This window comes from Daucus carota, chromosome 8 (assembly GCF_001625215.2).
Source record: "Daucus carota subsp. sativus chromosome 8, DH1 v3.0, whole genome shotgun sequence".
In the NCBI taxonomy this organism is placed as follows: domain Eukaryota; kingdom Viridiplantae; phylum Streptophyta; class Magnoliopsida; order Apiales; family Apiaceae; genus Daucus; species Daucus carota.
The window spans coordinates 29,785,821-29,898,481 of NC_030388.2; the positions used below are offsets into that span (position 1 = coordinate 29,785,821).

Below are 112,661 nucleotides of genomic sequence, written 5' to 3' on the forward strand. Positions count from 1 at the left end.
TAATATTAACTGCTAGAAATAATCATGGCCTGTTAGCGTTAATTCAGGAGAGTTAGCATGTAGTGAGGCATCATGGAGAAATCGCAGGAGTGATTCTAGATAGAGTGTTTTGGAAGTTCTTTATTAATACTTATTTGCTTGTACTCCTTTTTCTATCATCAGAAGTAGTAAAACATCTTTTCTTCTTGTTTGTTCTTTGTCTTTCACGTCTGCATACAATATAGAGCCTGTTCTGGTTTCTTCATCATCATCATTGGCCTCCTCTAAACCATCTTCATCTACATTGATGTCACAACAGCGTAAAGATCCTTCGGGTACTTCTTCAGCCAGAAGGAGGAGAGAAGATTCAGGTGAAAGCAGGAATACCGAGCCTTCTTGCATCATTTTGAACGCGACTGACTGCCAAGATTTAGATACAGCCGAAAATCTGATAAAATCCTCACACGAGCCTACCATTTTTTGCCCTATGTTTTCCACCAACTCAGATGGTAAATTACCCCAACTCACGTTTCTTCTAGCCAAGTAGCCATGAAAGAAAATGAAAAAGAAAGGACAGAAGGAAATCAATAAGACTATAGCTTTGATGAATTGGATGATAATATTTGAGGCAACGATGATCAAGTGAAAACTGCGTACAATATATATAGACATCTATTCAAACTAGTATTTAATTAGGATTTGTTTGTTTTTCCATGCATTAATTATTCAAGATCTGCTGGATATTATATTTAACATTTAATTAGATTTTATTGAAAACGGAAAGGTAGATCATATCTAGTAACGAACAAGATTTTACTAAGATACTAGTAACTGATATGTAATATGATTTCAACTTAATTGTAAATGATATACTCCCTCCGTCCCTATTTATTTGTCCACTTTTAACATTTTCACGCATATTAAGAAAATTTAAGTTTGATAAGAAACTTCCATCAATACCCTTATTTAATGCCTTAATTGTAGGAAAATACTAGTGGGATTACTTCATTATCCAATACAAATTTGATGAATCAGTAAATAATAGTCATGATATTTATATCTAGAAGAACAAAGTCAAAGACTCTTCAGGTTATTAAATGAAAAATTTTACTTTGGTTATATAAATGGACAGATAAATAGGGACAAGTTTTTACTTCCAAAGTGGACAGATAAATAGGGACGGAGGGAGTATGTACTAGGATACGAGATATATTATCTGTACAATATAAGGAATTAAGATATATTATATTAAATTTTATATATTTATTAAATGTCAATATATATGATATATATATATATAGGGGCCTACTCTACTAGAAACTAAATTAGGCTAGAAACTAAACTAGTATCTGACCAATTTTCTATCACTATTTTTAACTGCAAATGTCACTCGTTTGTACATCACAAATCACTATTTCCTATACAAGAAATCTCAGAAATATAGATATATAAATATACATATATACAACATATATCATCATCATCTTCACTCATACCACATTGATGAACCTCTGGGCATCCTTATCAACCCATTCCACTGGTGCCGCGGTCACCTATATCCACGATTGACCTACCATCGCTTGTCACCATAATTTACCATTACTAGTGATTATTTACCACCACCACACACCTCATCTCATCATTTTTTTTTTACCATCATAGACCTTCTACAACTATAATTGATCATCAATAATCGATAACCAATAGCAAACATAAGTAAATTTTCTCAATTATCAATAATAAAAATTGCTAATTTAACCGCATAAAATAGTGATAACTAGCGTATAAACGAGTGATATTAGTAGTTATAAACAGTGATCATGGGAGTGGTTTCTAGTTTCTAGAATAACATTAGTTTTCATTTGATCACTTGCCTATATATATATATATATATATATATATATATATATATATATATATATATATATATATATATATATATATATATGCTTTTTATATGTATTAAATGTTAACCGTACACAATATAAATATTATAAGATATTTATATTGTGTTCGTATCTTTTGAAATCTTTTTAAATATTTTATGGTGATATATGATAATCGCATTAGATTTGGTTCGATCGTGTTCAAATTCAAATCATTGTGGTAATAAAATTAAATTCAAATTCAAATTTATAATAAGTTCTTGAACATGGAAACAATTTCGTAAAGATTTAGTATTATATCTTTGTATATAATATGATTTCTTCTGTGATGAACAAGAATCCCTTTTAAAATATAAGTGTATAATGGATTTTTTTTTATCATCAGGAATACTAGTATTGTAAAATCAAGACATTTTTCGGAAGTAGGAGTAGTCACATAGTCAAATCGTTGGAGTACAATCATGGAATCCTCCTATAATCAAATTATCAAATCATATAAATCAGCATGCGATTCAATGTAAACTAAAATGATATCTGATAGACTAGGACAACAATTTTCTCATCAGTCTCATACTTTTTAAAATGATCTTTCTTCATACGAGAGTGTACTAAAAGTCTTGTTTATCCATTTTCCCAATATCATACATATAATATTATAATACATCAAAAGTATTTTGCGAAAGTGCACGGCTAATTTAGTACGTGTCCGGTATGGATATTTACACTTTGTATACATGAATGTAAACCATATAAATACATTTATAGATAAAAAATATATTTTTATATAAAAATTATATATTTACATATATATAATATATATGCACATCTACAAATTTCTACATAATTATATACAAATATAAAGATTTAACATATACTTAATAAAATAATAAATTAGAATTTACTTTTAAATATATCTTAGCTAAATTTAATTATTATATTTATATTAAATGACATAAACAATATACTAACACATTTTGAAATAGATATAAATTTTAGATTAAAGACACAAACTCTAAACAAGTGACTTATATATGAATTAAACTTTCAAGTACACGAGACGAAACTATATTATGGGTGCTACAGCCGTACAGATCACATACATCTTTAAAAGTAAGGGAAATTGTGCAAATGAGTCCTATTCTAATTTATTTCTAAAGAATACAGTCTTCATTTTCTTTCAAAAATACTATCTCTCTCCTCGATTCCTCCTTCAATCGCTCTTCCCGTCTCTTTATCTTTATTTCAAATTATAATCAATTTCGATCTTATACACACTTATATATACATATATATATAGTCACACATATATGTTGAACAGGAAAATTGGGTTTCATAACATATTGGGGCTTTTGTGTTAATTGAATTTGTGAAACATGTGTTAGATTGATTGGAATTGTGCATGGGATGGATATCTTGTTGAAGTTTTGGAGTCGTGGATGAAGGAGCCATCATGGATTTGCTAATTATGGTTGTGCACGATGACAAGAAAGAGGGGGTGACTGTGAGAGAGTGGGGATGGGGCGATTGTGGACTGTCAAGCCGTTGGAGATGAGAAAAGAGAAGTATGGATAGAGCAAATCGTAAATCATATTGTTTGTTTTTAATTAATTTTCTTGGTTGCTTTTAGTTGATTTGAGGTTGCTTTTAGTTGATTCTCAGGTTGTTTTGTTTTGTGATATTGGTACTGACCGGGCCACGACACTCTTTTTTACGATGTTTGTAACCAGTTACAAAATAATTAAGTGTAATTTTGAAATTTTATCTTCAAAGTTATATTTATAGTTGCAAATATGGTTGTTAGAGTTGCAGAACTGCTTGTTAAATGCAATCTCCGTGTTTTTGTGAAAAAATTTGGAAAAATAATATTATTGTAAATTGTTTCTAAAAATTCATATTTCTGAAAATTTTAATAAAATATTTCTAGAACTTGGGTTTTTGTGAAAAAAAAAATCCTAAAAATAAATGCAATTCGGCCTTGTTTGATACGGACCATTTGCGGCCTACAAAAAATGCCTTACGGCCCAAGTCATTCATTTGAATCCATAACAAATTACCATGTCTGAAATATTTGTTCCAGCTTCCAAATTAAGAAATCAGCAGCCGTACCATACTTGACCACTTATTTGCATGGATTTTAAGGAAGAGATTCCAAGTTCTTTCTAATCTTATCCAGAAAAATACCCGTTTATATTTTGTCACTTAAAATCAGAAATAAATTATAAATTTAAATTAAAATTTAAAGTTAGTTTGTGATATTTTAATGACTTAATTTTATTAAACTTTTTCTATAAAAAAAATTAACATTAAATCCTAAATTACCCACAAATTATTTTTATTTGTGTTATTACATCATTTTTTAATTACTCATAAGTTATTAATAAATTAAAATTATTCAAACAAATACTTTAAACTCCGAGATTATCATCCTAGGTCATGATTCATAATTTTAAGCTAATGATGCATAATAATCTTAATTCTTTGATTACAAAAAAAAATAATCAACAGCATAAAATTTCCCACTATAATAAGCAATATCAGTAAAAGGGCCTCAGGATGGAACATCCACCTCACTACACACTGCTGTCTCCTAGTGTAGCAAAGCCCAAATTTTCGGATCCATAAAATCATCGCCAAGTGCATTTTCTTTCGTATGTACTTCTGATGACATGACAACTTTTTGTACAATTGTGTTAAACTCACAGTTGGAAGCAAAATTTGCTGTCTTGATAGAAGATGCAATAAATAGGTTTCAATTAAAATCTTTCCTTAGTTTTCCAGCCACCTCTGGTAACTCAACCTAGTTTTTAATCAGCTGATCATAATCTCCATCATCCCTATGGTCTTCAAAAAACTGCAGGTCATTCTTCCCATGGTGGTATCCATCTTCGACATCTACATCTATATCGCAATATCTTGAAGATCTTTCAGGAACATTTTCTGCAGCCAGGAGGATTGGAGACTCGGGTGAAAAGGAAAACATGCAAAAGAAATCTGCAGCTCAATAAATTAGATGATCAGGACTCAGGAGGGGGGAAAACAGCTGGTAATTATGCAGTAAAAGAGTTGATATATAGCGGACATCTATAGGTTGGTTGGTATTTGAAATTAAAATCTGCATATTTTAATAAATATTCAATATAATAAGATACCCCCTTATGAAGACAAAGAATAAATAAAAATATTATTATTTAGTAGAAATATAAAAAAATAAATTAGTTATAATTTAATTATATTAATGTTAATTTTCAGACTAATCATTCATCATTTTAATCAATTTTCTAAGTGATACATTTGTGGACGGTAACTTTAATTAAAATATACTAAACATTCTCTAATACTCAGTGTTTAAAGTACTAAATTAATATGAAAAACGTTTCTCAAAATAAAATTTAATTTTCCTAATCTAAAGTGACCCGAACATTTCCACCTAACGAAAACTATTTGGGCCCAGTTCATTAATAGTTTAGAAACAAGTTAAAAAGCTGTTTCTTAGTCTCCACTTTCATTATTATTACTATCGATTCCTTTTAGTACCCAACATAACATGTGATGAACATATATACATATAATTCAAAAGCAACTTTCCATTTTTAAGCCTATAGTGAGTGTCTTTCCCTGGCTTTGTTTTTTGCATTCTCCGCAAGGGAAAACGATTCTCTTGGCATCACAATAAAGTCTAAAACATATGACTCAAACCCACTTTATCTCTTTCTACCATCTTTCTGAGTATCTATCTGTTCTCAACCGTATGGTTGGCCAAAGCCAAAGTAACAATGCTTTGTCATTAAATAGTTAAGAAAGTTAGAGAAAGACAATGATACATACCACATAATTCTAAACTATCACCTTCGATCGATTGGTTTAACAAATATTATTAGTGTCTGTTGATCTTTTGGCACCGGCCATTTTTAAGGAGACTTGGGTTTTTGTTAGGATCAAACACTTATCACTACACCAGACGTAGAATCGAATCCATATCTGCTCTGATACCAATTGTTAAGATCAAGTGCTTATCGCTGCACAAAAAACGCTATTTGTTGGAAATGACACAACCATGCATAATTTTTATAAAGTAGCAGCTAGATTTCGAGTTAAGGGGATGCTGGAGTCCGGAAAATAAGCATGAGAGCCAAAATGTAGAAGAATTACCTAGCTATCTGAATTTTTTTCAAAATTTAAACAAAGACCACCCTTAAAAAGGTACGAAAAGGGTTGCACGTGGTCCCTAAAGAAGGCACCAGGGGGGTTAAAATAGAAACCCAGCAGATGAAACCAATGGTCCTCTGGTGGCCTTTTGCTTTGTTCTCAGTCATGCTAGAACTCAATTTCTGGACTTCTCACTTGGCAGTACCTTTTTTTCTTAATATTTCCTGCAAAATTTCCCTCCCCTTTATCCAACTTTTTGGAACTGCGTATCCCATAATCTCAAAATAGTGTATTAAAACACAGTCTTGAGGTGCGCATGTTTCTCTAAATAAATGAAAGCAAACAAGAGTAACTGCTAGCTGGTGACGCAGCTCTCTGCATGTGGCTGAATTATAATTTAGAAATTTGTTGTATATTTTTGTGTTTAAGTGTGTGTTGTATTTTCTGAGTGAGAGTGACGAGAGCCTGTGTTTTAACCATTCAACTGTGGCACTGAAAAACATGGTGTCTGCAAAGGCATTTATAAGAAACAGAAATGCATTGACAGCATCTCTCACTTTATCTCTTCATACTGTACAGATCTCTCTTTTAGATGAGAGCAGTACAGCTTCAAGATTTGAAATATATACACACTCACCCATCATATATTGTACAGGTCAATAATTCTTCATCAGATGACCCCATTCCCATCCCCACATATGATAATTGATAATCAAGCAATCTCATCCACTTAATTAATCCTTACAATGTTAGGTTTACAAAGTACTCTTTGGTTTTAAATCTTTAAGGTTCTCAGAGAGTTGATTTCGATTAAAAATTTTGAATTTTCAGGTTCGAAATAATTAAAAATGATTAATATTTTTATAGGAAGGGGGCATTAAAAATACTACTCACTCCTCTCAGATCTTCTGTTTTATTTAATTTTTTATGCTCAAATTGACGAAATTTTGAATATTATCTACTTTTTATAATTTACCAGATTTGAAAAATAAATATTAAAATAGATAAAACGTACTTCTAGTGGTACAAAATTTTTTAAATCTCTAATTCTAGTATATGTACAATATTTAGTCAAAATTTAGTCAATTTGACAAAAAAATCAAATAAGAAAAAATAATTGGATCGAAAGATACTATATAATTCATGACATATGTTCGTGGGTGGCGTCCGTAAACGATAAATTCCAGGTATATTAATTAAATTCTTGTTATTTATATATTTTAGGGGAAACTATTGACAATACTTACAAGTTAGTGATGACAAATCTGGAGAGGGTTGCAGGTTTTCCATTTTCGGCTTTTCTTTGACGTACATGTCACATGTGAATGAAGCTGTATGTTTCATGCACTGCATGGTAAAAGTAATCTAAACACAATATCACGTGAGCCTTACGTTGTACAGTGCAGTAATTAGTAGAGCCTTCACTTTTTAATCATTCAAGTGCAGAAAGATTTCCTAGCTCCTCACCAGCTTGCATCTTTCTCTTTGCTTGTATTTCCATATCTCAACAACTCAGAAGTGTATCGGACAGTTACATTTACATAAGTAAAGAAAAACATGTTTGTACGTTAGAATCGATACCTATTGCTGTAAAACTGTGTTTTAGAGATTGTTTTAGATATGCTCTTCTTGTTTCATATGTTATGTTCAAATAAGATCGACAAAAATACACTTGAATTCTTGATGATGATGAGGCCGTTTAGACAAGTTTAAAAAATTTGATTTCCTGTTTAAAGTAAAATAAGTGGATCAAAAATGATAAGTAAATAAGTTATTGTAGTGTTTGAAAAAGAAGTAGAAGCCCTGGGAGAAAATCTAGCATTCCCAACTTATTAAAAATATTTCTACTTATTTACACAAACAATCAAGAAAAACCAGAACCTAGAAGCCGCTTATGCTTCTCTTAAGCAAACGGGCGTGATGTAATATGTATATACGAATCTTACAAGTTTTTCAGCTCGATTAGAAAATGACCCGTTTTCTTGTAGTGCTAAGTATATGACATTAATTTTGCATTGATTATAAGAAATGAAGAAAAATGGAACACAAAAGATTTTATAGAAGGACCTCACAATATGAAAACACCCCAGCAATCAAGAACTGCATACAAGAATCCCTAATGACATACATATAAACCAAAAAGCCATAAAGATAATGACAAACATTTGTATATTTTATCATTAATAAAATAGAGAAGCTAGGTATTAGCTACTCTCCTTCTCCTTCAGTTATAGCTGAATTTGACATGTAGCTTATCCCAAGTGAAGTCTCATCAGCAACAGATGAATACATAGCACCTCCTGTTGTTTTTGTCGTGTGAAATCGTTGCTTACAAGCATGACAAGTAATTTCCAGCATTGTGGAGCTCATCTTTCTTGTTGCTTGTTCTTTCAAGTCCTGAGCTTTCTCGAACTCAGCCTGTGCTTGTTGTCGAATTCTCTTTGCATTTGCGAACTCCATTTCGGCCAATTCAATCTGTCTCTTCGCTTGCTTTCTTGCTTCTTCGGCGAATGCCTTTTCCTTCTTGGCCATCTTTAAGTGCTCCTCCGTGCTCAAACCTAACGCACTGCCATCAAGATCATTGCTCCCGATTGACAGTTTCAGTTGAGTCGCATGATTCTCATCGCGAGTCTGGTTGGACGACTGATGATTATTTGTAGCGTGTGATGACATTGGTAATAATTGTAGCTCCAAGTGTTGACGATGCAGATGATCGCGATCATGGTATGGAGGGAAATTCCTCGTGTGATCGCGATCCGATTGAGGTTGCTGCTGGTGAGGAGGAGGAGGCGTCGGCATGGGAAATGATCTAAGCAATTTCGATATGTTGCTCAAGTTGTTTTCGCTAGACGGGCTCGCACTTGAAGCTGTACGAGAAGAGCAGGCCTGCTGCTGATGCTGCAACATTACTTGTAAATGACTCGGCTGGACTCGACGAATAGTACAAGCGTCTTGGTGCTCAATGAAACTCTCAACCCTTAAAAATTCATAAAAAAAACCGTTAAAACTCGTTTATTTGGTCTCTGATTTCCGAGTACTCGTCCAAAATTTACTTAAAATATCTGTAATAAATAAATATTATGAATAAATGTAATATGATCCTCTCGCACTCGGACGGAAGGTGAAGTTGTGTTTAAAGAAAAAGAGGGAGTAGCAGTATAGTACAACTGCAAACAAATCAGTCAAGATGGTAATCAGAGCTTCCTCTTCCTAGTGTAGGGCTACCAACAAACAACCAATAATATACTCATATACTACTGCTATAGACTATGCTCTTATCATTCTCTACTACGACTATGTCACTAATCATTGCTTTCTTCAATCCAAGACTAACAATGAATTAAATAATCTAACCAAATCTAGCTACCTACCTCTATATGTCAATACAACATAAACTTAGATATAGTGTAATAATATATATAATTATATGAAATGGTGATTCTTGGCCACATAGATTTCCATACAAGTCATGAATATATGACTAATCTCTTATGAAATACCCATAAGGTATCCGGTTATAATAGTATAGCATAGATTATGAAACACCGATCAGATATTTGGTATTCGGTTTTAATAGTACAGTATAGATTACGAGATATCGTGTTCGAGTTAAGAACCTGGAGAAGACGCGACCGCAGTCGCAGGAATGGCCTCGAGTGCCGCAAGTCTTGAGATGTGCCTTGTAATCCGACTGAACAGCATAGCCTTTAGAGCATTTCTCACAAACCCATTGTTTGTTATTACTGTGTTTTCTCCGAAAGTGCTTCTTGATCCCCACGAGATCACCCAAAGCATGGCAGGGATCATGGTGCAGACAAGTCGGTTCGGGACAGACAAACACCCGTTTTCGCACCTCCGGCGACTCTCGCTTGAGTAGCTTCCAAGGTACCTTGTGTCTCCGGCGATGCATCTGGAGATTCTGATCTCTCTGAAACCCTTGGTTACAGATCTCACACACATACCTGTCTGATTCAAGTAATGTCTTGGGTGAGAGTGATACAACCTCAGCATCCGGATCTAACAAAACAAAATTAATATTCCTCAATATCACCATAAAATGATCATATATATAACGAATAACGTACCATCTCTACGGGTTTTCGATCGTCAGATTCCAACCCGATTAACTAAAATAATTATATCGAAAACCCGCTCATCTCGTTAATTGGGTTGGAATCTAGTTTACGACGTATAAACGTAAACAGTACAATTCCAATCCGATTAACTAAAATATTATTGTATCGAAATCCCGTTCTTCTCGTTAATCGGGTTGGAATCTGGTTTACGACGTATAAACGTAAACAGTATAATTGTAGATTAGGGTAGCTGAGAAGTAGCAAACCTGGAGTACCAGCTGGTCTTCTTTTTCTTTTGTTGGAGCCCCCATTCTCAGAGGAGTTGGTGAAAGCATCAGAGGAAGAAGAAGGACCAGCTGAGGCCGTCGCGTTATTATTGTCCAACATGGGATTGGAATAAAGAGAAGCTAACAAATGATGAGTTTCTTGAAAAACAAATAAGAATATATAGAATTGATTAGGAGGAGAAAACAAATCAATCGAATCAATCAAATCTCGCCCACTAAGTTGTTGTACACAGAGCTATTGAAACGAGAGTTATTTTGTTGCAGCTTTATTCATACAAGGGGGTAAGGCCAGACAATAATTTCATTGAGAGAGAGAGATAGAGAGAATAATTGAATTAAAGAGAGAGAGAGATGTACATGTTAGATAAGATGGAGAGGGGGAGAAGTTGAAGAAGAGGAGAAAGAGAGAAAAAGATGTAGGTGCTTTGTGAAAATCAGCTTTCTTTCTTTTTGAGAGCTTAACTTTAAGCTTTTATCATTTCTTTTTTTCTAAGAACTTTCTTGCTTTCTTTCATTGACCCCCACCACCTTGAGCAGGTAAGGTTGAGGCAAGTCTTCTCTTCTCTCTCTATATTCGTTTCAACTCTCACTCAAAAGCCTGTCTCTGTGAATTGTAATTGCGTGCATATTTTTTTCAGAGCTGTGAGCTTAGTATTTTTATTTTCAGTCTTTTTATAGTGTGCGCATGTGCACACAAAAGACACAAAATCAGATAAATTTTTTTTATTTTAGTTGGTTTACATTCTTCAATAATATTGGAGACCCTTCATTTACAACGGTCACACCAATAAAAAACACTCAAATTCGATTTTAGTGCTTAGTAGGTGTCCATGATCACACAAGAGACAAACCTTTTTATTTATTTTTTGGGGAACTCGAATTTAGAATTTTTATTATTTAGATCGGTCCAATTATTTTTGTGAACTTGTGTGTGTGAGTCGAGTTTTTCTTATCCAAGGATTTTGTTATCGAATGGAGTCCAATTAAATAAATACTTTAGATGAAATTATATGATCGAACTCAAACTCATTAACAAATAAGTCGAAATCGGTTTCAATTGTTTTAGTAGAAATGAAATAGACTACAATTTAATCCTCTATTTAATCTATATTATTTAAACTGAATGAAAATCTATCATGAAAATTTTAATTTAAGATCCAGGAGTATGATATATTTAAATAAAATATATATTTTTTATGATTTCTAATCTATATCTTCTATTAATAAGCAAAATTATTTTTCAGTGGAACATCATAATTGCCAAATATCATATTACCAAAATTTGGTTGTCATCATATAATTTTTTTAATTTAATTTCCTATATAAAGTAAGTCAATTTTAAGTTTTTACTCCCTCCATCCATTTAGTTATCACAATTCTATTTTTGTTGGTCAAGTTGATTAAGTTTCGACCAAATATTATAAATCACTCACTCATTATTTTAAAAAATTTAAAATTACATCTTAAAATAGATTAAAAGTTATTTCTGTTGATATATATTTTATTTGTCAATTGATAAAATATTAATAAATTCCAATCAAACTTTAGTCAATTTTAACCAGCACAAAACCAAATGTGACAACTAAAATGAGACTAGTATTCACAGACGTCACTACAAGCGTATTTAGGCTTCCAAGGATAAAATCTAATAAAAGAGTAAATGACCAACATAATATTTGATAGTCTTGACCCGTGTGAAAGAAAAAGTATTTTTTAGAAGTTACAAATACTAACTTTTCTCTCACAGTTTCCACTTCTTTACCAAACTTTACTAAACATTTTAATCACTTATAAATTTAATATTCTACTTTTAATTTTTACTTTATTTTTTATTTTAATCACGGAGCAATTATTTTCAGCTCATTCAAACCCATTATGCCTCGATGACTGGTATGCAACAGACTCAGAGCACCATAATTTGGTCCTGTACCCCGACTCTTTCCATATGCTCTAAAATATTATAGATTAAATAAAAGTGATGAGCTTCATAACTACATCAAACTTAAATAAAACATTGTGATTTTTCCTAAATTCTATTCGTACTGTGCTTCAATTCCGAAAACGTACAGCTCGCAAACACACCTCGCCACTGCAACTTTCAAAAACTACGAGCAAGATAAAATATTTTCCTCCAAAGCGTATGTATATAAAATATCCGGAAAAGTAGGAGTAACATGGATGAATGAGAGGGGTAGGGCAGCTTGGATATAGATAGGCACAGCTGCACAGGTGTGATCCAACTTCGGAGCCCACAACTAGGCAGAGTGTATATAAATAAAAACAAAAACAACAAAAGAACATCCCTCCACAAAAAACAAAGAAACAGTGGTTATTCATCAAAATATAATAAATTTGCATGAATAAATGCTATATATAATATACATGCTTACAAATTACAAAACCCGTCCATTCTAAAGCTCACGTGACCCTCTTTCTTGCTCACGTGACCCTGAATTTTAAAATCGATGAATATATAATATCGGTCCTGCTCCTCTTACAACTATTAGCCTACGAGCATTTAGAATCTTCTAGTATTATAAGTTGCAGCAGAATTGTACATGTAAAAATATCGTTTTTATGTATTATATTTTAAAATTTATTTTCAACACACATAACGATGTAAAAAATATATATTTAAATTTAGAAAAATCTATTTAAAATTTAGAGTTCTGCAGCGAAAACCTTAATGGTTCAATGATTTTATGATTTTATTTTAAGAATCGGGTTTCTCTTGAACGCGACCCTAGCCCTATATAATTATATGACAGTGTCTTTATCGATATTTTAAATTTTAGGATGATATAAAAATTTCGGAATCTCATTCTTATTCATAAAAATTCAAATTTCAGACTATTTCGTAATACCATTCCTGACGGCTAGGTATATGTCTTGTCCGGTACAATTGCTAATACAGTGAGCAATAATGAGATACATGGTACATCTGTATCGTCAAACAAAGCAAGTGCATGTAAACCGGTATCTTCTTCCGCTCCCAAGAAATAAAAAGGAAATGAAGAAAATATATAACGTCCCACATGCAGACGTACGGTGGCTATTTGATTGCACCATTTACGAATATTTATTTGTGGGGTGCAGCCTTGTTTACCAAAGATTTATGGTTGATTATTGACTAAACCACCCTTGCTAGTGATGTAAATATAAACTTCGTACGTACTTTTAACTTTCAAGTTAAAACTTCGTGCAATTGATCTATCCAATTTTCTGACCGTTTTTGCTTCTTGTTTCGCGGAATTTATAAGCTTTAAATGACTGTAGTGGTCGGTGGTTTGGCCTATCATAATTAAAGTGGAGTGAAAAGATACAAAAATTACTACTTGTAGGATGAAAACTATAGTTTATAGATGATAGAGGAAAATTTTCAATTACAAATGTCGTCCTCCGCACAAATGATGCCTTGGTGCTAAATTAATCTATCTCACAACACCTTATTTAGGACCGTTTGAGTGAGTTTAAAATAAGTGCTTATTGCTTAAAATAAATAAGTGGAGTAGAAGTTAAAACCAAGATAAGACTTATAAGTGATTAAAATGTTTGAGAAATAAGTAGAAGACCTGAAACAAAAGCTAACATTCCTAGCTTTTTATAAGTGCTTCTTGACTTTTTACACAAACGCTACGAATAAATGCTTCTAATTTATAAGCCGAGAAGTCCGGTTTAAAATGGGTTGCTAAACACCCACTTAGTTTCTCTGGCTTATTACACATTTGATGTTTTGGTAAATTAATCAGGGTACATGTTTTGTATTTTGTATTTTCTGATTGTATATATCAGGGTACGTGTTCATTTTTTGTTTAAAAATATATTTATTTGTCATTAATATGTGTAAAAGGGACAAAAGAATAACTTGGTTATTGTGAATGTCTATTATTTGTTTTGTACTTAAAATTTTTTATTATTAATTGGTTTCGAAATTGGGAGATATCCAAGATCGCAACCGATCAGTATTTCGGATCGGATTATTTGATAAAAATACAAGAATACTGATTTAATAGCTCCATAAATACATTGTGTGAGGATCTACGGAGTCTGAAGTACAGAATGTATTGCAAATGGAGTGCGAATATTGGAGAAGATACTCAACTTTTTGTTATCAAGTTCTTGGAGAGATTGAAAGCATGGGTGGGATGATGGTAGTCGGATTCTCAACACATGGCCGCATCATACAATAATATATAAAACAAACCAAGGGGAACAGACCCGACAATGGATCATCTCCTCCTAGGGTTCCCGATTCGAATCTAATCATTACTACTACTAATATAGTATTAGCTACACCATTACCCAACTCAAGTGTTTCTTTAGTTAAGGTTAATTGTCAGATTTGTTTAGTCTTTAACTCATAAAACATTTATTTGACTTTACTAAAAGTCCACCCAATCAGATTTAGGTTCAGTGCTTAAAGATCATGTTGTATTATACAAAACCAATTCAGAAGCTTTCCAGTTGTGTTAAAGCAAAAGTTTGTAATTATTCTTTGCCTCAGACTTCTCTAATGTCTTTTTATAAAATATACTACTAGAGAGCTCACTTGGAGTGGTAGTTTGGGCATGGAAGAAAAGCAAAATATAGAGGCAAATTACAGCATAGTTAATATAATTCAGCATAGTTATATTTTACTATTATATTAATAATTTATATTTAAAAAATTTAAATATCAAAAAATTATCAAATACATAGATTAGAATTTATTTTTCATTTCTAACCTATGAATAATAAGTATTTTCTCAAGTTAAAACGCACAGTCCCATTATATTGATGGTTAAACTAACTGTTGCAGTTTATATGATTTAATATTTTTCTTGTATATACGTTTCTTTTCCGATATTGAATAGAGAAAAGCTTGAGAAAAATTAAATAAAATGCTTTGTAATTATCCTTTCGTCCATTCCATTTGTCTCACTTTTAAATAAAGCACTGTTGCAAGTTTTTCTTTTTGACCTTAAGTAAAGTTTATGTCATGCCTTTATTTATTCACAGGACACCTTTTCATTTAACACCCCCCACTTGATCGACTTTAGACATTATTTGATCAAAACTTCCCCCACTTGATTAACAGCAAAATGTAATAATTATAGAGATTCGAAAACAACCATGCATGCAAGAACACAACCTACTGTGTACTATCTATTCTCAAAATAGATGGAGTAAATGATGGCTGGCTGGATACAATGTACTATAGTGCAAATATATACACAGAATGCATTTAGATATCGCTGTAGTGATCAATTCGAGCTCAATTATGTTGTCCAGTCCAGTTTTATCCAAGTTATATATATTTCGATCAAAGTGTTGAGAAAAGGGTTTAGTGATATCACATAACTTAACCTTGATGTCTAAAATATCGGAGGTCGTGGAGTCGAATTCTAGTGTCGTGAGATTGAGTTTTGATTTCATGTTAAATGACCAATTCTCTTAGTATCTCAAGATGTTGAGAGGAGTGCTTAACAAGCACATATTATATTCTAACAAATATAATCTCATATAATTATAATCTCTTAAATTTAAATAAATTAATGTTATTATTACGGATTAAATTCAAAGAAGAAAATAATATATATACTTATCCCGGAATTATAATCCAACTAAACATTTAGAGTTTTAGGGCTGTGCAAAAATGTAAACTGCAGACACTAGTTAGGATAGTAAGATATAGCTTAATAACAAAGGGAAGAGACGAAGTTTTGTGTCTGATTTATGTGTATATATTTGTGCATACAGACCAGCATTATATTATATATATATGTAGAGCATGTGAGGTTCAATAATTTGATGATGGGTGTAACAAAGTCATGGTCCCTTAAATTGCACTGTATACGGCCTGAAACATTTGTCTGGTTTAAATTCTGCTCTGGCATCAAATTCACTGAACAAACTTGGCGTCAATGAACTCACTAAATTCTCTACATATATGCATGAGCATATAATTCACTTAACAGTAGTTCTAAACAGTAGCTATCTGATTTATATGTCCAAGATTTTAATGATTGAGCTAGATTAACAGAGTTTGCACGTAATTATATATGTATCCAACCTTGAAGAATCAAATTCGTGAATTCACAAGGCATGGTTGGTTTGTATGGTTCTGTCTGGGTGTTTAGCATTATTTTCTTGCCAACAGCCCTACCATGCATATAAATATTGAAATTGACAAGACCCGCAACTTTCAAATTTTATCATAAGTATTTTTACGAATATATGTAGAGGATAAACTCTTAACGTTTGAGCGATTCAACCACTTCAAACATTACTAAAATTCATATTTCAGCTATATTAATAAAGCAAGTTTGATCCAAGCACTGGTTTACTTAATACAGATTCATATATGACATCTAGAAAGGTTTTTTGGGGCTAAAAAACCCCAAGTTCCCTCTAAAATTTTAACTCACCTTACTAAAATTTATATTTCACCAATATTAATATGTCACTTACATGAAAATTATTGATCATAAAAAATATTTTTATATTAATAAAACCATCTTCATTCTCAGTGGATTTCTGGATCCGTCACTATACACCGTACATGATATATCTATAACCTTTGAATTAATCTATATACATAGCATACGTGCGAGTCCTGATAATTAGGGTTGGCATCACAGTATACATCAGAAGCTAAAGACAAAGAATGAAACGATTCAAATCGTAAATTGTGTCACAGAAAGAAATAAGCTAGAAAAGACGAGGGAATCTTTAGTAAATTGAACCCGGCCAGGTATATACAAGTATTCTTTTCGGAGGTTTACTGTGCTGCAACAGTAAAACAAGATCTATCAAGAAATAAGGATAGGAATCGCAAAATTCAGTCGCACCCAATAATAAATTAATGGAATCAACAAGTTATGATAACAAGTTAAGAAAATTATTAAAAACACTGTAATGTACAGAGACAAACATGCTCTATTTCAGATAGACTGAAAGATACCATGCCAATTCATCGTTTGGGGTTTGTCGGAGACAAATATACCCCCTTCCCCATGATTCATTTTTTTTCTTGGCAAATAATGACCGCATACAAACAACCCCTGTCCTTATCCTTTGTTTTCACTCACTCTTTTATTGTAGTTGGGAAAAACATTTTGATGCAATGAATTAAGGGTGTAAACTTTACTTTTCTTACCCTTTCACGCTATGAAAACTAGGTTGAAACTAAAAACAGAAACGCATGTCCTTGACGAGACCCGACTGATGACTCTGTGTTTGGACGAACACTTTCCTCAATGCTTACATAAATATCTCTAACGTAGCTCAGAATCAAGTCAAAAACTTGGTTGTGAGTTTAATCTTTATAAGAGCATCTCCAACCATACAAACTCCTTAGCTAAAAGGTGAGTTGGCATTCTAAATATAAAAATTTAAGCCAACTTGTTGAAAAAATCATACTCCAACCACGTGAACCTGTTGTCTATAATTTTAGCCAACCTCCTATGGATGGCTATATTTGTCGAACCTCTACAGGTCTGTAAGAAATCTGTAGGATGATTGCACATCATTTATTGCCATATTAAACTGATATATTCTATTTTAACAAACTAAAATATTAATAACATTCTATTTTTAAATTATAGCCAACCAATATAGCCAATATCATTGAAGTACAATGTCTTACAGGTTTAGCAAATATTACATAATGTCTTACAGATTCAATTTAGTCAACAATTATAGTCAACGCCGTTGGAGATGCTCTAAGGATGTTTATACATTAGCACAGAGTTTTAGATTTAGAGAGGTGTATTTAACTGGAATTTTAATGATTTTTTCATTCCTACTTGGATTTTAAAAAAAGTATCAGAATCTCGAGGTATTCAATTAATATTTTATATTTTCCTAAAAAAATATGATGGTATTCAATTATAATTTTTAAATTATACTTAAAAAAGACCCCATACCACAATTTCCAGAAGTATAACCGAAAATATCAGAGTTCAGAGAAAAAAAGCAGAAATATCACTTATTAATACTAGATAATCCAGCGTTTTGATTTATGAAAGAAAACGCTACATCGTGTTTCATGTAAAATGCTACATGAAATAGCGTTTAGGATTTCAAAATGCGAGGCAATCTGGCATTGAAAGTGAAAGATGGATAACGACATATGATCTAATGTTTTGGATTGCAAGGTGATATATGGGTTATCTTCTCCCGTAGTCATATTTAGGCCTTAATTCTGAAAAATTAAAAGATTGGGCCCCAACACCTAAAAATATGATGCTATTCAATTATGAATATTTAAAAGTCCATTAAAATTTGATGGTAATCAAATGTTGATGAATTTTTTTGGATTTTATAAAACGATGGATTTTGCGGGATTGTTCAATGTATTTTTATACGTTTTGAAATCCCATCGAAATTTACGGGATTCCGAATCATTGTGCTTAAATTCTAAACACTCTATATCAACTATACGATATTTTTTATAACAATTTTTTATGTGCATAATAATTAATCATTATCAACTAAGCATTCATATTTTTAGCCGACATAACCAACATGATAATGATGAGTTAGATAAGAAAATCTTAATTCATTCTCGACTCTAATTGTCACTAAACAACAAATACGTTAGTGATAATATGAACGACGCATTGATTTGCAACCGTCTTTGTAACTTAATGTTGAGAGATAATATTAGTTCACAGCCATTTTTATAATAATTTCAGGATGTAATTGAAATAATTAACGATGTGTAATAATCAATGATTAGTTGCGAGATAGCACCTGCACGAAACATGTTCACATAGGGTGAGGTTCAAATTAGAAACAATATTAAAATTTGAACTTAGGACCACACATATCTATTGGATGAATATGAATTCAATGGTCATGATCTGCCTAGCTGTATAAATGTAAATTACAACTTAATGCTATTTAAGATACTTTATCATATATATGTTACTATTATTACAAATAATAATAATCATTAACTACTACCTACTCATTATGATAATTAGTTATTAGTTAATATATATCCATTTTGTTATAAATGCAAATCAAACCTCCAACATGTGATTGTCAATCAATTTTAATAATATAATATTACAAAACACGATATTCTGCTGCAGTACATGTAATATTACAAAAAACGAGATTCTGATGCAGTACATATTCCAAAATAATATTACAAAACACGAGATTATGATGCAGTACATATCTAGCTCATATAATATCACACAACACTAGATTCTGATGCAGTACATATCTAGCTCATATAATATTACACAACACGAGATTCTGATGCAGTACATATCTGACTCGTATAATATTACAAAGCACGATATTCTGCTGCAGTACATATAAACAATAATAAAATATCAAAACATGCACACTCGAGCTCTTTGTATTTTGGAGTTATGTTGCATCACACTACTAAGATATATGAATTAAATATTAAATGTCTTTTTTTATTAAAATGATCAAATACAAATTAAGAATGTGCATTAATTGAGCACATGTATATTTAAATATGTACTATATTAAAACACATTCATATATTTAATTTCACACATTCAAATTATTTTCATTTAATGACTATTAATATGGTTATATGGTTCTAAGTCTAAACGGTTCTATCTGAAACCTGACCCCACATACATAGAGATCCAAAACACATTTTGACCCATTAATCGTCGGACTGTCGTCTCAGCCACTTGCACTCCATTTCAATTACAATAACTAACGTTCCGGAATAATCAAGAACCTTGAATTTACCAATATCATTATATTATTTAATGTTGCTTCAACAATTCAGCTGAAAAATTTTCGATAGATCAATCACATTTATATTAATCTTTTCTTCAATGATATTTAGAGTATTTAGTGCTTAAGTATAATGCTTCAAATCCTAATATTTCTTGGTGATATTTCAAATATCTTAAAATATATTGAATTGTCCTACAAGATTCATCATTTTGTGAAGTCTAAAAAAATTATTAGCATATAAATATCATTAGATTTTAATAAATTTTAAATAATCTCAATTGAATACTATCAGATTGTTGAACATAATTTAAATTTCTGATTAAATACCAACAGATTTTTTTTTTTGAAAGTTGAATACCAACAGATTTTATATTATAGTTTAATATCCCAATTGAATACTCCAAAATCCTCGTATATATTTTCTAAAATTTAAACTAAATATTATTAGATTTCTTAAATAATTTTTTTAAAACTCTCAAATGAATACATACCTAAATAAACATGAGTGTATTTGGCAAAAAAAGAAAAAATTCACGTTTGGAATGACAGCGTATAGCTCTAAGATATCAAAGAGATCAATTCAAGTGGGTCAATTCAATTTAAAATTGACGGATAGTTGAAAATTGGGCCGTCTTATTCACACATCCTATTACTTGACCCATCCCATGTTTGGGCCTTTGATAGACAGTTGTTGTTTCACATTTTACGGGCTTACAGTGAATTGCTGTCCAGTGTACCGTAATCTTGTTTACTCTTTTCTTCACTCCTCATCTAATTTAGTAATACGGCAAATTTATGTTTAACATTTAATTTAATAAATTTAATATTATTTAAATAAAAGTAAATATTCAGTCAACACATCGACACATTCATAAATTTATGAAAGCTCCGTTACACAATTTATTACGGTCAAAATAATATCGTTTGATTTATCAAATATCTACTGATTTAATAATATCTTCCACCCTCCTGAATAAAGAAAGAAAAATACTATCACCCTCACTTCCTTTATAAGATGGCGAGAATTCAAATTTATCGGATACCAAATCGGTGTCTCGGCATATTTAGTTTTATAAAAAATATTTAAACTGGTACGAGAATCAAAACTATTACTAATATTCTATGAAATAAAATGGTACTCGGGGCGGGCCGTCTATCGCTCATTCGCTCTCCATCCAATCCATTTTTATTAGATTTTTATATATTTTGATAATTATTTTAAGATATATATAATACAATTTTGTAATTTATTTATGAAACTTTTATTTTGTAATAAATAATATATTTTAAATAATTTATAATTATAATTTATTCAAATGGGACCGAAGCGTAATAAAAATAGTGGTCATCTAAAGCAACCAAACTTTACAATGGAATAAAAAATAAATATTATAAGATAGGACCATATTGGGCAAGATAACGGCACTTTCAAACGTAAGTGTAGATTTGGAGAAATGATAAAGATAGAATTGACTATATGCAAATTTGTGTATGTATACAAAGGGGCCCATTAAACAAATAAATAAACTATCAAATGTTGGTGGAGAAGAGAGATAAGGACAGGGGACACGTCAAAGGGAGGTATATGATACTTGGAGTGCAGCTGAGGTATCCACCTGGCACATGTACATGCACACTTTGATTTGTAAGTATATACAAATAATAATTTATAAGATATATTCTAGAAAAATTCATTAAAACCATCATAAAATATTGAAATATTATATATTTTGACAGAAAAAAATATTTTGTCTAAATATACAATATTTTTTATTTACATTACTTGAATGATTTTCAATATTCATCGGTACACACATATCTTTTTATGATTTTCAATAAATCTATTGACTTTTATAACTTAATTATCATAATTTAATTATTTATTATAAGAAAAATTATTCAATATTAATTTATTTTAACACATATCATCCCATATCACCTAGTCAAGTTAAAAATATAAAAGCATATAGTATATTTTTTTGAGAGGGCTCTGTTTTTTATATAATATTTTATGTTGTATAAAAATATGTGTGAACATTCCATGAGAAAACTACAGTACTAGTATAAAGAGTATATGCAAATCTCTCTCTTTCACATCTCTCACTATCTCTCTCCTTTTGTTTATGTTCTCTCTCCTCTCTCCTGTGTCTCCACAAGAACAAAACCCTAAAAGAAGTGTGTACTAACCCAAGTAAGCTCTCTCTCTCCCCTCTCTCTCTCTCATAAAAATCTAAGCTTTATTCTCATATATCTACTATTTATTCGCTTGTACGGTCTTTCAAGTCATTTCTATATATATTATTCAGCTCATTCTTTTTTATCATTTCTTGTTTGTGCCTTTCTTGAAAAAACTCAATCTTTGCTTTGATTACTTTAGATCTGATATTTGCATGTTATATGCATTTTGATTTGATGGGGATTGGGGGTGTGTATTTGGGTAATTTTTGTCAAGATTGTTAATTGATTTGAATTACCATTTGAGATCTAGATTTGGATCCTAAAGTTAAGATCTTTTTGTTTAATGAAGATTTTGTAATGCTGAAATTTGGAATGACCAAATTCACTTCTCAGCCCTTGTGAGTTTAATTGGGTATTTGATTATGTAATTTGTTAGATTTGAACCTAAAGTTTTGATCTTTTCTATAAATTGACTGTATAATGCTGCAAATTGGAATTACAGCCTTCATTTGTGTTTACACTTGTGGGGTCTGTTGTGTTCTATCAGCCATTGTTAATTATTGGGTATTTGGGAATTTAAAATTTCGGTTTGGTTTTTGGAGAAAAAAGGTAGATTTGGAACATAAAGTTTTGATTTTTTTGAAAATGAACCATGTATAATGCTGCAAATTTGGATTATAGCATTTGTTTGTTTGTAATTTGTGAACTAATGGGTACTCTGAAACTCGATAATTTGTTTAATATCTTGAGAAAATTATTATTGATCAGAACTTAAAAGAGGTAGATTACAGGCTGCACCTTTCAATATTATGTTGGAATTAGGGTCTGTAATGGTTAAGTACTTGAGTTTTGATTTTACAGTTGGAAGATTATGTGTGGGGATAACCATATAATAACATAGGAGGTTGTGAAATGGAAGAATATATATGATATATCTATTGTTGATTGCCTTCTATTTGTAGATTGAAAGGATGAATGATGGAGGATTAAATTCGCGCAATTGGAATTTCTACGAACAACATTATAATAGACCTGGAAATCTTAATCTGCACCTTTTCCCATCATTTGAAAGACGCATCTCGGGACCTTTTCTTGGCCGAGAAAATGCAATTGTGATGAACCAGAATGGTGGGCAGCTTTGCCCGTTTGTGCCTGAATCTCCTCTGCATGTGGACCCTACAAAGGACGCTGTGGCTAGGGATAAATTTGTTCAGCAGATGATTTCAGCGAATTCTAGTTTCGCAGGATATCACGAGCATCCTGCAGCTCATTCAATGCATATGTTGCAGCAGCAGCTACAACAACCACCACAACAGCACGAATTTCCCAAGGATGTGAGGGTTGCCGTGGATACCAGTGTGAAGAAAGAAGACGGTGCCCCTGTGAAGAAAAGGCAAAGTCTTGCTGCACCGAAACCTCCAAAAGCAAAGAAGCCAAAGAGATGCCAAACCATTCAGAAGGAAAATGGCACTTCTTCTGGTCACCGTGCGAAAGCTGCAAGGAAGAATATGGATGTGGTCATAAACGGGATAAATATGGACTTCTCCAGTATTCCTATACCAGTTTGCTCATGTACTGGTACTCCTCAACAATGTTATCGTTGGGGCTGTGGTGGTTGGCAATCTGCTTGTTGCACCACAACAATATCCATGTATCCTTTGCCAATGAGTACAAAACGAAGGGGAGCCAGAATTGCAGGGCGGAAGATGAGTCAGGGTGCGTTTAAGAAGGTGCTGGAGAAACTGGCCTCTGAGAATTTCAATTTCGCTGATGCAATTGATTTGAGGTATCATTGGGCAAGGCATGGTACTAACAAGTTTGTTACAATCAGGTGAATTTTCTCTGTGTGGCACTGGATCGCCATTTCACATGTAATCCTGTTGCTGAAGTTAGAAGATCGTAGTTCATGAGTTGGTCGTTGCAACCATGATTTTATAATCCTTAGATATCCTAGTTCCTAAAATTTGTTTGGTTGTTTCATGTTTTATGTTAAGAAGGCAGTTTATTGCCACCAGATCGTAGAATTATTGTTGACTTCCGTACTTGGTTATTTTGAGACTAGGTTTTTGTTTTAACTGTGATCATTCCGTACATACTTGGTTCAGCGCTTACCTATTATGTTATTTTCTTGCTTCTTTCTATGTTTGGTTCTATAGTTATCCATTTCATTGTGGCCCTCAGTTATATCTGAGGACTTTGGTACTTACTCGACTGAACTAGTGTTATTCCTACAGTTTGATGCTAGTAAAGTATCCATTGTTCGATACTAATATAGCATCTGTTGTTTTTCACAGATGAGCGCTTCCATATACAAATCCCTTTTTTACTCTGTTCTGTAGGAGTCATTTTTTTCTGAATCACCATTATATCTACATTTACTTGTTTCCATAAATACAAGATATGGAGTTATCTCTTGAATTTCTTAGAGTATCTAGCTAATATGCTAAACAAGGTGCTAGGTGATTCTAATTACCAGTAATGGCTGCAAAACAAGCTACTGAGCAGTTTTCACCTTCTCATTTCCAGTAATGGCTTGAACACTGGTACTCGAGGCAAAACGAGGAGTCCGAGTAGCCGTTGCCAAAATAGTTTGATTTGCTGGTATTCTGCACAAGATGTACTCAGCTAACACTAGTTCATATTAGGAAACTATTATCCTGGTTCAATCTTTGGTTTCTCCGGTCATTGACCATATATCAGTTTTATTTGGTGGCATTGTTCTTCGCTTAGTAGTTGAGAAACTATAAATCTTGAAGTTGATAGCATATATTGCTCTGGAGACTGGAGATATTGGAATTCAAAAACATGTTACAAGGCTCATGTGGAAGGTGGAAGGAACTGTCTTGTGGATGCTTAATGAATTAATTGTTTCAGGGACTTTAAAGTACTCAGAAGGTGCTTTTCAAAAAGGAATGCAATCCAATTCTAACTTACGATTCTTGTAGTTCAGGATAATTTATTATTGTGGATATTTTAATCAATGATTCTTGTAATTTCGAAGAATTAACTAACGATTCATGTAGTTTCGGAGAATTAACTAACTGATTCTCGTGGTTTCAGATAATTTGTGATTCCTGATATTCTAACTAACAATTTTTATGATTTCTAGAAATTTATGATTTTGGATAAGAGTGATTCTAGATATTCGATTTTTATGATTTCTAGGAATTTATGATTTTGGATAGGAGAACTGGGGACATGTGATTTCATTCTAACTAACGATTTTTGTGATTCCGAAATTTTTTTTATTCTCGAAGATCCAGCTGCAACAGAACCTGGAACAGAGAACTTTTTGCAGCCCGAGAGTTTCGTAGAACAGATACGCATTTGTAAGGCTATAAGTCATATTTGCCAAAAAAAAACACAAGTCTGATTTCTAGTAACTCCCTTCAAATATGTCATCTTCCGTGTCTTCCTCTATGGCTAAGAATAACATATTTTGATTTGTTTTTTTTTTTTTGAATAAACATATTTTGATTTGTTTGAAACTTATAACCAGAACTCAAAAATTAATTCCATTCTATCTATTTTTGTAATTTTAATTTCCGTTCGATTCTATACTATAATTTCTTACCTGCTTTGATTTCGGTCAGTGATTTTATATCCTTCATCATTTTAGTACAGGTGTAAGTGTCAGAAACGGTGTCATTGACTGTACTCGCACTGAATAAAAACTTCATTAATTCGTTCCGGTTTCATTACATTCAAGTGAACACAACGTTTGAACAATAAAGTATTCAATCACCAGCTACATTATAGTAACATCAACTATATGTGATAAACTAGATAGATTTTATATGAACAGAACTAAGATATGGAAGGTAAAGCTAATATATCTTGTTCACATCTGCTGCACAGAAATATACTTGGAATTGCTTCATTGTTGGGGATCTGAACACATCTTGTGTGCTGCCAAACCTCGCAAATGTCACACGATACCATTCGCTCTCCATCATCATCTTTAGCTCCACAAGCACAATCTACACAGTTTTTGTTCTGGTAACTCCCTTCAAATATGTTATCTTGGATCATATTTCGCCCTCTATGGCTAAGAATGCTGCCTTCGAACACGAGCTCACTGCCAGCTTTCACAGTCCTGAAGACCAGATCATCGGAGCGTTTTAGAACATTCAAGGCATTCATGTTGGTAATTGTTTGGACCGCGAAGTCTCTGAGTCCCCAGTAGATGTCTTTGAAGCATTTTTCGACTTCTAGAGTGAGGTCTTGGAATGTGGCATTGTTTCCTAGTGTAATGCATTCGTATGGTGCAGCCACCTTTTTTGGCTCAACTCCGGAAAGGCTTGTTAAGGCTATTGTGCAGTAGAGTTTGGATCGGTCTCCTAGCCCTGTGTCGAACTTGTAGGGGAGTTTCTTGAAGTATTCTTTGATGAGGTACTTGGAGTCGAGGATTATTCTTGAGGCTAGTGAAATTGTTGCAGTGATCCCGGAATTAGTACTTGAGTTTTGCTCTTTGAAGATGTGCTTGTATAAGTAAAACAAGTCCTTTGAGAGTTGAATCCTGGAAATCTTGTATCGAGCCTTAACTGATATTGAATCATCTGATGAGAATTCTTGATCTTGATGTGAGAAATTGACATTAGAAATGTCCTCCAAGCAATATTCCAGTACTTTTGTCACGGGATTCAGACATCTTCTGACCAGATAATTCCCTACTATATGGTTTCCCAGTGACTTCAACACGAAATCAAGTAGACCAGTGTCACCAATATAGGCTCGGGCAGAGTCCCGGACTTCTTGCCTGGATATCCATCGAAATTCAGCTCTTTTTAGGGAATCAATGATGACCCTGATAGCCATTTCTACGCGTTTGATTGACCATCTGCAATTCGTGTCCACTAAGATCCCCGGATTACAAGTATCAATGCTGCTTTCTTTAGAAAGCCGAGATTTGAGCTCTAGAATGAACCTAAATAGATCGCTTAGCGACTTCATGGAATGACCTGCAACTGTCTGATATTTTGAAACCATGATTGAGATCTCATGATTAGAATTATTGCTTGTAGCATGATGAGCAAGCACACATAGTGGTATGGTTTGAATGGCTTCAATAGCTTTTTGGTGCATTTGTTTTGTAACACCAAAGCTTCCTCGTCCAAATTCGTATCCCCATCGAGCAAACCATGGCTCACTGTAAGCTATTCCATAGAGCAATCTCAGATCCATTGTTGTCTTCTGTGAAGTGTCTTTTATACTCACTTTCCTACAAATTGTGATCACAACAAACTTGAAGCTTTCATACATTGCCTTGTTTCTTTGTTAATAATATTGCATTTCAAGTCCCGGAGAGTAGGCCTGTAATTCGAGCTGGCTCGAACTCGTTTAATAAGACCTGACCCTCCTCGAGGTCGTAAACGAGCCAACCTCGAACAAGATTTCATATTCGTTTAATTAAACTAGCCGGCTTGACTCGACTTCTGGAATTAAACGAGCCGAGTTCGGGTTTAGACTCGATTAAGAGTAAAATTTTACGAGTCGGTCGAACCGGCCCGACTCGACTCGTAAAATTAAACAAGTCGAGTTCGGGCAGATATTTTGGCTCAATTAAGTTAAACGAGCCGGCTCGCCCGACTCGATTAACCTCGCCCGGTTCGAACTCGACTCGCTCGGCCCGAATACAGCCAGAAACTCATGAGAGATATATAAGGCCAATAAATCATTACCTTGCTTGAAGAGCCGTGCATAAGCGATCCCAGAAGTCCATAACTTGGTAGCCAGGCAAATCAGAGCCCATCTCCAACCCATTGATACACAACAAATGCCCGAAGCCATTAGAATGGAAAACACCATGTAATATATGTCCTTGTAATTCCATTATTAAGCTCAACTTACCCTTCACTCTATCAGTTCCTGCACCAAAACTATTCATGTTGTTCCCTTCGTAACTCAAACATGCAGCCAATGTGTCCTTTGATGGCACCAAGAAGTGATACTTCTTGTTGCATATTATGTGCTCGCCCCACCCTACATACATGTAATACATTAGCGTATCTAGTATACAGTTGAAAGAGTCTTTCTAGCGTGTGCCCATTAACACACAATAACAACTATTTTTTGTTTAGGCGTCAGATTTTGATCAGTGGAGATTTTTGTCCATACAGAACGGAGATTTGAGCCAATAAAAAACCGTCACCTAATTAAAAAGTAGTTGTTATTATGTATCCATGAGCACACACTGAAAAACTGTACTTGAAACTACTTCTTGTTTAGGTAGCAGATTTTAATTGATGTAAATTTTTGTGCACAGAGAAAGGCTATCATTATTGATGAAATTGGAGTCAATAAAAATCTGTCACCTAATTGAAAAGCGGTTGTTAACAAATGTCCATGGACGCGCACCAGAAAAACTGTAGTTGAAATCATGCATGTGTTTATAGTGAGTGACTAAATTGAAGTATATACCAACATAAAGGCAGTGCTTGCAGTGTGTATTGAGTGAGAGTTCAACAGGTTCTTCAATAACAAAAAGCAAGATATGCGAAGGAGGATTCCTCTGCACTTGAAGCTGAAACGACCAACTAGCCATGCCACCCCATGAAACAGTCTCACTGTTTCCAAATTCCAACAAAGCTCTCACATTTTCTCGAAAACATCCATGGTTAAACTCCGCAGGACACCCTTGCTCCCCGAACGTCTTAAACTTGTACACTCTCTCCCCCGACCTCTTCCTCTTCTTGCACCCAATCGTCGCCTCCAAACCCGACATCACTCTCCCCAAAAGACCTTGTTTGTTTCTACTCAAGCCTGCATGCATTCAAGACACAAGAGATCACACATATTTATGTATGCTAACTCAAGACCATGATAGATTTGTCACACAGAAAGTACTTAGAGAGGCAAGTAAAAATGAAAATTTAGAGAAAAGTACTAAAGTGTAAGATATGTTTCATACTTGGTTGCTCTTGCTCACAATGTGCATGAGATGATATATGATAATGAAAAGGGTGCAAAATAGTGCAAATGAATCGGAGAGTTAATTAGGTGCATGCAATTGAGAAATGGGAAAGTAATAAAGTAATAGAAGCATGCTTCTCATCATGCTACAATTCACCATTTCATTTCCTGTGTATTCCGCCAAATTCTGTGGTCAGCCGGCTCACGTTGGGCTACCCCTGAAATTTAGTACTCTAGACATACATGATTTCTTGCCTAACTACTCTAGCTCAATAATCCCAACTCATTATCTGGTCATTAATTAGTTGGCTTGTTACTTAAGATAATTGTGTGACGTGTAAATGTGTGAGATATCTAGAAGTTCCAAAATGTAACGAAAGGGTTGGTTCAGCCGGTTAAAAAGAGGACTTGTATCGTCTTGGTCACAGGTTCGACTTCCAAAAAGAGCAGAATTTGTGATTATGCCTCCTGGACGAGAGGTAAAAAAAAATTTCCAAAACGAGAGGTAAAAAAAAAAATCCAAAATGGGCTAAGTTCTGAATCTGTCACTCGATAAATCCACTGAAATGAAAAGTTAACTGTTTTTCATCAGTACTGCAACCACATTTCTGATTTCGACCGTATTTTTTAAAATAAATTTATAAATATGAATATTTTTATAAATTTCTCCAAAATTTAAGTGGTCCATGTCAAAGTTACATATAATCAAATTTAACCACTTTTGTGGTGACCGGTGAGTAGTATCCGTTGGAGAATAAATTCATGATTTTTATAATTAATCATATGTACAAATATACACGAGGTTGTCTAGAGTGTACGAACCTATAACAGAGGAGTTACAATATTTGGGGTTTATAATTTGATCTTGATCAAGGTTGCATGTACATGATGTATCAGATTTTATTAAACAATATTAATGGTTTGTGCCCGTTGGATCATGCAACTTTGCTCCACTTTTTTGCATGTTTGAAATGGCAGCAGCGTAAAAATCTTAAAATTATAACGGATCATTTTAAGTGGGATTACTCATTTGTTCTCAATCATTTATTCTATTCACGATTATATATTAAATATTATACAAAAATAAATTTGGTAAAGAAAATTAAAAAATATATCAAGATTGTTCATGAATTGTATTTGTTCACGGAGGATAGTTGAGCCGAAGTTTGTTTTAGTCGTTTTGTAAACAAATCCAGGGATCAAGTTCAAGTTCGACTCAGGATTTTTGTCATCATATCTAAGAGATTGCCAACTTTAGATATATTTACTTTCATATTGGATTTAGATAACATATTGGCCAACTAATATATATATCTCCAACATTTTTAGTAAAAAATTTGTTTTGCCCCATTGTTGTAGAGCTGCACTTTTCTAATGAAGGCACAAGTTTGAATCCGAACTTGTGGTAATAAAGTTATTTTTGCAACAGAATATATTTTTTGCCCCCGCTAGGCTAAAATCATAGCAAAATCCTAGCTCTATCCCTGTATATAGCAACTTCATGCATATGGATATACATACATCATACATTGTTGCTTTTTATTTAACTGTATTTGTAGAAAAAATACACTTAACTTTACTCTCTGCAATGGGATGTGTCCACATCCAAATCATTGTTTGAAATACATCCCCAAATTTATGACGCGGGAGAACCAAAAAATATATTTATAAGTAACCGCGGCAACTTCCAAAAATCAAATATACCACCCTCCAAGATAAAAAGGCTAGTGGCCATGCACCTGAGGGTTACAATCAATAAATATTCCCTCCTAAGTGGGACTAGACCTGTATTAACTTATAATCTAAAATTACACAAAATTCCAACAAGGACGCTACATTGAACAATCAGACCACTCACCCCGACTCACCCGACACTGGGAATAGCATCTCCCAGCCTACGCAATCAAAAATAAGGAATTTCTGAATTCCCTGTTTCTTTTTTCATATTTCGATCAAGACATACAACAATAGATGACCCTCCGTGACTCATCTCTTGCCATGACTGGTAAATGATTGCAAAACTTCACACTTGACTGCAATACTCCTGGTTTGACTACCAGCATAACTTAATGAATTGAGTAACCAAATTGTATTGATGCAACACTTGTGCAATAACTGCGGGCCTGCCTCCAAATTAAGAAGCAACTCTGACAGCTGATGCCTTTTCCAACTTTTCTTTCTCTATCTCAACTCGTCTCTGCTCCGCGTGCTGAGCAACACCATTGGCTAGTGCTTGAAAATGGAAGTCTAGCGTTTGTGTAAGGTTCTGGAACCTCAATGGATCGGATGCTTGCAAAGCTAGATACAAAAGGTTGACACAGTAAATGAGTGCCACATATTAGCCTACCAAACTTTATGTATTCTAAACTCAAACTATGTAAAGATGGGAAGAAACAGTCACAGAGGTTATACCTTTGATTGTATCCACAAAGAAAACAAAGGGGTCAACCTCATCAATGGGCGACTGAAGTATTTCATCATCACTGAAGTCATCATCCGAGTCATAGTCATCGTCTTCATCATCTGAATGGAAACCGCTTGCCTACAATGCCATATTTTCATCTATAGTAAGATATATCTACAAAAATTAAATGCCAATAACTAGGAGCATAAAAAATACATGATACAGTATACAATGATATTATAACTACAAACAAATTGAAGACGCGCGGTCGCGCGCACGCACACACACACATATATATAATTCAGCATATACTCGTACCAAATGAGCTTTTAAATTATTTAATTTTTCCTTTTACTGGGCCGAAAATAGGTTATAATATTTTGATATTAACACCTGTATCTTGAATTCAGGAAATCAATCTTAAAATCTAAGGTCATAAAAATTGGGACTTAAATGTAATTACAAATATCAGTTGTGATACATATCACACTCTTTTCCATAAAAAAGGCTAAGATACCGATACATATCAAACTCTTTTCCATAAAAAAGGCTAAGATACCTGTAGCCCCTGTAATGTTTGATTAATTGCATAGTTAACACCTTAGTATTTACTTTTGTATTCTTAGCAATCTAATGTTTATTCATTTGTATCTCTATGAGCATTGCATTGCAACTGCAGGTGTACTGTTACAACTTTTCTTAAATATGTAAAATTACTCTGACTAAACATATACAACACACGCTTGATCAGATGAGTTAGATAGGAAAGGTGTTGTGTACAAATGAGCAAGCATTTGGTAGAGATATTAAAGTACACATCAGGGTGACAGACACACGATTGGTCAAACTTTTAAGTGTTACATGTATTTTAGACCCTTGTAGAAGATATTACTTACCATCTAGCTTTGTCTCCTTAACAAAAATGAAATGGTTTACAAAGAAAGATATTGGAAAGATGTGGAATACTGGAATACTCGTGAAATCTTACACAATTTAGAACAGTATGAAATCAATTTAAAGAGCAGTTTCACTTGGTACCTATGACTAAAAGTGGGTAATTTTTAATAGCATAGTGGAGAGAACCTAGAGATACATTCAAGATGGCTGTCATAAAAAACTTCATTTGCTTGCAGTAAAGTTTGACAAATTTGTTTGTCTTGATTGATAACTGGGAATCCTTTGAACCACAGACTTAAACTACTAATCCCCAATACTTTAAACTTCACGTGTAACCCTATTTTGAAAATTTTAAATCACCACATCATAGGCATTATATACTACATCAGACACATTATATTGCTGATTAATAACTTTTTTGGATGCTAACGGAATTATTACACCCTCATTCTACATACAGTGCTGTAACCAAAACTGGTGCATGTGATGGACACATTTTTGTCCCACAACACATATACTTGGCGCTTAGCAGAAAATGATGGTATTACGATAAAATAATGATATACTAGTACAACTTAAATACATTCGGTATGACCATAAGTATAGTTTCTTGCATTTTAGAAAACTAATTAGCAGTTGCAAAAGGGCTTTCTTCTTCAAATAGGGGGTCACCATTTTTCTGATTGTACCTTTAAAAAGTATATAAAAAGTGTGACAAACCTGTGCCGCAAATTTTTTATGTCTTGCACTACTAGCTTCATCTCCGTCCTCAGCATCAACCCCCATTTCCTTGTCAGACGCATCAGCATCGTCATCCTCATCATCCGACTGGAAACTGCCCATATCATCAATGTCCTCGACCTCCTCTTCTTTTGACGCTTCTACAGAGGTAAAGTATGAAACATGATTTAATAGAAGGAAGACATACCAAGCTATCTACAAATTCATTGGCGACCTGAAATAATCTTTCACAAGCGAGAAGACATCAAACCAAAGGAGAAAGGAAGGAGAGACTACTGACCTGCTACTTGATCTTTGTACGCAACAAGCAGATCAAGAGTGGCCTTGAAAACACGTTCCAATGCTTCTCCTGGCAACTGGTCCACAGGAAGTGGAAGCAGTGACGTTAAACCCAAGCAGCAAATCTTTTTATCATGTTCCCTGAGACACCCACATGATACACTTTTAAGCAATTAACAATTCTGCTGCACACAGAGAACAAGTGCCTTAAGCCAAAGACAGTTCACCTCTTAAAATTGGCCTTGGTACCACTTTTTTTTGTTTGCTGCAGCATTTGGAACCAATGATTAAATACCTCCGTAGCGATACCAAGTTTATGCAATATATTGAGAGTCAAAGCTGAATTGTAGTAAAGGGCATCAGCAATCTGCAGAAAATTAAAAGACGTTTTACTTTTAGCATACATAAAAATGCTACAACAAGATATAAAATATCACTGTCTAAGAACTTGAGTTAGTTTTTGGCTTTTTGCAAATTAGTGTACCATTAGCCAGTATGTTCTCTGAAACATGTCGTTTGCAAATTAAACCATTAGCCAGAGTGTTTACTGAATAGTGTCTTCATGTCATACATAATACAAATTTAGCTACCACAGGTACTATGCACTTTCGAAATCACATGAACCCAAACAAAATGACATTACTCTAGATGCAAACTATCAAAGACTAAAAGTACGCGAGAATACCTAGTAAGAGAGTTAAAACAATTCACAATCAAGAAAAATAAGAAAAATTAATATTTCAGCTTTCAAGTGCAGTCCATTTTCCCAGGTCAACAAGGTGTTCTTAGGAGACTCCGAGATTCTTACCACTTGGATCAAAAGGCATTTCAAATAAGGTCTCTCAGTTACACGCAAACGTTCAACTGTGATTCTAATATATGGTTCAACCCAATGATCCACCTGTCCCCGGCAGTTCAGGAGCATCACTTCAATAAGCTTAGGTGCAGGCTCGATATCATTGTCCTCCAAATTTTTATCTCCCATAATCTATGATGAAGACAAAAAACACAAATAAGAAAACTATAAGTAAATAATACTTGATATGAAATGGACTGTATAATAGATGAATTTGGAGACAAGTCAGCTTACAGATGAAATCACATTCCAAAGACTTTGCTGGTAGTCTGGTTCCTTGCAGGAGAGGAAATGAGTTGTACTTCTAGATATAAAGTTATCCAATGGAACCAAAATATCTGGACATACAAAGATAAACTTCGTAAGAACGTACCATAAAAAAATGCATTAAAGACAACCTCAAATGTCTGACATATAATAAGTTACTATATTTTGCACTTCCTATATCAAATAGATGTCCTTGTACAGTAAACATAAATATTTAACAGACAACAGATTCCAGTTACCATTCCTCGTCAGCTATTAAGATCAATTAAACAAGTCATGTTTTAGCATAAAAATGCAAAGCTTTCTGGATTTGGACAACAAGAGAAGCCCCAACAAAATTGCTTAGATCTATTTGTCATGTGAACTATGATTTCGATGCAGAATTAGATGGCTATCCATTCTCAGAACCCCCTAATGTCCAGATGATTTTGTAGTAACACCATTGTGGTATTTATAAATATCCATTTAACTATATAAAATCTTTCTGTGGATCCTAAACTATAAAGTATCACTTACTCTGAAATCTATACAATTAGTACATGCATGTCCTATGTTATAACATCCAAAAGAAACCAACAGTGTATTTCAGAGACATTGTTTTGGAGGGGAAAAAAAAAGAAGTGAAAGGATTTATATGTAAAACTTGTTCCTGAAAGATTTTTTTAGGAGTGACGGGAAAAGAAACTAGAGGTTTGGATAGAAATACTTCATATAATTGTCTCTAAAATTTTCTTCGCATTTTTGGAAAGATCAGGAGAGAAGAAAATAATTTATTTCTATTCTTTCCTATCCTGAATTGAGAACATAGTGTGAAGAAAAACATGGGGGAAGGGAAGGGGGTGTTGTAATGGGGGCTTGTCGACAAATTATTTGCTGTTTACATTTGAATAAAAACATACTTGAAAAAAAATCAATAGCCCATTCACCCAGGGCTTCCGTCATTAATGGCCAAAGAGTCCACATATCCAAGGATATCGATGGTGAGAAAAAGGTCATATATGAGACTATCTCCAAAACTTCTTCAAGGACCTCTGCAGACAAAAAAAATAGATTAGATAAGTACATGTAAACTTCCATTGGAAAGATAAAATGGAACTCAACGATTAGAATATTAAACTTTCATCGGAAAGACAGTATAGCTAGGTGTAGTAAGATAATCTTTTTGTATTCAGAGTAAGCAATTCTAGTTATCCTGATCCAGTAGAATGAGAAAAATCCACTAGTAAAAAGATGACATGCGCAAGTTGAAAATAAGGAGGATTGTGTTTCTTGAACAACATATCTTATGTTTCACCATGCTTTGATCTCTTCTTCTAATTCATTTACGTGGTGGTTGGGAGTTGGGACAGGAATGGTTAGGACTGAGGACTGAACACAATGTTAAGCTAACAGTATATTATTATAAACTTATTACACAGCTCATCCACCTTGTATCATAAATCCTGCTACCATAAAGCACACTTCCCCAAAACTCTGTATCATAAATGTATTTGAATAAAGCAATAATTTTAATGCAGATAAACGCAAACATGCAGAAGTTTAAAAAATTACTCGTAAGCAAGAAGGTATATCCAAATCTCATAGCACTGGGAATATGTACCTTGTCCGTCAGTTGTCAGCATTCTACGCATTATCGGAAGCAGAGTTGGCTCAATATGGACAAAAAGATGAGGAAGACTGCTTACTGACTCGAGTATTGTACTTATGGCACGCAAGCAACCAACTGCTGCCAAGGCACCTGGATCATCAGCTTCATCATCAGCCTCAGCAGTGTTCATACACTTCCAAAATGCAGCAGCCTAGATAATAATTGAATTTTAAAAAACACATTAAGAAGTAGCTAAAATAGTATGTTTTGACAAATAGCATTTTGATTGATAGATCACCAGATTCTGACACAATCCAAGAGCATAGGGTGCCATCTCCTCTCCAAACTTGTCCACGATAGTTTCAAGAGTAAATACAAGATCTTCATTTTCAATTTCATTCATAAGCTTGAAAAATTCTGGAAAAAAAAACAAAATATTACACAAGGGTGTAAAGAGTAAAGACACTATGAGTGAACAATTGTGTAAATGATATACCATCAAGTAGTTGTGGAAGCATTGGTCGAATTTCATCTAAATCTGCAATTTAACGTACAACTAAAACATAAGTCAATCTTTGTCAAAAAAACATAAGTCAATCAATTTAAGGAGAAAAAAACAAAAGGTATTCTGAAACCAAGCAAAAGTCTACCCTTGCAGGCTTCAACAAATGAGCGTAATGCAAAAACAGAATCAACACGAACTGGTAGCTCTGGGTCTCGCATCCCCGCCACAACAATTTGTAATGCTTTACGAAAATTGTTCATATCCGAGAAGCTAATATGAGCATATTGTCCAGCAACCCATGCAGCCTGACATTACAACCACAGGAGATCTGGGATGAGAGAGAGAACTACAAATACTGTAACAAGATTATGCAATCCATGTTCATTATGGAACAATGCAGAGATGGAACTCGACCAGGATCATAAATATAAAATTTCAGATTATTGGTGTTCTGCTTTCAGAACCATCTACATTGGATTATAGGAATCTGTTGTTATTCATACGGAACCGAATAAGACATTGAGATATAGAGAAAAGTACCTTAGCTCTAAGATGACCAAAAGGGCTGCTAAATTCAGGAAACACATGTTGTACTAACATCCTCTCAAGCTCAGACTTGTATGGTTCAGTTTGTTTCAGTTTATCACACAGTACTCCTATTGCAAGTAGGGCGCCATCTTTCTGTCGATAAGGTTTATATTCCGCCGGTGTCTCATCGTATCTGGTTATAAACATGTATCAGACAGAATACATCGTCCTAATATATAATTATTACACTACTATGTCTACCTCTTAAAAATCTCCACAATGTATAGTACAAATTTCTGAAGGTTCTCTTTTCCACGCTTTCTAATTAACTCACTAACAAAATCCATGGCAGCAGTTCTAGGACTATATAAATCTTCAATAATATCTGCAAGCAAGGAGAAAACAAGTCAAGTTACAATACATTCTAGGTATGTAAATATAGCAGCTTAGCAGAATAAACAAAATGCTAATGACTGACACCTAAATCACTTCCATGAAGAATTATTTTACGAAAAGAACGACGAATGTGAGTCCTCATATTCCCGAAAGTGGCTGGAACACCAGATCAGGAAAAAAAAAACCAAGCCACATGTAAATCCTTATTAAACTGCTAAAAGCCTCTAATCAATAACCTTAATCCCCTCCCCATCAAAAGTTGAACAAAAAATACAGAATAAAATGGACCTAATGCTGTTAATCTTTACTGGATTAGCCATTTTCTTGTCGATAAAACAACTTCTATAGCTCTCCTGCCAAACCAAACACCAAAGTATGATAAAATCTTACCAGTATGCTCCTAAATCTCATTAATATCTAAACCCTTTGAAAATCAAGAAATATCACCACTACCTGGCAACAATATAGAACCCAAAACAGCTAATAAAATACTCAATACTACAGAACAGAGCATGAGAAGTACTTTTGCTGGCCAAGAACAATAAATGAAGCAATAAACACTAGCAACAAGTGTCCCAAACAAAGCAGCTACAAACTGTCCAGGAAAAAATTAACCTTCTTCAACATTCCCACCTTCAATGGTACACGTAACTTATATAAAGTGTTATATTGAGAACTAAAATAATGTTGCAAGAACATAGTTACAGAAAATCTCTTTGTAGACAATCGACGACTGCTCAAACTTCAATCTTCTAACATTGGCAAAAACCCGTGGGTAGGGCTGTAAATGAGCTGATAAACTCATGATTAGCTTTGTTCGAGTTCAGTTCAGTTCTTAAACGAGTCAATTTTAAAGACGAATTTAAGAATAGATTGATATACAAGCTGAACTTGATCACAATATAGTTCTAAAACATAGCTTTTATTACTAAATAATAATAAAATTTATGTCATAATAACAGACTTGGTAATATAATTATATTAACTAGTATATTTTTTATTAACTTGTGAGCACAAATTCCTGAACAAGCTTGGGAGAAATCTTCATTCGTTGCTCGTGAGCAATCTTCATTCATTGCTCGTGAGCACAAACTCATGAGAAAACTCGTGACCTGTGTTCACGAGCTGTTCTCGTGAATGATACATATCCTTTAGGAATCAGCAAGCTCGAAAATATTTTTTGGCTCGTTCTGAGCTCGAGTTCGAGTTCGATACTTTTTAATGAACGATACATGATCAATATAGAGCTCAGCCCCTCTCATTTACAACACGGGCCAACCCATTCTAAGATAGCCCATAAAACAAGTACCCCTCCAACTGCACAGCTTCGGCCTTTTCCAATATGAAAAATGCAGCTGCCCCTCATGCCCATAAAGAAAATATCTAACATCACCCATCTCCATCTATGCAACAGTCTAAAGCCATATCATTCACATTTCCTTTGGAACGTCAAATACTCAATAAGTTCTTACCACTGGCTATAAACTAGCTTCACTCAAATATGGTCACTGTTTTTCACTTAAGTGACTAGAACAGATTTTCTTCATACTACATAAGCATATAAATGGTCAATTTGGATGCCTTACCATAACCCTTCCTCACATATTCATGTGGGTCTTCTTCCCAAAGCTTTTGATCATTGTCATTAAAGCACATGAGAGGAAAAATGATTTCAAACAGTACAACATCAAGTCTTGGTTGAAGCAGAGCATATGTGTTATTCTTCGATACACTGTACAGGAGTCAAAAAAACACATAATAAGTACAATGTACAAAATCATAACAGCGATGCAGTGCCAACATCTAATCAGTGTGTGGAATGACAGTGAGCACAATATCAAGTTTAACTCGATGTTTATTTTCCATATTCATAGGCTTGAAGTCCCTTTGACAGGTTAACATGATTTGGCAAAAGCCAACACATTTTTAGATAATTACACAAGAAAGTAGAGGCATGACGACAATAATTGCACAAAGAAAGTTGACACTGAATCAGTTTATTTTAAATAAAACAAATACCTGTTGCTTAAATATTGCAAAGTAAGATTGGTAACTCTATCAGGCAGATAGCCTCCAAGTCGAATCACGTTTAACAAATTTAAATGGCATTCCATAATTTTCGCTGCAAAATTTTTCTGGAACATTTGAGCAAAAGCTTTATTTTCTGGGTTTCGAAGTTTCAAATCTCCAAAACTGTAGAGGAAAATGCACCGAAAATCAGATAATAAACTTAAAAGATATTAATAACCAAATAATTCATATCAATAAACTCACCGTGTATAAAGCCGGTTCAAAATGTGAACTGTCCACTTCTTGACCTTCCACCAACCCCAAGATTTCCTGAGATCCGGATCAGAAGGTTCTCCTTCTGAAGGAACAGGTCTCTCTAAGATATTCAAGAGTAGAACCATCCAAGCATTGAACACACTTGGATCAAACAATTGCTTCGGAATCTCCAACTGAAATTTTTTGGAAAGAGTTAAGACTGGATATTCTATAATGCATTATTTACTCTCAATCAACAGAGCAGAGACAATCATCTAAAAAATTTGCTATAGCAGCTTAGTCTCTTAAAGTAGGAGGATCTCAAGGATTTTTAATTTTTTTATACATATAGATAAGCCACACACTCACACTATTGATCAATGAACGGAACAAGATATTCAAAGTTTATTTTTTGAGAGGAATTGTTTCCAGAAAACATAAAATATGCTTGGCATCATTAGAAATTCCTCCTATATTCCTCCTATATTCTTATAAATATCATTTAAGCAGTGAGAAATGTAAGCTAGATACAAAATTTAATTTTAATGAGCACATAAAAAAACTAACTGCAAGAACATACATATATGGAAGACCAAAATATTTTGCAGATGAGCTTAATCAAGTCTGCTACTTCAATTGAAGGATTATCAACTTGCACAAGCCTGTTGAATATGCTTAGCAGATGAGGAAATGTTTCTTCAACAATGTGATACACCGGTGTCCTCTCTTCGTCTGATTTAAACCTATACGATTGTGAAAAATGAGAATGCTTCTAACTAATAAATATATACATATAATGGAGAAGATTTTCCAAGGGAATTTTATTTTCTTTTGTGGCTAAAGTGACCTACATATTAGTGCCAATAGTCCACTGCATATATATCTTTTAAAAAAATTACAAAATAGTAAGCAAAAAAATATATTATTAATTAAAATGAGGAAATAAGTTGCTGTGACAATTTATCTTTAAGAGATCTAGAAGAACCACATGGCTAATTTCGGCTACTTCTGCAACAGATTCTAAGTTATTTTTTCCTTTCTATAAACACTCGAGCATCAAAGTCACTTACTCATATTTTCTTGAAAGTAGCCTCAACACAAATAAAGCTCCATAAACTTGTTGATCTTGTAGATTATGCTTTACCCAGTGTAAAAGACTGGGCCACTGCTCAGGGTAGTCTGAATATATGATAGTCTTGAGGCACTCGCCAAGTTGTACCCTGTCAAAATGTACAGAAACGTACTAAGAGACTTGCTCAGCACAGAAATTCTGTAAGACATATAAAACTTACCTCAACAATGGAGGAACCTGGACCACAAACACGAGAATATTCTGCCTGATTAAATCTTTATCACCTGGCAGGATCTTTGATTGTTCATCTACACCACACAAGATGCAGAAATAAGAACCAAGATCAAGCAACGAGTTCAGGCTCACCCCAACAATGTATTAGAGTAAACCAGACCATACCTGGATCATGAGGTGACCAGTTTTTAGAAACGAAATTCTTGAAATGAATACTCGCAACTTGTCGTACCGCCAAGTCACAGTTTCCATCTACAATGATCTGCAACATCCGCACCAAATGCTGAGGCGTATACTGGAACTGCACAATAACAAAAACTAAGTAAGTACCACAATCAATAGTATGCAATCAAGTGATATACACATCATTAATAAAAATGTCCAGTCAATTTCAGGAATTGTATCCAAAACAATATACAATATGGTTTTCATAGCTACAAAACGAGTGAAAAATCATTGGAAAAAAGCCCGGACGCCACCTAAATTCTTGATCACAATATAAAATTCTCAATCAATACTCAACCAACAGTTCAGCAAAAATTACTTTAACCTTTGCTCTCCGAAAAACACACACTTTGTCTTTGTGTATGAATGTACCAATACATGGCTAATTACTCGCAAAACATGATTGAGAACACCTCTTATCACGCTAAAACATGTTCTCCGCGACACACAACACCATCCACTTCACCAATTTACCAAAATTCAACACACAAAAACACGAAATCCTAACTCCAATCACTTCACAACTAATTATCACCTAAATCAATCTCAAATCAGCCACAAACACATACACAATCATTAAATCACACAAATCAATTTTTAAAAAAAAAAAAAAAGAGGACCTGATTGAGGCTATCTTCCGCGGCTTTGCGCTCATGAGGATTGGGGCTGAGTGCAGCTTGGAGAATCACTGCCAAGCTGTGCACGTCCATCTCGTTGAGCCAGCAACCACGAAGAATTCGATTATGTATGTGTGTGTTTTAGTGTGTGTTTTCTAGGGTTTACAGGTGGGAGAGAGGAGAAGAGTGTGTGTATTTATGTGTGTAAGATGATTAGGGTTTTCGCTGGTTGGTTTGTTGACCCACTAATTAGCTGCTGCTGTCAATTGGACGAGGTTGGACCGTTATTTTGCGTCACTGCTGTTAACGGTTAATAAATCTCGGTTCTCTCAATTATGGTAATCTTTATAGATAAATAAAAAGAATTTGATTATAAAATATGTATTTATCGGAATAATAGTTAGAATGTGAATCAAATTTATCGGAATTTAACTAATACATTATTATATTTTTGTGACACCGTTTATTTTATATTATTCATGAGAATCTCCAAGCGATTAACTAAATTGAATATGTAAGATATTGTTTAAAATTTACAAAACCTAATAGAACCTATGAGAATTTTTTTGATAAAATTCAAAATATGGATTTGTTATGTTTTAAAATAGTACTCCCTCAGTTTCTTTTTACTTTGCTCGTTTGAGATGTCAGTACGGTTCAAAACACGAGACAAATTACTAATTTACGTGTAATCTATACGACTAAATATAGTCGTGAGTGATCTTGTTGGATTCGTATTCATGAGTATTTTAATACGGTGGAGATTTTATATTTAATACTAATACAAAATGAAAGATACTAACGATCAAAAATGTGTATTGACAAACGTGATAAAGGCAAACAAGAAAAGTATTAAAAGACGAAGGGAGTATATTATTATTATTATAAATTTTTATAAATAAAATACATTATTTAACATGATAGTAGATAATTTTAAATCATGTTACTATCTCTGAATGTTGGTCAAAATTTTAGAAAACAACAATATTTTAGTTGAGTGAAATTTAACATAACTTCTATAATTTTTATCTATAACATACATTAATTATTTTTAACTAAAATTTCGACCTCATTAGAGATATAGTAGACTCTAAGTCATTATATATTACTCCCCCGTCTCTTTTTAATTATGACATTCTATTTTTATTGGTCAAATTGACTATTTTTTGAACAAAGATAATAAGTCATCCTTTCATTATTTAAAAAACTGAAAATTACATTTTAAAATAGATTAAAAATTATTTCCGATGACATATTTTTTGTATTTTATTAATTGATAAAATATTAATAAATCTCAGTCAAATTTTGTTCAATTTTACCGGTACAAAACCGAACCAAAGATGACAACTAAAAAGGAACGGAGGGAGTATTATATTATCTTAACGTTAATTTTATAAAAAAGAAAAATTAAGACGTGGAATATAGATTGAGAAAAGAAATTTGTTGGTTGGAGGCATCATTTGGTTATATTTTGAGTTAGATTTGGATGGACTTTCACCAAACTTGTATAAGGATTTTCTTATATATAATTACATTTCACGCATCTATTTGATCTTTAACAAGTTTCAGACTCTTTACCATCGATAAACTACATCATCAAACTATTGACTATCGGTATGAAAGGAATTTCCTACTTTTTTTTTAATGGATATGAAAGGAATTTTTAATCTACTTGTTTCTTACTTGAATGATAGGGCCACAAGGGTACGCAAAGGAAAGATCATCTTAAATTGTAAAGTCGAGAATCGATCTTCAGTCTGCTAATAGACAGGTCATCGACTCATCTGTATCATCATAACATGTCAATTTAAAACAAGTACTTGAATGTGAGTGAATGATAGTGATAATAATTAACAAAAATAAATGTGTACCTGCTCTTTTATGCTTGGAAGATAATATTGCAGGTCTGACAGTATGTGAATTTTTACGATAATTTCGTAGGATTGTTAAAGCTAGTACTAAGATTTGATAACAATGTGAATATATAAGAATTTCAAGTCATTTTCAGGTTGTAGTTTCATGTTTCATCTCTATGGATTTTGGTGATAGTCTAATTGCATTTGAGTGGTATTTCGATCTTCTACATGTGTTCGGTGAATTCATACCGTCAGAGATTTGGCATGAATGCATAAAATTTTGTAAAAAGATAAGAACACAAACCAGTCAGGCTGAGTGTGTTTGGTTCATGGTTAATGAACCCGGTTAACCGTAATTGGAACATCAAAACCATGTATTGTGTTTGGATTAACAATTTTGTGACAAGGATGAAGAATCCCAATCCTCAATCATTCCTCTAAACTCTTTTTGGGATACCCATTTCACATCCCTCATTCCCATATCTTTTATTCATATTTCTTATTCTCATTCTCACCCACGATACAAATGTCCCATAATGTATAACTACTGTTCTCCCGCAATTCGCAAAGAGTCTAATATAAGTGACCGGAAGTCGAGCATTTGAACCTTGTCAAAGAGCGTGGAGGGCGTGTATGTTTAATTATCAGAAAAAACGAGCTATGCGAATAAAGGCAGGCATCTTCACTCTTTAAGTTTCCTTTTATTTTCTTCCTTCTTGAGCAACTCATCCAGCTGCAAATTTCTGACTATGTGCAGCCTCTTTCTCTACTGTCACCAAATATTCAATATTGTGATTTTGTTGTCTCCAAATGGTCATATTCAGTAATCATTCGTATCATTAAAACTTCCATCGTATGCTCCTGTAACGGGCCAGCCCGGAGCTGCTTATACTTTTGAATGGATGCAGCAAAAATTCTACTATGTTTTTTGGATATTTCTTTTCAGAAAAAAAAGCAAAAAAGTTCAAAAAAATATATATATAAACACTCATGTATTATTATAGTTGATTGATACTCTATTAGCTTTAGTACTGGTATAATATGAACGGCGATTACTTTTTAGTTAGATGACGGATTTTCATTGACTCCAGTTATAAACAAAAATTTCTGTCAATCAAAATCTTCCACATAAATAAAAAGCTAGAAGGATCCTAGTATGCATAGGCATTGATAATGTATGATCCTACAAGGCTACAACTACACAAATTTAAATCATTTCGGTCATCATTCTTATCATTAAAGTTCCATCTTATATTCCAGTATTACTCTACCTATTTCTTTATGATTCAAATCTACCATGCACCTTTCTGGTTGCCTCTCTATTTTTACTGCTATTCTGTTATAATTGGCATATGCAACTCCTGCTAGGCTGCTACTATATATTCATATGATTGTTTCATAGATGGTACCATCTTCAGAATTGCTATAGCATACGGAAACTTGTACCCAATGCACAAAACTCCGGCACGAGCATAGCAGAAGCTATAAGGACCAAGGTCTTGATGTATGCATGGATATTAATAATGTATGATCCAACCACTACATAAATACAAATCGCGCGGATCATTGAAGGGTAGATTAATACTGGAGAGGTTGGTATTTTTCAAAAAAATGAAAATAAACAGACGGCAGGATACTGTTCTTAAAGGTAAAACAGAAGGTAAAAAGGAGAGAGAGCAGAGTTTCAGAGTTTCTATCCCTCACACAATGCATGCAGACACAGGGACCCAAAGGAGAAAGGAAAAGGTTTAGTAAGAGGAGATTGAGAATATATTTGTGAATTGTGAGAATCTTTCTTATCTTTTTTCATTGTTAAAGATACCCCACAATGCTGCTATTGTCTCTGCAATTCTGTTTCAGGTAATTATTGTACATCTATCACTCTTTGCCCTCTAAGTTACAACTGGTTAATTTACTTTCTTTTCTCTAGTGGACCTTGTGGCAAAATCTTATGGCATTTCTCTATATGGGTTTTTCATGTCAGGATGATTTGGTAAGTTAAATATTTTTAGAGTACTTTAATTTGTAACATAAGTTGCTTGTTTATGTGCTTGCTTATTGCAGGAGAAGATTGAGGGCACAGATCCCTTTCGAAATTGTATGATTGTAAGGAGCGGAAATGAGACTGAAATTCGTGATTTTGAGTTTGGGCCGATTGAACATCCCATTGAGCCATTAGATGAGGATCACCCTGTCACATGCCCTATGCTTAACTCTTCTGTTATGAATGTAAGTGTTTGCATTTTTCACTTCTCTAAAGTTATCTGATCTTTAAAATTCTGAAAATGGCTAAAAGCGCAGTTTGTTGCTCACTTGCCTTCATTTCCATGTAATTAACCTAAACATTAGCTGCAACAACACTAAGCTGTCGCTATAAATAGTTGTTAAATCATAGAAGTCTGATTCAGCCTCTTACATATGCACAGAATGGAAGCATGCAAGATGAACAATTTTCTAATAACTTGAAGAAGATATCAGAACAGCAAATTTGGAAAGAGCAAAGGGTCACTGCCCCTACTACAGAGACTCCTACTCTAAAAACTTTGCGCAAGAGGCATCACACACAAACCAGTGTCGAAGGCCATACCTGCAGCCCTTTTCTCAGAATGCCACCACGGGATCTTACAATCTTCAACATGCTTCAGCACTTTGATAAAGTTTGAGTATTGACTAATCAACTTGAGTCCACTCCAATATCCACCAAGTTCAAAAAATCGGCTGAATTACATAGCAGCTCTGCATCAGTTTTAAACCATTACTGCAATCCAGCTTAAAGTACTACTTTGTAACTTTGTTGTTATCAGCTTCATGTTAGTTGTATATCATCAACGAACCATGTTCTAAGTTTTATGTTGCCATTTATAACTAATCATCTTTCACAGAAGCTCTGTGGCTTGAGTGCTTTACTTTCATAACACCTATCGAAGACTCGTAGGTTACCTAGTTCAAGGTAATAAACTTGCAAATATTAAAGCATAGCGATCTATCATAACGGTAATAGTCAAGTGTCTCCTTGCTATTCGTTATGTTGTAGGTCTAAAATCCAGAAACATGGCATGACTGCATACATGGGGATTTGCTTCCTAGACTGCTAAACAATTAAATTAGTGATGATTGAGGAATGCAAGCATTTTCCTTTACATATTAAAAAGCATCTCTCCGTTTAGGTGTGAATTAATATGTATTTTTAGAGTTGAGGTCTTAACGATAACATGCTCTAAATCCAAGGAGCAGGCTAAGATCCGCCTACATCACACCCTTTGCATAAGTCTGATTTGTTGAAAAATCCCGATTAATTCTTCAAAATATTTTACCGCTTTTACTTCGATTTGATTAAAATTCCGTAAAAATTTCCGAATCCACAGATCATTAATTAGTTTCGATTCCTGATTTCTACGACCATGCTCCACCCCATGCTTCTGAGTATATTTGATCAGTTTGCATACATGATACCCCGGTGATTATCATATCAAATTGCACTATTTCAGCAAGCTTTAGAGCATCCACAATCCAATAGCCCATTTCTCACATTCTTAAGCCCTACTTAAATAAGCATCAAATGGATTTGTAAAAAGCTGGAAAAGTTCGTGCAATGTAAAAACCCTTTCTTCATCTTCAGTGAATCCTATTAATATGACTGCATGCATACAAAATATCATAACATATTAGTAACATGAAATGGGCTGTGGGCCTGTGGCCACCATTCTACAGGACCACTTTTTCTAAGACCCATAAATGATTTATAATATAGATGACCAAGTCATTTTGAGAGTCCGAGGTAACTGATTGGGCTCCCACCGGAACTGTTCTTAGTTCTCACTAATGAGACCAAAATTTTCAAATTTTATTTCTCTCGGTTGCAGACTGTATTATACTAAAGTGATTTTTATTATTACTCGTAAAGTTGCATGTCACAAGTTCAATTTTTTGGATTTAACTTATAAGTTAAACATTTTTCTTACTATTAAAGATGCTAAAAATTGAGTACTATCATCTCCACTTCCTGATAGCACAAATATAAAGAAAAATGAAAAACAATTCTAATCATGATATAATTGCTGACACGAGCACTTCACTTTTTTCTGAGAATACACTTAATAAAACATACATATTACATCATAATTTTAAGCGAAAAAAATTTTTCATTTGTCTATTGGCGCGTATTTCCGGCTGCATAGATCCGCCCATGGTCGCGGTGACGAATATATCATGGATGGTACATCTTCATGGGCGATTTGATTTTCATTCTGTTTCGTGCATATCAACATGAACCAACATGCATGCACAAAATTACGGAATAACTCACGGATCAAAGATCGCAGAACAAAAATAATAGAAGAGAAAATGGACATGCATGATACAGGAACGTAATTGTTAAGAATTCTCCTTCGTTCTTCCATTTCATTCCTTCACACCGTGTATTAAAGATCACATTCTCAATTCGAGGTCGAATACTCCATTCTCTTTTATCCCGATTCTTTTCTCTAAATCTCATCAGACTAATTTTGTACTAACTTAACTTTTTTCAAGACTTCATTTTTCATTCTGTTCTCCCAAACCAAACAAAAATTAGTACTTTTATTTCCAATCAAGCAAGGAATCAATAACTTTCTGTCTTGATGGCAAACACCGCACAAAGTATTGCAATAATGGATCCCATAGGACCATTAAACTTATCTATTTCTAGCAAATAATGCACACCAACGAATAAAATATGGATTTAGCAAAAATCAATATGGCATATAAGTATCGATAAATAAACGACGAAATTTTTGCTATAAATTAATAAATGAAAGAGAAGCCAACATAGAAAGTAATGGATGACACAGCAAACAGGCTGTTTATGTTTAAAGGAGTATGGCACAATTTTGAACTGTTCTAGTTTCATCTCACATTCCCCATCTGTTTTATTTCTCCCCTGAAGATACAACGATCTCCCACTCACCCCGGATATCAAAAAAAATCACATCCACAATTTCTTAAATATGCTAATCTAAATCATATGCCTTACAAATTAGTATCTGTTGTAATATTTTTTGATCGAACTCGATATCCACAACAGAAAATAAACTCGGCTATCCAATTGTCCTCAAGTCATCACTTTTAGGTGATATAAAGTTATACTTCCAAAACTTATGTTAATCCGTATAGGCTAGTAATTTTATATTAATTTAGACATAATACAAATACTTCTTAATAGGATTACTTTCTCGGTTCTGATCAATGTTCTAAAAGTCGGCGATTAATCGGGATTAATCGCCGATAAATCGCTGTTCGGTTGGTCACCGTCTCGATTAAGCGTTAATCGGTGAAAAAATCGTTTTTTTCTGAAAATCGGTCGAAATCGGGATTAATCGGTCAAAAGTCGGGATTAATCGGAAAAAGTCGGTCAAAAATCGGTGAATTTAAAAATTTTAAAATAAAAAGAATTTTTTTTTAAATTTTAAATTTAATTTTAAATAAAACAAAAGGCACGGAAATGACAAAACACAGATTTTAAAGTTGTTTTTATTACCTTTCAATCTTTAAATATTAGCTTCTAAACTCTAATTACATAAATTTGCAATATCTTTCTTCGCAGAATTAATTAAATTCAAGTTTATATATGAGATGATTGGACTTGTATATGTATATAAAAGCATGTTTTATGTTATATAGAATCATTAATCTTTTAATTTTATATGACTATAAATTTATACTATATATAATTATATTAATATATATAATTTAAAAAATAATATTAAATTGATTACGATTAATGATCCGATTAATCACTCCGATTAATCTCCGATTATCCGATTAATCGTTGGACGGTGCCTTCACCGACTAAGTCCGATTCCCGCTTTTTACAACACTGGTTCTGATACACATTTTTATCCTTACCTAAACAGAACATGCCACCTTATTTCACATCATATATTTTAGCTTTTATGACGTCCATGATCAGAGTTTTGTTATATCAATCATAATTTTTTAATTTAATGATGTTTTTGATTATCTGAATATTATATTCATTTATTTATAAATAATTTAAATAATATTATTGATTATAATGCAATTATTTTGATTGGATCTTGATTTTTACTTTATCAAACATGTAATCATAACCCTCATAACCCACAACTCTATCCGCTCCTAGCTGTTAGGAACCCTGTTCGGTGTTTTTTAACGAATAATGCACGCCAATAATGGACACTGGTTGGCCTGCGGATCACTCCTTATCCATTGCACATGAATATGTCGAATATTTGAAAACTAAAAATATAAATACATATTAATAAAATAAAATATGTGAACATAATCACCTCCTTTGTTCTCTGTTTTTTTGTAATATTTATGTGAACTTATAAATAACTTTATAATTTTAACCAATAAAATTGTATGTTCAAATCCTCTTCCAGCTAAAATCAGCAGAGAAACAAGAGTTTCTTGTATGAAAAATATTTCTGCTTTTCTAATCAATTGAAAAGATAGTGATACTGACAAGTTTAATAGCATCCGATTATATATCGTTACTTAAATTTAAATCCACCACTTCAATAATAATGTATTAAAATATATTATTGTTATTAGTTTGCGTAATATTTGAAAAATGCTGATGAAGTTATACATTCCACTTCATAAGAAGGCGAAGGGAAAGAGCGAGAAATAGATAAAAAAGATAGTGAAATACTTTAAGGGGCCGTTGAAAATATTAATTTGATTTCAAATGATGGATTCTAAATGAGAGTATTTGAGTTGTTATTTCAAATTCTCAGATTGATACTAATGGGGTGTATTCGATTAGAATCTTAATAAATTGTTTTTAATTCAATGAAATTTAATGAATTATCCGTGATCTTGATTTTGTGCGGATTCTTGATAAATGTCGCAGAATTGATATAATTTTTTTAAGATTTAAGCAAAATGCTTCAAAATCTCATGAATTTTGGTTGGATTTCAAAAAACTTAAAATACACTTAGAAATCCCACAAAATCCATCATTTTATGAAATCCAAAAGAAAAAATCGATTTACATTTTAATACCATCAGATTTTATTGGATTTTAAACAATCTTAATTGAATCCCATCTGATTTTTAAGCATAATTTAAAATCCTGATTGAATACCACTAAATTTTATAGCATGATTTAGAATTTCAATTGAATACCTCAAGATTTTAATGATGTTAAACAATCCCAATTAAATACCCTTGAATCAAAAAAATCCTTTAAAATCCCCATCAAGTACACCATGTAATATTGAATGCGTAGATTTCAAATGAAATTCAAATTCAAATTCTCAAACAAATCTATATATATATATATCTGTGTGTGTGTATAAAGGAGGATACACGGGATGCTAGGTGGCGCCACTAGAAACCCTCTTTTCAAAATTTTCTAATTTTTTGAAAGAAAATATAAGATAAATATAATTATAAGTAGTTAAAAATATACAGAAAAATATATATAAAAAATAAATTGCATGACTATTATTTATTAAAATATTAAAATTCGTGTCCGTCATCATCCCCGATATCACTGTTGGGCGGAGGGAGGTATTTTTAAAGTAACGCTACCTATCCCAATTATGTCACAATTTTGTTTTCAAATTATGTGACAAATACTTGTATAATTTTAATGGAATGTTTTTTTTTATTACCAGATATTTTCCTTTTCTTAATTATCTAGCTCTCAGCCTCCCTTCCATTATTCCACCGAATATCCATCCCATCTAAAAATTCATATTCATAAACTTTTAATGCCTACAACATTTCACTTCAATTTTATCCCATCAAAAAACTAATCACCATCAGTTGCATGATCCTAATAACCACTACTTGCATTGCATGACCTCTTTGTCTATATATACACCAAACACTTGTGCCTTCTCACATATAAAGACACTGTGGGAGCATCACACGAAGCTTCCCATATCAATTCTATCTGTCCTCTCTCCCTTTGTCCTCAGTCCATCAGAAACTATCACCATGGCTCTCAATCACCATCTTCAACATGCTCTTAAGATGGTGATCTCCATTTCAGTGATGTGTTTGGTGCTCAACAATGACATGAATCTTGCTAGAGCTGAGCTTGAAACACTAGTCCATCACCCTGATTCATCAGCTTTGCTTCTCAGCTTTCTGGTGGTTGGAGACTGGGGGAGAAAAGGAACTCATAATCAGTCTCAAGTTGCTTTTCAGGTATATTAACACACTGATCATCCTCTACTCATCATCTCATCTATATACACAACTACACAGTGACGGAATCAGAATTACGAGACTAATCTGTTCAGGCTAATTAAAAGTGTACAGTAGATTAGTGGATTCGAAAGTCATGAACCAACCACTATGATGAGCAACCTAATCCACTATTAATGCTATATTTTACTACCTCCGTCCCATTTTATATGAATGGGTTTGACTTTCACGGAGATTAAGAAAAAAGTAGTAAATGTAGTTGAAAAGTGGGTAAAGTGGTGGGACCTGTCAATATTTAATAATAGATTTGGGATAGTGGAGAAAAGTAGTGGGTGTAATAGTGTTTATTTAATAATAAGAGAGTATAAAATATAGAGTTAGTGGGTGTAATAGTAAAAAGTAGTGTTCAAAAATAGTAAGTATTCTAGGTTCATTCTTTTTGGGACGTCCCAAAAAGGAAATGAGGTCACATAAAATGGGACGGAGGGAGTATTTAATTAACCACGCAACTACGCAAGACACGTACTATTATTTACTTGATGGCTCCATCCCAAATTAGATCAGCTCGTTGACTTCGGACACACACTCTAAAGTCCATTGACGGCATAATTATATTATTTATTTTTAAAATTTTATTTTTGCAAATAAAAATTTAAACATAAAATTTTCACTTATAAAAGAAAATTTCAAAAAATGAATTTCGAAACTAAACGATTAATGCACCCATTACGTATTCAAAGTCAACTAACTCATCTAAATTTGGGACGGACAGAGTAAACAGCCAAACAGGAGAGTAGTTATATAAATTGAAGTACACGTAAGTACGTAACACGTTAATATTACTTACAAATGGGACATGAAAAACGTTGCAGACATATCCAATCAAACAAACAGTAAATAGTCCCACTCATTAATTTTTGTACGTAGTTTGGTTTGGTATGCACGTTTACTATTCTTAATTCGGTTTTTCTATGATGTACCCAGTACATGCTAAGCGTGGAAAATTTTGTGCTTGGATCATTTTGATTGGCTCCTATCTCATGATAATGGTGGACCCCCTGCAAATACACCAACCACACCAATCAAAATTTTCCAAATACAAAAATCTCTCAAATACAAAAATTTCCGCACTTAGCATGTGCCCATGGGCACACACTAGCCAAACGGTTCTTAATTTAGTTTTAGGTTTACCTGGGGAAGGTGTTGGTCGTCTTGTCTTGCCGTCTAAACAATAAATTTTTTACACCATTTTAATAGCTTTTTAAGCTAATGTAATAATATATTAATTTTTTTTTTTATTCGAAAGCTACCGCAAAGTTGAACATTTTCTTTATTATAAATGCATTGCGTATACATTTTTTTATACTATATCTACTTTTCCAGTAACGAGTCTACATCTTTACGAAGAAATATCAGAGATTTATTGGAGTTTTTTCGAAAAATAATTTTTTAAACTAAATCGAAGCGTATTCAATACTGCAGTAAATCATGTTATGAAGATTAATGGGAGAAATTTGTAAATTAGTGAGTGGATTTTTCTTCTATTGGAGACATGGTAATATTTTAGTAATTTTTGTGATGATTGATAAATTGAGTATATTAAAAAGATAAAAATTAAAAAAAAACTTAATCTATAATATATATTTCACTTTTTCCCTTTCGTACTGTCGGGATAATCCAGTATGGACCAGACTTGTACTTAACATTTAATTATTAAGATCAATTCTAAAACCTTGGTCTTAAAATTTTGAAAATTGATTTTAACTAAATTCTTCTAAGCTTGAGGACTCGGAGATGGAAATTTTGCACAGATTTATACACAATTGTCACGTACGAATTTTAGTTTTAATCATCGGACCACAGTGGCCAATTATGACTAGACATATTAGTTGAACTACACTATTTATAGAACGTGTCATGCGTGGTTGTTCATATACCTTTAAGAAAAATTAAGGGATAATGCCTTCGGGATTCCAAGATTCTAAAGTTATGAGCTACGACATGAAAGCATAATCTTTTCATACACAATTCCATCCATTAGATGGCCCCATGGGGCCTCCAAGACTGAACTAGAGCACCTAAACAATTGCTGCATTCAGATGAGTTTCTTCTCAACTTCGAGTATCTCCTTTACTTATAATGAGTTTATGTAAATAAAAATAAGAGTTTGATTAGAGAAAAAAATCCACTCTAATCACTTTTTTACCTAAATTTTTGAGATGAGAGAAAATGAACATATCTCCCTCTCTTATAATGAACATAAACTCATTATAAGTAATGAACATATCTCCTTTACTTATAATGAGTTTATGTAAATAAAAATAAGAGTTTGATTAGAGAAAAAAAATCCACTCTAATCACTTTTTTACCTAAATTTTTGAGATGAGAGAAAATGAACATATCTCCTTTACTTATAATGAGTTTATGTAAATAAAAATAAGAGTTTGATTAGGTAAAAAAAGTCCATTCTAATCACTTTTTTACCTAAATTTTTGAGGTGAGAGAGAATGAACATTTCCCCCTCTTACTTTGCTGCATTTTTTATATTTCCTTTCTTTTTCATCTCCCTCACCCTCACCCCAGGAAAGTGTTATTAAAATATTTTTTTTAGATTATTATAGAAATTATCATTGTAATAAAATAACTTTTTGATTACTTATATTTTAAACAACAATTATTTTATTATATTTTTAAAAAAATCAAATAAGAAGATATGATTGTGTCGCCTTTGTACTGTTGTGAACTAAATTAGTCGCAAATGGGTCGTTTCCTATTATTTTCTGATCATCACATATTGACATGTTGAAGATGGGAAGAATCGGAGAAACACTGGACCTAGATTTTATCATCTCAACTGGTGACAACTTTTATGACAAGGGATTGACCAGTGAATATGATCCTGCTTTTGAAGACTCTTTTACCAATATCTACACTGCTTCCAGCTTACAAAAGCCCTGGTACACTGGTAAGCCAATCACACAACACTGCACTTCGGTTTATCAATAATGGTCCACAACAATCGATTATAAGCAGCTATATTCAGCGGAAAAAAATCGCTATATAATGAAAATTCCTAGAATGAGTAATCATCCCACTGAAAAATACATCAATCCTTGTATTTTCATAAATAATCTAGAGTTAATGATAATATGTTGCATCATACGTATGTCAGGGAGCCGGACCTTGGTTCAGATGATAAATTGTAATGAAACTTATGATCATAGTTTTCTGTGTACTGCAGTTTTGGGAAATCATGACTACAGAGGCGATGCCCTGGCACAGTCCAGTTCTTTTCTTAAACAAAAGGATAGTCGCTGGGTTTGCTTGAAATCTTTTATACTGAATACTGGTAACCTAATCTACGTGCATCTGACCCTCCTCGTAATGTAAAATACTTGACATATCCGATTTGATTTCTAATGATCAATGTTCTATTTTATGTGAAAGATGTTGCGGAAATATTCTTCATAGATACGACGCCTTTTCAAGATAAATATTTTACGGATCCTGAGGATCAAGTGTATGACTGGAGAGGCGTTATGCCCAGAAAGAAATATTTGGCCAATCTGTTAAAGGTACATGCTCATCAAAGCACCTGTACATATCATAGTGCCAAAAGCTTTGCATTGCATATATGTGATGCTGGCTTATATATTAAAGTTAGGTTACTTGGGCTCGGTTAGAAGTGTCCGACACGAACACGTGTCAATGTGTCGGACTCGGTAAAATTCTGAAAAATGCACATGTTTTTTTTTACCTAAAATAAGTGTCCGAGTCCGCTCCAAGTGTTCATGACCAAGTGTCGAGTATCCGACACGGGTACTCCGAGACAAAATGAAGAATATGAGTAACATAATATAAAACTATATTTAAGTGGGAATGGCATTGTACTCCACTTATTTGGGAAGTTTAAAGTAATGGAAAGTGGTTGTTAAAGGAAAGAAGCCCTTTTAGAGATGAGAGACAACAATTGATAACTAAATTTGGATCTTAACAGGATCTGGATATGGCACTAAAAGAATCAACAGCAAAATGGAAGATAGTGGTGGGTCATCATCCTATTAAAAGTGATGGGCATCATGGTAATACTCAAGAGCTTGTTGTACAGCTTCTCCCAATCCTTCAGGTACAATATTATCTGTTTTTGATTAGCTAACATCAACAAAAATGTGAAGACAACATGCTTTTCAGAACTAAACTGCTCTATCTTCTGCAAATTATCACAAATATTTCAGGCAAATAACGTCGATTTCTACATAAACGGACATGACCATTGCTTGGAACACATCAGTAGCCGAGACAGGTATATTACATGACAAGGGCTAGTAAATTTATGCATGCTTTTTGCCGAGTAAACACAATCTTGTCATACTCAAATAATTCAAATAACAATATAAGAGGTTCATCTAAGAGCAAATTATCAGTACCAGTAAAGTGAGTGCTAAGATACTGATATTAGTCACGTACCTCTCTACTTGTGCAGTCCATTGCAGTTCTTCACAAGCGGGGGTGGATCAAAGGCGTGGAGGGGTGACATGAGTTGGATGAATCTAGACGAAACAAAGTTTTACTATGACGGGCAAGGTTTCATGTCTATGCAAATTACTGAAAATGAAGTTCAAGTCATCTTCTATGATGTTTCTGGCAGTGCTCTGCACAAATGGAGTACATCGAAGTGGTTGTATTCTACAATATAGAACTGATTTCAGGTGGACTAATTCTCATATGGGGAAAACGAAGATGGTGGCTTGACGACTACTTGCTTCTTAGCAGCTGCCTTGAGTTATGCACAATATGAGTAGTCCACCAAAGTTTGTTATTAACATGTTCAAGCAAAAGATGAGATTTGGACCCGGGCTTTTACATCTATGTATCCTACAAAGCTCTTAGCTCTTAATGTCTAATATATGAAGATTAGCCCTTAATGTCAAATATATGAAGATAATTTAATAAATTACCTCAATATTAAAGCACATTAATGTAATTAATTATTTTAATAAAAGTGGTGCTGGTCAGTCCCACGAGGCAAGGCAAACCATGTGTGTGTCCGGGAAGGCAGAGAGTAATATTAAAATGGACACTCTTATATCTGTTCCTTGATTGACAGGCATAAATCTATCTATGGGTTGTATTGCATATTATGTAATCGGTGGTGTTCCTGAAAAATGTATAGAATGTGAATGTAAAAGAACATAATAAGGGAATCAAACTTTTAACAGCTCAATAAAGCTAACAATCGCTAATACAGCAGTAGTCATGACTCTGTTGATGGATTTGAAAACATAGAGTTATGCATTTTCCATTCTGGAAAGCTATTAAGGATTTCTTGGTGTAACTTACTAGTATATGCCTCCCAGGCAACATTTGCAGCAGAAAAACTCGCCCAGTCAATAGATTGTTCTAATAAGCTTCTCCCACCAGTCCTGTCTGGGAAAATGGCTTCTACACTCCGATAATTCCTAACAAACTGAAGTTTTAAATTTTGAATCCTCTCCAGTAGTGATTCTGACATTTGAACAACATCATCATTATTTGCTTTATAGTCGGATGGCTGCCACTCGGTGTGCTTCCAATAGTAAAACTGCAGGACCTGTTTTACACGTGTTGCAGAAAATTTTCAGTTTCAAGTATTTAGTAACCAGAACATTATGTGTATTACATGCATGACACCCCCCGTAGTGCAACGCATTCCATTCTCAAGGTAAGGAATTAAAATTGAATGTAATTGAGTATGTGACATAGTAATTACTTGTTGGAGCCGTGTCAAGACAACAAATATTATGGCAGGATTTTATATAATTGACACTCTTACTAAGTTGTCTAGCAATTTCTTCTTCGTCTTCTCCCATATGAGAACATCTTATAATGAACTCGGTACAGAACAGACTTGTAAATTTACAAGTAAAAGGTGCAAGTGACCTAAAGGTGATCTTATCCGGTGGTTGTTAAGGTCAGCCTTGAGATTATATTAGGTTTGTTTCTGATTTCTGAACAACACTACAAATTTAAACAAACAATATTTCACAAACAATATACCTGTAGGGCATGCAATATGTTGACAAATTCCTTTTTGAGCAATTGGTTTCTCCAAGCTAATTGTAATGGCTCATTTAGTAGTTCAACAAAACTGTCAGACAAATCATCTGCCAAGGAATAGCCCTTGTCCCGAGAACAATATATATCATATCCAGCAATATATATTCTTGCACAACGCAAGTCAAATCCTGACTGGTAATTTGAAGCTTGGTCTGGGGGAAACCAGTACATATTGTTGGATGCTGGGGAAGGTAATAAATGATTAATATTGGTGTCCGAGCTATCTAATAGTGTACTGGACAGAAATGAGATTAGTTTAGCATCTTCATCATGAGATGCATCACGAGTGAACCACAACGTAAGCGTTAGTCTCTCTCCATCAATGATCTGTAGAATACATATCAAGTGAAGATCAAGCTTTTGGGCAAAAAAGAGTAAAACTAAATTGAATGTATATGCTGGACATAAGCTAAATATGAATTTTCTAAACATGGACACGGTCTCTTTTCTAGGATTACACAAGCATAACTAACACAGTCTCTTTTCTAGGATTACACAAGCACAACTAATTAAAACCTTTGGCATAATCCCTAGCATTTCTTGAAATATATAAGATATAGCCATTATTTTTTTAAAAGACATAGAGAACAACAATTCTCCCATCATTAATAAGCAAGTATATTCATATGTCAATAAGATTCAGTCCGTCTAAACAACAAATTTGGCTCTAATCTCTTCACTGGACCAATGTCGATGTGTAAGTATAGGAATTAAGTCTGTTTCTTATCAACTAGCACAAATGGGAAACAAAGACATCCCGAATAGAAAACCGCTGACTGTACATCAATTAGGAACCACAATTGCACAAAAAATTAAGAACCGAAGTAGCTAGTTTATCAGTTCAGGTGGTATTAAAATATAGCCAATATATACCATATAGGCATATACTTATAAAAGTACAATTTCAGGAAGCCATCAACTAAGTTCATAAAAAGCTGTAAGTCTACAAACTGGTTTTGTCGAAACATCTTGCTAATTCAGTAACTTGCAAGAAATCATAGCTGGAACTGGTGAACATGATTACAATTAAAATTTAAATTGTTTCTCACTTTTTTTTTTACATTTTGGGTAGGGGTTTGAAATACCAACACATGTCATTCTGCAGTTTAATAAAAGGCAAAGATAGAGAATATTGAAGAAGTAAAATGCATGAAGGGCAAGAAAACCTACTGACCAACATGCATTTATGGATAATAATAGCGATTAGAAGCCAGTTAGAATACATGGGATGTGAAAGGCAGAATATGTAAGGTCTACCTCATCTACAGAATGAATGTTCCGACTGTCAGCAGTATATATCAGAACGTCCTACACAAAAAAGCAATGCTAATTAGTGTCAACTACAATCTGGAAATGCGCATCTAAGATAAACTGGCTCATATTTCAAGTAGCCCAGACAAAGTAATAGCAATCAGCAACACCAAACTATCTATCCATTTAGTATCAGGGAGAGGTGGATTTATTTTATTATCTTGAATAGCATATATGATATATATAGATACACACACACAAACCTAAGACTTGTTCTACTCATTCTACTACTTCCATTCCGATGCAAGAAAAAAATGCAACTTACACCTGTCATGGGCGCAACACTGGCAGGTTTCCCATGCTGAAAGTGGAAAACTCCTCCTTCAAAATCAATCCCATAACTATTCAAGTAGCACACTGCCTTCACTAACAAAGAAGAAAGTCAGGAGTACTTTACATATACTCAATGTAAGAAAAACAATTTAGGCTACACTGCCTAAATCATATCGACCGGATTTCAGTTTTCAAAGAAGATGTAGATTCTGAATTATAACAGAAAATAATGGCAAATCATGCCTACATTTATATACATTACAATAACCAATAGTCAAGATGGTACAAAGCATAGTGTAAAAAATATCAGTACATGATTACGATAAAGAAACAAGAAATGAGGATTTATACACGACTGGAGTGAATTAGGTTTTTACGCACCGCAAAGTGTCTTTGTTTGAGATAAGGTCTGTTATCATCGCTATGCCATCCAATACTTGCTCCTCTAGTCCAGCTAAATTGTCAAAAGACCACAGAAATATCACTAGTATAATCAGCTGATCAAAAAACAAACATGGACTCTGCTTTCTGCTTACCAAACTAAATAGTGGAAACTGGAAAGGCATAACTTTTAGCTCACTTCTAGAATTTCACTGTCTAATTAGTAAAGTACGCCGCACTTACACAACAAACGAATCAAATTCTTCACGACTTCAAATCAAAACAAGCAAAACAAAAAATTCAAATCACAAAGAAGTAGCCAACCTGATTAAACCAGTGAATTCAATAAAAAGCTCAAACTCGCACCCGAAAAATTCCTCAACTTTCTCCTTCAACCTCTCTACCATTCACAAATAAACAATCAAGAACACAACTTTCACACAAAAGACACAACTTTTATTAATTTTAAGCAAAACAAACATTCAAGAACATAACTTTCACATTAAAGATTCAATTTTTATTCATTTAAGCAAAACAAACATTCAAAAGCATAACTTTGTCTTTCACATGAAGATTCAATTTTTATCAATTCTTTAAGCAAACTAACTCAAAAAACATCACCATTGGAACAAAATTAAAGAAGGGTTCACCTCTAATGGAGACAAAAGGGATGATCAATTGAGAAGAATTTGTAGCAATGAGATGAGAGAGAGTAGTGGAGAACACATTTGACCTGTACCCAGTTGTGCTACAACTCTTGTGAATGAACTCTAGTTCCTGCAGAACATTAACATTAATTAAACACAATCATATGTATGTACAGATGTGAGCATATGTGATATATAATTATACAACCTTACAAAGATCTGGGGATATGAATTGGTGGAGTAGAAGACGTGGGTGTTCTGTTTCTACCATGTTTCCACTTTCTTTTAAGCTTCTTTGAGTTCTTCCCCTCGTGTCTGCAAATAAGGTTATGTAGGCCTGTAGCTCCTTAGCTCTGACCTTTTTTACAAATACCGGCGGACGGCGATAAATTAATCGTTCAATTTTGTACTCATATTTTAGTTAATTATAATATATCTTAGTTATAATAAATTATGTTATTAAAATATATTATAAAATAGAAATCTCTATAAATCGGTTAATTTTATAATATTTTAGCTTAAATTGTAATATTGTATAATGTTTTAGTCAAAATTAAAATATTCCTATTAAAATAAATTTTGACCAAAAACTTAGGATTTTGCTTTTAACAATCGGCTATCCGTGCGATTCACGTATCTTCTATGATAAATTTAATAAAAATTAAATTATAAATCGAAACTTCATCTGATGTGGGATTTTGAAACTCTATCTGTTTATATGAACTCGATATCACATGAAGACCGGACCTTAGCTCAGATTAACTCGTCAAACATGATTTTGAAGTTCTATCTGTTACATGAAGTCGATATCACTTGAAGACGGGTTTTGTGAGTACATATCAAATGTATTATATAGCATCACATCACATGATTTCTCCATTAGATGCAGATGGTCTCGGATATTGAAAACTTTATCTTGTTTCGGATACGAAAATGTTACGATTCCTAATTTAAACCTCTTGATGTGTGATTTCTCAAGAACTGATTAAGTTGCGTTCTCTTCTCCATTCGAGTTTCTAACCCTATTTCATGTAACTCTTCTCTGATTTTTAAGAGTTCGTAGAAGCGTTCTCTTAAAACTCAGTTTCAGTTTCATTCTCTTCAATCTAGATCTTCTCTCCACTTTTATAATATGACACATTTTTTATTTTTATTTTTGAACTGGGCATTGCTGATTTCTTGTTTTCTTCTCCGAAATCAAGTTATTTGAGAGTGATGAAATATACTGATAGGTATGTCAAACTTATGAGTTTTAGTGCTTGACATGTGCTCATGGTCACACACTAGAGAAACCGATATATAAATTATGTTATTCATTTGTTTTCTTGAGTATATTTAAATAATAAATTGAACTGAGTCTCATTTTTAGATACTTGATAACAAGTTTGATTTTTGCACCGATATAAAATTAATAAATTAAAAAGAAATTCCAAACAAACCGTTACAAGAGAAACGGAAAAAGAAACTTAAAAAAAACTGTTTCACAAACACAAACCGTTAAAAAGATTACAAAAAATCTGTTTTATCCCGTTTCATACACAAATCCGTAGAAATTTTTTAAAAAATCCATTTTATAATACTATTTTACACATAAATATAAAAATATTCCATGATCATAGACTTACTCATTGTACCCCTACATCAATGATACCATAAAAATGAATAACAAAAAGAACCAATGAATCCAATTAGAATAACTGATACTCAAAATTTTTTCAAAAAATCTCAATTTTATCACAAATACTAAAAAAAATGGATGTTTCAAAAAAAAAAGAGGAAGAAAATACGTTAAAGAATCTTAATATACCAAATAATTAGGTGGGCCTAATGACCAACAGAAAACCCCCAACCAATTGTTTGACCCATCAAAATTCAAAACCCCCATGAGATCCATATAAATATGATGCAACTTCGCGACCAAATTCTAAGCACCACCTCAACTATTCAAAACTATGTCGAGTCTCAACAGCGTGTTCTCTTCAACTCTTCTGACGCATCCTGTACTGGCGTTACAGCCCCCGAAATGTGCTACAAACAGTCTCGTCAATTTCCCTTTGAATAGCCACAAGCCCATTTTAGCATCTTCTTTTTATGCGCCGGCGGGTGGGTTTCGGACAGCCCAGGCTTTGTCTGCGAAAACATCGGAGGCGGTGAATGCTGTGTCGGGAGAGAAAAAGAAGACAGACCCAATTGTTGTTATTGATAATTATGACAGCTTCACTTACAATCTTTGTCAGGTCTATTGTTCTTACCTTTGATTATGTTTTGTTTTGTGCTCATATGGGTATTTGATGATTGTGTGTGTGTTTGTGTTTGTGTGATTGTTTAGCTTAATTGAGTGATTTCGAATGATTTATGATGAATTTGTAGATTTTGTTAGAATACTTGTATTGTCACATTTCTGTCTTGGATGTTTAAGGCTTCATTTTTCGGGGTCTTGTTAGTTCTTGGTATAGAACTCTTGAATTCTGATGAAATTGTATCGAATAATGCTGGTGAAACTACTGTTGTATTTTTGTATTTGTTAATTTTACCGTGATTGGGTTGCCGGAGTGAGAACAAGTGTTGTGCTGGTAAAATGCAAGAATGACGGAAGGTCGAGTTTTATTTCCTGGGCTTAAGTATTATGGTGGGAAAATGATGACAAGATGTTTGGCTCTAGTGGTAAAGTTTGTATTTTTTGGTAATCTTGTTTTATAAGGAAAAAGAGAAGATAAATCAGAGCAATTTTCGTTCCTTATTGTGTGTCGTTCATTCAGGACTCTAAGGGCTTTCTCCTTCATATGCCTCTTGGTAGTTGGTGCATAGTTTTGAGCATCATTTGTTGTCAAATGTACAACTTTGAATTTCTGTTTTGTGAAATATTCTTTTGATTTGTGTTGCCGGTAAAACGTTATACTGATTATTCCTTGTGTGATTGCGTAGTATATTGGAGAACTGGGATTTGACTTCGAGGTGTATCGTAACGATGAGCTTACACTGGATGAGCTGAAGAGGTAAAATTATTGCAAGACATTGATACCATGTTTTGTGATCTCGGTATAAAATGATTATAGGGTTCCTATTTAGGCATGCATATCATCTGTTTTTTTTGGGCAAGGACGCAATGCGCGATTCAGTAATTGTATATAAATGCAATTCATATTTCAAATATTATATAATAAATAAACACCTTATCTGAAATTTACTGCTTGTTGTCGTTTCTTAGGAAAAATCCACGAGGAATCCTTATATCTCCCGGGCCAGGTACGGTTTTGTCAGTTGGGCTGCTTGTTTAGTTTTCTGTTGTTATAGCAACATATTATCATATATTTTGTCATCAGGTGCTCCTCAAGATTCAGGAATATCATTGCAAACTGTGTTAGAACTTGGACCCACTGTCCCCCTCTTTGGTGTGTGCATGGGCTTGCAGTGCATTGGTGAGGCTTTTGGAGGTGAGCCAAAAATATATGTTCATCTATGCTTCGTTACTAATCTGACATGACATAAAATATTCCGTCCATAACATGAATATTCTTTTGGGTTGTAAATACCAAATCTTGAACTGCTAGTAGATAGGTCTTATGGCCTATGTGCTGGATTACCAAATTACACACTGGGAGTAGGCCTTTGTTGTGTTATGGCTTGCGTAATAAGGAGAAGTAGATGGAAGCTGTCGCATCCGGATTCACTTAAGGCAGCATAAATCAGGAGACCAGACATCAAAGTTATCTAACATGAGTAGATCATATTTCATGTTTCAGACTTATGCTATCACACTTATAGGGAAAATGACGACTAGCTACCTTTTCTTAGATAATAGTGTTTTAATCTGTGAAAATCAAGTAGTAGACAATTTTTCTTTTTAATAGATTGCAACAGTTTTTATTTATTGAGGTATTCTGTGAGGTTTTTTTTACCTCTGCACCATCTTTGGCAGGGAAAATTGTGCGCTCTCCTTATGGGGTTATGCATGGAAAGAGTTCTCTTGTGTACTACAACGAGGGGGATCAAGAGGGTTTATTTTCAGGTTTATCAAAGTAAGTTCCTGTCCCGACAACATCTAGTAACCTACCAAGTCCATAAGTAGACTGTCATTGGAGGCCTGTGTAGGTAGTTATTGTATTTTGGTAATTGACGTTTTGCTAGTGCACGCTGCCATCAGCTTAATGTTGCAGTGCAGAGAAGTATCCTCTAATATTCTTCTATTTCAAATTTTAATAATTTGTTTCCTATTGCTTCCCAGCCCCTTCACTGCTGGCAGATATCACAGCCTCGTGATTGAAAAGGAGAGTTTTCCTGCTGACGTTCTTGAGATGACCGCATGGACCGAAGATGGATTGATTATGGCTGCTCGTCACAAAAAGTACAAGTATCTGCAGGTAAGATTTTTATATTCCAGTTATGTTACCTTAATATAATGATACGAGATTGAACTGTCTGCTCATGATGATTTTCTATATTTGGTGATTGCAATGCATTGTCGTAAGAAGTGATTGCTACCTAACCCCAATGATTTTTACTGTCAAGATATTACTCCTATTATTGGTTATGTACTTCAAAATTACATCTAGCACGCCAGCAGGTTTGGTCTGGACTTAGATCATAGGAAGCAGATTTTCTCGAGGTTTGTGAGGGCGTGCACACCGCCACACAACCAATCCCTTTCTTACTTATAGCCTGTTGCTCTGTTCAGTTGCATATTTCATTTGCACTGTAATAATAAAGATTGTAGTTTCGTTGTTATTGATTTTCATGCTATCTGCCTATCTGGTTACTAGCCTTCAAGTTTCCTATAATCGTTTTTCCCCTGTTTGAATTTTTACTTTTTTCTTCCATTTACTAATCACCAAAGAATTGATTTATATAGTAACTATCTGCATGTAAACTCAGGGTGTCCAATTCCATCCAGAAAGCATTATAACTACTGAAGGAAAGACGATTGTGCACAATTTTATCAAAATGATAGAGAGGAAGGAAGCTGAATGCTCGGATTAGAGCTTCAACCAACAAGAGCCTACAATCACAGAGGCGACAACTTAAAGATGTCAACAAGTATACCTTCTGTTGAGAAATTTAGCTATGTATCTCTTGTTATCTTAGTCTCATAAGAAAACCGAGTAACTATGCTCGTAGATGCTAGCAACTATAGATTTTTGCTTTGCAACACCTCCTGCCAAATTATGCATGAGGGTGATTATGACAGTTTTATCAGATTTAATTGCCTTTTATCGTCTCTTTCTAATTTGTGTGTGCGCTTTTACAAGATTTGATATACCTGTCTGTGTAAGATTACTTGGAAGTCATTTTAAACTTCAAGTGATAGGTAAGCTACCATTTACGATGTTATGGCCATAAACAGGTGGCACCGTGACCTGGTGATTCCCTTTCCTCAGTTTTACTTGCTTGGGTCACATGGTGATCTCTTCTTGTGTTGTAAAGACGTCAGAATGTTTGAAGACAAATTTCCTACATGGGGTTGGATAATCAAAGCTTTGCATTTTACCTTGTGAAAGAAAAATGGTTCAAGTTTCATTATCAGAGGTCGCTGCGACGGTATCTTTAGTACTGACATCTTTCTTCTACTTTTATTATATTACTGTCAAGGACTCGAGGTCATAAAAATCGAAAATCAGTTATATTCAAGTTGTACACGCACTAGCGTCTTTCCTTCTAATCGAAAATGGGTTGTATCTACTTGCATCATTATATTTTGTCAAGGTTATAAAAATCGAAAATGGATTGTATCCGTGGAGCATTTAAAATTTTGTTAGTAATCATTTTTAGTCATCACATCTAAGTAGTACTCAACTAATAACCGAGTACTTGGTTAAATATGACTTTTTTCACTTCGATCATATCTAAGTACTAGTAGTACTCAACTAATAACGTACTTGGTTAAATATGACTTTTTTCACCTCGATCTCTAAGTACTCGGCTGAGTTAACTGATTATTTCCGACCTCTAATTTCAAATCTATTTAATGTGCAGGTAGGTGCAGCCTCCAGAGCTACAACCATCCAAGATACAACTACTTGATAATTCTAACTTCCCCATGTTCCTACATAATATGACAAATCTGATCCCTCCGTAGATATAACCTCTTTCTTGACAAGTCCCAGTCTTGCATATATCAACTCGACAAGTCTCAGATTTCGACGAAAATCGAATTGACAGGTCTCAATCTTGACAAAAACTGAGAGTTCAGCTTTCATACAAAGACATGGGTGTATAAAATAAACGAATCCTGTTATTTAGCAGACTCGAAAACATGGCCTAAATGCGAAAATACTACTACTAATTAGCATATGGCAATATGTTTATTGGAAACCATGAGGGTCTGACAAGTGACAACCTTTATAAAGCATCAATGGAGATTAACATATGCATAACAACCTTGCTTCTCTTTGTACTCTATACATCGAAAGTAGATAAATTGATAAGGGTGGATACCTTAATTGGTCATTTTTCAGATAGCGGTGAACCTATTTAGAGTTAATTTGTTATGGTGATGTCGTTTACTATGGTGGCGTCGAGTTCCACCAAATGTGACCGGATCAAATCCTTGGAGTCTTTTCGCTTCATTGAGATCAATTGTGCACTCAGAAGGAGGAGCCCTGTACCTGGTTCTATCATAGCAGTAGGAGTACTGCATGTGCTTCTTTCGGAACTGCTGCATTTTAGCCCTCTGTTCTTGTGTGATGCCAGTAGGAATGGACCTAGACTTTGGTGCATTGTCACATTTGGAGAATTGCTCAACAGGATCGACGGAACAGCCATGGAGCACAAAGTCTGAGAATCGTGCCACGTAAGGGGCATACTTGTAACTAACCCTGTATCGACCACCATTAGTGGCCCAATCGGACCCGTCCCATATTGTTGCATACAAAGTCATTGGTTTCGAAGGGAAGGCCCTACCCATTGCTTCGGTTTTCTTGATCTCTCTAATAGGAACATTGTCCACATAAAAGCTGCATCAAAATTTTAAAAAAGCAGCAAAACAAACAGAAGTGGATCAATGCATTTTCGAAAAACAGACACAAACAGAACACACAATGAGTCAGTTTTGCATATTTAATCTTTGAAAGAGAGGTAAAACAAGGAACAAGTGGGAAGGGGGTGACAAATCATTATAAATGCAGAGGAATCTCTTTTTCCTTGTTAGTTGAGCTTACAGATAAAAACAAAAATTCAAAACCAACATGCACTACTATATCCAACACAGTCAGGGAATCCAACTATAACTATATGGGTCCGGGTCCTGACCTACGACATACGTATGTTAGTAGAAGAATATGTTCAGTGGAAAAAAAACGCTGGACATGTTACCCCTTTTGATGTATACACGGGGGTGCTACAGTATCATTCAGCGGAAAATTGTCTCATACTGTTTTTTTTCCAGTTGTATGCTATTATCATTCGTATGTTCTAGACCAGCTGCCAACTATACATTTGTGTATGTTTGAGACTGTGTGATAGACAGACAGACACTTACTATTATGTATTCATATCCAAAATCAGCTAAAATCAGATTATTATATAAAGCATTGATATTGATCAAGAGTATCACACTTAAATGTTAAAAACAGTAAAGTTGACAAGGTTCCGTGTTGGATGTTACAGCTTAAAATTAATCTAAGGTGAGTGGCTGGATCAGGGAATCCGCGGAATTCACAAAACTATAAAAATTACAAGCGTCTTATAGTCTTAATATATGAGTTCATACATAATACATAATAATTATTACTTAATACTTATTAGATATGTTTCAAGTGATGAAGTAGCTTAATTAAAAAATATGATTTGTATGGGAATATGGAAAAAGTAAAGCGCTGCATCTCGGAAAGGTTTATAATTTCTTACATGATCTGATTCTCAGTCCACAGTATACTGTAATGGTGGTAATCTTCGGAAGGATCAAACCACAGATCATATCTTTCTTCTCTCCCAAAGTTGGTGCTGCCATTTCCGTAAACGTTGGTCTGGACCCTCCAATTCTTGCCTCTGATATTCCCCAGAAACTCAAAATCAATTTCATCATGAGTCTTCTCATAAATGTCTCCGTTCGACATCTATAATCAACAAAAAAATTCCAGCAGTTACTTCTAAGAAATGAAGGAATTTAAGAATTATGTAACATGTGAGTTTAGAAGACTCTGCAATAAGTGAAAAGATCTATACATGCCAAAAGTTAACTTAACCATTTGAGATAATCTTTCGATAATTGTTCATATTCGATTCAATTAAGCAGGCTTATTAAGTTACCTAAGGATCAAGCCTCAAACCAACATAAATTAGCACAAAAATGAAAGTTTTATCAAGCCATCATGGATTCAATTAATCTCAAAAGAGCATGACGGGATAGCCTAGTGATAAAGTCTTATTCTCCGTCATCCCATGTCCTGGGTCCAGAAACACAGCTATTATAATTAGTGGTAAATAAAGTACTTACATAAAATGCAACAACAACTCCAGCAGTGTAATCTGCAGGTAGCTTAATTGAAGCACTAAAGAACCCATGAAGATAAAGATCTTGTGACACAAATCCAGAGCCTGTGCATGTTACCCAAAACATATTTAAATGCAAAATCTTTTACAAGAATTAAATGAATCATAACAAAAAAGAAGCTAAATAACACTACAAAGATAATAAAAGACCTGTTCTTTGATCTAGGGAAATGTGCACTGATTTCCCATCTTCAAGAAGCATAAGATTATCATCTCCAAAGAGCTGTGAGTAGCCTTCATCAAAGGATATGACTGGGAGGTTTCTTGATGAATGCCCAGAGGCTAAAACAAGAAGAGAGCACAGGAGAAACAACTTTAGATGAAGATTCACCATTTTTATCATGTGGTGCTAGTGCTAGATAGTGATCAGTGTTGTAACTGAGTTTCTACTTGTTCTACTTGCAGAAGGCAACTAAAAAAGACAGTAGATAGTGGGAGAAAATCAAGTCCCCCTCTCTGACCAGAGGAGGATGAAACACACATATATATTGTCATGTGAAAGTACAGACTACAGAGTGGTGCATTTTATTATGAAAAAGAAAAACACATGTATACATCTTTCATTTGGATAAATCAGATATAATATTACGAATAAGCTCAAAATCTTGTTCTATCCTGCGACAACAGTGACCATTCTCTCAAAATCTCGAGCTCACTCGAGACTGGATTATAAGAATATCGGGGATAATAAAAAATTGAATTCAAGTTTTCTGCAAGTCTAAATTTTGATATCATATTAAGTGATCAATTCTTGTAAAACTTCGAGATATTCGGAATAGGAATTATCAAGATCATATCATATTTTAACATGAAAAATGAAATAATTGATCTATCTAAAATTTTAAGAATATCATAGACGTATTCTGAGATTATTAGGCTAATGTTATTTAATCTTTTTCTAAATTATATCATCAAAACAGATAATTTTGTCGATAGCAAGAACTTGAAAATTATAAAAATTCGATATCTCAAAAATTATTCAGAATTTACAAGCGGTGCACTAACAAAGTGTTTAAGGTACAAGTTTGAGTCCCTAGATCACGTAGAATGTGAAAGAAAGCATTTCCATAACACAATGACCTTCAACTGCGGGAGAGTGGGTTACTTTACCTTTACTAAAGGGTTGGTTAAAGGCTAATTTATGTTTATTTAAGCTCCAAATGTATGACTCTAGATTTCTTCAAATTGTGTAAAGTACCAAAACTTTACATCAGATGCAAAGCTTTTCCTTATTTTAAGAAGCTGTTGTATATTGAACCTGGTCACGGATGACTGAAAAAATACCACTCCTAGCAAAGTTTTCATAATTTAAGGTGAAAGAAAATGATTTCTAAGAATTCTAAACTATGATATATAATTGGATCTATACTGAATTTCAAAATTTAAATAGATATATGCATACGAATTTATGCTCATCCGAATCAAACTCAACCATCGACAAATCTACTTTTCACCTGATTGTTTTCGATAATTACTACTCCTTCCGTCCAATTTTAGTTGTCACATTTGGTTTTGTGCCGGTCAAATTGATCAAAGTTTGACTGAAATTTATTAATATTTTATCAATTGAAAAAATAGAAAAAATATGTCACCGGAAATAACTTTTAATCTATTTTAAGATGTAATTTTCAGTTTTTTAAAATAATAAAAGAGTGACTTATGATCTTTGATCAAAAGTTAGTAAATTTGACCAACAAAAATAGATATGTGACAAATAAAATAGGACCGAGGAGTATTTGGCCACCTTTGTTGGTTAAAAATCTTTACAACCCTAGAGAAACAGAAAGTTGGTCACGGCTTAATTTATGAAAAGCTTTACACCTAATTTCATGGCCATCAACATGTTCGTCTCTTGTACACATTCCCCCGAATGCTGCATAATTTCTCTCGATCACATCTATTTATATACATGAGTTAAGTTCAACGGAGACCACATTTTTTTCGGAGACTTGGAGACCACATATGTTCTGCAAGTAAAATATTTCATAAAAATATTGCAAAACGTATAGTTTTGTAATTCATGTTCTACGAAATCATTATTTCATTTAAAATCTTGAATATCATATAAGTTTTACATGTGGAACATTACAAAATGTTTTGTTCTATGAAATATATTCAGTTTGCAGAACATTTGTTAAACTTGCAGAACATATATTATCTACTTATTAAACATAGATGATATTCAACAATTTTAATGAATACATGATATTCGTAGAACATATTTTACAAAATAATTTATTTTATAGTGTTTTGATTGCAAAACATGCGTGGTCTCCGATGAAATAGCGGTCTCCATAGAACTTTCCTCTTATATACATATATCAACATTGCTTTTTTATTTAATTAAATTAAATTAAAAAGTGTATCATATTTAGAGACCATCCTCTCCTCGTCTAAAAAATAAAAGACTATATATAATTTAGACCGACTTTTTTTCTGTAAGGAAGTTAAACCGACTTTATATAAGTTAAACAGCTTAACTGCAAATATTCAAAAATAATAAGAAACCGGACATTTTTTCTCAAAATAAATCCATTATGCTTAGATATGTACATATGAGATCTTTTTAAATATTTCTGATATTCATAATTTTGTTAGAGAATGAATTTTGAGTATTTATATTATATATGATTTTTTTCAATAAAATATATTGAAAACAAGATAGTTCAAATAACTAACGTCTTCTCTTTTCAAAAAAGAAGAAAGAATTTAACTAGGTCTTCTTTTGTGGAGAGATTTATTTTTGTTCGAAGATTTAACAGTAACTATTTCATGTTTCTTTTTAAAATTTAATTAATTCCTCTGAATCAGATTTAACTCACTATAAATTGTTTAGTGTGTGTCCATACTAAGGGGGAATTGAATTTTTGCATTTAGATCATTTTGATTGGTGTGGTTGATGTATTTGAGGGAAGTTCACTGTTAGGAGTCAATCAAAATAATAAAAATACAAAAATTTCCGCCTTTAGCATTACATAGAAAAATGGATAAACTTTAACTTTAGTTTTTTCACTTTGAAAAAAAATATACAGACTTCTCAAGTGGCATGAACGGTCCGGCTCGCAACGTGACCCTACTATGAAAGAGGAGAGATTAGTGATGATTGTACCAAACAGAACATAGAGATATATAAATAAAATGATGGCCGGTGTTAAAATTTAAGTTTATACGGCGCCTTTCGGTGCATATTCTTTTTTATTTAAATTTTGTTGTCTTCGGTATCTGAAACCAGACAAGGATCACCGGCTCTGATTATTTCAATCAGGCAATTGTCTCCACTTATCAGAAATGCATATTTTTTTACATAGTATGTTATATATTTGTAAGCAACATTTCAGGAAAGTCCTTGTTATATAAAATATTAATATTCTGTCATATATCATTAATATTATTATAAATTCTATTATAAAATACATCTAAAACATGATTGTAATATAAATGATTTAACACTTCAAATTTGAACATAAAAATTGATTTTCGAAATTGGTTGCATAACAACATAATTCAATAATTATGATTCCGTTGTATAATAATACTGGTATATCGTATAATTTTTAAAGATTTTTGAAATATAAAAACTTATAATTTTATTTTCGATTTATCACTAAAATTTGTAGTTAGATTTTATAAAAGATAAAAAAAAAATATGTATATATGTATTATACTTAGCGTATTACCTAATTGGATATGATAAGAATGATACCCTGCATCTGTGTGGTACTTTATAATAAAAAGATTATTTGACTAGACTGTGTTCCCTACTGGATACGGTGGGGATGTCTGTCTTTTACGATCATCCATAAGTCGATATTATCTGGTCTGATACCAAATTTCTTTTGACGAAAGAAACACAAGTAGTTTTAGTTGTTACAATGCTATGTGATAAGATAGACAAAATTCAGTGTACTGTATTATGATTTTAATAACATTATTAAAAAATGTAGAATAATGTGCATTTGTGCTAGAAATCATGTACAATAAATTTAATTGCAGTAGTATATGGAGTGTATTTACATCAAAAGTGTGACAGATTTGAGTCTGTAAATATGATATGAATTTAATATTAACTATTATTTCATTTGACATATTTAATCCAAAATTCTAATATTTAATTGGTCTATCCAATCAAAATAATCGAAATAATTCTGTTTAGTTAATCGAAACGAATATACTCAGTTTAGTTAATTGAACTGAATAAATTCGACTTAAATTCTAACCGAATAAAACATCTATCTAATTCTTTATAATTTAATGAATTAGGTCGAAAATACTCACATATATCAAGTTATTTCGTTTTCATTTTGCTAAAACTAGTGTGCGTAGGCAGCAAATAAGAAAAGAATAATGTACTGTATCACTGTATGATATTTATTTCGGCCATGTCAACTTAAAGTGACCTTGAAGCGTTGATTACTTCGCGTGACAAAGTGAAAATTTTAATTAAAGTTCTCCCACAAGCCCAGAAAAGAAAAACCTACATCTGATGAGTGGCTCGATTAAAATATTAAATTCCATCTTATAATATCAAACAAATAATTACCTGTAATCAGTGCATGACTTTAAATATTATCTGAAGCCCACACCGCAATCCTTCTCAAATCTCAATACATGATTCTTATGATTATACAGCTCGTGTCGAAACTGACATAGTGCAGCTGTGAGCGTATTTGACCGGGTTTTTATGTTCGAGATTGAAGTGTTTTTCGATTGGAACTGAAAAAATATTTATTTTTATAATTAGTCGGAAATTGGTTTAAAATTAGAAATAATTGACTTTAACCCTGTAATTGGTAAGATATATTTTTTTAATGAGCTTATTTCATTTTTATATTTTTTTATTATAAATCAATTTCAACTTTTATATAAATAAATCATCAAATATTATTATTTTAATAATCCATAGAATATAAAATTATTCAAACATGCTGAGTCACACCAAGTCCAATATAAAACATACTCCCTCCATCCCAGTCATCTGTATACAAATGGCTGGGACACGGAGACCAAGAAATGGTGTAAGAAATGAGTAAAGTTAGATGAAAAGTAGGTATAGTGGTGGGACCCGTTTATATTTAATACTCCCTCCATTCCAAAATAATAGTCGCTTTGACTTTGTACACGTATTTTGAGGTGCAAAAAAAACATACTTCTACATGTTATTTTTGAAATTTTCTTTTTCTGAATAAAAATAGAGATGTTAAACTTTTATTCAAAAAAAGAAAATTTCAAAAATAATGTGTAGAAATATGTTTTTTTTACACCTCAAAATACGTGCACAAAGTCAAAGCGACTATTATTTTGGAATAGAGGGAGTAATAGATTTGAGATAGTGGAAGGAAGTAGTGGGTGTAATAGTGTTTATATTATTATAAAATGGAGATAGTGGAGAAAAGTAATTGGTGTAATGATATTTTATATTATAAAAGTTTACTACTTTTGGAATGTATATGATGGGAAGTCCCAAAAAGAAAACTGTATACAATTCATTGGGACGGAGGGAGTAACTCATAACTTTAAAGTTTAAACTCACCGAACAATCATATACCTTGCTTAAACTTAAACCTTGATTATTAAAACACATAATACCAGTGTATTCATTATATCTATATGATAGATATACCATTAATCATGTACATGTAATTATACATCTTCGCACGAGCACCTACCATTCAACATAAAGCACTAATTTGTCCAGGCTAATCAAGCTCCAAGCTGTTATCACGATCAACCACAATCATTATCCGGTAAATACATAATTACACTATTCTAGTGATTTAGTTGAGTGTGGTACAAAAGTAAGAAAACACAAGATATTGGAAAAAGAAACCTATGACATTACATGAAGTGAAGTAACACAAGCTTAGTACATCGCACTTGTCACATACCCGAAAGCCAAATAACAAACAATTCTAGTTATGGCCGAAACGTTTCTGTTACAATGTCAATGCTTTCATGTTTCAATGCATGATACTGCATAGCTTTGCCTTAAACCCGAAGATCTCCCAGTGCATGTAAAAAGAAGTTGAACAAGCTTTCCTCAGTGAAAACTGAGAAATAGCCATGCATGTGTGTAAATTGACGTATGATCGATTTCTTCAACATATAAAGCACGGTGCATATGTTCGGTGACCTACATTCATTCAATATTCTAAAATACTCGATTAATTTTAAGAATTTTATTGATTTACTGATACATTCCGACTTGACTAAAAATCTCCGTTAATCCAAAGAATTTCAAACAAATTCTATGTAAATCTTGAATCAATAAATTAATTGATTAATTTTGAATTCTGATTTCTACCACGATACATTGGTTACATATGCACAAGTAACGTACCAGAATAAACTAGAATAAATGTTTGAGGGTACTAGATATATTTTATTTGGTGCTGGCTGTGGAGAGTCCATTCCCAAACTAATCTAGTTTGGAGTTGGTTTTCCCAAACTAACCTACTTTGTTCAATCATTCCCAGACTAACCTACTTTACTGTTCAAACTCAGTTTTTGTATTTTCTTTTCATTTTTTAAATTTTTATTTAATTTACTAGAATTCTTTCATTTATAATAATAAATTATAAATATATAAATATATCACAAATTTCATAATTTTCAAATACAAAACATATATTAAACAATACAAATAATATAAAATAATACTACAACTAAAATTAAAAGACTTCATAATTAATAAAAGACAATTACACATGCATTTATGCGTTACTAATGCTTATTTTGAGGACATCGTGAGCTACGTCTTGTATGGCCTTCTTGTCCACATCTCCCACAGCTTATAGCTTTTCTTGAATTGTCCATCTCTGTCCGAATACGCTGACTTTGACCTCTCTATCCTCGTTTATTTTTCTTCTTCTTCAAATTCTCATCTGGAAAGAGCGTGCCATATCTTTCCCAATTATTTGCCAGTGGAAATGTCCAATAAGCTTGATTAGCGAGTGGAAAAAATTCATATTTCCACATCTCATATAATGTTGTCAAACTATGAGATGGTTCAATATATTGTTTCCAATCAAGACTGCACATCAAACAACCCGCAACTATGTGCGAACATGGGGAATGATATCGACTCCATTTTCCACAAGAGCAAAAGCCTTTACCAAGGTCAATTGTATGCTTGTTGCCACCTTTCCAATACCCCTTCTGAGTCTTGTAACGAGCAGTAGTCACTTCGAAAATTCCTCTTTGTTCATTATACGGGATGATTTTGTGTGCTGATGCCTTCTTTTCAATATTTTCGAATAGCTCTCTTGATTTCTGGCAATAAATATGACCATTTTGGAGATCATTTAAGGTCTGTGTACGTCTTTCTGCAACAAGTTTTACGGAGCGATAATATAAATACTCCACCATTGATGTGACCGGCAGAAAACGAGCAGATCTTATACATCCGTTGAAACTTTCGATCATATTTGTCGTTGCTTGCCCATAACGATGTCCTCCATCAAAAGACATTGTCCACATCTCAAGCGGGATATTACGAAGCCATTTTTCTGCATCAGGATTGAGCTCTTTAATTTGCTTCATTGCTGCATCGAACTTTCTCACTTGAGATGTATTTCCAGCTAGCCAACATAACATCTTCAAATGTGTTCCAGGATATGCTGAACTGAAATTACTACGAATGTGTAGAAGACAAAAACGGTGTATACCCATGTCACCGGTGAAACCATTTTGATCTTTTTTCATTGCTTCAATAATTCCAGCGTGACGATCTGAAATTATACATACTCCTCTCCTATCCTGGCATATATATCTTCGGAGTAAACGTAAGAACCATGACCAATTGATTGTTGTTTCTTCATCAACAAGGCCATAAGCAAGTGGATATTGATGGTTATTTGAATCGAACCCCATTGCGATCAACAATTTTCCATTGCGATCATTGTTGGTGACATCTTCAGTTGCAAACCATGGCGCACTAGGAGTATGTTCCTCCGTATAATTTGCCTCATTATTTTGACCATCAGCACCTGCATCGCTTGATGAATCTGAATCATTCGCATCGTCACTACCGTCTAATTCTTCACTATCCAAGTCCTCACTATCCACTTCCTGATATGAGTTAAAATTGTCAGTTTCGCTTAGATTATAGACTGCAGTTGATCTTCTTACTCCCTCGTTGATAATTTCTTCCATTTGAATTTCCTGGGAGTGATAAAAATTTGTGTTATTTTGGCTAGTACCAACATTTGTATCTTGAGCCTGAAAAGGATTATAATTATCATAATAATTATTATTTTGACTCATGAAATGATCTCCATAGTGATCTCCAAAATCTGGATAATTGTTTGAATTTGAATTTTCCATCTGAAATGAAAATATACAAATGACAAAATTTAGTATAATGTGTACAAGCTTATAATAAGAATACCTAGAATTGAGAGAAATTTAAATAAAAGTACCTTTGTTTGTTATGTTGTGTTTCAATGCAGGAGTCTAAGTGCATGTATATATAGCCATTTCAAGTGGTATAATAATGTTAGAGGTGTTGAATTATTATTTTTAAAAACAGTTGAAGTGACTATACACTGAAAAGTTTGAATAGCATGCAGCTGAAAAAGTAAAATTATTTTGAAAATCTTACTGTTTGACTAGACTAGACTGCTCTGTTTTAAATTTTGAATAGCAGCTAGAAAAAGCTTACATTGAGGTGACAATTCGTTTCCACAGATACATTATTTTCTTACAAGCAGACAACTTTACAGTAGATTTGACAATTCATAAAAAAATTACAAAATAAATAATTTTAAAAATATAAATTTCATTTATTTATATAAGTCAATAATTAATTACAAATTTTAATATAAATATACTTAACTTAATATTTATTTATTAATCAATAATAATTATCTACGTAAAATATAAATTTTAATATAATAATAATATAAATTATGAATTTTATATAACCCGTTTGGTATTACTATATATATATAATATAAAAGGATTTTTATAAATGAAATAAAATCTGAAAAATGAAAAGACTGAGTTTGAATAGTAAAGTAGGTTAGTTTGGGAAGAATCGAACAAAGTAGGTTAGATTGGGAAAACCAACTCCAAACTAGGTTAGTTTGGGAATGGACTCGGCTGTGGAAGCGGTACAACAGGAGGTGGTTGAATACTTGAATATGTATATCCACGGCCGTCACCAGAGTTAGATAGAGACTGTTACAATAGTTTGGCAAGTGTTCGCCACTAGCAATGTCATGACTTACGACTTACGAGTCTTGCTCAGTTCTTTGAACTGGTTCACAAATTACAGTTGTCTAACGGATGAATGGATGAAAATCCCAGGCGATGACTTAGAGCATCTCCGATGTGAGGTGCCAACGAAAATTGCTAAACATGCTTATTCATCAAAAATATCAATATTTTATTTTCTCTTTCTTTTAAGTTACTTTTGGCACCCCTCTTATCAATAGTCACTCCAATGGTTGGCAACTAAAGTTGTCAAAAATACTATAATTTTGTTTATCTAAAATTAGATAGGATATTATAGGCTTTTATGACAATAAATGAATTTGTCCCATTTTGGGTTGAAAACACTTATTAGTACATTTGTGTAAAAAGTCAAAAAGAAGATGAGAATGCTAACTTTTCATTTTTTTACTTTAAGTGAAAAGCACTTATTTTAAATTCACCCAAACGGTCCCTTAATATTATTATTCTCACATCTTTTTACCGAAAGTTAAAGATTTATAGATTCTGTTGAGTGGATTTCAACACAAATCACTGTTTATGGAAATTTGTCTTCAAATAAATAATCAAAATAATTTTATTAACTTGTTCTTTTGGTGAGATTTCAAAAAATAAATTTGTGTGAATTTGATTATAGTCTAAAACCGACAATATCATACTAATGTAGAATAATAAATGTTGAGGGATCAACCATTGATACTAGAACTGATAGTTAAGAAGTTGATACCGAGGTGGTTAAAATGTTGATATTGTGATTATGAATTATGAAATGCACTCGTGAAACGTGAGGCATAAATTGAGGAGGTTTTGGACGGGCTGTGTGTGGTAGGTCTTCTTGGAACTCTACGTCGAAGCCCAAGATCAATCTTAGACTGGGCTACCAGTTTGATGTCCGACCCTCCTTTACTTTTTCTTTCTGATTTGTCAGACCATCTCCTTCTATAAGGCCCGAAAAGAATGACTTCCAAAAGCCCATGTTTTTATTTACCGTCTCCCGCATTCTCCCATATTTTCATTCAAATTTCTACAAACGTCACTCAAACTCCAAAAATATTGAGTTAACGACATGTACCCACATCAGATTTGCCTTATTTTCCTTCATGAAATAAAGAGGCATTGAGTTAAAGTAATACTCCCTCCCTCCCTTTGAATTCTATACACTTTCTTTCTCAGGATATCCCATTCAATTCTATACATTTTAAAACTTCCTCAAAATAATAAATTTTTATAATATAAAACGGTTTTTCTAGTGTGTACCCATGGACACATGCTAAGCACTAAAACCTATAAATTTGGAGAGTTTTGATTGGCTTACCCTCCCTAATAATGGTGGACCCCCCTGCAGTTACAACAACCACACCAATCAAAATCCTCCAAATTGATGGATTTTTGTGCTTAGCATGTGCCCATGGGCACACACTAGACAAACCCAATATAAAAATCTCACTCACCCACTAATTTCATCTACTTTTTCCAATTTATCACTTAAATATTAATGGGTCCCACCACTTTATCAATTTTTCTTTCTCTTTCTTATCACTTTACATTACTTTATACACTTTTTTAGTCTCCGTGCCCAATACAAATGTATATATCTCAAAGGGACGAAGGGAGTAATATGTTTGGAAACATAATTTCATTTGAAATCTAAAATTTGATCAAATAATAATTTGAATATATAAAAAAATTAAATTTGAAATTCAAGATATTTAAAAACTAGTATAAAGTTAATAATGCAAAATTGAACATCGAATCATATCATTTAAAATGAAATACACGTTGTCCAACGCAATTTAATAGAATTTTAATCTATTCGAATTCAATCATGATTTGAGTTATACATAAAATTCCAATAAATTTAATTGTGATTTTCAAAATTTTATTAAAATTTGAAAATACTAAAAAATTGATATTTTTTTAAATTTATTAAAAATGATAGATTTTTGTTGAATTACTCATTGCATTTTTAAATTTCTTGTCATAATTCATGAGATTTCGAAAAATATGATCAAATTTATGTTTATTCAATATTAATTTATTTTGAATCTCTTAAATTTCATATAAAATCAAAGTCACGTGTGATCCATTAAATTCATAAATTATTCAATTCTATAAATCACTTTAACAAATAAAAGTCCTACAAAATTCTTTTAAATCGAAATATTATAATCATAGTTGATACTTTTGAAGCCTGTGCTAAACAACAGTGATTCCCAAATCTCAAACCAAAAAACCCAAACTCACATTCCCGGGCACCCAACTATGCAGCAGCAACAACAGTCCCCTCCGGCGCCGGCGACTACGGAGGCGCCGCCGAAGCAAGTGGCCCTAGCAATGGACCGCCTGAACCACGCCGGCCGTTTGATCGCCGACATCAGATTAGGCGCCGACCGGATTCTCGAAGCCATGTTCATGGCCGGTCAAAACCGGCAGTCAAACAAGCCCTTAAAATTAATCGTCCAAGAAGAGTCTTCTATGCGCCAGTTTCTCCAGGACCTCCGTGCCGTCGGTAATTTCTCGCCATTTTTTTTTTTTTGCTATTCAGAGTTATATGCTTTACGGATGAGTATCTGTTCTAATACTTAGAGCATGCTAAATCACTAGCACAAGCCTCCCCTTCCCTATTTTTAGAATATGCTAGCCACTTCTAAACTATTTTTATCATTAAAATATTCATTTCTCTCTCTCCTTCACATCATTTCCCTCTCTTTTTTCCCTCTCTCCTCCACTATTTAATATTATTATAGTAATAGGGAATGGATATAAGGAGTACTATTGGAGCTCATGTGCTAAATCTTGTGCTAAATCACTAAGACATATTATTTTATAATATTTTTAGGGAACCTCTTAGCATAGTGTTGGACTTGCTCTTATCGAGATAGAGCTAGAGTCAAAAATATTACGGTTTCAGTTTTATATATGTTTGTATATGTTTTGATTGAGCTGAACAATTTGTGCCGGTTGTTCAGCTCAATCAAATTGTGTGTGTATATGTATATACATGATTTGTTGAAATTAATAAAAATGTATATACATAATTACATATACATACTTGTAATTTTAGATTTTATATATGATGGTATATATTTGATTGAACTATTTGCGTAGTGCTGTTTGTTCTGCTCAATCAAATTGTGAATATTAGAATAGTAGAATGTATACGTATATACATGATTTGTTGATCATAATCAAAATGTATATACGTATACATTGTGTAGAGGGTGGGCGATGAAGTTTGTAGTATTTTGCGGGAAGATATGGGGATATGGAGGGTTCTCGGGTTTTAGTAGCTTATGTGAAATTAATTAAAGAAGTGAATAAACTTATTATGGATGTTTGGACTGGATGAATGCATAATTAATGTAACGACATCTGCACAAATAAATAGTTATGGTTTGTATATAGATGGTTCTTGATATAACATTTAACTTATGGCAATCTTTGTGGTAAGCTTTTATCAAGCCATATTATGAGAATTATTTGTATTATTTTATGCCGTGTGTGTGTGTTTGTGGAAGTCTATACTCATGTTATCACGAACAAATAATGGTGTGTTGTTTTTTGGTTATATAATTAAACACACTCAATTATAGATCTTGTCTTGGACAAGATTTGTCTCTAGTCAAACTTAAGAGAGGGATGACAGAAAAACTTAATTACTTCACAACTTTTAACGGATGCTCATTTAAATCACTTATTACTTATTAATATACAAACATCATACGGTTAACTCCAAAAAATTATATGGACCGGAAAGATGTCCAACGGCTCTATTGATTTGACATGACCATCTTTTCAAAACTGATATAAACAATGATTCAGAAGTATCGCATTCACACAACGGCTATATTATATCGGTATGCTGTACATTTTTAATTAGAACTTAAAAAACCATGTCATGCTTCTCCATCTGAACTTTCCATCTTCATAAATTTAAGTTCTCTTCACATACTCTTCGACAAGTATAATCAACTAGCCCTATTGTCTGCTATGTCTAATTCGTCTGATTCATCTGAAGTTGATTCATTTCCCGAATTGGAAGCATCAGGTTTGTTGGTGGCAAATGATTCGTCTGATTGATTGTCGATGTTTGAATTCCTATTATAAGATTCATTAAATGAAGTAGATATTGGATTAGACAGTCAATGATGAAATGTGTTGGGTGAAATCCTTGATGTCAGAAATATCTTATTCTCTTTTCGTTATGACTTTATATTATGGTATCTGATGGCTTTTGCAAACTTAAATCTTTTTTGCTTTTTTCAGGAAAGCAGCTAGAAGATTCTGGGGTTCTGAATGAATCTCTTCGCTCAAGAAGCAATTCTTGGGGTCTTCACATGCCTTTGGTATGCCCAGATGGCGCTGTTGTTGCATATGCGTGGAAACGTCAACTTGCTGGTCAGGCTGGTGCATCTGCTGTTGATCGGACCAGGTGGGTTTATCGTCTGACCTATGGGTCTTCATACATTTTAATTGAATTGCCTCCGTAATTTAAAATAATAAAGATGCTGGGATTATCGTGCTTGAAACTTTTTCACTTGCTAATGGATAACAGTCCATTCTTGGTTTCGTATTACTCCTTTGTAGTACACATGCACACTGTAAAAGGGCATGTCAGATAGACTTATGTTGAATATTAAAAAGGAGAAGAAGTGAAAGCAGATATGCCAATATAAATTATTCCAGTCATGGATTATCTTGAAAAATATAAGAGAACTGTATCTCACACCATATATATTAACTATTTATGGACTTGCTGCTAAATTCAGTCCTAAGTGATCCCTAATGTTGGCAGGTTGGCATTGAAGGCATTTACTGATCAGAAGAAGAGATTCTTTCCCCATCTTGATGATGATAACGAGACCGGATCACCATTGAAGAAACGTTGTGATAAGGAAACATCAACAGGGAGCGAGGAAGAGGAGCCGAGCGAATTAACAACAGTATCTGATATTCTGTTGTCCCTGGAAAAAGAAGTCCAGGACGTCAAAACTTTTACATACCAGCGGTTGAAATGGTTAAAACGCGCAGCCTTGCTACCCATGTCATCTAGTGAGCCCTTTATGGACCCATCAAAAGAGCACAGCTTTCATAACTCAAATAAGTTAGGACACTCAACAATGAAAGATGATGCCGCAGGGAAGATTTCTGTAATTGAGCTGTTGTTTCCTTCGATCTTCAGAGCTGTACTGTCCTTGCATCCAGCTGGCTCTGTGTATCCTGATGCTGTGGCTTTCTTTTCACCTGATGAGGTATGCTTGTTTATCTTGCACATTATATTTCTATGGAGGTGCGATTTTTTTCATGATTAACCTATTCTGTATTCTGCCTTATGTTGCTTATGTTGGTTAACTAATTATTATTATTATTTTACACTAGCATAACTCAGGTCTTCATGTAGTTATTTTGTCAAAGACTAACTTTATTGTTTGATATGTCACATCGGAATTTAATTGTAATTTGCACTGAATCCTTCCGTTCACTAGCAAATTGGTGGAACTATATGTATATGCATCTGTAACAAATTTTTCTTCTCCAATTCAAGTTCCATTGACTTCTAAGCTATTCCTAATGCATATTTACTTTCTTGTATAGGGTGGCAGCTATCTACATGCTAGGGGTTTTTCTGTTCATCATGTATTCAGACACATAACGGTAACATTATTTGTTAACTTATTGAGTCTATGGATACTTGTCAGTTGATATGTTTATATCTTGCTGTTCGTACTTTTATTAATACAGGAACATGCTGCTCTAGCACTGCAGTACTTTACCGGCATCAAAGCTGAAACAGCATTACATTCCCTGTTGGTATTGCCTCTTGCATTATAAAGTTTAAATTGCTGTAGCACATTAGTAATTGACATTTGAAGCATATTGTAGTAGATTTTAATGTTTCTAATTATTTGTTGTAGCTATGGATATGCAGCTATCGAACTCTATTCACCAAAGTCTGCAGGTGCAGTTTCTACTTTCAATTTATTTAGTTGTTTAGGCTTAATGACCTTTTAGCCCTTGAAGTTTGGGTGGAAGTTCCGATGCGGCCTCGAAGTTTAAAAACGTACCTTTCGACCCTCAAAGTATCTTTGTCGTACCTTTTAGCCCTTATGGCGTATACCGGTATATAACGGGGTAGACAAAGTTGGCATTTCACACGTGAGGGTTAAAAGGGGCATTAAACATTAAGGATTAAAAGGAACATCTAATGTATTTTAATGTATTTTTTAGGGGTTAAAAAGAACGAGATGTATACTTTAAGGGTTAGAAGGTACCCTCAAACTTTACCCCGAATATGAATTGTCAAGTTTATCCCCCGATTTATACCAGTATTTTTAAAAAGGGCTAAAAGGTACGACAAAGATACTTTGAGGGTCAGAAGGTACGTTTTAAAACTTCGAGGCCGCATCGGAACTTCCACCCATACTTCGAGGGCTAAAAGGTTATTAAGCCTTTATATTAAGTGTTAAAAATTTTCTCACATTACCTTGGTGCAGTAAATGTCGGCGCCTGCTGTCAATGGACAAACAATCTGCTCTGATGCTACCTCCTGTTCAACGCCCTTATCGGGACTTTCCTGTTAGAAAGTTTACATCAAGCGAACAAAGCTCAGCCACTAATCACTACCAGATAATTGACAGCATTGAGGCTTATCATATCGGCTGCTTTCCAGAGGAAATATAGCTGCCATAATCGTTGTAGAGACAAATGTGCCCAGATCCGTAGCTCCTTGCACAGATATCTCAAGTGAAGTGTTTTGACATGTGTAAATATTTATATGGTCCAACTGGGGTATCAAATGGTTTCTTACTTGGATTATTAACCATCGAGTTTAGTTAGTGCATCAATTATTGTTTTTGAAGTTGTCCTTGGGAATATCAATCATGCAAGTTAATGTTGTCGGATGTAGCCCTTGATGATTCCTTGTTTGTGTCATATGTACACCTTGTTCTTTATTAATCTTGAATTTTTTATCCTAGTTATATATAAGCCATGGATTAAGGGGTTTGTTGTCCATAGAAAGTAATGATATTTACATCAAGTCTTATATTTCACCATTGAGAATTGAACTTCTTCGCATGTTATGTTATGGTCTTCTGGTTGTGATTGAAGCAGAAGACGGATAGGTCAGATACAGCGTGCAAGCGCAACAGAGATATCAACTGTGATGCCAAATAGAAGGATCAGAACTCCCAGGACATTCATTAGGTGAGACTCTCTGCTGCCGCCAAGCCGCAAGTAGGTGGCCTTCTGCATCAACCCTGTCTCGGCTGCACATATCGCCATGTACAAGAGCGCCCTGCCTCCATTTACGTGCCATGGGAGTGCTCGTGCTCTTGTATTTACTGTTGAAGCTTGTGAAAACAGAAAGAAACTGAATCCAAACAGCCACTGCAGAAACCAGAGTTGATCAGATATAGTGCCCGTTTGGATGAGTTTAAAATTGTGACTTAAAAAAAGTTTTAAAAAATAAAGTCACGAAAGTAAGCCAACTAATTTCTGGTTTTAAGTCACTTTATGGTTTATTTCTAACTTCAATCCGACTTCTGACTCAATACACAAACAAACATTTTCTGTTAAAAGTCGAAAATACTTGAAGCACAACCTTTAAGCCAAGGTAAACAGCCAAACAAGCTCATAGTTTTAGGACTACAAACGGTAGATTTTTGTCAGTTTAGCGGCTTTCACTTGCCTGCAAGATGAATAAGCAGAAGGTAACCATGCCAATCCATGAATGCAAGCTAGTCATGTCCTCTAAGTGAAGCTTATCATGATACTTGAATACAGCATGAATTCCGACAATGCCCAGCACAAGCGAAACCAGATTGAAGAACAAATGCACGAACTTCTGCACTTGATGTTCTGCTGGTATGGTCTTGTATACCATCATTGCTGATCTCAAAAACACAAGCACGCACACAATCAGAATCTTATACGCTGCAAACTTATATGAAACTGAAAATCCCGAAAATCTGTACCTTCAGCAGCAAAAAGATGAACCAGGGACGAAGCTACATAGGGGCCAGAAGGGGCCATGGCCCCCCCTAGGGTTTCCATAATGTTATAATTTGAGTTATATAATTTTTAAAAAAATATATTTTATCTACATATTTATATAAATATAAAAATTTGGCCCCCCTTAAAAAAACTCCTAAAAAAAAATTTACATTGTAAAATAACGTTTTAATACTTAGATTTCTCTAATTCATGTATTAGACCAAATTTAAAAATAAAAACAAACAAAAATATGGATATACATACAATTATCCTATTTTAAAAAAATGTAGAATGTAATATGTGATAAAGTTAAACATCAATATGGTTCTTTTAAAAAAACAAGAATCTTTGGTGGAGGTCTCAGAAACTTATACCTCACTTCTCATTATCGTAAAATAGATTTAATCCTCGTGTATTATCAGTTTTTTAATTAATATATATTAATATTGATTTTACTCATCGTCAATTCAAATTTCATCATCCAAGTAACATTTTTACTTGTTTAAACTGTAACTTGTCATCTTCTAAATAATCATATGTTGTTTTTGTAAAGTTAATAGGCATAATATGTAGTTTTTGAGGTATTGTTAAAATTTTACTTGCTTCTATTCATAATCTAATTTCATTTAATGTGTATTAGTTGCTAATTAAAGATTACAGTATAACTTAGAGTTATTATGATGAGTTTCCCGATCATTTTATACTTAAATATATTTGAAGATAAATAGCTAAATATTTTAGTTGTCACAATTATATATTTGATATCTTGATTTAAAAGAACGCAAAGTTTTACTATAATTTTTTTTACTAGTATTTTTGTATTTATTTTATATTGAATATTTTACTGTGTTAACAAAAAAATTTAGTGTGTCGAAGAAATTTTTTTGGCCCCCCTTGTGGATGTTTGCTGGCTTCGTCCCTGAGATGAACCCGAAGTACATAAGAAATGGATGAACCTGCATTCCAGATACAGTATTGTTAAATACCGTATGACTGTAAGATGCAACTAGTGAGTAAAGCTAGATAAATTTTCAAGTTCAATGAGATGCTAAATTTTACATTGAAGACACGACTTGGATTCTCTGAATCCAAGTCGAGGCCTTCACGGTAATGCAGCAACCAGAAAATCAAGAGAACGAGAGCGGTCAGCCCCAGCAAGTGAGCCAGCACAGTTATTCTAGAGGCGGACCTCAGGTAAGTCCTGCGGTCCACAGTGATTACATCCATGGTTGATGTAAAGAAGAAAATTTGTGATTCTAACTGAGACGATGTCCATAAGTTGTTATAAGGGTTTTATAGACTGGGATATAAAAATAAAATGCTGCAGTAGAAGGATTGCTTGATTTGGTGGTTTTGTGAACTAAAGCAGGGAAGCCTTTGAGCTCTAGCAAGGCATCACCTGAGGGACCCTAGCCAGTTATATACAAAGAAAGTATACTCAAACAAAGAATTTACACTTGATTTCTTAACACTAGTAACTTATGTAAAGCTTAGTATCAGTGACAGTTTACTTTCTTCAACTGTCACTGATTCCGCTATTTTTCTCTGAAATTCTGATCCAACTTTCACAAAGTCAGTGTTATTGAGCTTGCGTTGGCGTCGCTTAATTTGTAACACACTCTGTGCAGTCACTTCTTTTAATTTTTCGGTTGAGTCGAGGTATTTTGTAAAAAAGTTTCGGTTCAAAAAGAAAAATTCAACAGATGGATTTTATTGGAGGGTTGCTGGATCCTCCAGGAAGTTCTGCTGGTATTTCACAAAGCATTGTTGAGAATCTGTCCATCTAAAACCTCAAGGTGTTAGAGAAAGACTCTAAATTGATCTTATGATATATTTCAACACTCCCTCTCACTCAAAATCCCATTTTTCAGGTTGAAGAGTGGATCATGGGCGCTCAAAAGCCCCAAAATTAGATCTTATGTTATATTTCAACACTCCCCCTTCCAGCGAACCTGAACCTGAACTCAGATACCATGTCGAGAACCAATTCATCTAAAAGCTCGAGGTGTTAGAGGAATACACCAAATGGATCTTATGCAATATTCCAACAAGCATGAGTTGGCAACTCCAAATACTAGGTTTCAATCAGGAAATCAAGACTAAAACGTGTATTTATAGTTCCATCGTAGTTGTAGCAGTTTGACAGTATTAAAATCGACCTGATATCTTCAACAACCTATATAGATATGAAAGTGTTTAAAAAATTGCAGGAGAGCGTTGAAATCAAGATGCATATTTTACCACTGTTTTTATATTTAAAGATCAAGGTAACAAGTATAATGTGTTCTGCTGTATACCAGATTGATCTAATTATAAGTGTTTTTTTTGCATTTATCACGTTTTACTTGCAGAGCATCAATGTTTACGAGGGAAAGAATAGCGTCATGCTACATGTTTTTGGTCATTGTAATCATCTTCATGGCCATCGTGATTGCAGAAACCGGCTTAATTAGCAAAGAGATCCCTAAACGCTAAAGCAATTAAGATGCACTTATGATCAACTTCATCCTAGTGTTATTATTGATCTATGGTATATATATTTGTCCTATGTTTCCAAGCAATGTAAGTACTGTTAGAATACAATATAATCCTATTAAGCCCCTCCTTGTAACACCCTGATGTTTTAGGAGAATTGGTCACTTAACATGATATCAGAGCTTGTGATTCACTCTCGACCCAAAAATGGGTTTTTGATGTTTTGGGAGAATTGGTCACTTAACATGACTTGTGATCCACTCTCGACCCAAAAATGGGTTTTTGAGTGAGAGAGAATGTTAGAATACAATATGATCCTGGCAAGCCCTCCTCCTAAAGGTTTTGGGAGAATTGGTTATTGTCGAAAAAACTGTGCCTGCAAACTTAAAGCAAGTCGTCGAGGTGTACACAGAGACAGCGGTTGATAGAATCTAATCTTGTAATCTAGCGGATACTCTACCCCTTTTTTTATACATAAAAGGCTGAGGTTCGGACCTCCCCTATTTTTCAGAAACAATCAAAATTGATGATTTACAATGTCTTGTCTGAGCCTGATGAGCGTGCTGCCGAAGAATGATTCGTCAAAGACTTATCGTCATTGTTAGTTGTATAGTTTTTTCTTCCTGTTTCATAGCAAAAGAAGAATAAGACATTAGGTGAACATTTAAGCCTCTGCAATTAATAATAAAACTTCCATGACAGTGACTTCAACTTGATTACAGAACCAAATACCGCGTAATTTATTCATCCTACGTTCTCTCTATCTGTTTCTTTACCCTTTACGGATGCTTGGTTACAGTGTCGGCCTAGACTACTTGTTCATGTTAAAAAAAACTCGAATCAGAACATGGCAGTCATAAATTTCATTGAAGTCTTGATAGTAACTTGTTAGAATAATATATGATCCTGGTAAGCCCGGACACCTTGAGGTTTTGGGAGAACTGGTCACTTAACATGATATCAGAGCTCTGTCTCGCGGAAGAATTGGTCACTTAACATGGTATAAAATCCCATAAATGGGCTTTCGAGTGATGGAGGTTGCGGGACAGCAGGAGAATTGGTCACTTAACATAACTACCAGTAATTTTGTCCATGTCGTGATCAGGTCGCCTAGTTCTAACAAAGTGCTCCCACAGGAAGACTAAGTTGCACATGTGAAATTGCGTCTCTTGTTTAAAGATGTTAAAATTGGGTCAATAGGCAGGCCAGATGGTCTTCTCAGATACCATTTCTGGTTCTTTCATTGCCTTATATTAATCAGCAGACTGTCTTATTGTACACCTAATTTGATGGTATCAACCACTTTGACTTATATAAACTATACTCCTTGTGCATACAGCAACATTTGCAACATAATTAACTTTGTAAACTGTTGCTTCTTTTTTTTTTTCGCCTTTTCCTTCCACACTATTCTGGTACTGCTATGGCAGCCAAAAGTAGTTCGAGTTTCCGTCTGTCTGCAACACCAGTCACTGTTTTTGCTCATTTGCTTGTCATTGCAGTGACTACACTTGTACTTGTTTGGCTGCTACACTTCCGCGAAGGCCTTGCATTTGAATCCAGGATTAAGGACAAGATTTTTAATGTATTTTTCGACATTTATATTTAATAGCTTTGTTCATGTTATAAATTTTCTTTTTGATTTCTTATCATCTCTTGTGCTCAGCTGCATCCACTTTTTATGGCTATCGGATTCGTTTTGGTAGCCGGAGAAGGTAATATGTTACTATATGTTAGTAGTTCAGTTCACTGGTGCCATTTTTCGACTAAAATTTTAAATTACTGAAATTGTGTATGTTGTGAATCAGCAATCATGTCTTACAAGACGGTCACTGCAGCAAGAGAGACGCAGAAAATAGTTCACTTGATCTTGCATACCATCGCGCTAGTATCAGGAATCATTGGAATTTACGCAGTTTTCAAGTTTCATAACGAGCTTTCGATCCCAAACATGTATACTCTACATTCCTGGATTGGCATGTCAACCTTCTGCTTATTCGGCTTGCAGGTTAGTGTACAACAAATAATTTTGTTCAAGAAAAAAACGTTGCAACCGCAATCTTTATTAACCATGTAAAAAGTAGAATAGGTTAAATACATCTGACAGCAATGTCAGAGCTGACACATTCTAATCAGATCATTTAATTCTTTCTTGAACCAGTTCCTGTTCGCCTTTTTCTCGTTCGTGTTCCCGGGTGCAGATTCAGGAGCAAGGTCAAGAATGGCGCCATATCACGTGTTCTTTGGCATAGTCATTTTCTTGATGGCGATAATATCTGCAGAAACTGGCCTGACGGAGAGATTCATCTTCTTAGGCCTACGTCGCAGCCAAGAAGCGTTGATAATGAACTTTACTGGATTGCTGATTCTATTATTTGGAATTGCAGTAGGCTTTTCTGTTATTCTTCCAAGACGTTAATAGTATTATCAAAAGAATTTTTAGGCCGGTCCTTTATACGTTCTCCTTGTATTAGCAACTTTACTATGATACCTTCGATGTTTTATTTCCGTGTGTTATTTTTTGTCCTTAATTCTTCATAATCATACCTGATGTAACAAGAGGGGATAAATAACAGCGTCTCTGGTGTTATACCGATTCATGATTCTTGTTCACTTGACCGTTGTATCAATAATCACTTAATCTTTAGATCAAAATTTTAAGCGTGCTAAGCTTTATAACCGAATTTATAGTATTATTCTACAACAGAAGGTATCAAGAAACCGGAACTTCAACTTTCTCTGGGAATCGGAGTTTAGCTGCTAAGAATTCTCAGAACAAGGAAGATCCAAAATGTTATTACATAAAACAAGGATAGGAAATTAGTACTATGTTTCTTGTCAGTTGCTATTGGCATCACCAGAAAAGAGCAACAAGAAGCGATCATACCTACTGTTCTGTTGCATTGTGTTTTCTGTTGTCTCCAATAAACCAGCTATACCACATTGCATTCTCAATTTCATTTTACAATTATTAAAGGGTGAATCCTCTTGTGATCGATTTGTTTGAAAACGAAGAGATTTTTTGAGCTTTAGCTAACTTGTTTAAATTTTCAGCTTCTTTTTTTTGTGCTAAATAACTTTCAGCTTTTTGCTACTAACAATCTCGACTCGAGCCTTGAGGGTGTCATCACACTCTCTTATAACCATATTCCATGAATGTCACATCGTGGAATGTGATTTTGTAGGCATAATACCAACGGATTTACGTAGTCTGCAGGAAAGTTAACAATCGATAATATGTTAGAATATTGATTTTTTTTAAGTCAACAGCCCCTTAATTTATTGGTAATTGGTTGTAAAATTACCAGTAGAATACATATTTCGTTGAAAAATTTTACCAACAAGGATATTAATAATAGTTTTTTTTGTTGACAATTCCGTCCCAGTTTTGAATTAGCAATGGAATGTCACTTTTTTCCGTCGACAATTCCTTCTTTTTCTTTCTATTATTCTGTTTTGTTTCGATTAATTAATTAAGTATTATATTAGTATTTTATTAAGTTGTGATTATGAGTAAGTTTGTAGTTGGTTGTTTAGGTTTCATCCCGTTCATACTATAGGGTATGTCCTAATTATTTTGTGGATGGGGAGATCCTTGGAGCCTGTTGATGTAAGCTCTGGGACCAAATTTTGGTCTTATTTATATAACATTTCTGTTTTTAAAAAAAAAAAAAACTTTCTTCTCTCTTTTCTTTATATAGAATTATCAGCTGATTTCTCGGTTATAATTGGATCAGGATTTGTTTTCGATTTTTGTTTCAGTTCAACTATTTTTTTTTAAATAATTTGATTTCACTTCTAGTTTGATTCAAAAATAGATACTCCCTCCGTTTCAAATTAGATGTCCACTTTCAAAAAATCACACAGTTTAAGAAAAGTGGTTGTTCACAAATTAATTGCATTAAATGAGCATAATATGTGGTGTGAGATTGATCTAGGAAATATAAATAAGAGATATGTGGATGAGAATTGACTTAGGAAATATGATTTTGCATTGAAAGTTGAAGTGGACAAGTAATTTGAAACAAAAATTTTTCTTGAAAATGGACATGTAAATTGAAACGGAGGGAGTATTGTTTTTTTTATTTTGATTCAGTTTTAATTTGAGTTTGATTTAGTATCTTATTATATGCGGTTTGTTGATCTAGATTTACATTCAGATTCAGTTTTAACTAGTTTATATTTACTTTTCTGTTTGTTGCTTATCAATTTATTGAAATTTAAATTAATTTCAGGTCGTTAATATAAATAAATTTTAAATTAGTTTCAGGTCATTAATATATGATATGTAAAGTTCTCATTCACTGATTGGACGTTATTTGATTTAAATTTCGATTTGAATACCCTTTAATTATAGATGTTTGTTATTGAATCGCATGATGCTCTTCGATCTCTTATTTTATGATTGTAGTTTTCGAACTTTATGTCAGAGATTTTAATATAAACATAGTAGTATTTGATATGTGATATGTCCAAATTTACGTTATTTATCATTGACCTATTTCTTTCTGCATGAAGTGATTACCATTTTCCAGAACGAATCTACGAGTGCTTCCAGGCACTCGAATTAGTCGTGGTTGTGGAGTCTGCAGAGATCAGAACATAATTTTCGTAAAGAAAAGTAAAACACAAACAAACAAACAATCGAAAAGTACACTTGTCGTTTTGTTACTTTATATTATCACCATACAATTCTAGATTTTGTTATTCTCCTTTTATCAAATAACATCACGAAAATACCGCAAATCCAGATTTGCAATCCCGAACATGACACACAAAATCCAAATAAAAATCAAAATAAACTCTCACAAAAGAGAGAACAACGAAACTCAAATAAATTGAAAATTTATTGAAGAAAACAAAGATTAACTAATAACAATAGAAGAAAAGATTGGGACTTTCCATCGGTGAAAATCGATGGAAGCCCGTCTGGTAAAAAGACAGGGGCTACTTCAAGCTTCAAGCTGAGAAAGAAATTTAGGGTTTTGAGTGAGCTCTTCTTTACTTTTTTATTTTAAAACTTTTTAGTGATCTGACATGCATACGCATTTATTGATGCTCGGACGAATTTACCATATAATCATCGTACAGATATTTCATATTTCAGATGCTACTGCTTTTGGCATCGTATAATGTATTTATTCGAAGTCTAACTTTTTAGGAAACTCTAATATTTGAATATATAATATTATAAATTAAAATAAATTTACTGTCCAATTCTGGTAGAATTGTTTTAGATACTGCAACCTATATATTTGTTCAAATTCTTTTATTTGAGTATATAATATTATAGATTAATATAAAAATAAATTTCTTATTCACAGAGATACATCTCATTTTATTTAAATTTCTAATTTATAAATTTTTTTATTGCTCGATATATATTTTAAAATTTAGTGTTGTAATTTCCTTTTAAAAAAATTTAAATTCTTTTTTCAAAAATATTTTATACAAACATATATATCTCACCGGACAAAAGGAATAGTCGATAATCATATTATTAGAAAACAAATCACATGCAAACAGTAAAGTGTAGCATGTCCACTGGTGAGTGAAGAAGAGAGAAATTATAAATAAAATGGTCCCCATGCAATCTTCTCCTTATTCCATCCTAAAGATATTCATGTTTCTAATTTCAAATCATTCAATGCCCAGAGATTCACCATATCCCAACCAACGACTTACTGTTCATTGTTCACAATTTCATTAATATAATTGATCATCATCTTCATTTCTGTTTTATCATTTATGGATGAAATGATTCAGAGACCAACTCGAAATGAAAGGGTTTTTTGCTATAATTATGGGGCCGTTTAACTGAGCTTAAAATAAGTGCTCCTTGCTTAAAATAAAAAAGTGAAGTAGAAGTTAGAAGTTAGTTAAGACTTATAAGTGATTAAAGTGTTTGGCAAAAAAGTAGAAATCATGAAACAAAAGCTAGGAATCGTAGCTTTTTTTAAGTGCTTCTCGACTTTTTACACAAACGGTACGAATAAGTGCTTCCAACTTAAAAAACCAGAAGCGGGGCTTAAAAGCCCCGCCAAACACTCACTATATAAGTTTTTTGTTTAATGGTTTGCTTGATAAAATTCTAGAATCAAAAAAATGAATGATAGGTAGACCAGTATATTTTTATACATCTACCGATTTACAAATTAAGAAGTGCTATTGGAAACTATTTTGCTATTAGAAAAATGCCGGTAAAATGTGTTGTTGATAGTTTTTTTAATATTATGTATTTTGAGATAATGAAAAGCTATATTTTTATATGGGAGCTTCATGCTGAAAACAGTACTTGAGATAAAATTACTATTCAAGAAAAAAGTCTATACTCAATTTTGACAATGAGCAAATAAATGAAAATTAATGAGAATTAGTTATTCCAATTATACTAAGCAGATATATTTATATAGACCAAGTATATGGCAAAATTTTCAAAAATGAGTTGCATAGAATGAGTTTTCAACAAAATAATCTATTGACCCAAATAAATTAGTTTACTTGTTCCAATTACATGTCTATTTTTTCAAACTTTAAACATATTGAAAAAATCTACTTTTTTTATAAATATTATATTTTTTTAATAAATAAATATTATATTCATTATATTGACCAAATATAATGTGCGAAACATAGTCAATTTTGAAAATATAAATTATATATACACATATAAAACTAATCTAAGAAAATACAAATTATGAACGACACGCTTTATAAAAAAATTGAAGTGGCAAATATATTTTAAATAATTATTTGACAAGTATAATCAATATTATAAAATCAGTTAAATTTTAATATAAGAAAAGTATCTTATTGAAGATGATTTTTTTATATTGTCCATAATCTTTTATTTATAACAATTTTTGTATACTTTTTGTTAAAAATTTTAACGAGATGGAGATGCTCGAAGATAATAATTACAAGTTATAAAAAATCAATAATCAATCTGTCCAAGTAACAGTAATTAACGAGAATAAAATCCAGGCATTGTCTCGCGGTCATTATCACAAATATACGTGATTGTGATGTATTATTAGCATTACTTTACTCTATAAAATGTAGTCCAAAACTCCAAATCACTAAATTAATGTAAGAACAAGCAAAAATACAATTCAGCTTTCTTTTCTTTTTCATAAACAACTCAGTCTCTTCCCTCTGCATCTCTCTATATTCTCACAAATGTGGTAGTTTTGGAGAGAGACAGAAGCTTCTTTTTTGCAAATATAGACACAAAATACACACACCCATGTGTGTAAATGATGGAAAGGACTGAACTTTACCATTTGCAGTGAACAAGAAGCTGAAATGAACAAGACCCTTGTGAGAATACTCTGTGTTTGAGGTAAAAATTGCATTTTTATTTGTGAATGTTTGCTGGTTAATGTGTGTTTATGTGTTGATTTTATATGTAGAGTTGTTTATGTTTGTTTAGAAGAGGGAACAGTAAACGTGCTATTCTTTGTCTGGACTTGTGGTAACTTAAGTTCACGCTTGTGGAAAGTGTACTTGATTAGAGATGTTTTTAATGATTTGTTAATTCCACTAAGATTTTATAATGTGAGACCTTGTTTCATGATAGAAGCAAAGAGTTCCTTTGGTATGTGGGCTTTGTTCATCTTTTGAGAGCAGTGTCTAGCCATGCTTGTTCCCCAATAGAATTGTGGAATTTTTTGTTTTTAAGTTGTTTGCATTATTGTGGGGGTGGGGGAGGGGGGATAGAGAAGGGGGGGGGGGGGCAAGAGAGAGAGAGAGAGGGAGGGGGGAGCGAGGGAGGGAGGGAGAGAGGGGGGGAGAGAGAGAGAGAGAGAGAGAGAGAGAGAGAGAGAGTGAGTGAGGGAGGGAGGGAGGGAGGGAGACTTACATTCTACTTTACTTTTGACACTGCTTAATAAATTATTCTTTGATGGTTTAATAAATAATAGTTTTGTGATGATAAATATTTTCACATAAAACAATGTTGCAATGATAACCAGGTACCTTTTTCTTTGTAAAATATGATAATTGGTTGTAAAAAAAAATTACTGTCATATGGAAGAAGTTATATGTATAACTAATTATTGGGTCTCCGTCTTTTAGAAAGGGACGAAGAAGAAGAATAGAGTAGACAAAACACATTTTTGGTGTGTCGATGGGCATGAAGATGCAAGGCCATCATATGGTGGCTGTGAGGTTGAATGATCCATTTGGGACCAAAAGAAAGTACACATTTGTCAACAGAGTATGGCTGCCCAAGATATTATTTCTCTGGATTATGATTATGGTTTTCGCTAGTAGAGTAATATATGATAGGATGGATGCTGAAAACAAAGAAAGAAGGAAAGAAGTTCTTGTGAGCATGTGTGATCAAAGGGCTAGAATGCTGCAAGATCAATTCAATGTCAGTGTTAATCATGTTCATGCACTGGCAGTGTTGGTATCAACTTTTCACTACTATAAATTTCCGTCCGCGATTGATCAGGTTTGTGTTTAATATCATCTTCTAAGGTTTTGATTTTTGTTGGCCATGTTTTCTCTTACTTTGTTACTTTATGTCGTAAAGGAAACTTTTGCCGAATACACGGCTAGGACAGCGTTTGAAAGGCCATTGTTGAGTGGTGTTGCATATGCACAAAGGGTTGTGAATTCAGAACGGGAGGACTTTGAGAAGCAACATGGATGGACAATAAGGACAATGGAGAGAGAGCCTTCACCATATCGGGATGAGTATGCCCCTGTGATATTCTCTCAAGAAACAGTCTCCTATATTGAATCACTTGATATGATGTCAGGAGAGGTAGTTCACTAGATTGCTTAAATATCTGTTTTTTCAAGTTAAATTGTCATATTATATGTTAACAAAGAACTTGCCGCAATTAGTTAATGTATAGGTGTTAATCTCAAGGTCTACCTGTTCTCTAATATACACAGGAGGACCGCGAAAACATATTGAGGGCTAGGTCTACTGGGAAAGCAGTTCTTACAAGTCCATTTCGGTTGTTGGGTTCTCATCATCTTGGGGTTGTGTTAACCTTCCCTGTATACAAATTCAAGCTTGCTCCAAATCCTTCAGTGGAACAACGCATCGAAGCAACAGCAGGGTATTTATTTTATTTGCTTTTACATACTTTACATCTAATATTTCTTTCTGTCTACTGATATCGCAGACAGTATGAAGTTTATCGACTTCTGTTAATTTTCTCCATTCGTATAGGGTCCTGTAGATAGAAAAATAAATATTTGCTTCTTATGTGAGCGGATTTCTGTGTGATAAGTTATATGGCTAATCGATTCTTATTCAAATAGATACCTTGGTGGAGCTTTTGATGTTGAGTCACTGGTTGAAAATTTACTAGGCCAACTTTCTGGGAATCAAGCAATTGTCGTTAATGTATATGACATTACTAATCCTTCTGACCCCCTTATTATGTATGGACGTGAACATCAAGATTTTGACATTTCCCTTGAGCGTGTAAGCATGCTTGATTTTGGAGATCCGTTCCGGAGACACCAAATGATATGCCGGTGAGCAGGTTTTACCGTTCCTGTAATAGATCCCAAGTATTACATTAATAGTTTGATTTGATTTAAAAACGACGAAACTATATGTAAAAAGTTTTACCAATGAATTCTTTGTTTTGAGGGGTCCTGAACAGATATCTTCAGAAGGCTCCAACAGCATGGACAGCAATCACTACTGCATCCCTAATCTTTGTAATTGGCTTACTTGTTGGCTATATGATATATGGTGCAGCGCTTCACATTGTGAAAGTTGAGGATGATTTTCACCAAATGCAGAAACTAAAAGTGCGTGCAGAAGCCGCTGATGTTGCCAAATCCCAGGTTGGACATTCCACCACTTATTTTTGTCAGTTCTGTAATATTAGGTTTATCGAACTAGACTTTCTGATGTAATATCCCATTGCCTTTATATGCCAGTTCCTAGCTACTGTTTCACATGAAATCAGAACTCCAATGAATGGCATCCTTGGTATGTCTGATATGATTTACTTTGTCAGTTAGCAGTAAATAAAACTTCAGAAGTTATATTACAGACTCCATTCATGTGATGGATACTATTGCAGGGATGCTTGCATTGCTCCTTGATACAGATTTGAGCTCAACACAAAGGGATTATGGTCAAACAGCTCAGGCATGTGGGAAGGCACTGATAACTTTGATAAATGAAGTCCTTGACAGGGCAAAAATTGAAGCTGGAAAGTTAGAGCTGGAAGTAGTCCCATTTGACCTTCGATCCATACTAGATGATGTGCTCTCTTTATTCTCTGAAAAATCTAGGCACAAAGGTGTTGAGGTAGGATCTATTTATCAGTGACAAATTTATTTTCTCTCCAAGTTAATACAATGTTGGCCTGTATCTTTTACATTTTTTTTATTCATTTAAGATGCAAGTTCTAAGATTGTGCTTTTCTGCTTTCTCCTATCTTAATTCTTTTCTGACTAATTCCTATTATATGGGTCTTAAATTAATGATGGCCTGCCTTGCTGAAATGTGCTATATTATCTATATTGGGCAAGTGAAGCTAGCTGTGTTTGTATCTGATAAAGTTCCCAAAGTAGTTGTGGGAGATCCAAGAAGATTCCACCAGGTGATCACAAATCTTGTGGGAAATTCTATCAAGGTCAGTTACGACCCTTGTTGATTTCGTGACCCTTGTAGTGTGAATAGCTTAAAGTTTTCCCTCAAGTATTGCGTGCCTCTTAACATCACTGTTGTGCTTGCCGATGTTCATGTTTGGATATGTCTTGACTCTTAGTAAACTACTTTATGACAGTTCACAGAAAAAGGACATATATTAGTCCAAGTTCACCTTGCTGACCATGCACAAGTTGTCTTGGGGGCAAGTTCTGACGCCACCTTCAATGGATGGTCCAAAGGTGCAGCTTTATCAAGCGTTGGTAGCCAATTTAGAACTTTGAGTGGTCATGAAGCTGCTGATAATAAGAATAGTTGGGATACACTTCAAAAATTGACTGCTGATGAATTTCTGTCTAATACTTCCAACAATGTCACTGGTCCTGACGAATCATTTCAAAATGTCACATTGATGGTATCTGTTGAGGATACAGGGATAGGGATTCCGTTACGTGCACAAGAGAGGGTGTTCATGCCATTTATGCAGGCAGACAGTTCAACTTCTCGAAATTATGGGGGAACTGGTATTGGATTGAGTATTAGCAAGTGCCTAGTTGAGTTGATGGGTGGTCAGATAAACTTTAATAGTAGTCCACAAATTGGAAGTACATTTTCATTTACTGCCGTCTTTAAAAGGTGCCACAAAATTGCAACTGGTGATTTAAAAAAGTCTCTGGCAGGTGATCTCTCTGTGGCATTTGTAGGACTGAAAGCAATTTTAGTTGATGAGAGACCAATTAGAGCTGCTATAACAAAATATCATTTAAAAAGGCTTGGTATTCTTGTGGAAAGTGTCGATAACATCCGGTTAGCAGCTACAATATCTGGGAAAAATGTTTCACAACCAGACATGATTCTGGTTGAGAAGGATTCCTGGTTATCTACTGAAGATGGTGGGTCAAATCTACGATTATCAGAATGCAAGCAAGATGGACAGAAGAACTTATCAAAGATGATCCTTCTTGCAACTAATATCACCAGCTCCGAGTCTGACAAAGCAAAGGCAGCAGGTTTTGCAGATACTGTGATAATGAAGCCCTTGAGGGCAAGCATGGTGGCAGCCTGTCTTCAGCAGGTGTTTGGAACAGGAAAAAAACCACAATTGAAAGGAATGATTAATGGATCCATCCTTCGAAGTTTGCTTTGCGGCAAGAAGATACTGGTAGTTGATGACAACAGGGTGAACCGCAGGGTTGCTGCAGGTGCACTGAAGAAGTTTGGTGCTGATATCGAGTGTGCTGAGAGTGGTAAAGATGCACTTGCATTGCTTCAGATTCCACACAGTTTTGATGCATGTTTCATGGACATTCAAATGCCTGAAATGGACGGGTTCGTTCCTAACTTTATATTTCCTTTCATTTTAAATTTCAAATAAAAAAGTTAACCTGTTCAAGCTCAATATTTCCACATTCCTTTCATCTGCAGTTTTGAGGCAACACGCCGTATAAGGATGTTGGAGAGCAAAGCAAATACGCAGATAAACAACGGTTATGTCATCAGTAAATCTGCACAAACTACCGAATGGCATTTACCCATTTTAGCCATGACGGCTGATGTTTTCCATGCCACACATGAAGAATGCCTGAAATGCGGAATGGATGGTTACGTTTCAAAACCATTTGAAGAAGAGAACATCTATCAGGCTGTCGCTAAATTCTTCAAACCTAAACCAGTATCCAGTCCATAGCTGAACAACTATCCATGTCTTTAAACAGAAGACTACCAGTAATTTTTGGAAATCATTTGCTGATGATCATATTCGCGCAGAGTGTCGAACTGCAGGCACAGCTCTGGTATTTGATAATTAACCGCTTTAGTTTAACTTGATCAGCTTCTTGAGTACATATAAACCCTTATTGTTATAACAGAATCCATTGGTCTTTACTTGTCAATTGTATGTAATGATTACTGGATGAAGTTTGCTTTTGGGGGAACAGGGTTTAAGATGGTACAGACAGTAAGCTGATATAATGTCCCTGCATGGTTTATCCACATTGCTTTGTAAGAACATCTCGTGATAATTTAAGATTTATACCCTGTGCCATTTTAATCGGATTTTTCTTCCGACCTAATAAAAAGTAATTTGGTTGTTTGATATTATATAATTATTAAATATATCCATATATAAATATAAATATAATTATATATATAATTTTGATATTTTAAATATAAAAATAGATTTTATAAGTTGAATACATCTCCTACTCTTTTTATATTCTAAATAAAATAAGGGAGGTCTGGTCAATATAATCAATATATCAATATAAAGGCGAAGCGAGGGGCGTGTAGGTGGCGCTTCTCACATCGTTTCGTTCTATTTTTCTAATTCTCAGAAATTTTCGGATGGAAAATATCAAAAATTAGAATTACCTTTTTTAGTTTCGTATATATTAGAAGCAAGTTTCAGAATCTGATTTTCTTTCAGATTATTTATGGAATATAACAGTTTGAAAATTTTAATCTGATTTTGTTTCAGATTATTTAATTATTAGAAAAGAGTAGCACCCCGGTAGATTGTAGGGTTTTGGATCATCTACACACAACCTACCCTCTCTCAATACCACAACTCTACCTCTATCTGGTGATAGTTTTTTTGCTCAATTTCTAACTCAGTGGAGGCTGTTTATATGGTATTAAAAAATATAAAAGTTGTTGCAAGCAAAGGCAGTTATAGACCGTTATGTGGGAGTCGACAAATCCAAACACGTGAAAAGAATATAGTCTTGACATGATTTTGATGGATGATATCGATAAATTAACTATTAATGATTTATGTTTGTTGGTTATTTTTTTATAATATTTGTTTTGTTTATCAGACATGTTTGTTGTTGTTAATACAGGAAAAAATTATTCATGCATTATCTGTTTGTTCCGTTCAAGAAACTTTTAAGTGAAGGCTGTTTATACAGTATTAAAAAATAAAAGTTGTTACACGTAAGAGTAATCATAGACCGCTATCTCACGGATTTAAGTTAGATGTTTTTGTGCACAATCAATCCAAAAAAATTGAAAGAAAATGCCAATGTAAAAACATGATTACATCAAGATTTTTATTATATAAAATTTATTTTATCTTACAAATATTAATTTTTAATCATTAATATACATTTTATAAACAAACAAAATTATTGCATTCTATAAATATTAATATAATTTTTATAGGCCGCTGCAACGCGCGGCTTCTCAACTAGTGTGTGTGTGTATATATATATATATATATGTATGTATATGAGAGTTTTCTCCAAAATTAGATCTTTTCAATATGAATATCTTTTTAAAAACATGATATATAAACTGAAATGGAAGAAGTTTTACAAAAGTAAGTGCTCAGAAGTATATCATAAAAAAATATATATATCTTCAAGATAAATTACATATTTATATATTATAAACAAACTCTTACATCTGAAAAATAACCCGCATCTAACTTTCCATATTCTTAATCAACAAAGCATGAAATAACCTTAATACTACTCCCTCCGTCCCTATTTATCTGTCCACTTTGGAAGTAAGAATTTGTCCCTATTTATCTGTCCATTTATACTTTCAAAACTAATTTAATGATAGTTTTTCAAATATATCTCCATAATTTCAATTTTCAAGGCTTGACTTATTTAAAACTTGGTTGAATTCATGTTTTCAAGACATAAAGTAGGGGTATTCCACCATTTTCAAGATATTAATTACAGGTATTTAATGAAAAAGTTCATACAATCAATTATTCCTTGGTATGTGTTTTTTTCTCTAAAATGGACAGATAAAAAGGGACGGAGGGAGTAACATATTTCTATTTTATTTCCAAACGGCTGTATAGTCAACACAAAACGACCAAATTATTCACCGTTTTCTGAAGAATCTGACTTGGTCTTGGTCCTCTTGGAAGTTGGACCCTTTGTTAAGTTACTCCGGTTTCAAGTTATATTAAATCATTATTAAAAAGCTTCTTAATCACAATTAACGATTACGTATCCGTGGGTTAAGAACTAAAACCTCACGATTTCAGCTGTTTGCAGCTGGACAATTAAACAGTCAACAAAACAATTACAGGGGTAGAAAAAGGTTTGCTTCTTTATACAGTTTTTATTTACAACGATATTGCCTATGTTTTTTTGAAAATAATGACGAAAGTGATGATTCTGGAATCTGGATTGGCAGGTCCAATCTACTGCGTAGAATATACTCGATATTGAATATATTTAGGTTAATCTCGTTGTAACAACAAAATTTATATTATCAATTATCATATTAAAATAATATATATTATCTATATAATTTGAAATAATAACATATCAGTCAATTAAATATAATATTATCAGAACGTAATGTCTTACAAATTCAATAATTTATACATATATCTTACATATTTAATTTGACCAATTATTTAAAGATAACACGGTTGAGCACAATCTAAGATCTTTTCTTGTTTTAGTTCACACTAGATAAAAACTTTGTTGACTTGCTTTAATATGTTAAAGTATCCAAAATGTGGCTCAAAATATATCTCGGATTTTAATTTGTGTCATTATTATGTTTATATTGAGACTAATTATACATTTAATGTTATGAACAAAATATCCACAATTAGGTTGTAACGGTCATTCGCGAATAATTTTCGAATGTATTTGATTGGTCAAGCATTTTATCATTTTGAATAGGTTAGGATAACTCCGTGTTAAGAGCTTATCATCTGTCGTCTTAGGTCCTGGGTTCGATCCTGGTTCATCCGAGAGTTTCGTAGAACAGATACTCATTTGTAAGACTATAAGCCATATTTGTCACACAAAAAAAAGATGGTGTTCGGGTAAAATTTAAAAATCCGGATTCTGCATTTATAAGTTAGAAATATTTATTTGTATCGTTTGTGTAAAAAATTAAAAAAAAAATAAGAATACTAACTTTTGTTTCATGGTTTCTATTTTTTTCCCAAACACTTTAATATCTTAATTTTCATTTCGACTTCTATTTCATTTTTTTACTTCAAGCAAAATACAGTAAAGTTCTATAAAGACCACTTTTATTGGAGACCGTGGAGACCACTTATGTTCTGCAATCAAAACACTATAAAATACATTATTTTGTGAAATATGTTTAACAAATATCATGTATTCATTAAAATTGTTGATCATCTATGTTTCATAAGTATATAATGTATAACCTGCAAACTAAATATATTTCGTAGAATATAACATTTTGTAATGTTCTACATGCGAAACTTATATGATATTCAAGATTTTAAAGTGAAATAATGATTTTGTACAACATGATGTGCAAAACTATACGGTTTGCAATGTTTTTATGCAATATTTCACTTGCAGAACATAAGTGGTCTCCACAGTCTCCAATAAAAATGGTCTCCATAGAATTTTACTCAAGCAGAATATTATAAACTCTTTCAACAGCCCCTAAGGACTGAACTTTGCTTTAAAAAAACAAAAGGACTCAGAGCCGGCCTTTGGGTAAGGCGACCAAGGCGACCGCCTAGGGCACCACTTCGACTTGGGGCACCAAAATTTTCATATATTTAATATATATACTCTTATATACATGTTTTTTTTATTTAAGATTAAAATTTAATTCAAAATGAAAATAAATAAATGTGATGCATTCTTATTCTTTTGTTTCATATACAAGTTATATACTATTTTTAATTAAGAGATGTGTAAAAAAAATTAAGATATAAAAATACGGGACACCATTTTTCATTTTCGTCTAGGGCACCCAAATCCCTAGGGCCGGCCCCGAAAGGACTGAACTTGAATCTTTTTAATTTTGTTACTAGTCACCAATTTTATGAATTGCAGATCTGAAACAATGAATAAGAATGATTGTTCGATATTTCCTCTATATAAGTTAGAAATAAAAAACAAAATAAACTTTAAAATACATCGCTCATCCATACTTTCACGTAAAACAATACGGCAACCGCTAACATAGTATACAGTCGATTAAAACGAAATATACGGACCAGTGAAAGAAATGGCATCTCATATCTGCAAAAGATTCTCGTACCGAACTACTTTTGTTGATTTTCTCCACTCGTATGAGTTGTTCTCGTCATCAATTGTTGCAGTAAGCACGGGGTAAGGACGTAAGGTAGCGGGGACGGGGCTAGGGAATCAAATCGTTAAATAACTCTTTGAATGAATATTTAGCGGTCAGAATTATAATAAAATTTTAATATGTCAAGCGCTTTTTAACCGTCAGACAAAAAAAAAATATCACATGTAATACTTTTTAGGTGTTGGACGAGCGGTTAAAAAACACTAAATATATTTAAAAAAATATTATAATCATATCTGCCGGATATTTATCAAACGGTTAAGGATTTGTGAATTTTCTTAGGGCTCCTTGACAATCACATGTGGAGGACAGTTACCTATTAACAAAAGGAAAGATTATACCTTTAATTTTAAATAAGTATATTTATTAAAAATGTTTTTAAAATTATTTATTATGTTTTTCTGGGTCATAGGTCTTACAAGTCATTATTTCTCGAAAGAAGTTGCATAAACGTATAGAGTCCGTTTGGACAAACTTTTCTTTCAAATTATAATTGTTTTGTTTAAAAAGGATGTATATTTATAAATTTTTTAAGAAATAAATGTTAAGGCGACGTTGTATATTTGTTACCTAACCAAAAGAATAAGGGTTTGTTGTAGGAAAAAATAGAGTTTTGTGTATCTTTCTTCAAACATAATTCATTTTTTTTGAAAAATAAAATTAGTCGAATGATCTTGAAAAATAAGATTAGTCGAATGATCATATTTTGTATAAAAAAACCATTATTTTAAAGGAGTAACGATATGTATCCCAACTTATGCATCAATTTTTCATATTTAAAGACAGCACGCGTGATTTTGATTAGATTATTTATAAATACATGCAAGAGATATTCATTATTATTAGTAATGTGAGAAAAATTCATGCAATATAAATTAAAATTCGAGGAAAATATTGAAAACAATGTTTTAATCTCAAACATTTTTCTTTCCAAAATAATTTATTCTACCAACGCCACAAATTGATTCTACGCCATGTAATATTTTTCATGTATCACAGCTGTAATTGACTAAAACGCTAATATAAGATGCACAATCTTTTGAGAATGTAAAAAAGATACTTGCACATATATTTGTTAAGATATAAAGTAAAGATTTTTCATTGCAATTTCTGAGAAAGAAGTTAATTTTAGTATTAAACAATCTTGACCTACTTGGTAATTAATATCACACTTTTTTCTTTATGTTCCAAAAGTACAGCTGTTTTTGCATTAAAAACATTTGCTTACCGTATATGGATAGTGACCTATTATCCTTTTAATTTTCTATTTTGAAGGAAATTAAACAAAATCAATTAAGAATGCAATAAGACAACTCACTGATGATAATTCATATCTTGTCGATTCATAAAAGTAAGATTCTCGCTTAATTCATATAAATATGGATACTATTATTTATTAACAAATAAGTAATATTTTACAAGATCAATTAATAATGTCATTTAAAATACACTAAAATTTAACTAAATAAATATTCTAATATTAATGATTTCCAAACTGGGTCAATTTTTTTTACCATTTTATCTTAATGACAGTTGTGATAATTAAATCCGACCGTACAACATAAAGGTCCATGTAATTACTCCCCAGTGGACCCCACAAACATCTGCCAACTATCCTTTGTTCATCTCCCACGAAATTAACAAAAAAAGTCCAGAAAAACAATACATTCCCCTAATTTCGCTCTCTCAAAATTCACAACTGTATCAAAACATGCCGAAAAAATAAAAAAATTACCTATACTTACACACGTTATTTCTAGTATTACAGTTTAGTCTCCCCCATCATCTTCCCCCTCTCTCTCTCTCTCCCTCTTTTATGGAAACCCACGCCTTTACTTTCTCTCTCGACTCTCTCTCTTGAAATCTCTCCCTCAATCACTGCCTTTTCTTAAGTATTTCCAAAACCAAAAAAAACCCTTTTCATCTCTCCCAAATTCTTGAAACCCCATCAAATGCCCGTGTCTTGAAACTCTCCGCACAAAAATCTCTCCCGTTTTCAAGAACATGAAGAGTGCTCAAATGGGCTTTTTTGCGCTCTTGTTTTTTCTCTTTTTTCTTCTCGCTCACTGTCAAGATGAGGATGCTTCTGTAATGCAAGCTTTGAATGTTGCTTTGAAACCGCCGGGTTGGACTGACGCTGACCCGTGTAACTGGAGCAAAGTTAAGTGTTCTCAAGACAAACGGGTCACTCGGATTCAACTCGGGTCATCAAAACTCAAGGGGATTTTGCCAACTGATATGAACAAGCTTACTGCTTTACAAGTGCTCGAGTTGCAGTTGAATGAAATCTATGGGGATTTACCGAGTTTATCGGGGTTAAGTTCACTTCAAACTCTTTTATTACATGATAACAAGTTTGAATCCGTACCTCCTGATTTTTTTAATGGCATGTCTTCTTTACAAGTTGTTGATATGGGGTATAATACATTTAGTGCTTGGGAAATTCCTGCAAGTCTTGCATCTGTTAGTACACTTCAGACTTTTGCAGCAACTAATGCTAATGTCACTGGTAAAATTCCTGAGTTTTTTAGTAGTGATACATTTCCTGGCTTGACTAATTTGGAACTTGCTTTTAATTACTTGGAGGGTGGTTTGCCTCGTAATTTTTCGGGGTCTTCATTGCAAGTGTTGTGGTTGAATGGACAGAAAAGTGAGTCTAGATTGAATGGTTCTATTGATGTTTTACAGAATATGACACAGTTGACTCAAGTTTGGTTGCATTCGAATTCTTTTTCGGGTCCTTTGCCTGACTTTTCGCGTTTGGGACAGTTGAAAGATCTGTCCTTGAGGGACAATGGTTTTACAGGTCCGGTTCCACAGTCGTTAGTTAATCTTGTGTCACTTGCGCAAGTGAATTTGACTAATAATATGCTACAGGGTCCAACACCTAAATTTAAGCCTTCAGTTGCTGTTGATATGAAAGATAATACTAATAGGTTTTGTCTGAATGATCCGGGTGTTGCTTGTGATCTGCGGGTAAGTGAATTGCTTGCTGTTGCCGAAGCTAATGGTTATCCAAGTGGTTTTGCAGACAATTGGAAAGGAAATGACCCATGCAAGTCATGGTTGGGGATTACTTGCAATAGTGGTGGGAATATTACAATTGTTAATTTCCAGAAAATGGGTCTGACAGGTTATATATCTCCCCATTTTGCAGCTATTAGTTCATTGGAGAAGTTGATTCTTTCAAATAATTATCTTACAGGTGTTATCCCGGATGAGCTAACAAATTTGATTAATCTGAATCTGATAGATGTTACGAACAATCAGCTTCATGGTAAAATTCCATCATTTAAGGCTAATGTCATTATAAAGACAGAAGGTAATGTAAATATGGGGAAGGATAGTGGCCCGGGTCCTTCATCATCTACCCCAGGAGATGATGGTTCATCACCGGGCAGTGTTCATCGAAGCGGTGGTAAAAAATCTTCGACTGGGGTTGTTGTGGGTTCTGTTGTGGGTGCTTTTGCAGTTCTTGGTGCAGGGCTAGTTGTTTTCTGTCTTTACAGAGCCAAACGTAAGCGTTCAGGTAGAGTGCAGTCTCCCAATGCTATGGTTATTCATCCCCGGCTTTCTGGATCAGACAATGATGCTGTTAAGATCACAGTCACTGGGTCAAGTATCGACGGTGGGGCCACAAGTGAAACTTTAAGTCTTAGAAGTAGTGGACCTAGTGACATGCATATTGTAGAAGCTGGAAACATGGTCATTTCCATACAAGTTTTGAGAAATGTTACTAACAATTTTAGCCAAAACAATATATTAGGGAAAGGCGGTTTTGGAACTGTATACAAAGGTGAATTACATGATGGAACGAAGATTGCTGTCAAGAGGATGGAGTCTGGAGTGATGAGTGAGAAGGGTTTGGATGAATTCAAGTCCGAGATTGCTGTTCTTACAAAAGTTCGACATAGACATTTGGTTGCGCTTCTAGGATATTGCTTAGATGGAAATGAGAGGTTGCTTGTCTTTGAATACATGCCCCAAGGCACACTTAGTAGGCATCTCTTTAACTGGAAGGATGAAGGTCTGAAACCTCTTGAATGGACAAAGAGGCTGATCATTGCTTTGGATGTCGCAAGAGGTGTTGAATATCTACATGGTTTGGCTCAGCAAAGTTTTATACACAGGGATCTTAAACCCTCCAATATTCTCCTTGGAGATGATATGCGAGCTAAAGTTGCAGATTTTGGACTTGTTCGTCTGGCTCCGGACGGAAAAGCTTCACTAGTGACTAGATTGGCTGGTACATTTGGATATCTAGCTCCAGAGTATGCAGGTATCCTCATCTTAATTCATAATATCGTGGCTTGCTATTAAAATTTTATTTTGTTAGTATATAAGTATATTTTATATGTTTTGATGTTCATAGTAATCATACTCAAATTCTCCTATAGTCATTTGCTCCGCTAAAATTATTATTGTACATGTTTTGTTTCAATCTTAATATTAAGTTGAAAAAAAGATGTCCTTCCAGAGATCTAGCATTTTTAAAAAATTGATAATTCGTTTCACTGATAATTATGCTCCTTGGTTTCTCTTACATACTTATTTACCATTGTTATAAGTCCATCTAATTTGACTCTCCATCATTCATGATTTACACGAGTAGGTTATTGTTCCTTTTAACACTAAGATTAACATTTTAACTGACAGTGACGGGTCGGGTAACTACGAAGATTGATGTCTTCAGCTTTGGAGTGATTTTGATGGAACTCATCACTGGAAGAAAAGCACTAGACGAGACCCAACAGGAGGAGAGTGTACACCTTGTCCAGTGGTTCCGTAGAATGCACATTAATAAGGAAACATTCCGAAAGGCCATTGATCCAACAATTGATCTTGATGAGGAATCCCTTGCCAGTGTAAGCACAATCGCAGAGTTGGCTGGCCACTGCTGTGCAAGAGAACCCCACCAAAGGCCTGACATGGGCCATGCTGTAAATGTTCTTTCATCACTCGCTGAACTCTGGAAACCAGCGGACCCTGATCCTGATGACATATATGGAATCGATCTTGATATGACCTTGCCGCAGGCAGTTAAAAAATGGCAGGCTCTTGAGGGAATTAGCGGTGTTGATTGTTCTTCTACATCTCTTATAGGCAGTGGTGATAATACCCAAACAAGCATCCCAACAAGGCCTACAGGATTTGCTGATTCATTTACTTCGGCTGATGGAAGGTGAAACTTTTAGAGTACTTGAAAACTAAGAAGTAGAGTTTTTATTGATTTAGTGTCAGTAGAGGTTTGGTTTGGTCATTCTTTCCGCGTACTTCTTTTCCTGTGTGTTTCGTCTACATTTCGCTTTTACTTATCTAGGGTGTTGGGACTTGTAGTTTTGTTAGTGTTTGTTTTGGTAATTTGGAAATGCAAATAGATAAAGGTTACCCAGTAAATGTGAATTTTCTTTTATCGATTTTGTTAACTCATCGGTCATGGTTATTATGTCTTGATTGAATATTTTGTATGACCATGTCCTCTAGGCACTACATAAGGTTGAGGGAATATATTTACCAAAACAATTTCCTCCCTGTCTCTGTATGAGCCGGAATGGTCCTAAATTTATCTGCAGGGAATGGTCCATATTTCGAATACTTGGCTATTTCATTCAGTTCTATGGTGGCATGCCTTCTGGACCTACTAATTTTAGATGGCAAAGACAGTTGTCTTTTTGTCGTGTTGTCTGTATAAGTAGTCACTTAAGACCAACATCAGTGCCATATGTTGTGGCCACATTGGCTTTACGTGTAGTTAATTAAGTCAACCAGGCCCCATGGGCAATATCAAATTGATTAAGGCTATTGCTTGTGTATACATACATATACATACATACATATACATATACATACATATACATATACATACATACATACATATATACATACATACATACATATATATATATATATATATATACATATATATATATCCTATCTTCATATCTATCTAACAATAATGGGGTGGTGGACATCAATTTGTTTTGCTTGCTTGGTAGATGAGTATGAAATGTGGTCTCCAGCCAGCTGTCTGGATGTATCAGCTATTAGTTGTTTACTGAAGGAGCTATTTATATACTAATGTATGCATACAAGTTTAAAGTAACAGTATGCACCTCCCACCCACACGTCTACTTGTTTGTCCTTGATCTCGCCATCATCAATATATTATAGTAAATCATTATACTATATGATTATCATTGCAGATTTGGTGCCGGTAACCCTGATTTCGTATTACTGACTATCTGCTTACCAGCTGTAGTAAATTATCCCAATATTATCATAATGAATCTTTTCGTAGCAGAAAAACAGGAGGTTCTGAGACCATGTTAGATTAAACTATAAATGTTCTATGGAAGAGTCTGTTCTTTGTTTTTTCGTTCTTGTCTGGTTGTTAATTGTTTATGAATAAGTATTTTTTTTGTAGTGCATGTTTGTCAATAAACACATGTGATTGAACATGTGATAAGTGGTTCTATTATTGTAAAACTAATTTGTGTTGCTTTTGAGCTTGTCCTGCTTTTCTATGAAAGTACCCTTTAAGCAATGGTTATCCATAATAAGGTTAAGATTGAGCCATTTTTGTTCTACAGCTGAGTCTTGGCTGTTGTATTTTGGAGTTTGTGTCATTTGTCTTGCAGAGAAACAAAAAAACTATTTGCACCTCTTTGTAGCTTACTAGCTTCTAGGGTTCAAATATTCCTATTTTAGCAGCAGTATATTTATGTCATTGTCACATTTCAATCTGATGGAACATAATATGATAAAGCCCTTCTCCTAACATCTTGAGTTTTAAGAGAATTGGTTATTTAGCATGATATCAGAGTTTAATCTTGCGGGAGACTCGAGTTCGGCTCCCTTCATCGGGTGGTTGCAATGACATTGTGGCTGGTATAAGATCGAATATAGCTATGCATTGAACTTGCTCCATCGAATGTGCTAACGATGTTATAATCACAAACTACCCCCTCTTCTTTTCGGCCCCTCCTTAAAAGTTGACATAG

At 33.6% G+C, this 112,661-nt stretch overlaps 15 protein-coding genes across 17 annotated transcripts; 8 read left to right on the plus strand and 7 right to left on the minus strand.

The window, feature by feature from the left end:
- Positions 1-8,045: 8,045 nt before the first annotated feature.
- LOC108197356 (zinc finger protein SHOOT GRAVITROPISM 5) lies at positions 8,046-10,820 on the minus strand. Its single transcript, XM_017364944.2, has 3 exons — positions 10,354-10,820; positions 9,629-10,028; positions 8,046-8,988 (listed from the first exon to the last, which is right to left on the minus strand). The coding sequence occupies exons 1-3, from the start codon at positions 10,472-10,474 to the stop codon at positions 8,220-8,222; spliced, it is 1,290 nt and encodes a 429-aa protein (XP_017220433.1). The 5' UTR covers positions 10,475-10,820; the 3' UTR covers positions 8,046-8,219.
- An 11,501-nt stretch (positions 10,821-22,321) lies between these two features.
- On the plus strand, positions 22,322-24,360 carry LOC108197416 (protein BASIC PENTACYSTEINE1). The gene is made up of 2 exons (XM_064083317.1): positions 22,322-22,359; positions 23,232-24,360. Exon 2 carries the CDS (start codon positions 23,241-23,243, stop codon positions 24,102-24,104), a length of 864 nt encoding a protein of 287 aa, XP_063939387.1. The 5' UTR covers positions 22,322-22,359; positions 23,232-23,240; the 3' UTR covers positions 24,105-24,360.
- Positions 24,361-25,927: 1,567 nt separating this feature from the next.
- Positions 25,928-29,278, minus strand: LOC108198825 (PHD finger protein MALE STERILITY 1). 2 transcript variants are annotated; one of them, XM_017366603.1, is made up of 4 exons: positions 29,180-29,278; positions 28,690-29,031; positions 27,951-28,251; positions 25,928-27,490 (listed from the first exon to the last, which is right to left on the minus strand). In XM_017366603.1, exons 2-4 carry the CDS (start codon positions 28,991-28,993, stop codon positions 26,077-26,079), a joined length of 2,019 nt encoding a protein of 672 aa, XP_017222092.1. In that variant the 5' UTR covers positions 28,994-29,031; positions 29,180-29,278; the 3' UTR covers positions 25,928-26,076. The 2 variants fall into 2 exon arrangements, with proteins under 2 accessions (XP_017222092.1, XP_017222091.1); XM_017366602.1 differs by lacking the exon at positions 29,180-29,278 and having other exon boundaries at positions 28,690-29,172.
- A 1,552-nt stretch (positions 29,279-30,830) lies between these two features.
- Positions 30,831-42,333, minus strand: LOC108199507 (importin beta-like SAD2). The gene is made up of 22 exons (XM_017367340.2): positions 42,059-42,333; positions 41,379-41,514; positions 41,200-41,287; positions 40,978-41,127; positions 40,488-40,650; positions 39,917-40,101; positions 39,662-39,835; positions 39,229-39,374; positions 37,508-37,631; positions 37,259-37,439; positions 36,864-37,023; positions 36,710-36,751; positions 36,512-36,630; positions 36,226-36,424; positions 35,525-35,656; positions 34,593-34,696; positions 34,311-34,490; positions 33,730-33,869; positions 33,504-33,643; positions 33,203-33,363; positions 31,594-31,723; positions 30,831-31,479 (listed from the first exon to the last, which is right to left on the minus strand). Exons 1-22 carry the CDS (start codon positions 42,146-42,148, stop codon positions 31,316-31,318), a joined length of 3,108 nt encoding a protein of 1,035 aa, XP_017222829.1. The 5' UTR covers positions 42,149-42,333; the 3' UTR covers positions 30,831-31,315.
- A 3,354-nt stretch (positions 42,334-45,687) lies between these two features.
- Positions 45,688-46,755, plus strand: LOC108198974 (uncharacterized). The gene is made up of 4 exons (XM_064082600.1): positions 45,688-45,771; positions 45,842-45,904; positions 45,976-46,140; positions 46,338-46,755. The coding sequence occupies exons 2-4, from the start codon at positions 45,863-45,865 to the stop codon at positions 46,572-46,574; spliced, it is 444 nt and encodes a 147-aa protein (XP_063938670.1). The 5' UTR covers positions 45,688-45,771; positions 45,842-45,862; the 3' UTR covers positions 46,575-46,755.
- A 4,937-nt stretch (positions 46,756-51,692) lies between these two features.
- On the plus strand, positions 51,693-57,065 carry LOC108199426 (purple acid phosphatase 8). Its single transcript, XM_017367233.2, has 7 exons — positions 51,693-52,092; positions 54,901-55,057; positions 55,334-55,441; positions 55,540-55,667; positions 56,090-56,218; positions 56,328-56,395; positions 56,576-57,065. Exons 1-7 carry the CDS (start codon positions 51,739-51,741, stop codon positions 56,787-56,789), a joined length of 1,158 nt encoding a protein of 385 aa, XP_017222722.2. The 5' UTR covers positions 51,693-51,738; the 3' UTR covers positions 56,790-57,065.
- A 143-nt stretch (positions 57,066-57,208) lies between these two features.
- LOC108199425 (uncharacterized) lies at positions 57,209-61,173 on the minus strand. Its single transcript, XM_017367231.2, has 8 exons — positions 61,009-61,173; positions 60,804-60,930; positions 60,478-60,553; positions 60,154-60,226; positions 59,765-59,860; positions 59,446-59,496; positions 58,129-58,515; positions 57,209-57,682 (listed from the first exon to the last, which is right to left on the minus strand). Exons 1-8 carry the CDS (start codon positions 61,069-61,071, stop codon positions 57,347-57,349), a joined length of 1,209 nt encoding a protein of 402 aa, XP_017222720.1. The 5' UTR covers positions 61,072-61,173; the 3' UTR covers positions 57,209-57,346.
- A 1,476-nt stretch (positions 61,174-62,649) lies between these two features.
- Positions 62,650-66,024, plus strand: LOC108199427 (anthranilate synthase beta subunit 2, chloroplastic-like). The gene is made up of 7 exons (XM_017367234.2): positions 62,650-63,037; positions 63,726-63,796; positions 64,009-64,046; positions 64,124-64,234; positions 64,720-64,819; positions 65,026-65,161; positions 65,673-66,024. Exons 1-7 carry the CDS (start codon positions 62,753-62,755, stop codon positions 65,775-65,777), a joined length of 846 nt encoding a protein of 281 aa, XP_017222723.1. The 5' UTR covers positions 62,650-62,752; the 3' UTR covers positions 65,778-66,024.
- Positions 66,025-67,116: 1,092 nt separating this feature from the next.
- LOC108197403 (probable xyloglucan endotransglucosylase/hydrolase protein 28) lies at positions 67,117-69,841 on the minus strand. Its single transcript, XM_017365009.2, has 4 exons — positions 69,438-69,841; positions 69,232-69,332; positions 68,643-68,851; positions 67,117-67,750 (listed from the first exon to the last, which is right to left on the minus strand). The coding sequence occupies exons 1-4, from the start codon at positions 69,628-69,630 to the stop codon at positions 67,249-67,251; spliced, it is 1,005 nt and encodes a 334-aa protein (XP_017220498.1). The 5' UTR covers positions 69,631-69,841; the 3' UTR covers positions 67,117-67,248.
- Positions 69,842-76,130: 6,289 nt separating this feature from the next.
- LOC135148534 (uncharacterized) lies at positions 76,131-77,438 on the minus strand. Its single transcript, XM_064083829.1, has one exon. It carries the CDS (start codon positions 77,436-77,438, stop codon positions 76,131-76,133), a length of 1,308 nt encoding a protein of 435 aa, XP_063939899.1.
- A 3,235-nt stretch (positions 77,439-80,673) lies between these two features.
- LOC108197438 (mediator of RNA polymerase II transcription subunit 27) lies at positions 80,674-85,517 on the plus strand. The gene is made up of 7 exons (XM_017365059.2): positions 80,674-81,006; positions 82,764-82,929; positions 83,293-83,749; positions 84,093-84,152; positions 84,240-84,308; positions 84,413-84,456; positions 84,992-85,517. Exons 1-7 carry the CDS (start codon positions 80,760-80,762, stop codon positions 85,176-85,178), a joined length of 1,230 nt encoding a protein of 409 aa, XP_017220548.1. The 5' UTR covers positions 80,674-80,759; the 3' UTR covers positions 85,179-85,517.
- On the minus strand, positions 85,265-87,920 carry LOC108198518 (probable transmembrane ascorbate ferrireductase 3). The gene is made up of 5 exons (XM_064083330.1): positions 87,552-87,920; positions 87,415-87,448; positions 86,474-86,488; positions 86,188-86,387; positions 85,265-85,886 (listed from the first exon to the last, which is right to left on the minus strand). The coding sequence occupies exons 1-5, from the start codon at positions 87,717-87,719 to the stop codon at positions 85,623-85,625; spliced, it is 681 nt and encodes a 226-aa protein (XP_063939400.1). The 5' UTR covers positions 87,720-87,920; the 3' UTR covers positions 85,265-85,622.
- Positions 87,921-90,288: 2,368 nt separating this feature from the next.
- Positions 90,289-91,567, plus strand: LOC108199539 (probable ascorbate-specific transmembrane electron transporter 1). The gene is made up of 4 exons (XM_017367390.2): positions 90,289-90,552; positions 90,634-90,682; positions 90,776-90,975; positions 91,129-91,567. The coding sequence occupies exons 1-4, from the start codon at positions 90,391-90,393 to the stop codon at positions 91,384-91,386; spliced, it is 669 nt and encodes a 222-aa protein (XP_017222879.1). The 5' UTR covers positions 90,289-90,390; the 3' UTR covers positions 91,387-91,567.
- Positions 91,568-96,048: 4,481 nt separating this feature from the next.
- LOC108199538 (histidine kinase 4) lies at positions 96,049-101,650 on the plus strand. Of its 2 annotated transcripts, none has more exons than XM_017367388.2 (11): positions 96,049-96,309; positions 97,044-97,425; positions 97,507-97,740; positions 97,875-98,044; positions 98,250-98,468; positions 98,600-98,786; positions 98,883-98,934; positions 99,029-99,258; positions 99,488-99,586; positions 99,740-100,929; positions 101,026-101,650. In XM_017367388.2, the coding sequence occupies exons 2-11, from the start codon at positions 97,096-97,098 to the stop codon at positions 101,285-101,287; spliced, it is 2,973 nt and encodes a 990-aa protein (XP_017222877.1). In that variant the 5' UTR covers positions 96,049-96,309; positions 97,044-97,095; the 3' UTR covers positions 101,288-101,650. The 2 variants fall into 2 exon arrangements, with proteins under 2 accessions (XP_017222877.1, XP_017222878.1); XM_017367389.2 differs by having other exon boundaries at positions 96,169-96,309; positions 97,048-97,425.
- A 5,781-nt stretch (positions 101,651-107,431) lies between these two features.
- LOC108199716 (receptor protein kinase TMK1) lies at positions 107,432-111,073 on the plus strand. Its single transcript, XM_017367658.2, has 2 exons — positions 107,432-109,939; positions 110,317-111,073. The coding sequence occupies exons 1-2, from the start codon at positions 107,665-107,667 to the stop codon at positions 110,844-110,846; spliced, it is 2,805 nt and encodes a 934-aa protein (XP_017223147.1). The 5' UTR covers positions 107,432-107,664; the 3' UTR covers positions 110,847-111,073.
- Positions 111,074-112,661: the final 1,588 nt, after the last annotated feature.

Coding starts and splice junctions, on each gene's coding strand:
- LOC108199427 (XM_017367234.2), top strand. CDS start 62,753: ATGTCGAGTCTCAACAGCGTGTTCTCTTCAACTCTTCTGACGCATCCT. Junction 63,038..63,725: donor TCACTTACAATCTTTGTCAG/GTCTATTGTTCT, acceptor GTGATTGCGTAG/TATATTGGAGAACTGGGATT. Junction 63,797..64,008: donor ACACTGGATGAGCTGAAGAG/GTAAAATTATTG, acceptor GTCGTTTCTTAG/GAAAAATCCACGAGGAATCC.
- LOC108199539 (XM_017367390.2), top strand. CDS start 90,391: ATGGCAGCCAAAAGTAGTTCGAGTTTCCGTCTGTCTGCAACACCAGTC. Junction 90,553..90,633: donor TTAAGGACAAGATTTTTAAT/GTATTTTTCGAC, acceptor TCTTGTGCTCAG/CTGCATCCACTTTTTATGGC. Junction 90,976..91,128: donor TCTGCTTATTCGGCTTGCAG/GTTAGTGTACAA, acceptor TTCTTGAACCAG/TTCCTGTTCGCCTTTTTCTC.
- LOC108197356 (XM_017364944.2), bottom strand. CDS start 10,474: ATGTTGGACAATAATAACGCGACGGCCTCAGCTGGTCCTTCTTCTTCC. Junction 10,029..10,353: donor AAGACCAGCTGGTACTCCAG/GTTTGCTACTTC, acceptor TTGTTTTGTTAG/ATCCGGATGCTGAGGTTGTA. Junction 8,989..9,628: donor TGCGGTCGCGTCTTCTCCAG/GTTCTTAACTCG, acceptor TGAATTTTTAAG/GGTTGAGAGTTTCATTGAGC.
- LOC135148534 (XM_064083829.1), bottom strand. CDS start 77,438: ATGGAAGAAATTATCAACGAGGGAGTAAGAAGATCAACTGCAGTCTAT.
- LOC108198974 (XM_064082600.1), top strand. CDS start 45,863: ATGGCATTTCTCTATATGGGTTTTTCATGTCAGGATGATTTG. Junction 45,905..45,975: donor TTTCATGTCAGGATGATTTG/GTAAGTTAAATA, acceptor TGCTTATTGCAG/GAGAAGATTGAGGGCACAGA. Junction 46,141..46,337: donor TTAACTCTTCTGTTATGAAT/GTAAGTGTTTGC, acceptor ACATATGCACAG/AATGGAAGCATGCAAGATGA.
- LOC108197403 (XM_017365009.2), bottom strand. CDS start 69,630: ATGATAAAAATGGTGAATCTTCATCTAAAGTTGTTTCTCCTGTGCTCT. Junction 68,852..69,231: donor GAGTTGTTGTTGCATTTTAT/GTAAGTACTTTA, acceptor TGTTGATTATAG/ATGTCGAACGGAGACATTTA. Junction 67,751..68,642: donor TGGACTGAGAATCAGATCAT/GTAAGAAATTAT, acceptor ATTTTGATGCAG/CTTTTATGTGGACAATGTTC.
- LOC108199716 (XM_017367658.2), top strand. CDS start 107,665: ATGAAGAGTGCTCAAATGGGCTTTTTTGCGCTCTTGTTTTTTCTCTTT. Junction 109,940..110,316: donor TCTAGCTCCAGAGTATGCAG/GTATCCTCATCT, acceptor TTTAACTGACAG/TGACGGGTCGGGTAACTACG.
- LOC108198825 (XM_017366602.1), bottom strand. CDS start 29,041: ATGCATGCAGGCTTGAGTAGAAACAAACAAGGTCTTTTGGGGAGAGTG. Junction 28,252..28,689: donor CAAGCACTGCCTTTATGTTG/GTATATACTTCA, acceptor ACATGTATGTAG/GGTGGGGCGAGCACATAATA. Junction 27,491..27,950: donor TGCACGGCTCTTCAAGCAAG/GTAATGATTTAT, acceptor CACAATTTGTAG/GAAAGTGAGTATAAAAGACA.
- LOC108199507 (XM_017367340.2), bottom strand. CDS start 42,148: ATGGACGTGCACAGCTTGGCAGTGATTCTCCAAGCTGCACTCAGCCCC. Junction 37,440..37,507: donor ATTGTGGAGATTTTTAAGAG/GTAGACATAGTA, acceptor GTTTATAACCAG/ATACGATGAGACACCGGCGG. Junction 36,752..36,863: donor ATTTGTTGAAGCCTGCAAGG/GTAGACTTTTGC, acceptor GTTAAATTGCAG/ATTTAGATGAAATTCGACCA.
- LOC108199426 (XM_017367233.2), top strand. CDS start 51,739: ATGACCTCTTTGTCTATATATACACCAAACACTTGTGCCTTCTCACAT. Junction 52,093..54,900: donor AGTCTCAAGTTGCTTTTCAG/GTATATTAACAC, acceptor GACATGTTGAAG/ATGGGAAGAATCGGAGAAAC. Junction 55,058..55,333: donor ACAAAAGCCCTGGTACACTG/GTAAGCCAATCA, acceptor TGTGTACTGCAG/TTTTGGGAAATCATGACTAC.
- LOC108197416 (XM_064083317.1), top strand. CDS start 23,241: ATGAATGATGGAGGATTAAATTCGCGCAATTGGAATTTCTACGAACAA.
- LOC108198518 (XM_064083330.1), bottom strand. CDS start 87,719: ATGGATGTAATCACTGTGGACCGCAGGACTTACCTGAGGTCCGCCTCT. Junction 87,449..87,551: donor ATCCAAGTCGTGTCTTCAAT/GTAAAATTTAGC, acceptor TCTGGAATGCAG/GTTCATCCATTTCTTATGTA. Junction 85,887..86,187: donor TCTGCTTATTCATCTTGCAG/GCAAGTGAAAGC, acceptor TGGTTTCTGCAG/TGGCTGTTTGGATTCAGTTT.
- LOC108199538 (XM_017367388.2), top strand. CDS start 97,096: ATGGGCATGAAGATGCAAGGCCATCATATGGTGGCTGTGAGGTTGAAT. Junction 97,426..97,506: donor TTCCGTCCGCGATTGATCAG/GTTTGTGTTTAA, acceptor TATGTCGTAAAG/GAAACTTTTGCCGAATACAC. Junction 98,469..98,599: donor AGACACCAAATGATATGCCG/GTGAGCAGGTTT, acceptor GGTCCTGAACAG/ATATCTTCAGAAGGCTCCAA.
- LOC108197438 (XM_017365059.2), top strand. CDS start 80,760: ATGCAGCAGCAACAACAGTCCCCTCCGGCGCCGGCGACTACGGAGGCG. Junction 81,007..82,763: donor CCAGGACCTCCGTGCCGTCG/GTAATTTCTCGC, acceptor TGCTTTTTTCAG/GAAAGCAGCTAGAAGATTCT. Junction 84,457..84,991: donor CTATTCACCAAAGTCTGCAG/GTGCAGTTTCTA, acceptor ACCTTGGTGCAG/TAAATGTCGGCGCCTGCTGT.
- LOC108199425 (XM_017367231.2), bottom strand. CDS start 61,071: ATGGTAGAAACAGAACACCCACGTCTTCTACTCCACCAATTCATATCC. Junction 60,227..60,477: donor GAATTCACTGGTTTAATCAG/GTTGGCTACTTC, acceptor TTGACAATTTAG/CTGGACTAGAGGAGCAAGTA. Junction 59,497..59,764: donor GTGTTGCGCCCATGACAGGT/GTAAGTTGCATT, acceptor TTTTTTGTGTAG/GACGTTCTGATATATACTGC.